General features: G+C 40.7%; 2 protein-coding genes and 1 long non-coding RNA gene across 7 annotated transcripts; all 3 read left to right on the top strand.

The window, feature by feature from the left end:
• The first annotated feature begins 32,186 nt into the window (after positions 1–32,186).
• On the top strand, positions 32,187–39,775 carry LOC142599378 (uncharacterized). The gene is made up of 3 exons (XR_012832927.1): positions 32,187–32,293; positions 32,917–33,070; positions 35,590–39,775. It is a non-coding gene; the product is annotated as an uncharacterized LOC142599378 (long non-coding RNA).
• Positions 39,776–42,836: 3,061 nt separating this feature from the next.
• LNPEP (leucyl and cystinyl aminopeptidase) lies at positions 42,837–116,466 on the top strand. 5 transcript variants are annotated; one of them, XM_075739282.1, is made up of 19 exons: positions 42,837–43,350; positions 73,126–73,232; positions 75,998–76,838; positions 80,598–80,736; positions 87,354–87,485; positions 90,013–90,133; positions 90,830–90,984; positions 91,333–91,446; positions 92,481–92,612; positions 94,888–95,019; positions 99,207–99,367; positions 101,974–102,062; positions 104,855–105,035; positions 105,790–105,946; positions 106,805–106,989; positions 107,688–107,849; positions 110,996–111,136; positions 112,731–112,812; positions 113,796–116,466. In XM_075739282.1, exons 3-19 carry the CDS (start codon positions 76,021–76,023, stop codon positions 113,925–113,927), a joined length of 3,033 nt encoding a protein of 1,010 aa, XP_075595397.1. In that variant the 5' UTR covers positions 42,837–43,350; positions 73,126–73,232; positions 75,998–76,020; the 3' UTR covers positions 113,928–116,466. The 5 variants fall into 5 exon arrangements, 4 of the variants coding, with proteins under 4 accessions (XP_075595397.1, XP_075595399.1, XP_075595398.1 ...); XM_075739284.1 differs by lacking the exon at positions 112,731–112,812 and having other exon boundaries at positions 42,872–43,350; XM_075739281.1 differs by lacking the exon at positions 73,126–73,232 and having other exon boundaries at positions 42,875–43,350.
• Positions 116,467–130,829: 14,363 nt separating this feature from the next.
• LOC142599377 (leucyl-cystinyl aminopeptidase-like) lies at positions 130,830–134,428 on the top strand. The gene is made up of 3 exons (XM_075739301.1): positions 130,830–131,052; positions 132,647–132,728; positions 133,712–134,428. Exons 1-3 carry the CDS (start codon positions 130,865–130,867, stop codon positions 133,841–133,843), a joined length of 402 nt encoding a protein of 133 aa, XP_075595416.1. The 5' UTR covers positions 130,830–130,864; the 3' UTR covers positions 133,844–134,428.
• The last annotated feature ends 9,751 nt before the right edge of the window (positions 134,429–144,179 follow it).

Genomic DNA, 144,179 nt, shown 5'->3' with positions numbered 1-144,179 from the left:
AACAATTTTTCTTTAACACACTTGGGTCAGACTTGTCGTTATCACAACCCCTCGGGCCCCACGTTGAGCACCAGAAGGACTGATGTGGTTTAGGCCCAGTCGGCAGCTGAGCGCCACGCGGCCGCTCATTCACTCCTTCCCCAGCAGGACTGGGAGGAGAACGGAAAAAAGAACGGCAAAGCCTCAAGGGTTGGGATAAGGGCAGTTTACTGGGACAGCAAGGGAGAGGGAAAAACAATCAACAACAGTGCTGATAACAAATATTAACAATGGGTGATAAGAGACAACAATTTTCCAAACAACGACCGACCGGACCGACCGACTGACCAGACACTCAGCCTGTCCCAGAACCGCGCGAAACTGCGCCCCCCCTCCCCTACCCGACTAGCCCCCCTTTTATGGTGAGCATGACATCACATGGTATGCAATAGCCCCCAGCCAGCTTGGGTCACCTGTCCTGGCTCCTTGTAAAATTAACTCTATCCTTGCCAGAACCAGGACATAGTGATATTGTACTTAATACTTGTATTTTCTGTTAGAATGCCTAATTCTTCAGGAAGCTATTTTTGCAACCAGAAGATACTGTAATGGTAATATTAACCACTCTTTGAGGTAGAAAAGAAAGACTGGGAAGATACATAAATAAAAGAATATATAGGTTTTGCTGTTTCCATTAATTGGAACTCTCTCATACACCTTCAAAGGTTAGTGGTTTAGAAAAAAAATCAACTATCTAGTGTTATGACAGTTGCAGTGCAAGTGAATAAGGATGAATAAGGATGATAGGAGGAATGAGGATGAATAAGGATGATTGAGACGGGGAACTGGGAACTGTGAATTTCGTTTCTACTGGCTAGCTTGCAATTGTATAGCACGAAGGGGTTAAACGAACGGAATTTGTGGTGTGAGGGCTTACAGAAATCAAGCGAAGCAAGAAGCTCCGTGGACCTTGTCAAGGATGACTCCTGATAACAACTAGAAGTCTGTCTCAAGAGACCAGCTGAAACCAACCTTGTGGTTTGGACAAGAATCAAGGAGTAACTGAGTCTGTGCAAGAACAACAGGTTACTTGCGGTGATGAAGAAGAGCCATCAGCCTTCATCTTTACGACCCCCCCACAACCACCACCAGGAGGCACTGCACAAGTGCCAGGAGGAGGAGTTATGGAAATAACTCCCTGAGACTAATTTTAATACGAAGCGGGGACAGGTCATGAATATGTATAGGCATGTTAGGTAACCTTATGAATATGTAATCACTACACTGTATAAAACTAAAACAAAATAGCGACGTAGCGTGCATGATTTTGGTGGGATGACCCCCGTGCTGCCCAGCGCTGAATAAACATACCTACTTTACAACTTTCCCAGTTGTGGAGTCCGATTTTCTGCACATCATGATAATGCCTTCTCAACCAGTATGGAATATTGTTGTTTTATCTCACATAAACAAGTTTTCAGGACATAGTGAGTGTATCTGTTCCAGAGCAACCCCCTTCCCTCTTACAAAGAACTGATGGAATTGCCAACACTGGACATCTCCATCCACTGTGTCAATGAAGACTATGTTCATGAAGAATGAATCCACAGCAGATAGTTCCAGATGATGCATTTTATAAGAAATGATGATTATTCCATTCAATGATCCCAGATGATTTCATTTTGTAGGAAAAAGGTGCCTCTCTACTCAATCCTGCATTATTGCAGAAAAGAATCTCTGCTATTTCCTTTAGAATGCATCTCATAAAACGGAAGATACATTACATTCTCTTAGGTGATGAAAAAAGTCATCCTTTACAGTTTTCTATTCTTTGGTAACAGAGAAAGCAATAATACTTATCACTCAATTTTCATTCCAAGTTTGCAAGCAGATTATTCTGTACACACTTCACTGATACAAAATCACTGGTCGTACACCACAAAAATAGTCTAGAACAGCTAGCTATTAAGATGGCCTCCATTATCTTTTTCCAAGATACTTGCTTTGGAAAATGCAGAAAGACTCATCTGTTCAAGAAACATTAATACCTCTATTCACTTCCTATGGCAGGATAGGAAGGTCCAGCAATTGGTTTTCAAACACAAACACACACACTAGTGATCTCCACAGGAAATACTGAGGGAGAAATAAGTCATGTACCAAGTTAAGTTGTCTTTTTTAGAAAAACTGCTTACCTACAAAGATCCTCATTACTTTGACCTCTCTTCCCATTCAGTCAAACAATTAGTGAAATGGAAAGTGTAATGTCTATCGTACCTATAGGGACTCAGGCAGCAGGAAGGTCATAGATACCTACATATTTAATTCCAGCATGTTTCTTTCTAAATATACATATAAGCAGCAATCATAAACAGCAGGTAAACAGTTTTGTAAAGAACCATAATTACTATCATGAATAAACGTGTCTTTATTAGACAAGGAATGTAAAATAGTTTTACTAGAGGAAGTATATATCCAGTCAGAAATCTTGAATGAATGTCTTGGCAGAACTTCAAACTGTCATCTCATGGATATCAACTCGTGATCACAGAACTATACGATAATTTAAACTGGAATGGCTCTCTGGAGGTAGTCTACTCCAATCACAGAATGTACATCACAGATAAGGTGCTGAGGAACTTCTCCAGTTTAGTTTTTAATATCTTCAGGATGAAAACTTGACCTTCAGTCTTTCAGGGCAATCTACTCCAGTGTTTGTCTGCTCTTATGGTGAAATTTTTTTCTTAACACCTAATGAGAGTTTCTCATTGCTGCAGCTTGGGTCTGTTACCTCTTGTCCTTTCACTATGTACCTCTGTTAAGAATCTGGCTCCACCTTCTCTGCTGTCATATTAGATGATAGTTGAAAATAGCCATGATCTCACCCACTGACTTTCCTTATTTTTTTTAAGGCTGAACAAATCCAGTTCTCTCAGCTCATTTTGCATGTCATGACCTCCACCACCCAAGTCATAATATCATGACAAAATGATCTAACTTCAGGAATGGTCATCAGAGATGTATCAGAGCATGATGGAATACATTTGGTTATCCTTTCTTAGCAGCACTGGTTTATAATTTGTTCCCCTTGGCCTTAACCTAAAAATCTAAAAGGCAGCAGGATGATTTGTGAAAATCCCTAATCTCATCAGTGTAACATCAAAAAAGGCTCATTTATTATCTTATGACAAACTCAGCCTGAGAAAATTTTTCTAAGAGATGAAGACCAGCAGATGCACACCTTTTTTTTGAATGAAAATAATGTACTCCTTTAGGAAGTAAGTCAGGAGGTTGATGCAGCACCTGAACTAAAAGATACTTCTACTGGATATTAGTGCCCAGGCACCAGCAGTGGGGGCTGCGAGGTGGCCTCTGTGAGGTGAGACCAGGGCTGTCCCATGCTGGACAGAGTCAGTTCCAGCTGGTTCCAGTGAACCCACCACAGGGCACAGCTGGGCCCTGCAGCCAAAATGGTGGCATCTCAAGGAAAACATATTTAAGAGAGGGCAAAATATACTCAACAGGCAGAGGAGGAGGAGAAGAGTAAGAAACAGCAGTGTGAACCCCAAAGTCACAGAATGAGGAGGAGGTGCTCCATGGTGAATCAGATATCCCCTGCAGCCTGTGGAGGACTCCATGCCAGAGCAGGAGGATATTCCCAAGGGAACTGTGGCCCATGGAGAGGACCTACACAGGAGCAGGGTTTTTCCTGAAGGACTGCAGCCATAGAAGGACCCACACCGAAGCAGGAAAAGAGTGTGAGATGGAAGGAGCAGCAAAGAGGAGCCACTAGCACTGACCACAGTCCTTCTGCCTAATGCCCACCCCCTGCAGCACTGGGTGCGTAGAGGAGTTGGGACTGGAGGAGTGAAGCTGACCTTGGGAGAGATGGAGGAAAGGTGCTGTTTTAATGTTTGTCTTTGCTTCTCACTACCAGATACTCTTTTAATTGGCAATAAACTAAATTTTCCCAAAGTCAAGTCTGTTTTGCCACTGACAGTAACTGATAAGCAATCTCCCTGTCTTTATCTCAACCCATGAGCTTTCTCATCCTATTTTCTACCCATCCTACTAAGGAGGTGTTTTGCACCAGGGGATGCTGGTCTGTTATGATCCAAGTAAGAAACATCCTCAGACTCTGTAAAATATGATTAGAGCTAACACTGTAAGGATAAAATATTATAGATAATCTTACATCCCTGTAGATGCTGGGATACCCAGGTAGTGTACCATCACATGATTCTCTGACCAATGCTGGGTAGACCCTGTCCATAGAATAGATTCTTCCATTTTGGTAATATGAGCTATGATGGGATTTTTCTTACAAGGTAACAACTCTATTAATCATTTCTACTGTCAAACAGGAAGGAAGTTCACATGAGAACTTCTTGCTGCACTGTTAGATAAAGGTAAGGCCATACAGGAGGTATAATTGTTGGTACCCAGCAGGAGCTGTCTGCAGATTCCAATGTTACAATGAGCTGGCTGATTTTATCCAAGCATTTGTGCAGAACATAGGCCTGAAGGCCACCCTGTATGTATAGCTTGGCTCAGCACAGACCTGAGTGTGCTCAGGTTAACTGTTATGTAGATCACTTAAATCCTCTTCCAGATCACTACAAGACAGTGAGTCAGCAACTGTGTGTGCTTTTAGCTGTTAGCCAAGGCTAAACCATCACACTTACAACATCCATGCCTTGGTATCAGGCACTTAATAATTGCCTTGTCCTTCAAAAGAAGCATAAAAAGATCACTTCCTTACAAAAGACCTAGCATTTGTTTCCCATCTTGCTGGTGTACTTCCCCCCAAGATAACATTAATTGTGAATTAAAGGCATTGATGGGCTGAATGTCAAGATACTGCCAACTGTGCAGGATTGCTTTAAATTTAATTTACATCACAGAACATTTAAGCAAGTGTATGAGATCAAAAGTGATGTCAGCATTTACAAGACTGATTGTAAACTATACTTAGTATGTTTTGATGGAGGATTTCTCCAGCATGGCAACACTGTTAAATCAAATTTGATCCACCAGAAAAAAAAAAGAATCACTCCCTGAATGAAGATGGAGAAATACCATTAAAATTGAAAGATATTATCATCACAAGAAAAGATGGATACAGGCACATCCATGAATAAAGGTAGACTGAGAATCATATTTCTAACTGCTAAGTTAATGAAATGGTGGAATCAAAGTATCAGAGCAAAAAACTAACACATTTTTCTTTAAATGAAGCTTGATCATATCAGAGAAAGGGGTCCTATGACATATTTTTTTAAGACAGTAGAGAACTGGTACCTTTTAATTGTCACAGCATCTGTGGGCAGCTGAATGGCATCCTACTTGCTTTGGTTCAGCTGAGATGGCCACTCTTGAACATCAGTTTCTTTTGTCAAAGATAGTTAAGAAATGTCTCCTGGAAGTTCTGTCTATGTTCTGTACTCTGTTCAATTTTACCAATATGACAGATACCAGAGAATTATTAAAGACAAACATACTGAAATAAATTCTTTATTTATTTAAGAAAAGTCACACAGTGTGTGTGTGTCTGAATTTTATGTGCAGTGGAGATTTAAGTGGCATGGCCAAGTTTTAGGTGGCAAGGGAAATGAAATGCAGAGCTGCATTCAGAACACATGAGGAATGGACATGGGAAGGCAAGCATAAGCAGGCTAGAGATGTTGGCTGAGAACACTTTTGTTGGACAGTGGGTGTATGTCTGGACCTCAGAGGACTGAGAGGTTAAGAGCAGCTTTAGGTGGTGAATGAAATGAAGAGCAGAGTTACTTTCAGACTGCTACAATAATGGGCTTGTGAAGGAAATTTTAGACAGGCTAGAGAAGTTGGCTGCAAGCTCTTTCATTGCTGTGGCAGTAGGTGCAAGTCGGAGCTTCCTGCATACTGTACAGCTGACCACTAGGGCTGAGTTTTGGTGGCAAGTGAAATGAAGCACAGAGCTGCAGTAGGAGCATGAGAAGAATGGGTGCCTGTAGGGTATATCTAGGCAGGCTAGATAAGTTGGCTGCAAGCTCTTGGTTAGTGTGGACCACGGGTTCACATCCTTGCTTAGTGCACAGTCGAAACGAGAGATCTGCATGAGGGCTTAGTTTTGGGTAGTGTGTGAAATGAAGAGCAGAGCTGCAGTCAGAGGGTAAGAATGGACTTGTGAAGATGAACATAGAAGATCTAGAGAAGTTGACTGTGAGCTATTATGTTGGTGTGGATGGTGAATTCATATCCTTGCTTAGCACACAGTGGAAAGGAGACCTCTGTGGCAGGGCAGTCATTTTTGGTAGATTGTGATATGAAGGGAAGATGTGTTTCAGGTGTACAAGAATGATGGATGTGTGAAATTGAGTGTAGGCAGGCTAAAGACGTTGGCTGCAAGCTCTTGTGTTGGTGTACACAGTAGGTACATGTTGTTGCTGAATGTGTGCTGGAAAGAAAAGCTGAGTGAAAGGGCCATATTTTGGGTGGAGACTGACATGAATGGCAATAAGTGGGTCGCACTGATCACACAGCAGGCTCAAATAGGAAACCCTAATTGCCCAGGAATTCTGGAAGTGATCACAGATTGGCCAAAAGGCAAAGATTTTGGAATGTTGCCAGAGGAGGAGGAAGTGTCACGTGCTGACGAAGCCCCATCATATAAATAAACTACCAGAAAATGAGAAGTCATATGCCATGTTCATTGATGGGTCCTGTCACATTGTAGGAAAACACCGAAGGTGGAAGGCAACTGCATGGGAGTCGTACACGACGAGTTGCAGAAGCTGCTAAAGGAGAAGGTGAATCATGCTGAAAGAGGAAAGTGGCCGATGCTCTACCTCTATGCTGAACTCATGGATGGTGACCAATGCCCTGTAGGGGTGGTTACAGCAACGGAAGCAGAGCAACTGACAGTGCAGAGGCAAACCCTTCTGGGCTGCCCCACTGTGGCAAGATATTGCTGCCCAGCTAGAGAAGCTGGTTCTGAAAGTTCTTTACATAGACGCCCATTTACTCAAGAGTTGGGCCACTGAGGAACATCAGAACAACCAGCAGGTAGATCATGCTGCTAAGATTGAGGTGGCTCAAGTGCACTTGGATTGGCAACATAAGAGTGAATTATTTGTGGCTTGATGGGCCCATGACACCTCAGGCCATCAGGAAGAGATGCAACATATAGGTGGGCTCATGATTGAGGGGTGGACTTGACTGTGGATGCTATCGCACAGATCATCCATGAATGTGAAACATGCTCTACAATCAAGCAATCCAAGCAGTTAGTCTCTCCAGTATGAAGGACGATGGCTGAAGTGCCAATATGGAGAGGCCTGGCAGATTGATTACATCACACTCCCACAAATCTGCTAAGTCAAGTACTATGTACTTGCAATGGTGGAAGCAACCACCACATGGATGGAAACATATCCTGTGCCCCATGCCACCGCCCAGAACACTATTCTGGGTCTTGAAAAGCAGGTCCTGTGGCAACGTGGCACCCCAGAGAGAATTGAGTCAGACAACGGGACTCATTTTTGGAACAACCTAATAGACACCTGGGCCAAAGAGCATGGTATTTGAGTGGGTATATCACATCCCCTATCATGCACCAGCCTCTGGGAAAATTGAACAATACAATGGCCTGATAAAGACTGCAGTGAGAGCAGTGGCTGGTGGGACCCTCAAACATTTAGCAAAGGCCACCTGGTTAGTTAACACTAGAGGGTCTACCAATCAAGCTGGCCCTGCCCAATCAAAATTTCCACGCCCAGTAGAAGGGGATAAAGTTCCTGTAGTGCGCATGAAAAATATGTTGGGAAAAACAGTTTGTATTATCCTTGCTTCAGGCAAAGGCAAGCCCATCTGTGGGATTGCATTTGCTCAGGGACAAGGGTGCACTTGGTGGGTGATGAGAAAGGATGGGGAAGTCTGGTGTGTACCCCAAGGGGATTTGATTTTGGGTGAGAATAGCCAATAAATTAAATTCTGCGATGTTAATTGCTGAATATCCCTGCCATTGTATGTCATCATTGCTACAATTGCTATATGCTGTATCAGGTGTATTACAGTAAGAATCACCCAAATTAATGAAGGATGAGCTTTGATGAAACTGAGGAAAGTGAAACAATGATGAAACTAGAACTGACTTCAGCAACTGGTGCCCAGCAACTTTCTTGAAAATCAACATCTTCAAGGCACAGACTGCAAGCATGGACCACGCCAGATACACCAGCCACGAGCTCTGGATGCAGCATGCAACAATCCCACACCACACAGCATCTCTCCTGCCCTGAGAGAATGTTACGACAGACAGAACACAAAGTCATGGACTAAATTAACTCAATGACATTTTAGAGGGATGCCCCATAGACTAAGGGAATGATATCTGTGCATGATCTGGGCATCATGTAGATGGTATAGAATAAGAGGTGGATAATGTCCTGGTTTTGGCTAGGATAGAGTTAATTTTCACAAGGAGCCAGAACAGGTGAGCCAAGCTGGCCAGGGGGCTATTCCATACCATGTGAGGTCATGCTCACCATAAAAGGAGGCTAATCAGGGAGGAGCAGGTCGATGCGGCTCCAGGATGCTCTGAATGTGGACTGAGTGGCTGGCCAGTTGTCTGATTGGTAAATTACGTTGTGTTATTGCCCTGGTTTCAGCTGAGAGGGTTAATTTTCTTCATAGCAGCTAGTATGGGGTTATGTTTTGGATTTGTGCTGGAAACAGTGTTGAAAATATAGAGATGTTGTTGTTATATAGACCTATTGTTGTTGAGCAGTGCTCACACAGAGTCAAGGTCTTTTCTGCTTCTTGCACTCCCCTGCCAGTGGGATTGCTGGGGGGTACACAAGAAGTTGGGAGGGGACACAGAGAGGACAGCTGACCCAAACTGACCAAAGGGATATTCCATACCATATGGCGTCATGCCCAGTTTATAAGGGGCTTGGGGAAGAGGAAGAGCCCACTCTGAACGGCGGCATTCAGAGTGATGGCATTTGTCTTCCCAGTTAATCGTTACGCATGATAGAGCCCTGCTTTCCTGGAGATGGCTGAACACCTGCCTGCCCATGGGAAGTGGCGAATGAATTCCTTGTTTTGCTTTGCTTGTGCGCGTGGCTTTTGCTTTACCTATTAAACTGTCTTTGTCTCAACCCACGAGTTTTCTCACTTTAACTCTTCCAATTCTCTCCCCCATCCTCATGTGGGGAGTGAGAGAGTGGCTGTGTGGTGCTCAGCTGCCGGCTGGGGTAAAACCATGACACTTATCAACCGTGGTGTCTATTCCATTATAAGTACTGTTGTTATTTCTCTCTCCCTCTCCTGTCCCAGTGAGCTGTCCTCACCACAACCCAAGAAGGTTTTGCCTTTGTTTTCCCATTCTTCTCCCCATACCCTTGTAGGGGGAGTGGTGAGCGAGCAGCTGCATGGTGCTCAGTTGCTGGGTGGGACTAAATCATGTCAAATAGTCAGTCAGCTACGTACACCCATTTGATGAGTCATTGAAAAGGTAAAAAAAAAAAAATCAGAATTTTCTATTATCTGGTGTAACGGTCAAGAGCTTACTCCAGCCATTTTCCATACTACATAATAATATCTCTTCAATATGAATTTCTGCTCTTGGGACTTGTTGGTTCCTGCCAATAAACTGAGATGGTTCCTCAGCAGGAATAAATAAAGAAGCCAACCTTTGAAGTACACGTCACTATCAGTTTAGGTACAGATCTCAGATTTCTGAAGAGTGAGGCTGCTTTCTTTTCTTTCCTCTGGAAACTCCAAGTTCAATACACAAGAATTAAAAACAACCAAACAAACAGGAAAAAAAAGCAACAGCTGTTACTTTTCCATCAGAAATAAACATCACCCCCCCCGCCAAGTTTCCAAAACTCTGCACTATTTGTCTTCCTTTTTAAGTTGTGCTTGCTATAGGGAGGCTGTATGGGCAGTTTGGCTCTGCCTGTGATGGACATGTATCCTGTACAACCATCGCACATTCTTTCTCAAAGAGCCCAAGAACCTTTAGAGGTCACAGTTGTCTGTCTGTGCAGCAAGGCTGTGTTCCAAAGCCATTAGCAGAGGTGTGACTGGTTTTGCAGCAAGTTCATTGCTGCTGACCAGCCGTCCTCACTTTTTCATTTTGGAAGTGATATAGTTGCATCTCCACTTCTACAAGATACAAAAATGAACTCTCTCCAGCTCCTTCTCTGTTAGTGTAACTTTGTCTCTTTTATGTGGAAATACATGATGTTTAAAGAGTATTTTAATGATGCTAGGAGTTACTACTGAGGTCACTGAGATTAGTTAAACAAAGAGCTCTGCCAGGTGTCCATTCTTCTGGCAGAAGCTACTAGAAAGCAGAATTAGGAAGAAAAATGTTCAAGTTAATTGTCCGGTGTCTTAGTACCTTTCTGCCTTCATCATCAGCTCAGTGTGCTGGTTAACTTGAGTGTGTGCCTCATGTAGCCATATGCTGCTGACCCTGCTCCAGGACAGTAACTTTTGTTGGAAGAATTGGGCTGACAGTCAGTATGGGGAAAGTAAAGATCTTGAATCTCAGTAGCTATTTGTTTCAGTGCAAGTGAGTCAATACTCTTTGAAAGGGCATAAAAAGGAAAAAAAAAAAAAAAAAAAAGTTTCTTGGTGAAAGACTCTACTTGATAGCAGAATCAGAGCATAACAGTTTTCCAAAGTCTGTTAGCCTGACTGGCAGACTATCATCACAAAGCATCTGTTATTAATACTTGACAGATCATGGTCAATCTAATAATTTTAGCTAGTCTTTATGTTCCTACTGCTTGATAATGTCTTATTGACTTCAACAGAGGTTGAAAAAGGTGGAATCTGGAGTACTAGGTGTATGCTGCAGCTTTTTTGCTTGGAAGACTCTTACTAGCTTTGAATAAACAGATTAAATGAACTTCAGCAATTGTACCTTCCAACAGTGCCAGGAGGAAACACAGTTGCTGTGAAAGAGTCTGGAACTAAAGAGGCACAAGTAGGCCTTTCTTTTGTCTTTTATTGCTAACATTCTGCAGGTTGTGACCACAATTTTTATATCTTTAGCAAAGCAAATGTAGACACTTCAATCTCTAGAGTATCATAAAAGTTCTCTGTGGTTTGCTTCCGTTCAGGTTTACCTGTAGTTCAGCACCAGTACTACATCAAATATTCATGGTAGCTTTTACTTGACCTGAAGAATATTTCCATCCACTGAAAAAAAATTTTTAAAAAGGCGTCAGTGCTTTTAGGTATAGAAATTAAAACAGCCATGGAAAAGAATGTTACCAATTTACACATGGGGTCTTTTCAACTGAGAGGAGTATGTCATAGTTCAAAGTCAAATGCCTTTTTCAAGGTTAGTGTTAGCCATGTAAAGCCAAGCTCATTTGATCATTCTATGAGGGCGAGGAACTTGATCACTGTAGATCTGACTCAATGCTAAGCTCAATATTTCTTTCTTTTCTTTGTAAAACCCTGAGTTTCTGCCCAGCTTTCCTGACTTCTTCCAGTTCCTCATGTGCAACTCTTGGGATATAATTCCTGGAGATTCTTGCTCCTTCATAATCCAGCCTAGAGCCATGTGACTTCTCATTCTTTCATCTAAGGAATACTGGGAGTAGTATGAAATTACTTTATATTATTCAGAAAAGTAACAACAGACATGGAAGTTAGTAACAAATATCTTTTGGGTTTGGTTGTTTTTTATTCTGGGAAAAAATTACACCCCAATCCTTGTGTGACATTCTACACATCTTTCAAAGGCTGCTCATTAAAAGAGAATAAAACGCCCATCAGATATTGAATTACTTTATAAGATGCTAAAAATGTTAAGCTATAACTAAACCTTCTGCCTATGAAGACTTACCTTGAAGAGTGGTAATATTTTAAATGCTAAATGCAATTTTCTTCCTGTACTTAATTTAAGAAGTTTAAAAATGTCTTTAAATTGTTCAACCTAATTTCTAACATTTCTAAATGTTTTCACAAAAATGGAAGATAAAACATGCTGGGTTTACAGTTCTTACTCAAGTGAATCTTCTGCCTGTTTTTTTGATAGATAGAAGTGAGATATATTATGAGGCTTCTGCAGTGACCGCAAGGGCCAAGAACAGAAAATATAAATCTAATCGAAAACTTAACTTCATCTGAGTAAGTCCAGTATATATATAAAAAAAAAAAACACCAACACACCCAACCCCACAACAAAACAAAAAAAACCCAAACAAACAAAAAACCCCAACCAAAAACCAAAAAAAAAAAAAAAAAAAGAAAACCTCCCAATTTAATTCAGAATTTCAAAGAAAATTCTTTGCATATTTTAATCTCAGGCAGTTAATCACTCACACAGCCAAGTTTTTCATGTGATGTCCTACTTGCTTGGGAGCACTTTGTTTCACATAGGCCTTTAATGCTTCCATTCCAATGCAAAAACTGAAAGAGAATCCTCAGTGACTGCAAAATGAGAGCATGCTGATTACTGATCGACTCTTCAAAACCCACAGCTTTCCATTTAAGAGAAAAATAAAATAGGGCAGATGTGGTGTTTAAAGGTGATAACATAAAGAAACAAAGTTGATCCTAATCACATTAAAAGGTATAATGAAAGACCTATGGCCAGCTGGAAGCTGGTATTTACTCTTTCAAAGCAAGTAGAAAATCCATGAGTACTGAACAATACTCGTATTCTAAGTAGTATAGGTTTAATATTGACCTCTAAATGAAGTTTTACTTACTTTTAGGTAACTCCTACAACCTTGTCTGCAGTCATAGTGCCGGTGTAATTAGAGCTTTCTGACAATCACATGCTAATATGAAAATACTGTGAACTCTTGGTCACTATGCTGCATGTATATTTTCTATTTTCTGTGCATTGCTAGTATGGCAGTTTAAGTTACTTACTTTCTAATCTTCATTGTGATATGCCTAGCTATTCATGGCGAAAAAAAATTGAATTTGATCCATTGCCATTGGTATCTAAAATTAACCTTAAATCCTTGCCCAAAACCATTGTTATATCAGTTTTAACAATTTATGAGCTTTGAATTGAGAAGGGCAACTATCACAGAAAGAACGTTATCAACTAAATTAAGCAACTGCATTTTTACATAAGCAAAAAATGCACACTAAAAGGGAATGGCAAACAGGAAGTGGCATCTGTTGGGAGTGGCTTCAGCAGTTTGCATGGAAGTTCATGTAGAAGGATACGCAGAAAGTGCAAGGCACTCTGCCAGTGATTGCGCTGCTGCCTACTCGGCTCACCTGCAGGCTTAGACTGCAGCCCCATTGGTCATCCCCAACCTAGCCTGAGACAAGTGGAAGCAGCCACCCAGCGTTTCCTGTCAGGGAACCTACTGTACAGATGGAGGGCTGTGAAGTGTGTGCCCCACTATCCTAGGTGGAGGAGAGTGGAAGCTCCATCTGTACAAAGTGTGTTCTGGTGGAATCACTGAGGCAGTGGGTGGAGGTGCTGTAGGAAGCTGCAGGGATCAGATCCAGCCAGCATGGGTTCATGAAAAGCAGGTCCTGCCTGACCAACCTGATCTCCTTCTATGACCTGGTGACTCGCCTAGTGGATGAAGGAAAGGCTGTGGATGTTATCTACCTGGACTTCAGTAAAGCCTTCGACACGGTCTCACACAGCATTCTCCTAGAGAAGCTGGTGGCTCATGGCTTAGACAGGTGCACTCTTTGCTGGGTAAAAAAGTGGCTGGAAGGCCGAACCCAGAGAGTACTGGTGAACAGAGTTAAATCCAGTTGGCGGCTGGTCACAAGCGGTGTTCCCCAGGGCTCAGTCTTGGGGCTGGTCTTGTTTAACATCTTTATCAATGATCTGGGTGAGAGGATCAAGTGCGCCCTCAGTGAGTTTGCAGATGACACGAAGTTGGGAGGTTGTGTTGATCTGCTTGAGGGTAGGAAGGCTCTGCAGAGGGATCTGGACAGGCTGGATCGATGGGCCGAGGCCAACTGTATGAGATTTAACAAGGCCAAGTGTGGGGTCCTGCACTTCGGTCACAAAAACCCCAGACAACGCTACAGGCTTGGGGTAGAGTGGCTGGAAAGCTGCCTGGAGGAAAAAGACCTGGGGGTGCTGGTTGACAGCCGGCTGAACGTGAGCTGGCAGTGTGCCCAGGTGGCCAGGAAGGCCAACAGCATCCTGACTTGCTGTCCTGGTTCTGACAAGGATAGAGTTAATTTCACAAGGAGCCAGGACAGGTGAGCCAAGCTGGCTGGGGGCTATTCCATACCATGTGACGTCATGCTCACCATAAAAGGGGGCTAGTCAGGCAGGGGTGTGTTCGGTGCGGCTCCAGGGCTGAGCAGCAGGTCCTCAATCGGTAAATTGTTCTCTGCTATCACCCATTGTGAATATCTGTTATCAGTACTGTTGTTGACTGTTTTCCCTCTCCCTTGTAGTCCCAGTAAACTGCCCTTATCCCAACCCTCGAGGCTTTGCCATTGTTTTTCCATTCTCCTCCCCATCCTGCCGGGGTAGGGGTGAGTGAGCAGCGCATGGCACTCAGCTGCCGGCTGGGGCTAAACCACATCACTTGCATCAGGAATAGTGTGGCCAGCAGGAGTAGGGATGTGATTGTCCCCCTGTACTCAGCTCTGGTGAGGCTGCACCTTGAGTACTGTGTTCAGTTTTGGGCCCCTCACTACAAGAAAAACATTGAGGTGCTGGAGCGTGTCCAGAGAAAGGCAACAAAGCTGGTGAAGGGTCTGGAGCACAAGTCTTATGAGGAGAGGCTGAGGGAAGTGAGGTTGTTTAGTCTGGAGAAGAGGAGGCTGACGGGAGACCTTATCGCTCTGTACAACTACCTGAAAGGAGCTTGTGGTGAGGTGGGTGTTGGTGTCTTCTCCCAGGCAGCAAGTGATGGGACAAGAGGAAACAGCCTCAAATTGCTCCAGGGGAGGTTTAGGTTGGATATCAGGAAAAATTTCTTCACTGAAAGAGTGGTCAGACATTGGAGCAGGCTCCCCAGGGAGGTGGTGGAGTCACCGTCCCTGGAGATGTTCAAAAAGCATGTAGACATGGCATTTCGAGATATGGTTTAGTAGACATGGTGGTGTTGGGTTGATGGTTGGACTTGATGATCCTAGAGGTCTTTTAGAGGCAGCAAGGTGAGTGCAAGCAGGCTAGAGAAGCTAGCAACAAATGCTTGTGTTGGTTTGCACAGTAGGTGCATGACAGAGCTTATTGCACAGTAAAGAGGAGAGCTCAGCTGCAGGGCTAAATGTATGGTGGAGAGTGAAATGAAACACATACGTGTTGTGGGAGTGTGAGAAGAATGAGCATGGAAATGTGAGTTTAGACCAGGCTAGAGAACTTGGTTCTGAGTTCTTGTGTTCTAGTAGAAAGTGTCTGCTTTACTTAATATGCAGGGGAGAGAGGAGCTTAGCATTTGGCATGAATTTTGCATGGCAATTGAAATCAAATGTAGGGACCCAAGAAAACTTGGTTGCGACTGGGGCCTGTGAGTTAAGCACCTTGTCCAGAGGGGTAGTTGCACATTAAGCCTAGCAGTAGGCATACAGTCAGATTGGCGAGTAGAAGACTTGAAACTTCTTGACACATTGTCTGGGGTTGTTGGGAGACTCCTGGGAACCTCCTGACAAATCTGAGTGTTCCTGCTGCTGCCATGTAAGGATAAGGTGATGGTAGCTCTAGCAGCTTCTACCAAACTCTATTAGGTGCCCTTGATCAAACTAAGCCTTTGTTTTAGGTGACCCTTGATTAGGGAGGGTCAAGCTCCCTTTTAGCTGGTGCTAGGGAGAGATCTATACAAGAGGCAGGTTCAGGGCACAGCTCTAAGAAGCAGCATTTGGTACAACAGTCTGAATAGCAAAGGTTTCAGCAAGCCTGCTCTGTCCAGAATAAATGTACTCAGCTATGGCAGCAACATGCCACAGGGCATGGTCTCCAGGAGCTGCTGGAATACTGGTCCCTTCATTATGAGAAGCTTTGACTCAGAAGGGGGATGCAACTCTGCATGTCTCTGGCTGCAGAGGGTGTCTGGGGCCTCTTATTGAGGCTGAGGCATGTGATCTTGTAGCCCAAAGGGGGTGTGTAGCTGCTGAGGACCTGCGGCAAACGAAGGAGCTGTGGAAGGAGGTCAGCAGACTGTGCAACATCAGAGAGGCTACAAAATTTTGACCACATCTTCTCTGAGACCCTGCAGTTTCAAGTGCTGAACCTGTGTCTGTGGTGGAGAGGAAAGCAGAGCCTGTGCCTATGAAGTCAAAAAGTGAAAACTCCTGTCATGGCTACAATTGGAAACTGGTGACTTCTTATACCAGGAGGAACACTCCGAACCTGGAATAGGTGCGCTGCCTTTGTCATTGACAAGGAGCTAGCAGTGCTGTCAAATGGATCATCTCCAGCAGCTGAGTATGAGCCATACCAAGGAACAAAGGTTGAGTATTAGCAGAGAGAGATTCCTTGCTGCTGGGGACAGAAGACCTCATCTGCTGACCTGACCTGTCATCTAGCAAGGTTTTCTGCTTTCTGGCAGGGATCACATTTGCAAGGTTGTGGCAGGGCTATTGAGGTTCATCCAGCCCTCTGACTGTAACCTCCTGCTATTATCTTTCCCTGTAGGCACCAGTGATACTGCCAAAGGTGACCTGGAAAGTATCAAGTTTGACCACATGGCTCTTCTGGTGATGAAGGCCATGGAGGCCCACACAATATTCTACTTGATGTTGCTGGTGAGAAGAAAGAGCTTGGTCCTGCTCTTTCTGCATAGATCCTGTGGGTCAGCAATTGTTTGTGAAGGTGGTATTGGCTACAAGGTTTTGGTTTCTATGACTGTGGAACAGTCTTTAAACATTGACAACAACCTGGAAGAGACAGGAGTCACCTAACTAAGCGATGAGAGTTCTTTGGCAACTGGAGTGAATAAGAGTCTGTGCGACAGCAACTGGGATGGGACGGTGGACCAGAGGGCTCATGTGCTTGAGTGACAGTAGTTGGAGACACTGGAGTGAGTAAAACCAAGTGCCAAGCACTTAAGTGGGACTAGGGGCCAGAGGGCTTATATGTCCATTATGCTAACAACCAGAGCAAGTGACACTAGCAATGTGTGATTGCTAGTGAATGGCAAGACAGCCAGCAATTAGGTTAATTGGCCTGGGAGCTAGGGGGCTGTGTGTATATACAGGTGAGATAACAGCAGGAGTTGGCTACTGGGAGAACCAGTGGAGTCCCAGTCAGCTGCTTAAGAGATGGTGGGACTGGGGGTGTCTCTAAGTGCCAGATGTACATGTGTACATTGTGTGTGTCTGAGCACAAGATGATAGGGAGGCTGGCCACTGGATGGACTGAGTCCTGGTCCAATGACCACACCATCTCCTGCCTCACCCTTTGGAGGAAAGGGCAGAGGCATCAGGAGGCCCTGGGGCCCTTTCTGTCCTCTTGCCTCCATCACTTTAGAACCCAGTGCAGGGGAGTGCAGAAGCCCAGCAGACAGCATTGGCAAACTCCCCCGAGTTGACGGGTGCTTCTCTGAAATGCCTGTACACCAATGCATGCAGCATAGGGAATAAACAGGAAAAACTAGAGATCTGTGTGCGGTCATGGGGCCATGATCTCATTGCAATTACAGAGACATGGTTGGATAGCTCACATGGCTGGAATTCTGTCATGGATGGCTATGTACTTTTTAGGAATGACAATCCAGCAAGGTGAGGTGGTGGAGTTGCTCTCTATATGAGAGAGCAACTGGAATGTATCGAGCTCCCCTAAGCGTGGATGAAGAACAAGTCATGGGTAAGGATTAAGGGGCAGGCGACTATGGGTGATGCTGTTGTGGGTGTTTACTGCAGGCCACCTGATGAAGAAGAGGAAGTCGACAAGGCCTTCTGCAAACAGCTGGAAGTAGCCTCACAATCACAGGCTCTGGTTCTTATGGGGGACTTCAGCCACCCTGATATCTGCTGGAAAGGCAACACAGCCAGGCATGCACAGTCAAGGAGGTTCCTGCAGAGCACTGATGATAACTTTTTGACACAGGTGGTGGAGGAGCCCACAAGGAGAAGGGTGCTGCTGGACCTTGTACTAACAAAGAAAGAAGGATTGGTAGAGTATGTGAAGGTTGGGGTCAGCCTTAGCTACAATGACCATGAAATGGTGGAGTTCACATCCTGCATGGAAGGAGCAGGGCAATAAGTAGTGTTCTAGACTTCAGAAGAGCTAACTTTGGCCTCTTCAAAGACCTGCTTGGGAGAATCCTGTGGGTTAGGGCTCTAGAAGGTGGGGTGGTCCAAGAGAGCTGGTCAACAGCTAGTCAAGCACCACTTCCTCCAAGCTCAGGATTGGTACATCCCAAAGAGTAGGAAATCAAGCAAAGGAGGAAGGAGATCTGTATGGATGAGCAAGGAGTTCCTGGAAAAACTCAAAGGAAAGAAGGAAGTTTACAGAATGTGGAAAAGGGGACTGGCCACTTGGGAGAAATATAGGGATGTGGAATGTAGGGATGCAACAAGGAAGGCTAAGGCCCACTTGGGATTAAATCTGGCAAGGGATGCCAAGGAGAACAAGTAGGGCTTTTTCAAGTACATCAGCAGCAAAAGGAAGACTAGGAAGAATGTGGGCCCGCTGCTGAATGAGGTGGGTACCCTGGATACAGAGAAGGCAGAGTTACTGAATGTCTTCTTTGTTTCTGTCTTTACTGCTAAGGCCGGCCCTCAAGAATCCCAGACCCTGGAGGTAAGAGAGAAAGTCTGGAGAAAGGAAGACTTACCCTTGGTTGACGAGGATAGGTTTAGAGAACATTTAGGCAAACTTGACATCCACAAATCGATGGGCCATGTTTGGACCTGGCAGATGTTATTGCTATGCCACTCTCCATCATCTTTGAAAGGTCATGGAGAACAGGAGAGGTGTCTGAGGACTGGAGGAAAGCCAGTGTCACTCTGGTCTTCAAAAAGGGCAGGAAGGAGGACCCAGGAAACTACAGGCAAGTCAGCCTCATCCTCCATCCCTGGAAAGGTGATGGAACAGCTCATTCTGGGGGTCATCAGTAAGCATGTGGAGGAGAAGGTGGTTATTGGGAGTGGTCAACATGGATTCACTAGGGGGGAAATCATGCCTGATCAATCTGATAGATTTCTATGATGGCATGACTGGCTGGGTGGATGAAGGGAGAGCAGTGGATGTTGTCTACCTTGACTTCACTAAGGCTTTTGACATCATCTCCCATAACACCCTCCTAGGCAAGCTTAGGAATTGTGGGCTAGATGAGAGGACAGTGAGGTGGGTAGAGAATTGGCTGAATGGCAGAGCTCAGAGGGTTGTGATGAGTGGTGCAGAGTCTAGTTGGAGGCCTGTAGCTAGTGGTGTGCGCCAGGGGTCAGTACCGGGTCTGGTCTTATTCAACATACTCATCAATGACCTGGATGAATGGACAGAGTGTTCCCTCAGTTAAGTTTGCTGACGATACAAAACTGGGAGGAGTGGCTGATACACCAGAAGGCTGCGCTGCCATTCAGTGAGATCTGCACAAACTAGAGAGTTGAGCTGAACGAACTAAATGAAGTTCAACAAAGACAAGTGTAGAGTCCTGCACCTAGGGAAGCCCTTGTGGCCAAGAAGGCCGATGGTGTCCTGGGGTGCATTAAGAAGAATGTGGCCAGCAGGTTGAGGAAAGTTATCCTCCCTCTCTACTCTGCCCTCGTGAGGCCACATCTGAAGTACTGTGTCCAGTTCTGGGCTCCTGAGTTCACGAAAGACAGGGAACTACTGGAGAGAGTCCAGCAGAGGGCTACAAAGATGATTAGGGGACTGGAATGTCTCTCATATGAAGAAAGGCTGAGGGAGCTGGGTCTGTTTAGCCTGGACAAGAGAAGACTGAGAGGGGACCTCATCAACGCTTACAAATATCTAAAGGGTGGATGTCAAGAGGGTGGGGCCAGACTCCTTTCGGTGGTGCCCAGCGACAGGACAACAGGCAATGGGTACAAACTGGAATACAGGATGTTCCATCTGACTATAAGAAAAAAATTCTTTACTGTGAGGGTGACAGAGCACTGGAACTGGCTGCCTAGAGAGGTTGTGGAGTTTCCTTCTCTGAAGATATTCAAAACCTTCCTGGACATGATCCTGTGCAACATGTTGTAGGTGATCCTGCTTTAGCTGGGGGGGGGGTTGGACTAGATGATCTCCAGAGGTCCCTTCCAACCCCTACCATTCAGTGATTCTGTGATTCTGTAGTTCTGTGAATAAGAGTTTGGGGCAGGACATCCCAGACAGTTGGGTTCCCTCCAGCACTAGGTGGGTAGCAGGGTCTAGGAGTGGTACCAATTATTTGGCATTTAGAGTTGAGCTTTTCCAGTTGGTGGCAAAAGGAGGATGAAACGGAAATCAAGATGAAGGAAAGGAGCAATGCAGCTGGAGAGACAAACTGCAAAAACTGAAATGACCACAAGCAGACTAAACACAGTTTCTATTTTCCTTGCTGCTCTTGTTGAGATAACCAAAACGCTAAGATTCAGTAACAAAAAAACCCTCAACATGAAGAAAAAAGTGGAATATGATGAACATTAAGTTAACATTAAGCTTAAATTAAAATCAAACAAACAAACACAAACCAAAACCACATCGCAATAGCCCCAGCTAGAATTGCTCTGGGCTTGGTTAATGCACCATTTTGTTAAAAGCAGGAAAACTTCGGGGTTTTGTGCACCTGAACCAGCCTCCTCCTTCAGCCGCTGGGTGGCACATGGCTGTAAATTGAAGAAATGCAAACCGCGAAGGAAGGGTGCTGCTCCCCGTTGAAAGAACGCAGCAGCTCCGCAGCTTTGGTGATCCCAGAATAATGTCACAACGTGCGTTTTCAGGAAGGCTTTGGGCCCAGCGGAATGTTGAGAAAGCGAAGGTGAACAGAGTTGTGCCTAGGAACTCCACGAACCACTTTGCAGCCTGTCTGATGGTGTGGGGAAGGGCTCTGTCCTGCAGCTGAGATGATTGATGCTGTGCCGGTTGTTCTGTGTGTTCCAGCTCTCTGATAATACCTTCAGTGCTACATAGTTCTGGAAACAACAGTCAAACCTCAGAAGAAACAAGGCAAAAAGCAGTTGACCCTAATTTGCATGATTTCAGTTCAGTCTCACATTTTTAAAGTAACCAAAGGCATGATTCCGCTCTCATTTGCACAGAGCAGAATCAGCAGAAATTGAAGCTAACAAATGCAGTTAAATTAAAAAGGACAAGCACAACAAAACAGGGACTCAACAGGCACAAAAGAAGTGCAAGTTCAAGTTTCAAAGTCAACAGTTTTGTGTTGAGCCTCTCATCTGCTGAATGCTTTCTTCTGCATTTGGAATTTGACCTGAAACAACCACCATGTACAGACACTGACAGATATAGTTAGTCATTTGATGTAATTGCACACAGAAGTTGTCTTTAAACAAGCAAGCAAGCAAACAAAACCCAACAAACACAATTTTCACCATTGTAATTCTTTTTCTCAATCTCATAAAATTAAACTTAGGAAATATTGTAACAGGAAAAATAAGACTGCACATAGTCCCTCTTGAAGCAGAATTTCTCCCTGCCGAGTTTTCCACCTCCCTAGAATCAGTGATGTTAAAAAAAAAATTAAAAAAATACAAAAATTTTTTTGAGAGATCAAAGACACTACTTTACTTGAATTGTTCTAGACTAACTGAAGGCACACAAAAATATTGTTTCTGGTGCCAACTGAAAAATCCCAGGAGTTTTCATCAAGCCTTACCTGCAAACGGGAAGGAAGAATAATGCAGAGTTGGAAGGATGCTTCTACCTCCAGCCGCATGTTAAAGGGCTATTTCAAAGAAGTGTATTCTTCTTTACTGAAATGCAACCACACACTCAGAAAAGCACCTCTACAAGTGACCTTGTTCAGGCCGCAGTTACAGTCCCGTAAATGAGGAGTGAGTTTCTGAGTTGGTGAAGTTGAACTGGATCCAGTGCTAGAATTACAAGTTACAGCACAGTAGATTCTGTGAGTGTGGATGGGCTCAAACCATTAAAAACAGAGGAGAAGAATAGCTGGCAGGAGAAAAAGGGGAAAAAAAAGAGAGATAGAACTGCCAAACAAGGTAAATGGTAATGAGGGCTGCCTGAATACATTTTTCCTGCCCAGCAGCATGCGCTCACTGCAATTCGGCTGCAATAGCATGTTGAAACTTGTGACTTATTTTTCCGCTCCCAAAGTTCCCTTTTCAGACAAGATTTCCCGAGGGCAGCCCAGCTACCCCACCATGGCAGGGGATTGTAGTGACCAAGATGGAGAACATGCACAGGCCTGTCATTTTTCTTGCTCTTTCACATCATTCTTTCTTCCATGTCTGCTACAGCAGCACATGTGTTACACTGCTGTGACAAGCAGCAAATAAATAGCAGCAAAACAAGAATATTTTCCATGTGTGGACAGAACAGACGGATGGCCAAATCTTACACGCAAAAACTTGCAGGCAGACAAAACTATAGTACTAGATCTTCTGGTAGCATTCTTATTGTTACAAAGTTTGTAAACCAGATCTTGAATGTGTTTGGAAAGCCACTTAAGTTCAATTTCATTGTAAAGGCATTCCTCTGTAAAAATCACGTTTTCCACAAAGTGGTAACTAGTGACTAGTGCATTTTTAAGCCCTGTTTTGACAGATTCTGTTTTATGCCCTGACTCCTTTGTTTTGCTGCATTGCTCTATTAAGCTAGAGCTATTGTTTTGCTCTGCTTGCCTTAGTATGCTGCAAAGGAGCAAAAGTATACATAAGAATCTCTTCTAACAACTGCTCCTCTGTTAAACATAAAGGTTGTGTGTAATCAGGAGAATATGTTCACCTGGATAAAGCATGAATCTGTAGTTCCTACAGAACATGTCTTTCAACTTTGTCATATTACAGGTTGTCTCATAGGCTTGCTTACAGCTTTATAGCCAAGCATGTGTAGAACTATTCCAGTGGAAATACAGAGGATGATATGGATGGGAAGGACTGCAGTGACTGTGTTATGCCTGAATTCCAAAATCTTGTTAGGCATACCAGAACACAGTAGTGCTACTTTATCTTGAAAATATGTTACACACAGACTTTGCTGAAGGTCATCATCCTTTTCAGAAAACCTTTGTGTTCTGTTTTAATTTGGGTGGTACAGAAGATGAAGCCAATTCACTTCTCAGTGAAATGGTTTCAGATTAATGACTTTTTTCTTTATTTCCCAGTGTTAGAGCAGATAACCAGTTTTGTTTGTTTACTCTCCATATGTTTACTTAAGTATTTCAGTTTTTTCTTCAGATATTATGGAACTGACTAAAAATTTTTAGCAGATAGGAGTGTCCTTTCTGACTCCAGCATCTGTTAGCATACACTGTCTGCTAACATAATCTGAAAAAACCCAGAGAAGTTGAGTAAAACAAAAAGGTTTGTTTTGCATTCTTCTCAGTATGATTATTACCTCAGTGAACACTTAGATGTTTCCAAGAAAATGGACTGTCCAGAAAGGACATTCAAGGAGTATTTTTTTAATAAAATTGGAAGAGAAGCAAAATAAGACAATGCTTTTTGAAGGACATTTTACCAGATGACCCTGCAAACTGGGTAACTGCAGGGACTTTCTGGTGATGTTTACAAAATTTGTTTCAAATTTTTAAAAACTTATTAATGTTTATCATTTTGCTCTTGTCAACTTCTTCATTTCCTGTGATGTACCATCAGTTTCTTTGCTTCTTCTATGTGAGATCTGTGTAGAGGGTCAAGACAGCACACACAATTGAGTACACAAGGGAGTTTTGCCTCACCGAGCCTCTGAGGTTTTCTTCCTTCAGACTTTTGAACCCAGGGACTGCAGCAGTAGAGTGACCCTTGGCTGAAGAAAAGGAAGCACAGGGAGGCTTTTGGCAGGCCATGTTCTTGAATAAAAATAGTTTATTAGGATCTTAATGGCAACTATCCACTCATGTCTGTGCACCATGATATTTTTCTCCATAATTAATAAATATTAAAGTGTCATCTCCCCCCCCTACTTTTGTCATCTTTGATTAGAAAAACATTAGCTCAGTAAGAACTACTTGTTAGTGCAGGGAGACAGAGCCCTGCATCTAAAGTGGTGTCTCCAGCATGAGATGAGTAACACAGTGCAAGGCCTACAAGCTCTGTAAAGCCAGAAGGCTATCTGGAAGTGATTTATCACATGATGGAGAGAAGATGTATTTCTCATGTAACAGAAAGTTTCAAGGTTCATATTTCAGCATTTGACATGTAATATTTTACACGTGTTAGCTCATTTCTTTATTTAGTCATTAATGTAGTGTGTATTTGTTTTTACTGATGCTTTGGGGTGACAGTACATTCTCTGCACTTCCGAAAATGTTACTTGTAATAAATACAACAATGTGCTTATGATACGTAAAAGGTAGAGCAGTATGTTCTGCAGTATTTTAAACCAGTGATTGACAAGCAGACCTGGAGTGATGAGCATATGACTCACTGTGTGAAAAGTTTTCTATACATGCAGAAGAAGGTTCAGTTTGTTCACTGAAAAACTTGTCTGGGATGAGTGCAATGCTGTACTGGCACGGTAGACTAATGTGTCCACACGTTTTTGCTGACTTCAAGTGAATGCCATGGAAGTGGAGCTCTACTTGGACTGCAAGATCAAGAGTTGTTGCTTCTGCCTTTTTTTTTTTCTTTTCCCCATTATTTTTGAATATATGTGACAGATTATTTTGATCTTTTAGCACCGATCAATGTCTGTCATCTATCAATGGGAAGAGCAAACCAGTTAAATCTCCTAACTTGTTCTGTGAGATAGTATGGTTGGTATGAATCAATGGATATATTATGCGGTCCTTCCCACATCTGTTGATATCTTTATTTGTGTTCCATGCAATGGGAAATATAACTGAGTTCAATGGTGTGTCAGATTGGGCAGAATCATGAATTGGTGCAAGCTGATGTGACCACCTACTGTATAATTTATGGATACGAATTAAGCTATAAAATACGAAAGTTCCTTTTGTCATGATAGATGCATATTAATAGCAAGACTATTTTAAAACTAGAACATCAAGGGCATTCCATTTTAAAATGCAGGAAATTCCATATCCTTATATTTAACATTTTTCTACTGTTGTTCAGCAATCAAAAAACCTTGTTGTACCTAGATTGCAACTCCAAAGTCCTTCCTTCCTTCCTTCCTTCCTTCCTTCCTTCCTTCCTTCCTTCCTTCCTTCCTTCCTTCCTTCCTTCCTTCCTTCCTTCCTTCCTTCCTTCCTTCCTTCCTTCCTTCTTTTTCTTCTCCCATCTTCAGCAGCATTCCTTCTGATGTCCTTGGAACAGTGTACTGTCTTGGAGGCAAAACCACAGTGGGATGGAGTTTTCTTTGGATACACATGAACTGTCCATACCTGTTGCTGAACAGGGAAAGGCCTATCAAGAAGCAGAGATGACACTGAATTAACAAGGTAGGAAATATTCCATAACAATTATTATTTAATTCTATCTTTATAATTATCTGACACAATTTTTGGTGAATACAGCCTCACTACTGAGCAGGAAGTGAAAAATTCTGACATGTTGAATCTTTTTAAAGGATAATAAAAGCCATTCTTCCTTAGGTGAGTTCTTAATTTTTATTTTTTTCTGTAAAATCTAGAAGGGGCAAAGATTCTCTGGAAGAGTTATCCACTGTTTGACTTAGATAAAAGTTATAAAAATAATTTCTTAATTCCAAAACATAGTTTTGATAGGTTGCCTGGGGTCTTATGTAGAATTTCATCTTTTTCTCAGTCAGTGAGAACACTGAGTCCAGATTTTACTTTTAAACAAAAATATAAAAAACCTTATAACATAATTTCCAGAAGTACAGGAACTGAAATTACAAGAGATAGGATTTAGAATGGGATTTGCCCTACATTATTTTCAGATGTGGAAACAAAACTCTGCAGTGTAAAACTCAGAGAGCAAGAGGCAGCTCAAAGAGATGCAGCAGCCCCTAAGAACAAGGGCAGGCTTTAGTTAGGTTTTTACTTGGAATAGTGTCAGATGAAGTGCATCTTTCCAGTGGTCTCACTGAATGTGCAAGTCAAATATGGGGCTAGCCTGCAAATGGGACCATAAATATTAAAACTGATTATGTGTGATACTAGATTGATGAGAAATAAATCATATATCCTTGGCAAGTTATCTTTCTCCAACAGAAAATAACTTTCCTTAAATGTTTTAATTTAATTTCATTTTTAGAAACCTCAAAATATCTGAAAATATTTTTGTTTGTTTCTAAGTAAGTCACTCATACACAAAATGAGATGTGTCATTTACATTAAAAACCATTCTTCATTACATTTTACAGAGCTGTTTCTCACGGTGTATTTTATCTATAAAAGGATTTCTTAATGCTGACGTTACAGTATATTGAGAAAGTACAGCTAAGAGCAGACTTGTAGCAAAAAAGATAGGCCTGTAACGAACGCCTGCTTATATGTGTTAAGAAACTATTCGTTATTACTTTAGGTAGAAGGCTAACGATTCTTAGAACGAGCACCTGCTATACATCATGAGAAAAAGGAGGAGCTACAAGACACTTCAAGGTCCTTATGTACATACTTTGCAGAAAGGGAGGACATTAATTGCCTCCAGCAACATCCTTATCTTTCTGAGGTGTATAGCAAACAATTACCAACACCGAAATACTGAGAAACTAGGGGAAAGGTAATTTGGGCCAGGGTCCCCACGACCACCGACCCATAAGCCCCCTACCCAAATTATACCACCTACTCAAAAGATAGAGGTGGAGAAAGGAACTGAGCATGTGTTCTAGTTTGCATACTAGGCGAAGAAATATGAACCAATTATTGTAACGGGGAGTGTACCACTTTGTAATCTTTGTAACATTTGTGTATAAATATGACAAGAGAACCAGCATTAGGTGTGCCTGATTAGAGGAACTATCATCCTGACACCCAGCGCTGCAATAAAAGTAAATGCCTGCCTCTTAATGCTAAATTGGTGTTAAGGAGTTTTCTTTTATTCCTGAATTTCGGTGACAGACTAAACAGAATTCCGGAGTGAATGTGGGGATTTTTCTTCTTTAACAAGACCTTATGTACCTGTAAATGTTTTACTGTATTATGGAGGGCAAAAAAAAAAAAACCCTAAGGTGGCTTCTTTACTTCGAGAAAACAAATGTACAAATACCTATTTTGCCTGTGGAAGATTGGGGGACACAGAACAGTTCCCTAATATGTTTAGACAGTATCCTCTTTCCAAAAGAATAAACCCGAAGAAAGCTCTCAAAATCATACGACCCATATTGATCAACTGGCTCATCTGGAACCAAATCTGTTCTTGCAATGTTCTGGTTTATGATGTTAAGCATAGTATTAACTCATGCTTTAACGGCCCTTAACTGATTCTTGCTGCTTTTGTTTTCCAAGGCTAGCTCAGAGGAAGCTGCTGCAACTGCAGCTGGTGTTCTTCACTGCTGGGAGGATGGGGTGAGGATGAGGTGAGAGAAAGAAACAGTGAGATCCTGACAGCTCTTTCTGGCTTTCAATAAGAAAGGCATAACAACAAAAGCCTTCATAAAATATTTGTTTTAATAAAACAGAATAGGAAGAGAAATATAGATAATGAGTAAATTTTACATCCCTTCAGATGCTGGAAACATGGAGTTTGTGCAGCCTTGGGTGGACCACAGATGGATTTTCCCTCCGTACAGGACCTGTGCAGCATGCTGGCATGCTAGGTTTCTGTGTGCACAGGTCCTTTCAGCATTCTCATGGCACACTGGCACTGGTGCATGGTGATTGTTAGAAGATTTTTGCATCAAATCACACAGAGCTACTGGTGGCCTAGGGTGCATGCTGATGTCATGAGCTGTATTTGGTCATGTGATGTCTGTGCTTAGATAAAGGGAAAGATGTTGAGGCTACAGGATGCTTTTCAACTCCTGAGTGGCTAAGCAAAATTATTGCAGTGTATTTTATTGTTAATATGCCTGCATCTCAGGAGCATACAGTGCTGCTCGTGGTGGACTTGTTTACCAAGGTTGCTATTTTTATTCCACTGAAGAACCTGCCCACAGCCTCTCAGATGGCATATTTGTCGCTGCAGCATGTGTCTCATTGCCATGGCCTGTAGAACAGCATGGTGACAAATTGTGGGGCCCAGTTTTCTGCCTGGCTCTGGATGTTGAGGTATATTAGTTGTTTAGAGTAAATAAGTAAGTTTTAATTAGAATGAATGACTTAGGATTATAATATGGTATGATTTGTACTGTGTGCTTATCTTTACTGAGCATAAGTGGCTAGATTTGCTGAAGCCTTTAGGCCATGATAAAGGTATTTTTCTCAGTAATTTTCCTAGCAGTTTTCCTAGCAGCTGGTACAGTGCTGTGTTTAGTCTTTTAGTAGGGGAAAGTATTTTGATATCACACTAATGTCTCAGTAGTGTTTTTCCCAAGTCTGGGACTCTTCAGTTCTCCATGTTTCATCAGCAAAGGCAGGTGCACAATGTGTGTAAACCAGCAGATAAGGAGGCTCCAACCTTTGGCTGAAACTGCAAATGAACAAGAGAAGAGCCCGCCTGCCTGGACACAGAAGAAGAATCCAATTAGTTTTTAGAAGACCCCAGACCAAAAATCACCATTGGACTAAAAGATGTGTGGACAGTGTGTGAAGGGCATGTGAGGGGCAGGTGTATGAGTCCCAAGGGTATAATTGCCCCACAATTTCTTTGTTTAGAGTCCCTCTTTGGAGGCATCTGGCCCGGGCTGTTCTTGCTGCTGTATCTTTCAATTAAGTTCATTATTTTATAAAATTCAACATCTGAGAATCTGTTGCGGGAAGCTTAGGGTCAAGCCTGAAGAAGGAGGAAGCACATCCAGGAATAAGTGAGTGCGTGTGTGAATGCATGACACCACATGTGCACATGGCACCATGAATGGTGTGTGAATGCATGGACAGCAGCTACTCCTTTAACACTGGAGGTGCAACTCTTTGTTTCCACCCCGTATCACCCACAGTCTGATGGTCAGAACCAAATCCTGGAGGAGTATCTCCAATTACCGTCAAGATGACTGGGTCTCTGTTTCTGTTGTCGGAATTTGCCTGCAACAGTAGTGTCCACTCTTCCATGCAGCAGACCTTTTTGAATGCACAGTATGTTTTTCATCCCTGTGACCACCCAGATACTCAAGTGTTTGTCCAGGGGCTTTCCCTTGCAGACTCCCCTGAGCAGTAGCTGCACGCATGTTTGTTTCTTCAAGAGCAGATGGGAAAAGCAAAGGTTTCTTACCAAGATGATGCTGACAGATGCTGGTGGCTGGCACCAAACTTTGCAGTTGAAGACTACAGAATGTTCATTCAGTGTGTCTATCTTCTAAGTCAGACCACCATTACCTGGACCCCCAGAAAATTATGGCTACAGTCAGTCAGGTCGCATTTTGTCTGCAGCTTCCGCATGGTCTCAGGATTCACCCTGTTCTTCACTATTCGCTATTAAAACTTGTTCACACAGATTCCTTAGAGCGAGTCTAGGGCCAGAGGTATGTTGTATCCAGCTCTCTTGAATTTCTGGATATCCCAGGGTACCCTGCAGTATTTGACGGACTATGGTACAACTTGGAGAGCTATTTTGGAAGTGGAAGCCATGCCCTGGCTAAGGTTTGGATTTCATGTCTGTCATCCTGGTAAGCTGGTTGCAATGGAGAGTGGAGGGGGGCAAACCCTGGATGGGGAGGATAGTGTCAGAGTTGCATTGCTGTCATTCAAAGGAGACAACGCTCAGCAATTATTATGCATTGGGCTGCCCTTGTGTTATCAGGAGAGCTGATAAAACCTATGCCTCTTTGAGCAATTGCCTGCTAGAGACTTTGAAACTTTGTCTCTCATTTTGGGCTGACCCTGACAGGTAACGGGAAATCCATGGATCCTAGGGTTCCATGTCTTGTGGGGAGTAGCAGTAATTTTGGATATATTGTGAAAGTGTTTACAACTGGGTGTCCTATCCAGGATGAGTTCAAGATGATGAAAAGGTTACAATAATGGTATTTATATCTGAATAAGTCACTCACTTTATGGTCAGAGAGCACTAGAGTAAGCTTGGAAGACAGGGCTAACTAACTACTACATGTTCTCTGTGTAGTGGTGCATTCTGCAGTAGATTAAGCCAGTGATTGACAGGCAGACCAGGAGTAAGAAAGGTCCATTTCCAGCAGAATGCTTCCTTCTGAACTTTTAATGCTCATTTGTGACTTTGAAATACCTTCCTGTGTCAAGGATGAAAATTAGCTTTTCAGCAAGTGGATTGGAAATGGTGGGAAATAAGGTCCTTTGACTATATGGTTTACTTTTCAAGCGGTCCTAAAAGTGTATTATTAGGAAACTAATGAACAATCTTTTTGTGTGTTCACACAAAGTTCACTTCACTCTACAAATATTACCATCAGGATGGGCCCAGTTTGAGCTCTTCCTGAATTGGAGCTGGACTCTCCTCTGCCAGGTAACTCTTCTCTTGAGCAGGGACACGTCTCAATGTTTGAAATTCCTTACCTGAGACTAAGTCATCCTTTCTTACCCAAGGCAGAGAGATTCCTTACCTGCAACACATCCTCAGTAAGTGACTGATAGCATGCTGAATTCATACTAATGAAACATTACTAATCCAGGTGGCTACTCAAGATTATTATAAACATTGTATAGATAATTCCATTAGGCATAAACCATTGTCCAAGTCTAGGATTAAGATTGGACCCAGCCACACCTAGGCTCCAAAAGGATTTTAGAAAGCAAGGTGGTCCACGCTGAACCTCGTGACTCAACGGGAGGGTCTTCATTAATCTTTGTGTTTCCAGTCTCTGTGTGAATCATTCTAACTCAAATTCCTTTTATTTTAGTAGAAATAATTTTTGCTTCCTGAAAGATGTTCTCCTGTAGTACTGCACACTTCTTGTTCCTTCAGCCCATGCAAGTTAAAAATGCTGGAGATGACTCATACCAACAAGCAGCCTGTATCTTGAACTGCTCAGTAAATTTTATTCAGTGGCATGTGTTCTCACCTGATTTAAGTGATTTACAGCACTTACAGTATGCCATGAACAAAGGAAAAATACAAACACTTGCAAATAAGGTTTGTAAAGCGGCATCAAATCTCTAAAATGCTACTGACATGGAAATGGCCTGATTATCACAGAAGGTATTCATGTCTCCCACTAATACTCTGAGGAAGCTGTAGGTGCTTGTCTTGTCCTTAGATGACTTCTGACAGGCAACTTAGTGTTATCCAAGCTACACCAACCTTCTGGGATAGCCAGATAGCTAGGAATGTCGATTTACTACTGAGAAGTGCTTCTCAATGCAATTGTAGCTTTTTTGTTTTGTCCTAAGTCAGATTTTAAAAAATTATATTTTAATTTTTTAATCTTTTGCACTTTTTAAAATATCAGTTATTCATAATGTAGATGGCTGTCAGGAGCAAGGAACTGTCTTTATCACAGAGGCAGGGAGAAATAAAGAAATAAATACGGGTGATTATCTGCTGCAGCTGCAGAGGAAATGTCTACCTATTGCTTTCAGCATTCAGTCCATGTATCCTTTTAGGAAGTGAACTATGAACTGGATAGAAGACAACAGACTGTCAGGAGTGATTCTTATAATAGTAATAAATAAATTAGGATTACAAAAATTCTGTTTAATAAGTCACTCTTACTAGCTGTCAGGGAAAAGACATACACTCTTAATTGGAATAATATTGCCTTAAGTAAAAGTAAAATAAGAATATACTCAAGTATGAGAAACACTGTGAGGATACAATTCCAGTATTCTACAGTATTGTTGAAAAATGTTCATATTTGTCTTCACAGATTTGAATTAGCTTTTTTCTCTGCTAGAACTGATTTTTCTGGGGGTGTATCTTACTTTTTCTCTGTGAGTTAGCTAGAAGATATTTAGATATACCAACAAACAAAACAAAAGGATAGAATACCACAGTTCTTATTAAATGTTTGTCTTTCACTATTGGGTCATGACTGGATGATAAAAGGGAAGAAGGTGAGGCGAAGTTTGGATATTTATATAACACTTGGTAACAGTTTAGTCCAATTTCTGTGTTAGTCAGGTTTTATCTATATAGTATGATGAAAACTAGTGTCCTCCAAATGTATCGCTGCAGACAATGTTTCTTACTGTAGTATGTGTAGCCCTTTTCAATTTATACAGGAGATTTAATCTTCTGATAACTGTGTTTGTGTTTTGGCTTTGCTTTGGAAAACATATACAGTTCACAAAACAGACATGCATGTGATAAAAAATCACTGTGTCACACAAGTTTTCTGGAAGCTGAAAAGGTATGTTTCTGTATGTTTTGGTGAATATTTCTGTATCTGTTGCACCTTTGTTTCTTATATTCATTCATTAACCATTGGCAATGGGCTACCATTAGAGACCACATACTGGGCCAGAGGATTTTACATCAAATGCAGTTCTTACACTACCAAATTCTTATTAAAATTGAAGTGAATTTCTTATTGAGAAAACTGCCCAAACCAAGTTTATTTTAATCATTATTAAAATGGTGTACCAAATTCACTGGGTACTGTGTTGCATGATAGGATGACTTCCTCTGTTCCTTGATACAAAGAGTATTTCAAGAAAAATGTAGTCAAAAGCCGTGAGCAGAACTTATCACAAACTACAGCCATAATGGGCTTTACAGAAAAACAAACTGACCCCATTCCTTTGATCTTGTGAATTTTCATAAGTCACTAGTGCTTTATGAAGATACAAGCCTCTTCTCATGTACAGTGCCTTAAAGGTCAGGATAAGGAAAGCTCACAACTCACTAATACGGTTAGATATTTTAAACACATTGTTTATCTTGTCTACTATATTTGATAGAAACTGCTCTTCTGGTAGAGGTGTTGACTAAAGTTGGCCCAGAGCAGGTATTGATTAACATTTCCTTCTTTAGATGAAGGTTGTCTGTAAGCATCTGGAGAACCATGGATCATGGCTGGAAATCAATGGTATTGTGTTGGATACCATCACTAGGACCATCAGATGGCTGGAGAAGGATCTCAACAGCCTCAGAAACTGGTTGCTGAATCCAGGCTGAAAAGAGAGCGGTATGATGTCCAACAGATACAGTCTAAATGAGAAAGTACGCAATTAAGTGTTTCTTTTTCTTGCTGCTGGTGTTAATTTGGCTATAGTGTTCATTCAGAAAGAAAAACTCAGGACAAATAGTCAAATCTGGTAAAGCTGACAAGAGCAAATGTACATGTACAAACCTGAAGGAAACTTGAGAAGTTCTTGATGGTTCAAAAGTGGCAAGTATGTTTGGAAAGAGGATCTGCTGCGAAAAAAGGGCCACGAACAGGTTAAAGTCTTGTCATGATACAATGCTGTAAATACCAGTCTGGGGATATACTTTGTTTACAGCTTAGATATAGCAAATTGAGTACATATTTTTTCCTATTTCCTTTTGTTCTGTGGTTCAAATTAATTATCAGTTTTGTCTTTTATGGTTTTGTTAACAGAAGAAAATGAATGTGATATTGCTAAAAGTTTTTGGGTGCAGGCTGAATTGTCTCAATTGGAAGGATGAAGAACACAGACATAGATTAAAAAGAAGTCCTTCCACAGAGAAGTGGCTTGCCACAGAGAAGTAATCCAGTAGAAAGGACATGACCATGGGTCAAGGGATCTTAATTCTACTTTTGGCTCTGTCGTATGACTTTAGGTCAAATAATTTCTTCATTTGTCTCTCCCCAAGCCCTCCCATTTCCTTCTGTTGAGATTTCACAATCCTTCACTTCAAAGCTTTCTCTGCAACAGTGGTCTGAAATGGACTCTACTCTCAGCAGTAGCCTGAAAAATTCACTAGAATTAATAATGTCAGTAACCTCGGAGAAGAGTGTGCTGGTTTTAACTCTTTTCTTACATGGCAGGTTCTTAATTCAGCTTCTCCCCTAGCTGAAAGTACAGTCTTTTCAAAAAGGATTTTACATGCTTCAGTCTGGATGCCCAATTTGAAACATCCTTTTGCCCAAGTCATGAGCACTACAGCTTACTCTGTGGTTTCTCAAAGCTGTGAGATGCTGTATCTGTCACCTGATCTCACTGTTATCTCTAGCTGGTTTTTGCATCATTCATTTTACACATAAACTTTGGCTAAATGCTTTCCTTCTTTAAGATCTTGGTTTTGCCACATCCAACACAGAAACAGTGTTCTTTGGACATTTTGCAAGTTCATCTGCTTTCAGCTTATCTATCATTTCCAGCATCAGCTGAAAAGAGGTAAGAATCAGCTATCATTCAGTGACTGCATGTGATCACAGTCACTCTCCTCTGCTGGAGAAGTGCTCTGCCACTAGCACGTAAAGGTAGGTAGCTAGTGTAGAAATTTACAGCCAGTCATAGACAGTTCTCATTTGGATGCCCTGGAGAAAGCAAATTGCTAACAAGTGAGGAGAATGGAGGAGCTGTTCCCTGACAGTATCTGATACCTTGCACTTCCTATTAAGTTCAGGGTTCCAGAGTTTGAAAAATACTACTGTGTACAGCAATATTTTTCTTTACATTTAATAAGATGAAAATTTTACAAGCAATTAAATATTAAACCTTCTAATAGTCCTAACAGTCCTCTCTGGGAGGACAGGAAAATATTCACTGTCTGTACAAATCGGCCTGTTGACAGCTGTTCTTTCTGCTTGACCATTGACAATTTTGTCTGCCAATTCTGAATTAATACCATTGCCCAGGTGCTTAATGCAGTTCAGGTGCCACATGAGTGCCATAGAGCTGCCTGGAGCATACTGAGGAGGCAGTATGCTCCCCACTGCTTACAGACCCAGCCTGACTTGTTTATGATCAGCTCAGATTTCTCTGCATGTAAATACTTTGCTTTATGTGGGCTTGCCCATACACCTTTGCCATAGAAAGAGCCCGTGTGAGGCAATGCTGTTATTAAGATACCAGCATTCTTCAGGCACACACGCATCTCACACAATTTTTTGTTAAAATATGGACATGACACCATATCTGTTGCCTATGGAGATATTTTTTTTTTCTTTTAGTGGCCTTCTTATATTAATGTGACTGGTTTTGTTTGTAGTTTGTCTTCTTATTTGGCAGTCTTAAAGCATTATCTATGCTTGAAATATACTGCTGTGTATCAGTGGTAAATGATCCAAGGCATGTGCAAGCCATGTGCAGATGCATGAATGTGCAGTTGACTACCCCTTATGTTGTTACGTGGTGATTGTATTACATACTCCTAGTATTATATCACCTCACAGCACACTGATGGTTCAAAATACATACTCTGCATTCCAGCCACACACCCTACCAAGCACTGCTCTGTTCCAGTGCTCTGTGCATCTGGTGGTATTCATGAAGTGTTTTGTAAGATTCCCTTGAGAAATGAAAAGTACTTTGAAAGTTTCAGCTACAACATAGTCTTATCAGCCTTCTTTTAGCTTATAGTCTGCTCTTTTCCTTCAAGACAGTTTTTCAATGCCCAGACAAGATAGCAGTGCTGAGTGCTATAGTATTCACATACAACCAATGTCATGTAAATTCCTCAGAAACAGGACAAGACTCTTTACATGTTATTCACAATGTTATATTTTATTTTCAATAGATATGCATTTCCTAACACTGTTGAAGTAACTGTAATGTTCCTGGCATCATGCTATTTGGTCACTGTTGCTTATGTGTCACTGAAGAAGACTGGAGGTTAGTGTGGAAAGTTCAAAGCTGTATGTTTCAAGTGAGCTGTTTTCCATTCCCAATTCTCAGGAGCTTGGTCCAAGATTTCTGAACTATCTCTTAGGTTCTCTGCCTAGGTTTCTTACACTAATGAGGGTAAAGAGAGTAGGATAGAAAGAATGGCATTTTAATTATGATGGGGACTGATAAGTGCCAGACATGCTGTGGGTATTGTGGGAAGCTAGTTAGGATGTTGCAACAGCAGGTTAGTAATTGCATATGCATACTAGCAGTTGGTTATTCTGGAGAATGATAGTTTTTTTCCTTTTTTTTTAGGTTTTTTTTTTCCTCTGGAAACTGAGTTGGAAACATACTGTCGTGGTGCAGTATCCTAGTTCACCAAATCATGACAATTAAAATAACTGTGAAATGCAGAGCTCTGTTCCTCCTCTATCTAGTTGGCAACCGTCATACATGCTGCAGAGGTTTTATTGCATTGTAATAATAATTTTTTGTGCATAATTAGTGCTTTAATAACTGGTAATTATTCCCTGCCTTTGGAGCCAGAGATGTGGGGATGATGAATTTCTAATCTATACCAACTTTTGCTACCCAACAATGGGATCCCTCTGGTAAGCCATGTTGCTTTTTAGGTATTTGGATTGTCTGTCTGTTCACATCTATACCATTTACTGGCCCAAAGTTGTCCTGACAAAGTGGCATGCTGATTTTTAAATCAATGTTTCTGTACACAACCCAGAACTATCTTTTCCAATTGCCACCAGCTGCAAAGTTCACATACATGTGTGTATGAACATGTATCTTATTCATGATTATTTACTGTACTATTTTGCAACTCAAATCACATTGACTTTCTCTGCAGAAATCTTGTAATTACACTGCTACTCTAATAACAAGAATCACATGAAATCAGTGTTTCTTATGAATGTGGCTGTGGAACAAACGTATAGACAGAGACTTTCCAATGGACAGGATATAGACTATAATTTTAATACCAGTAACTATTCTATAACTAGTTTGTCACAATACAAGCATAACTAGCATAAAGCAGCAGCACACAAGTCCCATTAAGTCATATCTATTGCTTACAATGGATAACAGGAATAAAAGGGGGCTAAAAGCACTAAGTATACCTTAAAACAGAGAAAATAAGAGGAGTTATGTTAACGTCTGAAATTGTTTTCACTTTTTATTTAGAAACGTAGCAGAGTAATTATAGTGTTTGATTAGAAACAATGATATGTCTCTTCAACGTAGTGTTATCAGGTTATTTGTTACCTACCTTTCTCAAAGATTTGTTTTTAGAGGAACACTGCCAACATGTGATGGACAGACTTTCAGTGAAATAAATAAAACACCAGAAAATTCACTGCAGGCAAGTGGAAAGAAATCTAGCTGCTGAATATATAGCTAAATCAGAGCTCAGAAATATTGGCAAGACTTTATGCTTTCTTGTTGCCTTGAGATGCTGTAAGTTGGACTATCGTGGTTTAAAAAATGCCACTGACATCTGCCTCTTGTTTACCATATTCTATGATGACTACCCTGTTGTCTCTGCCCTGTGTTATCTGACTGAAGGCTACATTTTCATAGCAAGTAAGAGCTCTAGAGCCGTCTACGTAATTTAAGACTATAAGAGAGCATCACTAAAGAACATTATTTTGGTACAGAAGTATTATTCCCACTGTTTTCTTACAATTTTCTTCTATAATCCTCTTCAGATGATTGCAAGGGTTTTTGCACTCATGAAAGCCTTGTGCAACTGGAATCAAAATAGAGATGTCAACAGTGACCATTTCAGAGAATTATGTGCAATAATATGCATATGTTCTGTAGCAGTACCCTGACTGTTCCTTGTGCTTCCTCCCGCTGTATGGAAGATGAAGAACACATCAACCAGTATAGTACCCTATGGTATTCTGTGCTCTGTGAACATGCCTATCAGACATTGTTATCTACTTTGGATGATTCAGCAGTCTCATATTTCCTAATTCAATACTTCCATGATTCACATCTCTCAACTTTGTGATACTAGCACAAAAATGAATAAATATGTGACATTAAGAGCCCTGGTGCTAGCTTTGCACTGCTTCTGATAAGTGGCTGGTAATTTCAGTTCATAGTTCTTTTGCAGTTTTCCAGTTTGCAAGAGGTGAAAAGAATACTAATCAGTTCTTAATGGGGTGCTTCAGAGATGAGCTGTGAACATGGGTGATTTCTTAAATTCCACGATGTTGTTATGGCTATAAAATATAGAATATTTATGCATCCTTTTTATAACTTATTCATTAAATACAGTAGTTGAAGTTCTCAAAATTCATGACCATTGCTGTGGATTCACAGCTGTTGATGTCATTTAATGTTGACTTCAATAAGAAAAAAGTCCTGCCAACAATAAGTGCTTTTAAAATACTCAATGTGGATTTATTCTGACCAGATTTCCTACTTTCTAAAGCTTCTGCCTTAGTGAATCAGTTTACTACCATTTTTCCCAATACAACAGTTGATCTTTTCAATGCTATAAAGTTTCAATTAGTGGTAGGTAAATGGACTGCTTCCTGAGCTGAGAATGGAAACTCTGGAAAGAGGGCCAAATCCATAGAGGCAGAAAGCTGAAGAACTGAACCCTAAGGGAGAGATTGCAATAGACGGCTTACCACTGGAAACAGAGGTGAATCTTCCTTCTTTTCTTTGCCTCCCACTCTGAGCTGAGGTTGCTTAGCTGCCTGTTCATGAGCGAGCCCTTCCTTTACTGATGTTATCCAGATCCTTTGCAGATTATGATAGAACTCTGTAACCCAGAATTAAATTATCCACTGTTTTGCTGAATTAGTTTTCTACCAGATTAGGCAGTTGAAGAGTTGAATTAGTCTGCAGAGGAATATAACAAGCATTAGAGTTGGTGCAAGGTAAGCAGTGAAAGCATAAGGAAGGTGTAGGCAGAGGAAGAGCTGAGCCAGGAAAAGGACATTGCCATTTTGGCAAGTGGCAAGCTGTTAGATCTGCCTAAATCGTCATGCTTAACTGATTTCTAACTTCACCTAAGGAAAAAGCAAGTTTTCAATCATGGCCTGTAGCATTCTGACCACAAATGGTGGCAAGTTACTTCTGTGTCACCTGGGGGGTATGTTAATAGTACATGATAATTTCTAGCTAGTACATGCTTTTTAAAAATAAACCAAACAAAAATTAGATCTGAGTCTTTACAGTCTAAAGGTGAGATACAAACATACTAGAAATATCCCGAGGAAAAGAGAAAATTACATTGATTTAATTTAATTTCAGGACCTGGAATTTTTTGTCGTAGTTTATTTATTTTTATGACTTAAACAAAACCAGCAAAGCAGGAAGAGTATTTACACACAAAGTGTCTATACTACAATAAAATGTTCTAATGTTCTAATCCTGTCATGACTCTTCCTCCACCGTATACACCTGAGCTTGGTTTTTTCATCTGTAATGTAGCACTGTAATCCATCTAGAGGCTCATGTGCCACTGTGGTTTATTTCTACGTGGCTATTGAGAATGGGACTGCAATTGGCATCCTGCTGAATCCTTGTTCTAGGCCATAAAGAATAAAAAATTTGCTGGACTCTAAGAGAACACACAGTTAAACAATTAAAGTAATTTTGAGAGCAATGGAGCTGAATGAGACATGGTTGTCTTTGCATATTTTAACTCATTGCACATTCTTGATAGAAGCTTTTTTTGCATTAGCATCCTTAAATACTCCCCCTCTTATGTACATCTACATGCAGAATTGTAAGTGTTCCTATGCAAAGATTCTCAGGTGTATAGTTCATGTTGGAAAAATTTTTCCTATTGACACCTATTGTCTTATTGGTACCTATCCTCTGAGATTTATTTTCATCTAACTGGTAGAAATGTTATTGCCCTTGAGATGTTTTCGCGAAGATAAATGCAAGTGGTCTTGAAATCTTCTGAAAAAGACACAGAGAGAGGCAAAGTAACAGTGTAAACTTAACTACAATCTATTCAAAAAGGAATGTAGATCTAGGAAGTATTGCTGAAAGATATGTTGTGTGATAACATAAAATACATGGCAATGACTCTTCTGTGGAAGCAGCTGCTTCTGCTAGGTATGAATACACCTGGATAGATAGATAGATAGATAAGGATATTTATTTTGTAAACAAAATGCTATGGATTGCTTGCGATAATACTCTGAACAGACAGTGGTTACCAACAGCTGTAGTTCCTGCTGGCAGGGGATGAGGGTTTCAGATTCATGCAGAGTATTGTGCACAGAAAAAAAAAAAAAAAAATTAGCTTTAAATACAAAACCTTACATTGAGGAGGAAATTAACACATTAATCAGTGGTATTAACTACTAGAGTCAAGGAATAAAGAGAACTTCCCCATTCCTTATCTCGGCTCAAGCTTTAGGTACAAGTATTTGTTGGAACAATTTTTTCATCTCCTTCTAAGGTTGTTGGCCAAATGGTTCAGCAGTCCCACACCTGATTCTGAGCTACCTCTGACATGTTTTAGCAAAACTAATGAAGTAATTCCCTTGTCTTCAAACCCCTGAAGTCCTGGCAACTTCTCAACTACAAAGCTCTGCATCCTGTTACAGTGTAGCTTCTTCTTATGTGCAGATCTAGCTGAAAAAAATTGGAGACTCCACTGTGTCAAAGGCACCCAGGTGTCTAGCTGACACTTGTAATGTTCATGTGGCCAAATGTTTGTTCCTTTCACCAGGAAAATAAACCAGAACAAAGAAGGTCTGAGTCATGTTTCCTGCTGTCTAAAAGCTGAAATATCTCAAGCATTCTTTAGGGAAAGCAGGTCTTCAAAGATGAGAAAGAGACAGGCTTCCTAGCAATCATATTTTACCCCATGGAAAAGACTCAGTTAAGATATTGCTGAATGGAGGCTGCCAAACGAAAGTGAAATATGTCATTGCAGATGCTTTAAGGATATGTTTAGGACTTTGAGCAATTAAAGAAATGTTTTATTCTACATCTTAAAAATATATATATATATATAAGATGACAACATTGTGGTAATAGTTGACTTAATGCCTGAAAAAAGAACCAGTTTAACATTCTTCACTTTTATCAATCACTCATATTACTAAACTGTAACTAAAACCTGCATTTTATGGTGAAAATTATCTGTAACTTTTGAATACAGGGGGGTGTTTTGTCATATTGTAGAAATTCTGACTTTTTAACAACTTCAGCAAAGCTAGAGCTTCAATTCCATTCAATTCTGTTTTAAATGATGTTATACAAAATTACACTGAAACCCTTATTCTTCTAATATCGGACAGAGGCAAATAGGTGGTACCGTGAAATGATCCCTGTACCTAACTTCATCTGTATGAGTAGTCCCCATTGTATTCTCTTAAAACTTGATTTTAATAGGAAAATTGAGATATGGAAATTTCTGCATGATCTTATTTTAACTCTTCTGCTTCACAGAGGTGCAGCATAGTAATTAAGGATTTTGGATTGGCAAAAATGAAGAATGCTGAAAACAAGTCATGAGGAGCACAAAAAAAGTTATTCGGGCCTCTCTGCAGTCTCTGCACAACACTGCGTAGGATCCCAGCACTGCAGAGTCAGCTATATGATTATAGCATTTCTTTAATATATTTAAATGTAGGCCAGGCAGTGTCAGTGCTTAGAAGAGAAAGGTCTCAGAACATGTCATTGTAGCCAAAAAGAACGGCCTGTAACGAAGGCCTGCTTATATTATACATAATAAGAAAATGTAGACAAGAAGAAAGGCCTGTAATGAAGGCCTACTTGTATTATATGTGATAAGAAACTATTCATTATTACTTTAGGTAGAAGGCTAACGATTCTTAGAACGAGCACCTGCTATACATCATGAGAAAAAGGAGGAGCTACAAGACACTTCAAGGTCCTTATGTACATACTTTGCAGAAAGTGAGGACATTAATTGCCTCCAGCAACATCCTTATCTTTCTGAGATGTATAGCAAACAATTACCAACACCGAAATACTGAGAAACTAGGGGAAAGGTAATTTGGGCCAGGGTCCCCACGACCACCGACCCATAAGCCCCCTACCCAAATTATACCATCTACTCAAAAGATAGAGGCAGAGAAAGGAACTGAGCATGTGTTCTAGTTTGCATACTAGGCGAAGAAATATGAACCAATTATTGGAACGGGGAGTGTACCACTTTGTAATCTTTGTAACATTTGTGTACAAATATGACAAGAGAACCAGCATTAGGTGTGCCTGATTAGAGGAACTATCATCCTGACACCCAGCGCTGCAATAAAAGTAAATGCCTGCCTCTTAATGCTAAATTGGTGTTAAGGAGTTTTCTTTCATTCCCGAATTTCGGTGACATCATGCTATTAAAAGAAATGCTTTGCTGATTTAGAATTTAATAATACAAGTTTTTCTTTTGAGGATGGGCTGTTGTCATACGTTAAGGAGTGTCAAAGAACATGTTGCTGAATAAATGGTCGTTAAAACTCATATAGCGCTGTGCCCAACATTATGGCTAGTATTAATCTCCAAGGACTTGGTGTGAAACGTAACTACAACCAAGTTTATGCTACAGGGTTGTCAGTGTAACGGTGTGAAACACTTACGCTAAGGTGTGAAAAAAAGTTGACTTCTAGGTTTATAACAGAGTGGGACCTGGTACAGGTCTGGGAATAGGGCCTGTGCTCTTGTGGACCTCTGGCCTTCTTCCCCTCCCTCCTCCCTCTCTTAAACTTAGATTTCTTCTGAGTTTTTTTTAGCAAAATAAATATAGGGCCTTTAGATTTGGAGTTTTTCAAGATTAATCAACTCCTGTTTTCTTCTTTTCCAGCAATCAACAATTAAAAATTTTCCATATTAAAGAAAAAAATGGTATTTAGTCAGTCACATGATAGCAGAAGTGTAGTGGTCAGGTAGGAAAGGTCAGGTAAGGCAGTAAGAAGGATATAAATAAAAATTAAGGGTAAATGGCGACGAACGGAGCACAGCGGTGACATGCAGGGAAAGCTGGCCTGACCCGACCAACCCAGCCGTCACGAGCGTGCGAGGCCTCTGGGCAGCGCGCCGGGGCGCCCCAGAGCCACACGGAGGCCTGTGGCAGCGCCCGGATACCACTGCGGCCGGGTCATTCCGCCTCTGCAGCTGTAGGGCGGCAGCCGGCATTCGGTTGACGTGCACGAAGCACCGCAAACGAGCAAAGGGCAGAGGAGCGACGTTCCCACCCTTCTTCCCCCGCGGTTCAAAGAACCGCGCAGGACGCCTCGCCTCATCGAGCGCCTGCCACGGCCTCCCCGGTTGTGAGGCGGGCGGAAAGGCGGGTCTGTGTGAGGAGTAGGCGGTGCAACGTGGTCAAGCCAGGGCTGAGAGGGAAGCAGGAGACGAGGTCCGGATAGAAGGTGTTTGGTGCGGGTTCTTTTCCCCGAGAAAGCTGCTGACCGTGGACCCGCGGACTGAGCGCACTGGAGAGGCGGTATAGGGTCGGTGGGCAGTGACTGTGGTGTGGTGGGCAGCAGTAGCCCGGCGGAGCCCCAAGCAGCGCCCGTCCTGGAAACATGCGGCGGCAGGAGGAGGAGTGAGGAGTCGTGGCTGCGCCTCCGCGTCTTTTTCTCCCCCTCGCTAGGGCTTCCCTGTCGCGGGCTGAGGGTGGATTCTGGGAGGAAAATGGAGCCGTTTCCTAGCGGTGAGTACCACAGCAGCGCCGCGCTGCCAGCGTGCACACCCCGAGTCGGCGGCGGAGCTCGGGACGGGGGGCCTCTCCGCGGCAGGCCTGCCTTGCCTCCTGGCAGAGGCGCTCCCGGGCGGGCCCCCGCGCTGCAGGGCCCGGGCGCAGCTAGGGCTGCTCCCGGCGGGAGCTGCTTGCCCAGAGGAATAGGGGAGGCTTCTTGCTCGTGCAGCCCCCCATGGTCCGCGACTGGGAAATTACCTCACATCTTGCTTTATTTGGGTTAATTAGGCATACATATCTTTAACTAGGAAGGAGAGAGGAGGCTCCCTCTCTTTTTCGGTACCGTTGTGCTTTTTATTGCCTGGCCATAGTCTCACGGTGACAGGTAATGGACACTACGAAGCCGGGGCAACTTTTATACAGAGGTGTGCTCTCGCTATGTATTGCTCCGAGGAAAGAGGCTTACATGCGTTCAGCGTGCCAAAGCCATCATGACACACTGATGAGAAGGAGGAACCAGACCCTCTGTTTATACCATTTCCCTGATCGAGGCACTCTACACAGTGTCTCCTTCCAGCGAAAGAAAGGAGAAATAAAATACAGAAGGATCTAGGGTGTTTGAAACAATGTTTCAGGGTGTTCCTGGAAGCCAGAAAGCTTTCAGAATGGTCCGTGCATTGACGGAAGTGCTTGAGAAAACGAGGTGGTTGCGGCTTTGAGATGTTTGTTGACATCGTGATAAAGCAGTATGTGCATCCTGCACTTGTGACTAGAGTGAAGCCGTCTGAAGTACATGTTACTGCTGCTTCTGTATTAGTAACACATTATAGCCATCCAGGGCAGAGGAGGAAATGAAGCTCGCAGATCAAACTGCATCTAAAGTATGTTTGGTTAGACATAAGACCGTAGCCAAATATGAAATTAAGACAGGACACTTGGTAAAACAACAGCCTTACTGTTGAAAATGCAGCACTTTTCTTACAGGTGGGTTTTGGTCTGGTAAATGACAAGCATGCTGGGTAGCCATAGCTAAAGCATGAGGTAGAACTTGCTGCGTTATATTTTAACTCCTCAGTGACCTGCCAGTTCAGAGTACAAAACTTCTGCCAAATTCAGGAAAAACCCATGCAGTCAAAAGTAAATGTTCTGTTTCACTTGAGAAATATTCTGTCATTGCTTTGTGCTTTCCTCTTCTCAAATACGCTAAAAATTCCCTATCCTTTTATATGCTGCTGGTTTTAGAATCCAAAGGTTATGGGCTCTGGGCGTATTTTGTTGGTTTAAATAGCAAGATGGACACCCCCCCCCCCCTTTTTTTTTTTTCAAATTAAATTTCTATAGAGGGTTTTTTTTGTCATGTTAAAATTACAGTTTGTACAAGCAGTTGATGTTTTGGTTTTGTACTTTATCCTGGCCTTAGTAGAAGGTCTTTCAACTGCAGTTTATTACAGTCACAGGGTTGTAATCTGCATTTCTGTATGCAAGGTAAAAAGACCTTGTCTTTAATAGTAATGCAGTTTTGGGGAGAACTTTTTTTTAAGGTCATCTTGCTAAGTCTGTCCCCTTTGAGAGACACAGCCATCATGTTACTATAACTTTAAAAATCTTTTTGACATAATACTGTTACTGCATTGTGCAACAAAACATAAAAAAAATCTGCTCTTTATCCATGCAAGTGGAAGAGGGGGGGCCTGAGCATACAGCTCAAAGGTGCTATTGCTGAGAAGCGAAGTTCATGCACAGAGCTTCCTAATTTTGTTGCCTGAAGTGAAAAGTCTGGAGATGATTGTGAGATCATTTGGAAGAAAATGTGGAGCTGAAGCTGGTCAATAAATTTCCTCCAGAAAGCTGGCTCTGCTGGAAGGGGCACTAAAGAGAATGTGCAAACATTACAGCAGACACGTTGTTCCTTATTTTAATGATCTTGAGGCATGTTTGTTGCTCAATAACAGCTGCTAAAATCTGAAGTGAAGAGAATGCTTATACTATTAGCTTTTTGAGTAGTTTTCACTTCTGTAGCTGGTGAGCTGGAAGCTTTTGCGGGCATCAAATCTTTTAAGTAAACAGAAAGGTTTTTTGTTTTCTTTAATATAGTACTAAGGAGTTTTGTTTGGGAGTCTGTATGTTCATATCCTGTGCAAAGTGCTGTGTAAATTCAGAGGAAAAGATGGCTATCACAGGAAGCTTACAATATAATATTTGTAGCTCTCTGAGTTCTTTGGGGCTTTTACTCTTGTGAAACAGAGGGAACAGGCTGAATCTTAAGATTTTCCAAAGGCATTTCAGTTGGATTCAGAACTCTGATGCCCATTTGTCAAACTGACAAGAAAACAATTTATTGTTTTACTTTACTGATGTAGAGCTCTGTCAGAATGAATATGTATCTTAAAATAGTCTTTAAGGCAGCAAAAGCACTGAAGTGGATATGGAAGATCACTGTTTTTCTAATTCAATATTTGGTGGGTTTTTTCTTTTCTTTAATTAAAACCATAACCACAGCTATAAATAATTTCAAAAGTCAGAGAAACCCTTATCCTTTCCTTGAAATGCTAGTGGGTGTGCTGAACTCTTTAATGTTTAAATACTTTCTCCAGTGGAAATACTCAGATAACCTAAATAAAAATATTTAAAATTTCTTTTTTGACTTCACCCTCCTCACTCCTCACCCCTGTACTGGAGCGTTAGATCCAGTCCTCTTTGGAGAGATCTCTGCTATGCCATCTCATCTGCCCAGGAGTTTAGTTGGAGATAATGTGTGAGGACTTTTGCTCTGGAAGAACAGTTAATTGCAGATCTATTTTTAGGGCCTGGAATAGCTGAGTTAATCATAGGATATCTCAAGTTGGAAGGGACCCATAAGGATCATTGAGTCCAACTCGCTGCTCCTTGCAGGACTACCTAAAACTAAACCATATGACTAAGACCATTGTTCAGATGCTCCTTGAACTCTTGACAGGCTTGGGGCTGTGACCACTTCCCTGGGAAGACTGTTCCAGTGACCAACCATCCTCTCAGTGAAGAAATGTTTCATAATGTCCAATCTGAACTTCCCCTGAAATGTAATAAATGTTATAAATTAATAACTAATACATGTTTTAGAAATGGTTACTGGTAAGATTTTATTTTTTGAGACAAATTCTTTTTATCTTACATGACTATTCTTAATTTGAGACCTTTCCAGAAATATGAATAATCAAAGTGTAATTAAAAGTATATGGAAAACTTCCTTACTGTTGCACATAATTTTTTTTGTAAGGTATGTAATCTCAAATTCTTCTGAATTAGGAACTGCAAATTAATGAGCAGAATTTATTAATTCTGACTAGTAATTTCTTACCTAAACAGTTTCACTTAAAAAAAGCAAAATAAGGTGAAATACTGACTAAAGGGGATATGTCATGAAATTTGGGGCATCTCTCTTTTGGACAATATTACAAAATATTTTGCAAGCCTTTTGCTTATAATTTTAGATTGTATGTGTTTCTGAAAGATTATTTCATCTTTTCCTGTTTAATACATTAAACATGGAACTCTTCCATTTGAGATGAAAGGAAAATGTAGAAGTGAGCTATTACAGTATTTCTCACTTACGACAGGTGACATACATAAACAAGTAACTGCAGAAGGAGTAACTTGTGATGATCTGCTGAAATGCAAGTGACATTCACTTTCACTGACATTCTTGAATGATTTATTTATTTTTTTTTTTACACAGCAAATGGAAACTTTGAAATTATTTACATAACTAAACCGATGAACAAAATAAAAAGGCTCTCATGGGACGAAGTGGGTTGTTTTGTAGAAAGTAGAAATAAAGCAAGTTAGGTAATGTCATTTACAAACTGAAAAATGTCTTGTGCAAAATCTAGTTATTTCAGCTAGTTCCTGTCAATTTTGAAATGTTTTCTTTCTTTGTGTTAGTTTTGTTCAGTATGTAAATGTGTTGGAGATTGCAGGAGCGTATTTTGTGTGCATAGCCTAAGTCTATTGGGGCAGGCATACCCTTAACTGACAATACTGTATAGAGTTGAGTCATGGAACAGAAGAGTTCCTGTTCATTTTACACTGTATTATTCAGTCCTCAACAACAGACCTAGTAATCTGTTTTGCTAAGATGGTAGATAAAAAAAATCTAAGAGATCTGTTCTCAGTGTCTTTCCCCCGGCAATGTTTTGCATATCCCAGCATTTTACTCTAGTCAAATATTACTGACAGAAAAACATACTGATGGCATCTGTTTCTAAATGTGAGTTTTATGTTGTTCAAGTGCATGTTACTGGATATTATTTTTCCACAAACTGTGTTGTAGCATCTGTATCTTGTGTTCCTGTGTCAGCTAAGCTAAAAAAGGAACCTGCTTTCAAAATAAGTTGGATGTGTATTTTCTTTTATTGCATTTCTGTGAACTCCCTGTCTAGCCTGGACGCTCAGGAGTTAATTCAGTAATTCGAATGTAGTCTGTGTAGCTGAGAGAGCAATCATCCCTCTCTCGGCTCTATTAATGTATATACACAGACTAATACTTACATATATACTTTCTTTTACTGGCAGTTTACAGTACAAGCTGGGATCTAGGTGTATTAGCAGTATATCTGGAACAGAGTAGTCCAGCACCTGTTATAAAGCATAAAGCAATTTGATTATCAGAATAATGAGGAAAGTAGATGAACATATGAAGAGAGAAGAGAGAAAGAGCTTAATCTGCTTGAAATGTTTTATTTTGGCAAGACCAAACACTGAGTTGGAAAGAGACTGGAAATCTCTTTCCTTTTTAAAAGAATGTCTGAAGATGAGTATAGATGTTCACCATGGATTGTTTGTTAGTATTTTTCCACTAAGGAGATGGTATTACACTTGTAGAATGAATGAAGCCACTGAGTATCTGCATGATATCTCATGAGGTAAAAATGTTGAAAACTTACGTTGACCTCAGTATCCACCTGTACAAGTATTCCAGGACTGTCTTGTAATCTTTTTGGGGAAGGTGACGCAAACTGTGTTTGATATTTGTGAGGCTATGTGCCTGTGTGCTAGATAAAGCCCTGCAACAACTGCTGTAGAAAATGTTGAAAACTAATAAAAGCTAGGATAAAACCACTTCTGTTTGTTTAACTAATCAGAATATTTTTTTTAACATTTGATGGGCATTGATATAATACTTACCTACAAAGAAGCTGAATTTACCTCTATTTAAGGCATGTCTCTGATTTCACTAGTGAAGAATACAGCTGCATTCAGACAATTCAAGTTTTCCTCTTCCTCCTTCACTCAGTGATTCGAGTGAAGGAAGTTCAGTGAATATCCAGCTCTGATGGACAATATTTTTTTTCATTAAGTACAAAAGCGAAGATTGTGTAGAAGAGCAAAACCATTAAGATTTTTTTATGAGTGAGAGCAATATTATTCCTTTGTCTATCAGAGAAATTTGTATGCATGGCAGCTACTACTTAGACTTCTATCCAACATTACCTTCAAATAACATCAAATTAACTTTTAAAATACACCAGCATTTTTTGTAAGCTGGGTTTTAAGTGCCTGTAAGCATTTTTAAAAGTACATATCTATCTTATAATAGCTGTGTTTTGACTGGGTTTCATATTTTAAATAGTGGAAGTATATTAATCTTGAATTGTAAGAATCACAAAAAGATAATGTACCTTGTAGCCAGGAAGAAAGAGGGAAAACAGATGGAGACTCTTGAAGGAAATGGGAAAGAAGGAGGGGAGGGAATAGCTCTGGAAAACTCATCCAGGTGATGAGACGGGAATTTCAAGGTAATATGGTGCGTTGGGTTCTGCTCAGTTTGTCTCCCTGGTGCATAGATGATGTTTTATTCCATCATGAAGGTTGCCTCACAAAAGACATTCAAAGAAGATCTCAGTGGCCAGTTCATCTGTTGGGTTATTCAGGATGTATAGTAATGTACTGCTGCGTCTTTACTACACCGAGTGAAAACTGAGAGAAAGGAATCCTGATTCCATTGAAATGTGAGACACTTTCAGTGTTTTGTTTGCTCACGTGGAGATAAGGTGGGTTTTGATTTTGGGATGTTTTTTTCCCACTGAAGCTCCCATCAAGCTGTTTGGAGGAGTCTGTTTCACTGTGCTTTAGTAAGCATAGCTGAGTGCAGAGAGCTTTTCTTGGATTGTAATGACTCTTTGACATTGAAGGAATCAGTTCTGCAAACACTGGAATTCTTGTATAAATACTTCCGTCACAGTGCCATTGACTTTTATGGGGAAACAGCTGTGTTTAAAACTAAGAATGTGCCTAATTCACCTACTGCTTCAGGGCCTAACACTGATTTTTATTTAAGCCTTTCTTTTGTATAAAATGTGACAATTTATTTTACAGTAATAATGAGTTGATAACACATCAATAGAATCACTTGTAACTGTTTTTCATGTATGTAAACCAAACTTTCTGGAAATGGCCAGGCTTGTATTTGTGGGAGTCCAAAATGCCTCAGAATACTTTAGAAGCCTCATTACTTCTGAGGTGTAAACCATTATAAGAGAAGGACAAAGAGCAGGTTTTCAGAAAATGGAACTGTGAATGCAGCATGTACAAGCTGTCAGTTTTGTTATCCAAATTTGTTCTTTTTATCATTGATGGAGATATTAATGAGGCCTCAGCATCTCTTCTGGCACACCTGAGTACTCATAAGTGTGAATACGTGTATGTAAAGTACTGTTGTACAAACAACTGGAAAATAATTAAAGGACCCATTGCAAAATAGGCACTTTAGCAATTAAAAAGCAAAAGAGAAAAAATACGAACGAATAATGTTTAAAAGCATGCAACCTGTTAAACTTTGAACAAATGAAAAACAAAACCCAAGGAAACATTCATATCTATCTACTGTGATTACAGTATTGTGATGCTACTATGACGGTGGCCTGCATTGCAGTGGTAGGAATGCCGTGTTTGTCCTTCATTATGTACACTGATTAGACTAGCAAGCTTCATCACAGCAACTGACTTGTTGGCATCTCTGTTGATTGATTTGGCAAAAGTTCAGGCTACTGCTATGTTGAGGGACGGCACCTGTGTTACCGGAAAGCAGCAAAATAATTCACTCTCTAAGACTTATTTTGAAGTTTCAGAAAGCAGGCATTCTTTATTGCAGTGCTGGGTGCACGGGGGATAACTCCACCTAACATGCACACCCAAAAGACAAAACTAGCAAGTATTTATACTGTGTTAATATACATATTCATTATATTTCCGACTAGTGCTTATCACATTCATGGATTTTCTGGGAACTCATTAGCATATACTAATGTATTTTGCCCATGTTTGTTGGCACCTTTAGACATTATTGCTTCTGTAAGATGAAATACTGGTTTTGAAGCAGTGAACATGCAATACTTGGTTGTGACCCACAAACGGTTTTGTGTAGTATTATGACTGGAGTTGTCAAGTGTGTATTAAGCAATGGTAGTAACCCAGAAGGCACATGGTGTTGTTTTTTTAGAAACAGTTCAAGATGAGAGGGTATGATAGTTCAAATTTATTGCTTTAAAAAAAAAAAAAAGACACAAAAAACCCAAATGAAACAAGCATCAGATTGTTTAAAATGGATGCCCTTTATAAATGTCATTTATAAAGAAAATGTGGGTTTGTTTGTTGGATCCTGCTTGTCTGGAGAGGGGTGCTTCAGCTACAGCCACTGAACCTTTAGTTGTACCTGTGGAAATGTCGTAGAAACTGAGGACTTCAACTACCTCTTTTTGCATTTACAACTAATAGACCCAAAATGCTTTCACACAGGACCTCTGGTTTCCCTGATATTCCACTGGCTACTTGTCTGCTTGTTTCTAAACTGAGTTATAAATGTATAAAGGTTATAAATGTATGTTTTCTTACTGTGGATAGATGCTGATTTTAAATTACATGATGGGCATTGTGTACTCTCCTTTAGTAACAGCAAATACTTCTGTATAGAATATACTTATTTGCTTACTTGGAAGGAATTTGAAATGCATGGAACAGTTAGGGAGACATAGTAGAAACGTTTAGTCAGACTCTTAGCATAACTAACGTGTTTGCTGATACAGGCTTTGTTTGCTAAACAAGCATGTTAGAAAAGATAAGATGAGCTTTTTTCTTCCTCCCCCTGCCTCTCTCCAAACAAGTAATACAGTTATTTTATAGGCGAGTTGGGGACAGCCCAAAGCATAACAGTGCAGGCAGTCTTTTCTATTATAGAAGGAAGAACTACATTGATATGACAAGAAATAATGACCATAAACCAAAAAGTACCTGGTTTAGAGCAAGCTGAAAGATTTTAAAATTAAAAGCCTGCTTTTTCAAAAATCACTGCATTGTTGAATTCTGTAAGTTTTAATGTATGAGGTACCTGTTGATACTTATCCTCAAGAATAAATAGTGTAATGCAATATCAAAGTGTGACTGTAATTACTGCTTCAGCAATGTGCAATTTTGGGGCAAGAGTTTTGAAAATATAGAAATTTATGTTTCACACAGTGTTTGACTAATGAAGTGTAGTATCTTTCAAATACCAGATTTCAGAAGTAAGTTTTCAGTTTCTTTTTTTTTCCCCTGTAAACATGTGCACTTGGAGATTTGAGTATATCTTGAATTTAAGAAAGTTATGCCTGTCTCTTACAGGATCCATACAGGATATCACTGCATAGAGTATTTCTGTGAGCTTCAGGGCCGGAAATCTATTAAGTTGAGTAATTTGCTTTCATGCAGACTTTGAATAAATATCACATTTATTTGAGGTTCCTCCTCCCACTCCCTTTCTTCAGGGAGGGTGAGGCAACAATCAGAAACATTACTGCTTGCGCGACCCGCCAAAGCATGAGGTTTTAGGATTTTGCATAGGTTTCCCACTATATTCAGGGTTTTGCATGTGATCATCAAGCGTCTGTGCCAGTGCCCTTCTTCTCTTTCTGAACATGACTTTCTATGTCCCAGAGAGCTGTGTCTATGTACTGTGCGTGAAAATAGCAACTGGGTTTATTTACTGACTATGCTGTAAATCAGTTGTCTGTGGGCAAAATTTAAGAAGTCCTATATAACTTCTGTTGGGTGGTATTTTAGAAGAACAAAAAAGCAATTTTTAAAATTGCTGTTTGTTATTTAACACCTGGGCGCACTGCTGGCTCACCCCCAGGTCCTTTCCTACCAGGCAGCTTTGCAGCCACTCTTCCTCAAGCCTGTGGTGCTGCACAGGGTTGTTGAAAATGATGTGCGGAAAGCAGACTCCACAACTGAGAAGGTTGTAAAGTAGGTGTGTTTATTCAGTGCTGGGCAACACGGGGGGGGTCGCCCCACCACAATCGTGTGCCCCTAGCCCAGTGATTTGCTCTGAATTTATACGCTTATATGATTGCATGATTACAGGATTTTGTAATATACTTATTCATGATACATTCCTGTCTCATATTAAAATTAGCTTTTCTCCAACTCCTCCTCCTGGCGCATGCGTAGTGTCTTCTAGTCAGGGTGGTCTCTGACGATGAAGTAAATATCATCCCCTTCATAATCTTTCGACCTTCTTCCCTTACGCAGGCGCAGTACTCTCCCTGATCCTTTTCCAGACCGCAAGGTTGGTTTGTCTTGTAAGTTGTTTCCTACTGCGTCAGGGATTCTGTCCTTGGTTCTTCCTCTCATCATTGTGATATGTGTAAACTATTCTTAATCACTCTGTTTATTTTAAGTTTACTTGTGTGGAAACAAAGTTCGTGCCTCCCTTATCTCATTCCCCCCTTTTCTCAAGAGTTAGTAAATTCTTTTACTACATCTTTACCATTTTGGATTTTTAGTACAGTGATTCTTTATCTAATTTTTCAAAATATCTATTAGATTCAAGCTTTTGTCGTAACTGATTCTTTTTCCATTCGGTGTACAAGTCCGTCGATGTCATACAACACCATACCATACATCGAAATGCGATACATAACATTAAAATTAACATGATTAACACTATTGTCATAACAAACAATTGTTTTAACCATGACAAGTTTGGTAACCATGAAGTTAGCTTATTTTTGAGATGAAATGTGGTCCTCTGTCAGAAGATATGGTTGCTGGACCCCAAAGCGTGGTATTATTTCTTGTATTAATGTTCTGGTTACCTCCCGAGCCTTGGCTGTCCTGTAGGAAATGCCTCTGGCCAACCTGAAAAGGTATCAGGTAATACCAATAAATATCGATACCCCCCCTTTTCTTGGGAGTTTTGAAAAATCAATCTGCCATTGCTGCCCAGGCCCATTGCTTTTCCCAATTTGGCCCATTTCTGGTTTGGGGGTATTCTTGGGATTAGCCTGGAGGCAAACATCGCACTGTTGAGTTACTTTTCTCACAGTGGTGTATAGATTCCTAGCTACAATTTCTCTAATTAGGTGTTTATATAGGGCCTCTGCCCTCCAATGCCTCTTGCTATGTTCTTCCCTTATCAGAGACCACGTTAGATAGGAGGGAATGATTAGTTTCCCTTGTGGGGTGAGAGTCCACCCCTCTTTATTATATGACCCTTCTAGATCTGTGATAAGCTTCTGATCCTCCTTGGTATATTCTGGCTTACCTTCTAGGGAGATTCGCCTGTCAGGGACCAAAGCCCCTTCTGTTTTTACCTTTGTTTTGGCTACCTGTTTTGCCTCTCTGTCCACCAGCTCATTTCCTCTTTCCAACTCCAAGTTCACTTTCTGGTGCGCCTTAATGTGCATGATTGCCACTTTCTCAGGGAGTTGGACTGCCTTCAACAGCTTCAGGATCTCCGCATGCTTGATGTTTTTGCCTTGTGAGTTCAATAATCCTCTTTCCTTTCAAATTGCTCCATGCGCATGCACGACTCCAAAGGCATATTTCGAGTCTGTATAGATATTTACAGCTTTGCCCTGGGCCAGTTCCAAGGCACGAGTCAGGGGAATTATTTCTGCCTTCTGTGCAGAGGTATTCATATGCAAAGGCCCAGACTCTTACTTCCTGGCCGGTGGTGATGGCATATCCGGCATGCCTTTTACCGCTTAGGACATAGCTGCTTCCGTCCGTGAACCAGTTTTCTGTGTTTTCCATAGGACTGTCTCTCAGGTCCGGACGGCTCGAATATGTTGCTTCGATGGTCTCCAGACAGTCATGGTTCCCCTGTGTTTCCACTGAGGAAAGAGGCTGGATTGACAATGTTAGATTGACTACGATCTCCACATCATCTTGTTCTACCATTATAGCTTGATATTTCAAGAATCTTTGTGGGGAAAGCCAGTGTCCACCTTTCACTTCCAGTACTGCAGATACTGTATGGGACACCAACACAGTCATTTTCTGGCCCAGGGTGAATTTTCGGGCTTCCTGGATGTTTAGTACTGCAACCGCTCGCAAGCATCCAGGCCAACCCTTTGCAGTTGCATCCAATTGTTTGGAAAAGTAGGCAACTGCTCATCGATACGGGCCCAGATCTTGCGCTAGTATTCCTAGGGCAATCCCCTGCTTCTCATGGGGAAAAAAAGGAAAAACGGCTTACTCACATCTGGGAGTCCTAAGGCTGGGGCCGACATCAGAGCCTTCTTTAGCAGCTCGAAGGCCTGTATGGTCTCTTTGCTCCATTTAAGGGGTTTCTGCTCAGTGGTTGTTAGTGCGTATAGGGGTTTAACAAGCAGTCCATAGTTACAGATCCATAGTCGGCACCACCCAGTCATCCCCAGGAAAGTTCATAACTCTTTCACTGTTTGTGGTCTCGGGGTTTGGCATATTGTCTCTTTCCGGGCCTATCCCAAAGTCCTTTGTCCAGCACTGATTTCATAGCCCAGATAAATCACCTTGCACTGCATTACTTGGGCCTTCTTCTTGGATACCTGGTATCCCTGGAGCCCCAAAAAGTTTAGCAGACTCACTGTCCAGGTCATACAAGTGTCCTTTGCCTTGGTGGCAATCAAGATATCATCCGCATATTGTAACAGTTTCCCTTCCTCAGGCGGCACTTCCCAGAACTCAAGATCCTTTGCGAGTTGATTACCAAATATAGTAGGGCTGTTTTTGTACCCTTGTGGTAACACCGTCCAACTAAGCTGAGTTTTACAACCACTTTAAGATTTTCCCATTCGAATGCAAATATTTTCTGGCTGGCTTTATGGAGAGGGAGGCAAAAGAAGGCATCGTTCAAGTCTAAAACAGTAAACCAGGTTAGCTCAGGGGTCAGCACAGTTAGCAAGGTATATGGATTTACCACTACCGGGTAGAGGTCTTCAGTTATCTTATTTAGAGCCCGTAAGTCCTGGACTACCCGGTATGATCCATCGGGCTTATGGACAGGTAATATGGGAGTGTTAAAGTCGGACTCACATTCCTTTAGTAATCCTAGTTGTAGAAAATTTTCTATCACTGGCCGGATTCCTTCCTTGTGGTCCTTCTTCAGGGGATATTGCTTGATTCTTACCGGCTGCCTTCCTTCCTTGAGTTTGACCTCAACAGGTGAAGCGTTCTTTGCTTTCCTGGGCACATCGGTGGCCCATACTCCAGGGTATACCTGGTTCATGATTTCTTCGCTGATTTTTCCTTCTGTGGGGACACTAGCTAGGGATAGACTCATTATTTGGATACAGTGTTGATCATTTACCTCCAGAGTAATCTCTTCCTTTTCAAATTTAATTATTGCACCCAATTGCTCCAATAAATCTCTCCCCAAAAGTGCTTTGGGGAGTTGGGCATGTATAGGAATCTGTGGATGCCCCACTGTTTTCCCAGTTTATATTTCAGAGGCTCACAAAAATACACCTTTTCACTTTGGCCAGTTGCCCCTTTTACCATAATACAGTTGTTTCCCAGGGGCATCAAAGCTTGGTTTAAAACCGAATATGTTGCCCCCGTGTCAACCAGAAATTCTACCTTCTTTTGCTCCTTCCCTAGCTTCATTATAACCAGTGGATTCAGTAGGGTGGATTCCCCTGGTCCCCGTCAGTCTCCCTTCACATGGGCCACTATTCTCCCTTTCTGATTGTTTCGTCCCTTCTCCTTATTTTTCCACTTTTCCGGACATTCCTCTTTCCAGTGACCAAACCTTTTGCATAACGCACATTGATCCCTGCCTAATCAAGGTGGTCCTCATCTGGATTTTCTTTCTTCTTCCTTCCTGACGACTGCTACCACCCTTCTCTGTCCCTGTTTGTAATCTTCCTCTCTATTGCCGAACACTTTCCGTGCCTCATCCAACAATACTTCCAGGTTCCTACCCTCTGTGGGATGCAGCTTTTGGAGCCTGTGTCTAATATCCCCTGTAGACTGGCCCAAAAATAAAGAAACTAGTTGTTGTATTCCTACCTCTGACCCAGGGTCCAGCGGTGTATTACGGCGCATTATGTCCCTCAGTCGATCTAGGAATTCGGATGGTGACTCAGAAGGGCCTTGTTTGATTGCATATAATGCTGACAAGTTTATGGTTTTGGGAATGGCTCTTTCCATTCCTTTTGAAATCCACCCCTGATACGCCTGCAATTTTCCATATGTGCAGATCTGTTTGCATCCCATTTTGGATCTGGATCATTCCTGTAATCCTTGGCAACCCTTTTCCATGCCTCTAAATCAGTGGTGGAAAAGGATACCTCGATTAGCCATCAGGTCCTACCGCCTCCAAGAGAGATGTCTGCAAAACCATTGGGGCGGACTTCTGCCTAGTACGGGAGGATACAGGGCTGTTCAGGGGAGTGGAGGTTCCATCGAGTCCACATCCTGTTCCTGTGATCGGGGGCGAGGCTTAAACAAATCGGTTAGATCTTGTTCTGGTGCCTGGCGGTTTTTATGTACGTTTGTACATCTTTGTCCAATACTACATGCCGAGCAGCACCGCTTCAGCTTGCCTTCAAGTTTTTTGTTATTTTCCCGCTCAAGGGTGAGTATCATGGGGTCCTGTGGCAGCACCATCCCACAGTCCCTCTGTCACTCCGGATGATTCCGGAGGGTGAAAAACATATCTGCATATGACACTTCATCCCGTTTTCCTTCCCTTCTTAAAAACAATATTAATTGCAAGATAGTGTTATAATTAATTGACCCATTCAGCGGCCATTTGGCTCCATCTTCTAGTTTGTACAGTGGCCACCACTGATTACAATCGTGCTCCCCTAGCCCAGTGATTTGCTCTGAATTTATACGCTTATATGATTGCATGATTACAGGATTTTGTAATATACATATTTATGATACATTCCTGTCTCATATTAAAATTAGCTTTTCCCCAGCTCCTCCTCCTGGCGCATGCGTAGTGTCTTCTAGTCAGGGTGGGCAGGGGTCTCTGATGATGAAGTAAATATCATCCCCTTCATAATCTTTCGACCTTCTTCCCTTACGCAGGCGCAGTACTCTCCCTGATCCTTTTCCAGACCGCAAGGTTGGTTTGTCTTGTAAGTTGTTTCCTACTGCGTCAGGGATTCTGTCCTTGGTTCTTCCTCTCATCATTGTGATATGTGTAAACTATTCTTAATCACTCTGTTTATTTTAAGTTTACTTGTGTGGAAACAAAGTTCATGCCTCCCTTATCTCATTGTGACCTAAGTGCAGGATCCAGCACTTGGCCTTGTTGAACCTCATTGAGCCAGCCTGTCCAGATACCTCTGTAGAGCCTTCCTACCCTCAAGCAGATCAATACTGCCACACAACTTGGTGTCGTCTGCAAACTGACTGAGGGTGCACTCGATCGCCTCATCCAGATCATTGGTAAAGATATTAAACAGAACTGGCCCCAAGACTGAGTGCTGGGGAACACCACTTGTGACCAGCCACCAACTGGAATTAACTCCATTGACCACAACTTTTTAGGCCCAGACATCTAGACAGTTTTTTACCCAGCAAAGACTGCACCTGTCTAAGCCGTGAGCACTAAGTTTCTCCAGGAGAATGCTGTGGGAAACAGTGTCAAAGGCTTTACTAAAGTCCAGGTAAACAACATCCACAGCCTTTCCCTCACCCACTAAGCAGGCCATCTTGTATTAGAACGAGATCAGGTTAGTCAAGCAGGACCTGCCTGGTTTCAGAAACCCATGTTGACTGGGCCTGATCACTTTGTTGTCCTGTACATGCCATGCGATGGCACTCAAGATGGTCTGCTCTATAACCTTCTCTGGCACCGAAGTCAAAGTGGCAGGCCTGTAGTTCCCCAGATCTTCCTTCTGGCCCTTCTTGTAGATGGGCATCACATTTGCTAACCTCCCGTGAACTGGGACCTCCCCAGTTAGCCAGGACTGCTGATAAATGATCAGAAGTGGCTTGGTGGGCACTTACAGCAGCTCCCTCAGTACCCTTGGGTGGATCCCATCTGGCCTCATAGACTTGTGTGTACCCAAGTGGTGTAGGCAGTCGCTAACCCTTTCCCCTTGGATTATGAAGCCAGCAGAAGTTACGAAGCTTAGCTGAAGCCAGACCATACTTCTCTGCAAGACCATTATTGCCCATCAGCTGCATGAGGAAACTGCTTTGTGCAGGGAGGAGGCTTTATTACACTGCATCCTCTGAAGGCACAGTGCTGTGCAGTTTGCAACTCTACATCATGGAAGTCATTCAGAAGAATATTTGTCACCTCTGGTAGTTAGCAGGACATGCTTCCAGTATCTTATATTTTGATAGTTTTAGTTATTTAACAAACCAGTAAAAGGAGCATTGAAATATAATTCTGTATTTAAACTGAGATTTTGTTTTAAACTTTCTAACTTTTGAGAGCAATTTGTAATTAATTAGTTTAATATTATGTTTATATAATTACACTTGCATAATATAAAAATATCTTTTTATTTATAGAAAAAGCTATCTTTATTTAGTAATAATATCATTACAAAATTATTAAACATTTCTTTTGTTCAGAAGACATTGTATTTACTCCTGTCCCTCACTGAAAAAAGGAGAGTTCATTATTTCCAGGTGTCATCACCTCCAGCTTCACTGCACCTCCCAGTCTTCAGTAACTAAGTAACTTGGAAAATTTCTTTGTTAAGAAAGACTTTTGTGACAGTAACTGAACGTGTAAGTTACACTTGTTTGGATGTTTTGACCCTAAGCCCGTACAGTAACTGGGACTCTCTAAGAGCTAGGTATTGACATGCAAATGACAAAGTTGCCTGTCAAGTCTCCAGATTGTGGCCTTTGTTTTTCAGCCACAAGGTAATTTCAGACTTCTGTTTGCTTGTTTCTTTCTTTCTTTCTTCTTCTTTTTTTTTTTAATAACTCACTCTTTTCCCATATTTCATGTATTTGAATGGATAAATGCAGAAAAATTTATGAACAAGCCCTGGGTATTTTCATGCAAGTTTTAAATCGAACAGCTACAAAAGCTGAAAAATGGAAAAGTCACTGACAAATCTTCTTCTGAGTATTTTTGTTCATCTGCCTTAGTAGGAATTCATGTATCACGAAAGTAAAAAAGTGGCACTGTGGGACAGAAAAAGGATCAACAAACACAAGACACTGCATTGCTGTGTCAAAAGAAATTTTGAGTGCGTTAAAAATATCTGCTGCATAGAGGAGTATGTGTAAATGAGATGCTGTTTTTACTTGGGCTGCTGAGATTTAAAGTAATTTATCTCAGAAAAGATTGTTGCTGAACTATCAAGTTAACACCCTTACCTCTTTTTTAAATGTCTATTTCACAGAAGAGGAAAGAGGCCTTTTATCTTTAACAGAGCTGGTAACATAAGACAGCTGTTGCTAATCGCAGCCTTTGAATTTATTTTTATGTTATCTGCATCAGCAGTTTAAAAAATCAGACTGTAGACACTTGAGGCAATTTTATAATACTGGCTCTACAACTTCAAGAGCTTCTTTAGCCATTAGAAGCCTTTTGTGTTTGGATAACTTTTGCTCAAACCTTAAAATACTGCTTCTGACTCTACAGCTGTCACTGAAGGGATCTACTCTCACTGCAGCCTAACCTACAGGCCATACTAAACCTTTAGGCCAAGGGTTCCCTTGGAGCAATTTATATTTCTAAATATAGGTAAAATAAGAGCAAAAGTCTTTAAAGGGATTATCTCTTTCCTAAATAGGTTAGAGAGTCTGTAAACCACATGAAATAACTTTGGTTTTTTAAACTGATCAGAATTTTTTTCCAAAATTTTATACTCTAGGGGACAGGTTTACAGAATGCTGCTCTAGCACTGCCTGAAAAAAGCTTATCAAAAACCAATGAATGAAGTCTTTAAAATAAAGGGTTTTTTCAAATATAAACACCTCTCAGATGGAATCGTATAGCACTTCTCTTAACTGTTTTTAAGCACAGGTCTGATCAGCTGCTCTTATTACCATTTTCTGCTAAATACACATAATTGCTGTCTTTTTTTTTGGGGGCTTAATTTCTAGGGGTTTTTTTTATTATTTATAGAGCAATCCGCAGTAACCACTGTGTACTGTTATTGACTATCCTATTGTATACAATTCATGAAGAAAAGATAAGACACTACACAGCAATCAACAGTTTGATACAAACAGCAAATCTAATTCTTGGAGGATGGTTACTAGGTAGTAGCAGGAAACGTGCAGTTCTGGGAATAATTTGATGCCAAGCATGGAATATTGCTAGCAAATCAACTACAGAAACTGTCCAAATATTTTGCATTACTGAATAAGTATTTCATTTCCACTGCACTGATTTTTTTTTTTTTTTCTGCAGAAGACTTTTTTCTTGAGGTAGTGAGTAATCAGTGAAATAGACCCAAGGTAGTGCTAAGGTAAAGTAAAGGAGTCGTAGGACTTGGCTTCAGGTTCATATTTCTGCAGATTTTTTTGTTGTTGTTTTTGAGAATAGAATTGCATGTAAAGCCTCTGTAGATTGCCCATCTGTTGTTTTGGTTGTCTGCGACAGCAAGAACTGGACTGCATAGCTCCACTTGCTCCAGTCAGTACTGTATTCCTACTGTTTAGTTCTGTGATTCAGCAGAGATGGAAGGGAATTCTTCACAAGTAACTTTGGAGGCAGTCTGCTTTGAAGCGTGTTAAAAGGTGATGAAGCTACTATGTACTCAATGTTCAGGAGTTTTGAGAGGCTCCATCCCATTCTTCTGGACTGGCTGTAAATATTTGGATGACAAGCAGTTCTGCAGATGAGTGGGTCTGTTTATCTGTTTGCTCTAGCTGTTCAAAAACTAGACTCTACTTCATATGTATGCTCCATGCTCAGAAAGCATGACTTTCCTTTCATAGCTGCTGATGCTGCATCAACAGGGAGCTACAGTTTAAACCAAAATAGAGGTTAGCTACCAGTACAATGTCTCTTGTATAATTCTTTGTTTAGATTATGAAGTGAAAATGCTTTGCCCAAGCAAGTAACCAGTTGTAAGGCTGGAGATATGTGGTGACTTCATACAACTGCTGCTGGTTTATCTAATGCTTTTTTTTGCTGCAGGCTACTACACAGTTGAGCATTTGAGGGCACTTTTCATGTAAATATTTTCTAAGATCAATAATTTTATCTAAGGGATCACATTTTGGGTTTCTTACAGAACTGAGTTGTTTGAGGTTTTTTCTGATTTGACCAGCAGGTTTTGAAATTTCAGTAACACAGAAAGCAGCTCTGAAGCTGCATCCAAACATTCAGAAAGAGCCTGAAGAAGTCTTTAGCGAGGAGGAGCTTTGTTACTTGTAAGTGCTTGTAGACTGAGTAGTTATTGGGATATGCAGCCAGGAATTAATAAATGGTAATTATTTATATTCTTTGATAATTTTGTGGGGAAAAAAATGGATGTCACCTAATAGTGAGATAATGTCATATATATTCAAATCCTGTGCCAAAAGTCTTAAGATACAACATATGAACAGGGCTTAATAGATATATAGATATGAATTTGAATGATGCCTAAATAAAAAGGGAAGGGGAAATATGCAAAACAAAAAACCTCATTGCCTCAGTATCCATCTCTTTCGAGGATTTTATTCTTAAAATATTTATTATCTTTCATTAAACTGTTATAAAATATTGTAGATTTTCTAAGTTGTCACTTCTGTTTCTTGATCTTTTTTGTCTTATTTCATTTGCTGAAATGGTTAAGGGGTAGAGTGTAACAGCATTGGAACCACTTCCTTCTTTGCTGGATTTTTGAAATTCCTGACTTATCAGATGCTGCAGTTCATAAATAGCATTAAGTAAGGTTTCTAGCCTTATTTTATCTCTAAATTTAGAAAAATATCAAGTTTCTTTCTAGGAAAATATTAACAATGACAGTTTTAAATGTACATTTTCAAAGCCACCAATTCAGATCTTTAGTTGTCATTTAAACCTCTACTTCGCAAGCCAAGACAAATTTATTCTTCATCTGTTGAAAAAAATATTGGATAACAAGTTCTACTTACCTATACTGGGTATTCTTATTTCTGTTGACTTTAATGGTTATTTGCAGAGATAAATATTTTAACTAATGGTGTTTGGAACTAGTGGTTTTTAATTGGTAGTCTCCACTGAGGAAGTGATTGGACTTTCTGAAATACTTCTCACCCTTTGGATTTCCAGTGTAGTATTTAGAATCTCAGTTTTCTTCAGAGTGCCTCTGTATGGCACCATTTCTGTCTCGCTACCCTCCTTTTGTTTGTGGCTGAAGATGCAGATTTAGGGACATACAGTTTAGGAGAAACAGTGTAACCCTTTAATATAGCATTTCCAAATCCTCAAATGCCTTTATATACATTGTAGATAGCTATTTAATGGGAAAAATTACATTTTTGTTTCTACAGTCAAGTCTAGCCTTTCTCTCCTGCCATGCATTAACAATATTTTTTTTCCTAGTGATTGGCTTAGTGGTTTGTACATTTAAAATGTAGACTTACTTTAAATTTAAAATTTAAACTAGTATTTGTTTATATGTTAGTTTAATCTTAACAAACACGTAAAACTTCTGAAAGCTTGCTGAATATTACTTATGGTGTTTTCTTATGGTTTGTTTTCCCCCTTTGTACATTCAAACTATACCACACAAGTTCCTCTGGTTTTTATTGTCTTTCACATTACATATTGTTCTCGTCCCTAGCTTGGAAGGACTGATGACATGTGACGTGGTTTAGCCCCAGCCGGTAGCTAAGTGCACGCGCCGTTTGCTCACCCCTCCCCCGGCGGGATGGGGAGGAGAATGGAAAAACAACGGCAAAGCCTCGAGGGTTGGGATAAGGGCAGTTTACTGGGACAGCAAGGGAGAGGGAAAACAATCAACAACAGAGCTGATAACAGATATTCACAGTGGATGATAGCAGAGAACAATTTACCGACCTGATGCTCAGCCCATCCTATCCCGGAGCCACGCCGAGCCCACCCCTGCCCGACTAGCCCCCTTTTATGGTGAGCATGAGGTCACAGGGTATGGAGTAGCTCCTGGCCAGCTTGGCTCACCTGTCCTGGCTCCTTGTGAAATTAACTCTGTCCTTGCCAGAACCGGGACAACATGATACATGTATGAGAAATTTACACAATGTAAACGTGAAGTAGCTATATTTTTGTTTTCCCCTCTTATAAATGCAGATGAATACTGTATTGTAACATGTTCATCCTTTTAATGAAAGAACAGAGTCTGACAAGTACAGCTATTCACAAAATTTCTAGTGCCGTGCCTGCATAGGCAACTGCACAGATCATATTACCTCTTAAAGACACAAGAGTAACAGAAAAAATTTATACATTTTTCTAGGCTATAATAGGTTCTTTTTAAATTGTGGAGTGCTTCCAATTATTTTTTTTTCAAATATGATGAGAAACTGTTATTTCACTAAGCAAAATATGAATTTTAAGTTTTAATGCAAACACTTTTCTGATCTTTTAAACCTTTTTTTTTGTTTTGCTGGGAATATGGTTGTACTGAATATACTGTGACTATTAAGCAGGTATCCTTTATTGCAGCGCTGGGAGTCGCACCGGGATATTTCCACGAACGTGCGTCTCCCAGCGCTGCAATAAAGGATACCTGCTTAATAGTCACATTGGCTATTGAGTGAATTTCTTTGATTCAGATTGGCACCCCAGATGGGACCCTCTCTGCCCGGCTGCAGGACCCATTGAGATTGGGACTCTCTTGGGTACCCCCGGGGATTTCTCCGGAGAGACTCCTCTCCTCAATCGGATCACTGCGGGGACAGACAAGGACCATCTATTGAAAGGTATTCTTTAAAATATTTTGCTTTTATTTTTATTTGTTTAAGTAACTGTCTGGAGGTATTGGTTGTTTAGGAGTTTAACAGTTACTACTCTGTTTTTGGAACCGGTTGTTTGGTGGCTCCCCGTAGGTCGTTACGTTATAACGCAGGGTTGAGCGTATGCGGGACTGCTAGCGTCTTATTCGCATACATTGGGACAGTAACTGACTGGAGGTATTGGTTGTCTAGGAGTTTAACAGTTACTGTTACACACACACACGCACTTGTAACTGTCTGGAGGTATTGGTTGTTTAGGAGTTTAACAGTTACAGTTACACACAGACGCACTTGTAACTGTCTGGAGGTATTGGTTGTTTAGGAGTTTAACAGTTACTGTCACACACACACGCACTTGTAACTGTCTGGAGGTATTGGTTGTTTAGGAGTTTAACAGTTACTGTCACACACACACGCACTTGAAAACTAACTGTCTGGAGGTATTGGTTGTTTAGGAGCTTAACAGTTACAGTTTCAAGAATTTTCTTTTTTTTTTTTTTTTCTTTCTTTTCTTTCTCAAGTATAACTTGAGGTGTTTGAATTTGTGTGAGTGTGTGAGACGTACAATCACGTACAAAGCGAGTGTGGAGTCCAGATCCGCGGTTCTGTTATCCCGCGAGGGAAACAGCCGGAGAAGGACGAAGCGAATGATTAATGATACCCTTGTGGGTAATTATTTAGATTCATAGTAGCATTGACATGTAAGTTTGGATGTCCTTTATTGCTGTGTTAAAAGACTAACTAAAAATCTGAATGATGCAGCCCCTGAAGTAGAATTGTTGATAAATGTGGGAATCAGAATATTGCTTTTGACACCCCAAAAATATTGTGAATCAATAATCATTTTTGAATGTTTATGGTATAAACAGAAATTGTGAATTCAATCTGGGACAGACATAGAGTGTGCTAAGTGTAAAGTGTGAACCCCTTGAGAAAAAGGAGTGTGCTACCGAAATAGTAAAGATTGTTTGTGGTTGGCGAGATAGTAAAATGGGAAGTAATCAGAGCGGAGAAGTTTTAAAAAACAGCCCAAGAATAAGAATTTGGAATATAATACAATGTTACAATTGATGTTGTTTTGTAGAAGGAAGTTAGAAAAGAACAACAAGAAAATGAAAGAGCGGAGACAGGCGGGGAGAGACAGGGAAAGAAAGGGTAACCTGAGAGCTGCACTGCAGGAAGCATCAGCAAACTAACTACAGGGGAGGACGGCAATACCAAGGGGGAGAGGAGAGGCCCCTCCAGCACAAAATACCAGTAATACCTTAGGAGATCATCAGTGTGCATATTGTAAAGAACTGGGACATTGAAAATGGGATTATCAGAAATTTAAGGACCGTTTTAGGGGTCCTGTTCCTATCAGTCCAGAGGTTCTGGAGGAGGCACGATAAGCAGCTCCCTTTCAACCTCAGTTCCCCTGAACTAGATCCTGAAGGGGACCGGGGGAAACCTCCCCAGCAGAACCCCTGGCTACAGTAGAGCTGGGAAAAAGGAAAATAGATTTTCTTGCAAATACTGGGGCAACTTATTCTGTTAAATACTTATCAAAGAAAATTGAGCGATGATACAGTAAACATTGTGAGTGCCACAGGGAAAGCGGAACAGCGTGCCTTTTCCATCCTTTAAATTTTAAGCTCGGAAAACAATGGATAACTCACCAATTTTTATATATGCCTGAATGTCCTATACCACTCTTGGGACCGCACCTATTGAGTAAATTGGAAATGCATATCACCTTTAAAGATGGAAAAGTTCAATTATTAATCCCTGAATCTAAAGCCATTGAGGCAAGAGTTTTTATGTTGCAGGAGCAACCTAAGACTAACAAAGGAATTCCCGAGGAGGTGAAGAATACAGTGACATTTTTGACACGGGCTAATGAGGTCCCGGGTAGATCCAGAAGAGCGAAACCCATAAGAATTATCCTTAAACCTGGAACAAATCCGGTAAGACAAAATAATACCCATTAAAAATAGAGGCCAAAAAGGAATTTAAAAGGTTAATATTCAACTTTATAGAATACGGGTTGCTCATATAATGTAAATCAGAGTATAATACCCCAATTTTACTGGTGAAGAAACCAGATGGGAAGAATTATCGTCTAGTACAGGATTTAAGAGCAATAAATAAGATTGTAGATGATTTGCACCCAGTGGTTGCAAACCCCTATACATTATTAACTCAATTGAAAAATGACCAAATTTGGTTTACCGTACTGGACCTGAAGGATGCATTTTTCTGTCTGCCCTTGGCAGCAGAGAGTCAGAAGCTGTTTGCTTTTGAATGGGAAAATCCTGAAACAGGCAGGAAAACACAATTAACTTGGACGGTGTTACCTCTAGGACTTAAGAATAGCCCTACTATTTTTGGGAACCAGTTGGTCCGAGAACTCGAAACATGGACTCCTCCATCTCAGACAGGGACTTTATTATAATATGTGGATGATTTACTAGTGGCTACAACTACTAAGGAGGACTGTGTCCAATGGACAGTGAGCTTGTTAAATTTTCTGGGATTGAGTGGGTACAAAGTTTCCCAGCAAAAGGCCCAAGTGATTCAGCAACAAGTCACTTACCTCGGATTTGAGATCTCAGGAGGACAAAGAGAAGGTCAAAAAGAAGCTATTTGCTGCACGCCATTGCCGGGAACAGCAAAAGAATTTAGGACCTTTTTAGGTATGACAGGATGGTGCAAATTATGGATATATATAATTATGGACTCTTAATAAAACCATTGAATCAATTACTAAAAGATAATCAGTTAAAGTTGACCTGGACAGGAGAAGCAAAAAGAGCCTTTGAACAACTGAAAACAGAACTGATGAGAGCACCGGCTTTAGGTCTTCCTGACGTGTCTAAACCCTTCTGGCTATTTTCTCATGAGAGGCAAGGAATAGCCTTAGGGGTGCTAGCTCAGCAACTAGGCCCTTATAAAAGAGCAGTAGCTTACTTTTCTAAGCAATTGGATGAAGTAAGCAAAGGGTGGCCTGGATGTCTACGAGCAGTAGCTGCAGTTATCCTGAATGTACAGGAAGCACGCAAATTTACAATGGGCCAGAAAATTACAGTAGTGGTGTCTCATACAGTTTCAGCCGTGTTAGAACAAAAAGGAGGACACTGGCTTTCCCCCTCTAGATTTCTGAAATACCAAGCAATACTAGTGGAACAAGATGATATAACTATAGTCACCACTAACATTGTGAACCCAGCTTCTTTCCTTAGCGGGGAAATGTTGGAGCCGGTGGTCCATGACTGTTTAAAAATGATGGAAGCGGTATATTCCAGTCGCCCCGATCTAAAAGAGGAGCCGCTCCACGATGCCGAGGACTCCTGGTATACAGACGGAAGCAGCTTTGTGAAACACGGAGAACGCCAAGCGGGATATGCTGTGACCACTACCCAAAAGGTAATAGAAGCAAAATCATTACCTGCAGGGACATCAGCACAAAAGGCTGAGATCATTGCCCTAACCCGAGCGTTAGAGCTGGCAAGAGGGAAGAAGATTAATATCTGGACAGACTCAAAGTATGCCTTTGGAGTTGTACATGCCCATGGTGCTATCTGGAAGGAAGGGGACTTCTCACTGCTCAAGGAAAATACATTAAACATGCAAAAGAAATTCTAAAGTTATTAGAAGCCGTAAATCTTCCAGAAAAAGTAGCTATTATGCATTGTAAAGGGCACCAAAAAGGTAACACCGACCAAGAGATTGGCAATAAATTGGCAGACTCAGAGGCTAGAAAGGCAGCAGAAAAAGGTAAAATGATGGCAGCCTTAATTCCAGACAGTAAACTTCAAATTCCAAATTCTGATTTGGAGCCAGATAAGTATTGAACATTTCAGCAGTAATAGAAAACATTGAGAACAAAACCATTGATGCAATACAGGCCTTGCGAATTGAAATAACTAGTCCGTCAAAAGAAGTGATTCAAAACCGAATGGCCCTTGATTTATTATTAGCTTCACAAGGTGGTGTTTGTGCAACCATAAATATAAGCTGTTGTATGTACATAGACCAAAGCAGTAGAATCTCCACAGATTTAGACGAAATCCGTAGACAAAGCGAAATATTGCATAAAATAACTAAAGACGATACCTCATGGGGTTTTGAAGAAATTTGGCACAAGTTAACTTCCTGGCTACCTAATTCGACCTGGCTCCGGCAGCTATTTGGTTTTGTCCTGCTTATAGGACTGATGATAATCCTGACTTGTATATTAATACAATGTGCATTTTGGTGTAGTAGGCGAACTTCAGGAGAATATGAGAACTGGAAACAAAATAAGATAAGACACGCAGTAGAGTCAGGGAAATACTTTAAGAGAACATCGCAAAAAGAGAATGTATTGTAGGCCTTCTTGCGAAAGAATTCGCAACTTTAATGAAAAGGGGGGAATGAATAGGGGAATCTAATTAGCGTATAACAATTTAAAAAAAAAAAAAATATAACTTGGCAATACTTGAGTCAGGCCCCACAAACTCAGGCTTCGCCTGTCTCATGCTCCAGTACAAAAGAAAACAATTAATAAAATAGTTGGAATGCAGAAGCAGGATAAGAGAAGCCGTAAATTAGGGAATAGTCCTTGGGTATGAACTAGAAAAGACACAAAGTTTGAGGCAACCTGATAAAGGGAGGCCCAACATGCCAACAAGCCTGGGACCATCTGGGCAGGATGGATAACAAGGTTGCTGAGCTTGCAAAACGGGGATAATGAAGAAGAGGTCACCCAACTCTGTACACTGAAGAAGAGGAGAAAGAGGAAGATTTGAGGAGGACGACCCCTGACGACCACCTGAGAAAGAAACTGCGCAGGCGTATCAGGACATTAGCATATATTCAGGAGTTCCCGGAATAATAATGAATATGTATTAAATGTATCAGAAACCTAATGAATGTGTAAACTCTTTTGTAACATAAATCACGAACAATTTGTTTCTCGTCGAGACGCACGTTCGTGGAAATATCCCGGTGCGACTCCCAGCGCTGCAATAAAGGATACCTGCTTAATAGTCACATTGGCTATTGAGTGAATTTCTTTGATTCAATACTGGTTTTGATATAAGACAGTGGAGTTGACTTCACATGTGTCATTATTTCTGCAGTTTCTTCTTGGCTTTTCCATACACCATAATGTTAGTTACTGACAAGGATTAAGTAACTTAAAGAGCAGTAGCATTTGTACAGTCTTTGTATGCATGGCTATGTTTCAGTGACCTGCTTTAGCCTTCACTGGCACATTCCTTTCCTTTGTTACTAGTTCCAAAGTCCAAATAAAGGAGAGAAGATCATGTGCTATAGCCTCTCTTACTATTTTTATGGCAACACATCTGTCCATGTGAAATGTGCTTACCTGCCATAGTCAGTGTATTTGCAAGTGCTTGTAAGTGCTTCAGATCTTTTCTTGGAGTCCTGTTGGATGGCCTCAACAAATGCAGCCAGTCTCTAGTAGGAACAAAATCCATGTGGTTTGTCTATAGAATTTGCTGTTTGGTCAGCAGCTGCTCCTGCTGAGGAAAGGCCAATGCTTTCAAAGTTGGACATAAAAGTTAGGTAAACCAATATTATGGCCCTGAATAATTAACCCTATTTGTAAACACGTGTACCTATTCCTGACATTATTGGACAGCATTATTCTTTGAGATAATATCAATGAGTTGCTTCGTAGCAAGTCAGGTGGCAAAGCCAGTACTTTTGTTCATAGTTCATCTGTGTTCTTTCCTGATAGACCAGTTACAGAACACATCAGCACATTAGTAAGTGTCTACTTTTGGGCAGCAGTAACTCCACACCCTATTACCCATTACTTGTATGCAGATGAAGTAGTTTACATTCTGTGGGAATCAGCTTTTCTTCCAGCTAGTAGACATACTTTATACAGGGCCATTTGGTCTGCCCTTGGGTTTTAGTATATCTGCTGGTCTGTGGCAACATGACAAACAATAGTTGTTTGGCTTCTAGGTTATTCCAGGGTAACAGAAAGTTTTCTTTGCTTATCTCTGTAGTAGGGGTTTGGTTGCTACAAAATGCCAGGTGTTACTGTAATTCTTTTAACATTTCTCTCAGTAAAAATACTGTGTGATACCTGCTCATTATTTAAATACGATAATGTGCTGAACTGCTGTATCAGAAAGTAGCAACATTCCGTCTGACTCTAGCAATAGGATTTGTTGGATATAAATTGTGTAGTTTTTAAATTTTGACCTCTTTATTAGAATATGTAAAGTTGAAAGAAGAACAATTGCCTTAGAGCATTTCCTGCATACATTTTAAAAAGGAATGAACTTGAGGAATGGGTCATGTAAGATTCATGTAAGAATTGAGAATGTTGAGATTTCAGTTCTCAGATAGAATACCCAGACATGAATCCTGATAGCCAAGAGATTACTGATTTTGTTTTGCAAGGGGAAAGTACCTACTTCTAGCATTATAAAGAGATATCAGTAGCATTATAGGAGGATACTACTGACTCTGAAAAATAAAGGAAAATGACTTTTTGTATTCTACAGAATATTTGTAATGGATTCTAAAACCAAAACATCATAAGATACTTCATTGTTGCATATACTGAGATTCATTACATGGTGTTGTCTGAGGCTTTTACGCTTGAGAGGAAAGCCTATGTTCCCCTTGTTAATGGGAATGGAGATCTTCAGACAAAATAAATACTTGGAGTAAATGTGATACAGTTTTACTGCAGCCCCTGATTGTCCCTGCATGATCATGTTTTATACTGAACTTGAGTATTGTAGTAAAGTTGCTTTGTAAGTGAAATGACTAATTTGTGAAAGGGTATAGGAGTGAAAGATAAATGTCTTGTAGGAACAAGATAAGGGACCTCCTTCTGTTTTTCTTGGTCTGATTAATTGCTCACTATTCTATCCTTAAGTCATGCCACTTTTTACCACCTAGGTATGACCATGCTGTTCACATTAGCAAAGGATGCAGTACATACAGCAAGCTTATTGTACTGTTGGCTTGTCCTGTTGTAAACTGCATTTGAATTTAATGTCTAAGCATTCTGTCCTGTTTTCAGAAAATAACAGTTGGACTTCATGATCTTGAAGGTCTTTTCCAACCTAAACAGTTCCATGATTCTATAACAGACCAGGCTTGTTATGGTCCCCTCAATATTGTAATGAGGAGATATTTGCAATAGATGTTTGGGCATCTGCATTGCAGGAGGCAGCTCTAAAGAAACTTTTCCAGAACCATAGATTTTGAGAAAATGTCTGCCTTCCCTCAGCTTTGCAGTATTAGGAAGATTGGCTTTCTAGATTAGTCTACCATGTTTAGTTTTTAACGTCACATCTCTTCTCAGGATTGTTTCTAAACTGTGAGTATTCACATTGTTCTCTGCTAGATGTGATAATAGATTATGTATTGAGGAAGATGTTGAAAATCTCTAATTTTCAGATTACAAATTTGTGGAAGAATTGTGTAAAATCACTTTTACTTGGGTGTGTTTAACCTTTTAGCATCATTTTATTAATGCTGATTAGGGAGCAACAAGACTCGGCCTCATGACTTTTTTTTTTTTTTTTTTACCTCCTTGTTCACTGTCATACTATGTTTAACAAAGATTTAGATTTAAATTGCCATGCCTGATGACAGATTATTTTTTTCAGTACATTTTAGCAGCTCTAATCAGTACTTCCTTAATTGTGAACTAGTGTGACCACAAGTGCCTCTAGTGCACCTGCAGCTGCTGGCATGACAGTGGTAGTTCACTGGAACCGTGCAGCTTCTTTACGGGTTAAAGTTCCTTAGTCTTGCAGTTATACTAATTTATCCTGTGTCATTTTTGAAATCTGAATTAATCTGCTGGAATATCTGAATTAATGTGCTTTTAGTATGTTTTACAATGGGAATGTTTGCCTCTTGGCCATACTTGGTGTGAAAGATGACAGTGAAATGTGATGGTTGTAATCATGTTCCTCAGGCTGCTGCTTATTCCTTACGGCTTGTTTCAGTTTAAGAATACTTTTTTTGTCCTTCCTATGGGCTTTTTAGCTCACATTGTAGCAGCTCATGGGTTAAAACTGAAAGGTCGTAAGAGTTGAATTCACATGATTGATGACTCACACTGTCATGTTATAAATTCCAGTGAACCAGCAAACAGTCCACAGCTTATCTGAATGTAAGAGCTTTAAACATGTTTACCATGGTTCCTCTTCAAAAAGCAGCCTGACTTCTATGCTTCTGTGAATGCATATGTCAGCATACATAACTCAATGAACCTTTTGATACTTTATGTCTAGTAGTCTGGAGATGCATTTTATCTTCAGTTAATTCTGATCTTACATATTTTCAGTAGTACAGAACAAGCAATTGCTTCCAGTGTTTGCAAATACTTCTATAGAAATCGGTTTTAACTGTTGTTTTCCTAGAAATTAATGTCTCTTAGGTATTAAAACTGTGAATTGCCTTGAAACTAACTTTTGTTTTAACTTTTCTATCTTAGTTTCAGTTTGAGATTTTTTTTGTAATTCTTTTTGACTGACAGAGTTATTAGTGCCTGCATGAAAGTTTGAAAATATTTAGTTGGGTTTAGAAGAACCTTATTAGAGAATAAGCTCTTAAAAAAAATGAAACTGTTTGATGAGCAGCAGAGCTGATGAAGTCTGCTTTCTGCTAGATTTGTGCTCTTTATCTTTCTCCTCCTTCCCTCTGCAGTGCCTCCCCTGTCTACTGCCTCTTTTGCTGGCTGTGCAGCAGCACATGCCATGGCTTGGTTTGGAGCTGTGTACTGATTGGCTGCTACCTTTTGGAGTGGTTAAGATGTGAGTCTTAATACCTGCCTTTTCTACATAGCAGATACTGATTTGGTTGTTTTCTACCAGCAGCTGGTTGTTTTGGGATGGCGTTGCATTGGGACTTGAAGAAATTTGGACTTGAGTCTGTTTTCAAACTTGATTAACGCTAACCAGCAGATTTGAAAAGGAACCAGCTGAGGGAGTGATCAACAAGAATCTCTGCTAGAAGTAATGTGATTTTTGATAAATGATTTTTCATAGTGGAGGAATTGTAAAAGAGCTTCCGTTGCACAATACTTTGTCTTTCCACTTTTTTCCCTCCACTAGTTTGTCAGTGTGTTTTCACTTGTAAATTAGCTTTCTGTCTTCTTTGTTTACTTTGTGAGGCCTCCGAACTGATATATAATTGCACGGGATCCAATGCAGAGACCATAGTGCTAGACCACTGAACTGCAACAACAACTGGAACGTGCACACTGTACTGGGAAATGTCATAAGGACAGAAGCTTTTAAAAGCTGTTTTTGCATGGAGGTTGCAGTAGATGACCTCCTGAAGTTACTTCCAGCCTCAGGTATCCTGTGACCCTATGATCCTTTTCCTAGTCAGAGCAGCATGTTTACAAAGGGACAAAGGGTGAGCTGGTAGATCCAAATTCGAGCAAACTCCTTGCTTTCGTCCATCTCTGTATTGCTTGTTCAGATTGACCTTCCTCTTACTGACTTCTGTGTGGTAGGATTTCTTTTTTTCTTTTTTCTCTTTTTAAGGCCTTTGCAGAGAAATGCTCAATGTTGATCTTTTCTAAAGTCACACAGTAGGTTTTTGTTTGAGATGCAAGGTGCTGATTCATGAAACCATTATTTGTTTTGAAGGTATCTGAATAGCCTGTCAATCTAAATCTGAAATAAGTGGCAGGCAAGCAGCATTAGAGGTTTAATACACATGTATCATTCAAAATGAAAAGCATGGTAGAATGTGGGCTAGAATAAGAATTCTTGCTCCATCCTTTTCAGTGTTATGGCTACTCACACTATAGTTTTCTGAGTTTGTGGCCTTGAAACAGGAAGTCTTGATACATTTTAGAGTAGATGTTGAGGAATTTGGTATATCTGGTTTTAAAAGATTCTTGCCATCTTTTCTTTAAGATCCTTTATTTTCACCTTTGAGAATTTCAGCCATATAGAAACCTGACTTTTTTTGTTTAAAAAAAAAAAGTTACTACCAAACCATAAATCTTCACACTCTCAAAATCTTCCATTAGTCAGTTTCAACATTTTAAGTCCTATCAATCAGCTATATATAGTTATATTCCTGAAATTATTAATGTAATTTATTTCTCTGTAATATTATCATCAATTATTGGATGGGATCTTAGCAATATAGATAAAATCAGTAAGTAATATAGGAACGCTGATATTCTAGGCCGTATACAGATTGGCAAAATGTACATTCACTAAGTTTAGATCCAAAGGCAAATGTATCTTTCTCATTCTGGAAACATACAATGTGAAAGATAGAGGCATGATGTGACTATTGTTCAGTTAGCAGTAGACCTTCATGTCTGAAAGAGATTAGTTTCGTTTGAGAAGCCTTGCAGTTGGACAAGTGTTTTGTCTAGTCCCTTAGAAGCTGTCACAGGGGACTTACTAAAATTAACTGTAATTTCAAGGCCCTATAAAGTTGGTAATGGGATTTCTTGGGCTTTTGGGGAGGGAAATCTCCATATAGATGGCTTTTCCATTTGAGTTGTTTTGTTCTCTCAACTCTGTGTCCTAACAAAAGCCAATTAACATCATTTCTATGTTGTTTATAGTGCTTTGGATTAAATACATATGGAAAAAAGTTCCTTGCTCCTAAGTTAGCTACTTTTGGTGTCCTTGTCCCATTCCCTGTATATATTTCTTTCTAACAGCAGTTTTAATTTTTTCACTTTCCACTGAGCAGGTTACTTGAAAGCTAACCTTTTACATAAGCAGTTCTAGACATGACCAGAAGTTTGATTAAAATATAACTGCATGTAGAATATGAGAATATGCTTTTAAAATTTTGTATGAATTTCAATTCTTCAATGATCTGTTACCTATTAAGGACAAATTTTATGGAGACGAACAGTCTGATTGGCACTGATTTAACTTCTTACCTGTATGGATTATTTCAAGGGTTGTATGAGCTAGATCTTAAATGAAGATCTCAATTAGAACTGTAATTTTTTACTACTATTTTTGTATTTTTGTGTGAGAAATATTTTTTATCTTTTTTGGGGTGTTTGTGAAAAACGAAGTTTAAAGAATAGATATTTTATTTGTGTCACTGCCAGCATATTGGCAGATTTTCTTCCCTATAAAGAACTCAGTAACTAGCATATTCAGAAACATCTCTAGAACTGTATTGGCTGCCTGTGCTTTACCCTGCTATATAAAGAATATTCCATTTTATCTAATTTAGTTGAATATCAATACAGTTTACTGGGGTAGAGGAAATGTAGCCAAGACACTGACGTCAATGAACAGGGAGTACTATGCAGTGATATACCCAATCCCCAGTTATAGTGCAACACATGTGACTGAGTATGCGCAACGGAAGCATTCTTTTGAAGATACTGAACAAAAAATTACAGTAGGCAGAAAAGTATGCATATGTTTTCTGGAAACAAAGCTGAGAGAGAAAATTGAAGAGCTCTTGATTATATGTTGCTGTAAAAGTGTTTCACATTCTGTAATTCAGTAAATTATCTTTGCGGTATTATAATCATGCCTTTTGTTTATCATGTAACATGTGATCTTTTCTTTTTCAGATCAAATTCAGTTACCCAGGAATATGATTGAAAACAGTATGTTTGAAGAAGAGCCCGATGTGGTTGACTTGGCAAAAGAGCCTTGTTTACATCCCCTGGAACCTGATGAGGTGGAATATGAACCAAGGAGGTCCCGGCTCTTGGTGCGTGGCCTTGGAGAACATGAAATGGACGATGATGAAGAGGATTACGAGTCATCAGCAAAATTGCTGGGGATGTCCTTTATGAACAGAAGCTCGGGTCTCCGGAATAACATGTCTGTCTATAGACAAAATCAAAATGGATCATGTTCAGTGCCCTCTACAAGGACCATGGTGGTTTGCACAGTTGTTCTTGTGATTTCAGTTTCATTAATAATGGCGATTTATCTTCTTCCCAAATGTACATTTACCAAAGAAGGCTGCCATAAAAAAAATCATACAATGGAACTAATATACCCTTTGGCAACCAATGGAAAACTATTTCCATGGGCAAAAATTAGACTTCCTCCTGATGTTGTACCACTGCATTATGATCTTGTCTTGCAGCCAAACCTAACTACTCTGGAATTTTCAGGCTCTGTAAAGATAGTGGTTAACATTGTCCAGGTAACTTGGAAGATCATACTTCACAGCTCAGGACTTAATATCACCAAGGTAACCATTACTTCAGCAGGAGGGCATCAAGCAAAGACAGTTGAATTCCTGGAATATCCATTGCATGACCAGATTGCAGTCATGGCTCCTGAGGCTCTCCTTGTAGGACAGAATTATACTGTCAACATAGAATATTCATCTAATTTGTCAGATACCTATTATGGCTTTTACAAAATTTCTTACAAGGATGAGAATTCTAAGCAAAGGTATGCCCACAAATGCAGTTTCTCTCTTCTGTCACTTCTAGATTGTGCTTTGATAATAGAAATAGCAAGGGTTGCTTTTTCTGATGAATGTTAAGTACAACTGATTCCTGTTGAGCAAAATCGATATTTAATCTCCTGATTAATCTGCCTGAAAAATGTCCTTCATGGATGAGTTTATTCAGGCAGGGCAGTCTCTCTGTCAGATAAATGTACTGCAGTATAGTGGTTGTAGGTAGCTATAGTGTGGCTTTTTGTTTGTTTGATTTTTAGTTTCTCTCTTTGGAAATTCTTCCCACATCTCTTGAGTCCCTGAGTCTCAAGGCAGGGACTGAGGGAACAAAGTCCCACCATCATAGGAGAAGATCAGGTTCAAGACCATCTGAGGAATGTGAACATACACAAGTCCATGGGACCTAATGAGATGCATTGCACAGTCCCAACGGAACTGTAGATGCAGTTACCAAGCCATTCTCATAATATTTGAAAAGTCATGGCAGTCAAGCAAAGTCCAGTGACTGAAAAAAGGGGAATCATCACACTCATTTTAAAAAGGGTAAATCAGTGCTTTTTTACCAAGAAGATTAATGAAATTGCCACCCACCACTGCCCACTTCAAATGAGCCTTACACTGGTCATGTACTTAAGAATGTTCATGCATTTGTTGGCACATAATTGTCCATGCAGGTTTTGTGGAAACAGAGTGGTGTAATAAATGAGAGATGGAAAGAGCATTATGGGTCAGTCCAGGATCAGCTGACAGGAAAGTAGTTTTGAAGGGCCCACAAAACAACTGCTAAATAAAGACATAAAACACTTACCAGCTTGTGCTAAAAAATGCTAAAATCTAAAGCTTAAAACAAAAAAAAAAGTTAAATGGCAGGTAATGGAAAAAGCAAGAAGAAACAATGTTATCATGTTTGTTATCAAACAATGTTAGAAATCTGTGCAACAACAGTTTGTATGGGAATTGCCAAAATGTTAGTAAGTAGATTTTGTTTCCTGAAAGTGTAAGACAGCACTTACAATTAGGACCATCAACCCAACCTTTTATAAATAATGATATAAACTTGAAATTATATTCTGGGAAGAGGAACATACTGAGATTATATTTATTTTCAGTTACTTAAAACAACACCCTTCATTGAGCTGTTGCAAATTTTCCAGTATACACCTTGAAGAATAACGCTGAAGTGTGGCAAACTTGGTCATAATTTTTCTTTCTACAGTGAGATATGATAACTATACGCTGCTAATCTTTGAATTACTTAAGTCCCTCAATGACAGCTCATCTTTAAAAAAAATAAATAAAACAAGATACTCACTGTAAAGATGATTTCGTAGACTGTTAGGAAGCTGCATGACATAAGAAAGATGTATTTCTATTCTATTCTCTAAACAAAACCCTGGCCTCTCTAAGCATTAGCAACAGACATTTAAAACAAAACTAATTTATTTTTCTAAAGTTTACTCACAGTTTGCCTTTAAAACTCCCTTTATCTAGAATCTAGTGAGTCTATGACATAGTGTTGAAGTGTACAAGAAAGTAAGTTAGCTGCAACAGTTGTTTTCAAATATATGCAAAACCTGGTGCATTCAAAGGAGCTATGGAATATTGCTTGAACTGATCAGCAACTGAGATAAGGCATGAACTCTGTCCTCTTTACTCCCATGTGTTCCTGTTGGTCCTTGTGTGAGGTAGTCTAAGGGGCTTTCTTTAAGAGATCAAGAATTTTAAGAAACAAATTTGGGTTAAAGGATTGCTGATCTGTTTCAGTTTACCTGCATCTGTGATGAAGGTGGGTGTGTTTTACTGAGATGCAAAAATAGACGACTCTTCAGATCCCCCAGGTAAAGTGCTGTTAATAAGCCTCTTATGAAAGGGCTGTTCCTGAGCATATACTAAAAAGTTATAGTGTATGCATGATCATTAGAGTCTGTTGCCACCTGGGAGACTGCTGATATGCTTCAGAATTCTGTCATTAAAACAAAAATGCCACAAGTTGTCTCGCTGTTGCGCAATGTATTGGATAATAAAGAATCACAAAGGGTGTATATTGCATCAGAAGAACATAACAACAAGATGAAATGAAATGAAGCTAAGTAGCTTCTCACAAACTTGAAGGCATGCATTACCATGAAGTAAGTGGGGGTAATACAGTAAGTGTAGAAGGCAAAAATCACTTCAATGATTTTTTAATTTTCCTATTCTGATATAGCTGAAGCTTAGTTTTCTCCTTCTATTTACTGTAGTAGAAAGACAAAGTATAAGTGTTCACAGAGGAAAAAGATGATCTGTCAGTACATTCTTGAGTTTTTTTCCCCCTTCAGTCCACTGCTACCTGCTTGTTCAGGAACAGGATGTAGCACATGCTTTAACTTACGCATTTTTCAGTAAATCCTTTTCAGATAACTCTTTGCTGATATCATCATTTCCATTGCCTTACCTGCCTCTTCTATTTCTAGGGGTTCTGTCCCTGTGTGCTTAATGTCAGTGATTTTACAGATGCAGGCTGCTTTGACAGCCTCTGTTGTTACTGCATTTTCTGTATCATACTCAAGCTATCAAGTTGCTTTTGTAAGAGAATGTAGTTTCTTTTAGTGTAGCTTTATTTTCTTTAGAAGATTTTTTATATCGCCACAAAAGCATTAAAATTATCAAATGGCAAAATAACTCACTGTTGCCAGATGCAAATTAAAAAAAAAAAAAAGTTGGGCCTTATTTATATTTTTATGCAGAATGATTCTTTATTCTTTGCGTTTCTCCTGTAAAATCTTGGGGTAAAGGAAAAAAAGATAAAGAAGCTTACTGCACCAACTGCAAGATCGTCAGTGAGGGGAAAGAGAAGAGTAAGAAATTGAAAGCAGGCATAGAGGTTAATCTCATGAATTGTCAGCAGTGTGCTTCCTCAGAAAAATTGTAGGTCCAAAAGTGTTAAGAGTCACAGTGCAGAAGAAAAACCCCCAAAACTTGCAGGTAGCTTGGCAGTAGTTTTAAAAAAAGCAATGTGAACTGCTGTTTTCTCCATTGTTTAGCTCCAGTAAATACAAGACTCAAATCTGCAAACTTCTTGATGAGCTACCCGGGTTGTCTTGCACAAGAATACAAGCCAGAGATGCTCTCTAGGAAAAGCTGTCTTTTCTGCAGCTAGTTAGTATAAAAATACTGGATAAGGATTGTAGACTTGTGGGGAGCTCTCTTATGATACGACTAGCTGTTGGATTAGAGAAAAGGCAGCGCGTGAACTTACACAGAATCCATGTACTAGCCAGCAAATGGAGCAGGCGTACAGCTAGATGAACTGTGGGAGCATCTGCAGTAGGAAGCATGACAATTAGATGAAGAAGCTTCCTTGTAGACTCATCTGCTGCTGAGGCTTCAAAACTTCCATTTAGTGGGCATGCTGACTAATTTAATTTTTCAGTCTCCTGTTTGCTCCCTCTTACTAAAAAGCTGACTGGCTTATATTTTTGTGATTGTTCTGTAATTGTGTTATTCCAGGTATATTCTTTGTTAAGAAAGCAAAGAACAGCCAAGCAGATAGGTGCTCAAATAAATACATTTTTTGAATTTTAAAAAAACCCTTTAGTTAATGAAACATTTATTCTGACTGGACCAACCCTGTCATCTACCATTCAGAATGCTTCTCCCATAACAAGCTGCTACAATGTTTGAAGGTAAAATGACTGTTCTGTCATAAATAAACTGACATTTATCCTTTTCATCATTCTTAATTTGCCCTTCTCTACTTTTCCCATTAGGTGGTTTGCAGCAACTCAGTTTGAACCTCTGGCAGCAAGATCTGCTTTTCCATGCTTTGATGAACCAGCATTTAAAGCTACTTTTTTAATCAAGATCAAAAGAGATGAGAAGCTTTCCACTCTGTCAAATATGCCAAAGGTACCATCTTTTGTAGAGGAATTTTAATAGAGCTGCTACTTAGGTAATCTGTTTATGTGCTTTGCGTTTGTGTATTTGCTTTTGTGTATTTGTTACATTAATGTCCAGCAGATTGACTTGAGCATATAAGCTATAAACTGTATGACTTTATAATAAAACAACTGTCTCTTCCTCAAAGACTTGAACTAAGTAACTTCGTAGAGAAAACAACTGTTCAATGCACTGCACAGTGTAGGATGTTATTCTAGGGATAGTTGAACGGCTATGGGAGGGATTCCTGTTGAATTTAAATGAATCATTATTTTGCAGTTCTGTTGCTGGCTACATCAGTCTTAACAGCCCTTAAGGTTCTTTTCTGAGTTTTCTATATTTGCTGATATTGCACACGTGGAGAATACTAGAATATCTTTATAAATAGTTTGTGTAACTAGCAACAGTCTCTGTGAAAGATATGCCTGATCGTGAAGGATGTGCTTTTGAGCCTAAATGAGGGGAAGTAGAGTGTGAATACAGAGTCAACCCGAGAATATGAATGAGGGATCTGAAATTCATTCAGCTAGATGTTTTCAGGCAAAATCTTGTAAGAGCATATCTGAATTTTATGGTGATGCTTTATGCCATTAAACTTTTTGAGAAGGCTTTATAGAAGCCTAATTCATTTAGACAGACCAGCAAGACTAACTTATTACTTAGTCTGTGTCTGAATTAGGACCTCTCTCATCAAAACCGTACGACTGTTTATCACCTAACAGGAACTCATTAATATTGACGTTGATCTGACCTGTAATGAAAAAATTACACCCTTAGTGTTGGTGGGACACACATGTACACTGTGCAGATGGGTTCCAGAAGGCTGTCAAAAGCTTAGGTGCTGATGTAGCTACCCTGTTTTTGAAAACCAAATTAATAACTGCAGCCTTGTGAAATAGTATTTTTTTTTCACAGTGCACAAATGCTTACGTTCCTGGATTTGTGGTGATTCTCAACCATTACTTTAACAGGATTGCAGCACTTTAGTTTACATCCAGGTCTAAGAGCATTTTATTTGCTGCTCTTTTCTTCACTGAAAGAAGAAACAGACTTTGCTGGACTACTTTCCTGTTTTATGTAAACAAGAAAGGGTGCTCACTCACTTTCCTCTGCTAGGAGTTGGACAAGAGGCTAAGACAACTTTCAACAGCTTCCATAGTTCTTCATGTACAAAAGGTAAACTATAGTTTACCATTGCTGCATGTGTGCAGCAGACATTCCTGAGCTAATTCCACATAGTTGCTAAAAGTCTATCCTATTCTTCAGTGTACCTTCCACAGATGGTGGGTACTCTGAAGGACACGGATGGGTTCTCTGAAAAATCAAGAGTGGGGTTTTTTTTTCCAGCTCTTCTGCTACACCACACTACCATAGAATGTTTACTGCTACCCTAATCCTGGTATATTCTGTGTGTTTTCTTGCTCATCTCTGATGACATCATTATAAAGAAGATGAGAAAGGATATTCTGTGACAATTTTCATCCCTATTAGTTGAGACAGAATTATCTGGCATCTAGCACCTTGGTTGCTAGATTGACTGATAATCATTGGCAGATGGAGTGGAGGCAAAATAACCATCAACTCTTCTTCACTGTCATTTGTGGTTGGCTGTTGAAGGAAAATGGTTAGGGACAATTCAAGAGCAAGGTGGATGTTTCCTGGGGTTGCTAGGTACTACTATTTTGCTTGCAATTACCTGCCTGCTGTCTTTTAGTATGTCTGCTGATGCCTATTGTGGTAGTAGACTTCTCCAGAAGAATAAGCAAGGGTCCTTACAGTAGCAGCAGGCATATCTACTTCCTTTGGGTTTTTCCCACCATATGTGGTTGTGCAGCACCTCCAAGCTGCTTTCTTCAATAAATGCTTTGTTGACTCATTTAATCTGGACCTTCACCTTCCTTACTTTCTCCTATGATTTCACTTAGATTTCAAGCCTTTTGTACAGGGTGGTTATGCAACTTTGCATGGACAGGAAGAAGTCGTCTGGGAAACTGCTGCATGTGTTGGGCAAGACTGTGAGATTTCAGATTATGTCTTTCTGCAAACTATGCAAGTGGTTCACTTGATGCAGTGAATAGTGAGTGCCAGTAGATACGAGCAGGCTTTTCAGCCTTCCTGAGACAATCTGCAGAGAAACTATTTGAAGCTCAAGCTCTGTGTTGCCAGGAATTGTGGCTTGAGTTAGCTTGTTCAACCAACATGCCTGAAAGGGTAACTCTGTATTTCTTGTTTAGGGAATTATTATTTGTTGCCAGAGAATCTTCTGCTAATTAGTGTGGAAATAGCTGACTCACACCTCAGGACATGTGAACTAAATCTGGAAGAGACAGGTTGTTACTTGCCTTAGTCTTGCATCCTCCCATAACTTCTGCCTTGCATTGGCAGTCCGGCAAAGCATGTGTCTGTGGGGTTCTGTGCTTAGGAAGGAGCTGCTCCCCATCCCATCTGTCCCTGTTCAACTGAGTGCTATTACTGAGTGCTATTACATAGCATTCAGTAGCTCTTTTGGTCCCTCTGTATGAAAGTTCTGTACTAGATGTGTGTGCACAATGAGGTATCATCCTGACATGGTTTAGGCCCAGCCGGCAGCTGAGCGCCAACGCAGCCGCTCACTCACCCCTCCCCCAGCGGGATGGGGAGGAGAACAGAAAAACAACGGCAAAGCCTCGAGGGTTGGGATAAGGGCAGTTTACTGGGACAGCAAGGGAGAGGGAAACAATCAACAACAGAGCTGATAACAGATATTCACAATGGGTGATAACAGAGAACGATTTACCAATCCAGCAACCGACTGACCAGACACTCAGCCCGTCAGGGAACCTCACCCAAAAACTGCACCCCCGCCCCTGCCCGACTAGGCCCCCTTTTATGGTGACCATGACTCACAGGGTATGGAATAGCCGCCGCCCCCGCCCCCCCCCCCCCCCCCCCCCCCCCCCCCCCCCCCCCCCGCCAGGTTGGGTCACCTGTCCTGGCTCCTTGTGAAATTAACTCTGTCCTTGCCAGAACCAGGACACATCCACATGGAGAAAACATACTGATGAGCTGCCTTTACAGTAAAGTCATTAATGTATCTCTTCCTCCATACTTCGTGACCCATTTACCTTTAAGTTTCTAGCCTTTCTTGCTGCAGAATAGCATTAATTGCATTGCTCACTTTTCAAGGAGGTACGAAGTGTGAAAAATGAACGTTTGAGAGATGTGCTCTCGCACCCATTCTACTTGCAGTGAAAAATGGGTTGGTATTGCACATTTGTGTCATCTTAAACATTGGTGTTATGAATTTTCCATATTGGTCACGTTAGATATATACTGTTTGGCTGTTCCTGTATTGCATAGAAAAAAATGTCTTTTTCCTACTCATCTTTCTCTACACAGAATTGTTCTTCCAATTGTAACCGTAGGAGAGGGGCCGTGAAACAGAAACTATAGAATCAGGTTGAGATAATTAGTTTGTAACCAAGGTAATAGGTAATGAAGCTAACTAACCGTGGCAAGTGGCAAGGTGACCGTGGCAAGATACAATGCTGCTATGTTCCATGTACAGTCCCTACCAAACTGAACAATAGGGTTGGAGATATTAATCTTATGAAGTAAGTTGCTATGGACAGGTGCACCTACAACAAGGATACTGCGCATGCCTGCATGAAGGGGGTCATCCAGCGGACACGGGTGCAAGACCACTGATGACCACCAGAGACCCCTGAGGACCACCGACTCAAATCACTGAGCATGCGTGACGGGGAGGACAATATGGAAATGAATTCTAAGAAAGGATTATCATAGGACTGCCTTTTCTGAGAAAGATGATGAATATGTATATTTTGATTCTATATAACCTGTATGTTGGTGAGCACCTGGCATGCACGTTGGGTGGAGCTATCCCCCGTGCATCCAGCGCTGCAATAAAGAATGCCTGCCTTTTAACACTACATTGGTGTTACGAGGTTTATTCCCGGATTTCGGTGACACAATGACTTGTGCCACCACTCCTGCATCATGAATTCCCTTTTAAATTACATGATGCCTCTCTTGCATCTCTTTTTTGTGTTTTGATTCCTGCTGCTGTTTGCCATACCACTTGAATTACCTGATTCTCTGATTTTTAACCCATTTTCTCTGTCTTGCTGCATTTGTTTTTGGTATCAGACCCTTTTCACTGAACTTCCCATTTGTCCACTCTTCTTCTCTTTGCAACATTTACTGAGCTTGTTATAGTGAGAATGTGTTTAAGAGCATATTAAAAATTTCATCTGCATTTTCTTCTGTTGTTTCCATCTCTGTTTCAGAACTTGGCTGTTACATCATCTGTATGATTGATAAAGATTTGAGAAAGCTTTGAGATGTGGAACAAAAATAATGTTTAAAAAAAAAAGACATTAAAAGCAGTGAAGTTGTATATTTAGTGCTGGGGATCAAATGCAAGTTCTTGTGTCAAAAGAACACATTAAGTTTAATTAGAATTTATCAAGAAGGTGTAAGAACATGCAGAGCATGGACTGTATCTCCAAGATAGTTACTCATTTGTGTTTATACTGCAAAAATATTATTTCCTTTTGTTTTGTCCGCCAACTTTATGCCCTGATAATTTGATACTGTGTAATTCCTCTTTTGCTGTATGAGATCCAAACAATCAGTCTGTTAATGGGTTCAGAAGTGGTTCCTTTGGGTTTTGTAATTTGTCGAGATAACTTGTATGTGTGATTTACAATAAAATCCTTATTTTTGTGACTGTACAAATAAAGAAATTAAACACAAGAGTTTCTATGAAATAGTATGCTACCTTAACAGCATTGCTTGTATCAGTGAGGTCTCTTGTAATGTTACCCTTTTTTATATGCAAAACATCTTCTAATTGGCATGTTTTATGATTTATTTCATTTTTTTTTCTCTGATCTCACATGTGCTCTAGCACATGCTGAATTCTTACATTTTTGACTTAGCCTGGATTAGGTATTCTGTTAGGTAGTGTGGGCTCCCAGTGCAATAAGTACAGGCTAGTGAACTGATTCTTGTATGTGTAAGGAAAAAAACATGAGAAGTGAGTAAGAGGATCATGTTGTATACAAGTATATTGTGTTGGTGAGATCATTACTAGGATAGGCTCATTTCTGAAAGTAAACACATAAACAAATCCCTGTTAGGAAAAAAAGTGATACAGATTCTTCTGTAATAACTGCAGGTCTTGGTAGCAAGCTGGGCTGGATGAAGAGACTTTTTAGTTTATCCATGAGAAGGTTAGATGTGAACTTCATTTTCTAGAAGTATCTACATAAGCAAGAGATCTCAGAAGCAGGCCTCAAATAGTACGTGCATCACTAATATGGCAATACGTAGTGGCTGACACACATTAAGGCTAGAAATAAACTGCGTGGTTTGGGCTTGTGGTGGTTTCTCTTGTGGTTTTGTTTGGTTGATTGTTTTTAAATGAGGATAACTGATTTTTGAACCAATTTATCCGCAGCCACAGTAGATTTTCTTAAATAGAATGTGTCCTCTTATGAAGATGAAGCTGTAGTAAAGGCAGAAATGTATGAATTTGTGGAAGGAATTCAGCGATGGCATTCTGTTCATATGCAGTGGTCAGACTAGATGATTGTATTCATTACATCTTCAGGCTTAAGAATCTATTCCTTTTTTAAGGCTGACAGTTAAATTTTCAGTGGCAGTTAAATGCTAAATCATTGTTTGGTTTGAAATGATCTTGTCTAAAACTAAGGTTATTGTTGTTTTTTAAATGTTTGTGGTTTCTGGAAGAAAAATTATTTATGAAGTTTCAGATGGCATATGAACTGCCATCCCTGTCTCCAAACCTTTGCTGTTCTGCACTACAGTGGCTTTAAACATTTTGCTTTATTCTTTATGTAATTTACGTTTGTGAAGAACTATACAGAAAAATACTTTCAGCATGCCTTTCCAGAACTAATATTAAAGAAGAACTTCTGCACTAAAAGTAATTTAAGATACACCATGGTATCTTACTTCAGATGACTGGGCAGACAGTTACTTTTGGCAGTATGTGTTTAAGGTGGGCATATTTTTGCTTTGAACTAGCTGAAACCTTAGGTTTTCTTCATTTGTATGGCTGGTTACCTAGTTTTGAACAGGCTTCTGGGAAGAGACAAATATTTAACTCATGCAATACCAGTATTTTTAGTAGGCTGTGCTGAACTGTGTCTCTGGTCTAGCCTAAAGCTCTCTTGAATTAATGCTAATCTTCATGTTGACTTTGGATTATACTGGGGGTTAAAGTGTGAGCTAAACTCAATCGATGGTTTCTCCAGCAATCCGTTTCTCTGGTAATACTGCATAATAAAAACTTGACAGATAACTTTTGGGTATATAGGCTTAAATGTTCCATGTTTTCTTAAGTTTTGTTACACCGTGACTGTTGTATTGTTGTATACTGTGAGTATTATGCGCTACCCATCTATCCCACGGAAACATAACCAAAATATAAAGTTGTTCTGCAATTTTGCTTATAAACTGTTGAAGCATGAAGTACTTCTTTGATTTAACATTGATTCCTTGCATGTCTTAGTGTTCTTCCATCTGCATTAATAACAATGTTTTCTTTTTACTTGCAGAAAGCCACTACTCCTGTGACAAATGGAATTGTTCAAGATGAGTTTTCTGTGAGTTTGAAGATGAGCACCTACCTAGTAGCCTTTGTTGTTGCAGACTTGAAAAACATCAGTAGGGAAATTAATGGAAGTCTGGTATGTTTGTTCCACTTTGAGTTCTCCCTCACCCCTCCCAAGCCAACAAGCCAAACAAAACAAAACAAAAAATCCCCAAACCAACAACCAAACTCTGTCTCTTTTAAATTTATTTATTTTCTTGGTTTTATTATATTCATTAAGGGTAGTGGACAAAAGCCGTATGCTGTAAATTGAACTGACTTCAGGGCTTATACCAGATTGAGAAGACTTTTACAGTGAGGGACTCAGCATCAGGTCTTGTTAACAGTGGAAATTTAAAAATGTAAAATTCCTAGGAGCTTTCAGAGCTGGAAGCTTTAAACTTTTAGTTTTAATGCTTCATCTGTGAGGGAGGAATGTCATGCAAACCAAGAGTTGTTCAGATGATGTACAGAAACATTACAGTTCCCAGGGAAGCCTACATACTGTTTCAAGCAGTGCTGCAAATATGTTTTATACCAGCAAAGATAACCTACCTAAAGAAGATCATGCCCTGCAGAAAGGCAATTTAGACTATGAGTCTGCATTTAGTCACTTGAATACAATGATTTCATTGTGGGGTTTTTGTTTTTGCAAAGATTCCGAAAATCAGTTTGGTACTGTTTGATCTTTGTCCTTCATGCATATGTGGCCTGCAGAGTCAGTAAGCAGTTCCTACAATGCGTGCAATTAAAGTGACTAAAGAAAAAACATGGTGATATTGGGAGACACTCCTTAATCTTACTTTAGGAGATGCAGGAGTTTCATGTGAGCAGTGATTTTCATGACTTTCTAGCACGAACTGCCCCTTTGTGGTGAAATGTCAGAAGTGCCAGTAACCTACCTATAAAGAGCCAGTTCTAGTAGCACTAGAAGAAGGACAAGCAGCCCTCTCTTTAATCCAATATACACAAGTAAAGATACTGGTCAATAGGCTTTGATTCTGACTTGGACAAGTATTTCTAATTATAGCTGAATAAGACAGTTTGGTCTAACCTGAAAAGTTAGACCACTACTTTCTTCTTTTATTTTTTTTCCTTGTGACTGCTATTCAGGTCTGTATTTGAACTGTGTTCTGGTAAAAGCATATAGCCAGTTCTTTACTAGACAGAAAATTGATCAGTATACTAAATGTTTTCTGTTTGCAGGGAGCCTGAAATAGTTATGTATGTGGTGTGTGCTTTCCTTTGTTCGTAATAGCAACACTAACTTGCATGGATTGTCAGTACTTCAGAAGTATTTTATGGCAGAGGCATGTAGGAGAGGAGAAAAAGACTGAGTGATGTATTCTAACTAGGGAAAATGGTTCTTAACAGTGCTTCTCCTTTTTTCTGACCGCCAAGCAAGATTTAGCCACACTAGGGAAGTCCAGCAAACCTTTAGAAGGCATCAAACACATATAGCAGTGTATAAGAGTCATTGCCAGCTTAAATGGAGAAAGTGTAAGAATGGTCATACCAAATAAGGCTGGTGTCTAGCTAGTGGGTTGTTCTTTTGGCAGCAGTGTCTAGTAGGGCAAGGGAGGCTGTAAGAAGGAAGCATATAATGACATTTTCCATGAAATGCATTCTCAAAATGCTTCCAGGAATTTGTGGCTGGGACATTCAATGAATTTGAGCTAACCAGTTCACACACGTTAAGTTTATTGTCATGGATGTTATAAGATAGCATAGAGTTGAAGTAAAGTTGCTTTGTTGCTTTATTCATAATGCAATGAGATTTTTCTCAACCCCAGAAGCTCCTGGGGAGTTTTTATGTTTTGTTTTTAGCTTAAACTTTGCAGCTAATAATACTTTTGTACTTCCAGGAACATTAGATTAGATCCTTACTGGTATGTGCTTGGTTACAACTCAAAAATTAAAAGGTCACCCTATCCATCTATTTGAAATGTCATTTGTTTACTGAATTGTAGCATAGTAAGAGGGACTTTTTTTTTTTTTTTAAAATAGAACAGGAAGATAGTCTCAACATATTTTCTGTTTGTATGTGAAAGGGCATCCTAAACCTGGATCAACCTGTACCCTAATCAAAGTTATTTTCTTAATATACCCACTTCAACATGAATAGAGGGAGACTGTAACCTCTCAATTTTTGTGAATGCTTCTTACATCATATCTAATGTGGCCATACCTTAGATAGGGGAATGGATTAACTTTGTGCCAATTATTATTTCCTGAGACAATTTATTGCAGATGATAGTAGTTTTGTCATACTGATAGCGTAAACTTATAGATTAACTGGGGTATGGAGGGATGGTTACCTCATAACTTATGAGGGAATATAAAAGAAAATGGATCGATTTTTGTTCGTGTAGACCTTTCTTGAACACCTTCCTTAAAGGTGTCAACCTTGAATACACGTTGGTCAATTGGATAGTCTGTCTGTATTTTGACTAGTGAATAAGCTCTAGTAAAAAAATTAACTTTATTGACAGCTTCATAACTTGTGTGACTTATGTGTGTACTCCAAAAAATGTGTTCTGTTTCAGAAACTTCTGCAGCTCTTCTTTTTACTTCTAGAGCTTTTGTAGCTATATGTTTCAAAGTCTTTTCTCTGTTTGGACTAGGTATCTGTCTATGCCATACCACAGCATCTAAACCAAGTTGGATATGCCCTAAACACGGCAGTGAAACTTCTGGAATTTTATCAAAAATACTTTTTAATAAACTACCCTCTTGAAAAATTAGGTAAGTTCTTTTGAACATTTTTAAACAGAAGAATAAGCCCTAATCAGTTCTGAGAAATGCAGGGGAACTTTTGTTCTGAAAAGGTGTGCTTAAAAAAAAAAAAAAGAAAAGCATAACACATCTGTGTAATGAAGTTCCCCCAAAATTATTTTAAAGAGTCTTTAAATGTTTGACTGAGTACAAGTATTAAGTGATTCCCAATGTGGAAAATTTTTGTGAGCTTTTGACACTGTATTGCTTATACTTGTACATAACAGCAAAGAAATAATTCCGTGTACATCTAACATGATGTGCATTGGTAGAGAGACACAGAATTCTCAGTCTGTGAACCATGTTTAACAGTGCAAAATCTGAAGCCTGACTTCTTGCATGTATTAGTTTGACTGGAAAGATGATGAATGCAGTCTTCTAAGACATTACTTTCAGTGTGAGCAGCCCCATTTCCTCATTACTTGTGTGCATGCAAGATCTATAGGTAGTGTCTGTGTAGTGCTTTAAGTTGTTTGTGTAAGAGTACTGCTAGAGAAACATGGCTATAAATCTATGGGGCGTCTGTGCCTGAGATATGTGCGTATGTCCACACCACAGGATTTAAGTAATGGGGTTTTTAGGGATTATGTAATAAAAGAGGTGGACTTGAAATACAGAATTGTTTTAACTAGCAATTTTCAAAAGCTTCTTTCAAATCTTTTCCAGATCTGGTAGCAATTCCTGATTTTCAGTCTGGTGCAATGGAAAACTGGGGATTGATCACCTTCCGAGAAACAACACTCTTGTTTGACAGTAATACTTCTTCAGCAAGGGATAAAAAGTTAATAACTGCAGTGATAGCACATGAGCTTGCCCATCAGGTACTAGATTGGGGAGGTCATTGTTTAAATGTAGTGGGTTCTTTTTTTGTGGGTGGTTTCTAGTTTTTTTTTAAAAATGCAGTTCTGTCCTTAAATTCACCCCTGCCCTCACTGTGACTGGGTTGTGCGTTTTATCTGTTCAGAATACCTGCAGGTGTATTTTCTGCAGTACAACAGGCAGAGTGTAACTCTGTCCTGATGTACTTAAGGAGTGGTTCATGCAAAAGCATTGCTGTGGTTGTGACTGGGCTTGATTTTTGTCGCAAGATAAAGCTAAGGATGGATGGACTGTTACTGTACTCATTTGATTTTCTTTCTCAAAAAGAAGATGATTTTGGTCTTTCATAGTGGTTTGGCAATCTAGTAACTATGGAATGGTGGAACGATCTCTGGCTGAATGAGGGATTTGCCACTTTCATGGAGTACTTCGCCATGGAGGAGATTTTTCCAGAATTACATTTAGTAAGTACTTTCTGTAACTGCGCTTTCTGTACCTTCACTAAGATCTACTTTCTAATGCTGACCATAAAGGACTAATACTTATAAACATACATTGAAATTCACTTTGGGCACCATTGAGATTATACTGTATCTCCTCTGCTTTGGCACTTTTGGAAGTGTGTGGGGGGGGACTTTGGGGAGGATACATTGGGTTTGTGTTGGGTTTTTTTTATTTATTTTGGTAGTAAACTACATGCAGACTTTGTGTTTTGTGTAGGTTAAAGCTTTCTGTGCAAAATAGCAGGTATTAAACTTTAAGGAGTACATGCAGACTTTGTGTTTTGTGTAGGTTAAAGCTTTCTGTGCAAAATAGCAGGTATTAAACTTTAAGGAGTATCTTTATTGTATCGTACATAGATCTTACCTTTTCATTTTTTTTATAACCCTCTACTGTATAAAGGAAACTGTATGGAGAATTTTTTGCTCAAGTCTCAGTGAAATGAAATGGACAAATGCCAGTGCAATCAACTTCTCCTATCCATGTATTAAATTAAATATCTTCATTCTAGAAGAAAAGAAAAAAGAGACTTTGGTACTAGGATCACTAGATAAGATGGTGGTTGCATTCATGCAAACATCACTGTAGTGAGCAATTTCCCTAGATTTTATACTTTAATAGTATAAGAAGTCATGCTTTTGTACTCCCTGCTTCCTGTAAATGAACTGAAAACATTCATGAGCCAAATCTGAAATTGGGCACATGCTTACTTAGCAGGTACCTTTATTTTCTCTAGTGCCAATGATGCATTTACCTGAGACAGGAGCTTAAGGTTCTGGATAACAATGTAAACACAAAAGTGAGATTCCTCTGCTAAAATGTGGCAGGGAAAGAGTAGATTTTACAAATGCTACCCTGACAATTCTTTTGCTGCCTCCATTGGCAGGATAGCAAACAATGGCATGATAGACCAATGGAAGAGCAAAGCAGAGACAACTGTACTGTTCTGCTTACCATGTTCTAGCTTCTCAGACACTTCTAAATGTTTCTCTTCTAGGATGAAGATTTCCTTAATTTGATTTTCAAGGCTATGATGAAGGATTCCTTGAATTCTTCACGTCCAGTCTCTTCTGCTGTTCAGTCTTCAGAGCAAATTGAAGAAATGTTTGATGCACTTTCGTATATCAAGGTAACTTTAAAAATATTTGGAAATATTTGGAAAATGAGATAGCTATTGAAAACATGAGTGTGGAATCATGAATAAGTAGGTATGTGCTGACAATTGTTTGGGGGTAATTTACACCTAGCACAAACAATGCAGGATCTCTCAGTGTTTCTGAGTGTCTACATACACTTTCCTTAATTAGGAAAGGATTATGTATGTGTATTTGCATGCTCACTTAACATTTTTTCTGCTTGTTGCATGCTTCAGCACAAAGTAAAATACTCATTAAGATGTAAGAGGGGACCCAGTAGGTGAAACAAATATCCAGCTAGTCATATATTCTTTTTCTCATAGCAGACTGTAACAAGTACTGAAGAAAAAAGTAACAACAAGGCACTTTACTGAAGCAATTGCTTCTTTTTATAGTCTCTCTGCTTTTAAAAAACAGTATTTTAGAGAATTCCTGAGCTGGAGGCTTGCATCTGGAATATAAAATTATTTCACTGCATATCCTGGTTGTCTGCAATTTGATTATTTCTAGTTTCTAGTGAGGGTTGTGTGTGAGGTTTATCTTTTTAAAGCTTCACAGTGCCTCACTTGAAAGATACGTTAGAGCGCAAGTATCTGTATTTGCCAAATTTTTACTCATGTTGTCTCTGGTTTTAGATACTGTGTACCATGATTTTGGTAGTATTGGAGGAAAACCTTTTATATCTTTTGGATTAGCTGTCATTTTTCCCCCCACTATCTCTGTATACTTTTGCTTTTGTCTAGTAAGAAACCATGGCCATAGCTAGTGCTTACTAGAAAATAGTCAAACACTACATCTTTCATTCAGTGGAATGCAGTTCCCACAGCTGTCTTGGTTTGTCTCCTCTGATTTCTTTTTGCAAGTCTCAACTGGTCAACACGTTGCATCCTTGAGTAGTCTGAGATCCCAAAATGACCTACAATAGTGATGTGCTTCCATTTATTTTGGTCTTTGTTTTCTGAGCTACAAGAACAGAGATGTGTGCTTTTCAGCTTCCCTTAGTTGTGGAATGCATTTGGTTTCTCTCCCTAAGCTGTATATCAAAAGGCATGGCTGTTGTTTCATACCTCAGAGTTGCTCAAGTAATCTCAAGTAATGCCCTTTGCAGTGAGTTTCTGGAAGCTACGCATCATGCACGATCATCTCTGCAGCCAACTAACTTCAGAGAGAACAGTTCTGCCGCTCTTTGCGTGATCAAAACTCTATATAATTTTAATGGAAATATTCCATAAGTGATTGGGCTGGAGTTTCAGTCAATTAGTAAAGTGTTATATTTTGAGAATTACTTCATTACTTTATTGCTAGTAACAAGTATGTGTACCTTCTAAATAGAAATGTAGCAGCCTACACCTTTGAGTTTAGGAGCTAACCAAAAGAAGTTTTGCCCTTGCATTGTCAGAAACAGGTTTTTCATGGCTGCTTTGTTTCAGAGGCTTTCATTGCATAGCTCTTCATTCATGCATGCAGTCTTTGTATTCCACTACTCTTGGCCCTATATCTTAGCTAATGCTCTTGGCAATTTGAGTGAGAAGACACTTGCAACGTGGTCCCTAATCAGCTAAGGGGACATCTATTATTGAATTGTACAACTTTCTTTGTTTTACTATATCACCAGCTGACACAGCTCATGTAGATGGCCACTACATTTTACTGTCTGGAATAGGAATTATTATACAAAATTATTTTTAGCCTAGTTGTTTTGCAGACTATCAGCAAACCTAACACTCAAGGGTGGGCAGTCAGTTCCAGCCTACTATAGCTCATCTTTTTTCTGTAATTTTAATTTTTTTATATAACTGCAAATCATATAACTGTTAAACACTGTCTCACAAGTTCAGTTCTGTATCATACAGAAGAGTATTGCTAATGAAATATGGCAGCCAGCAGAGACCTATCAGTAAGAAGACGATATTTTTGAGATTATGTTAATTGAAAAAAAAAAAAGTCAATCTCTATTATCTTGTTTTGTAATTGTATTTTGAGCCTTTGAAATATTAAAAAAAAATTTTTTCCAAAGCAAGTGAGAAAAAATTTTAAGCTGTATTAGCCTTTTTTTGTAGTTGTATTTGGAATTTATGAAATAGTAAAAAAATATTTTTCCAAGGCAACTGACTGTTAAGGCAATTATTCAAATGATATTGTTTGAGATAAAATCTGCCAGCTTCTGAGCTATTGTTGTACTGTGAAAGAGCTATAATATGCATATGCTTCAACAAGTTCTATAACTTTAATTTACCAATACTTTTTCTGGTTTTTTTCTCCCTAAAGGGAGCTTCACTTCTTTTGATGCTAAAGCATTATCTCGGTAAGGATGTTTTCCAAGCTGGCATTGAAGTATACTTGCATAATCACAACTATGGATCTGCCCGGAGTGATGATTTGTGGGACAGCATGAATGAGGTATCCATCTTTGATACACTGTTCTTTTTTTTTTCACTTCTCTAAGTGTGTTGTGAATATTTATTTATTTCCGTGTGTATGAAAGAAATAAGCTAATACACTATACGTACTATACTCTGAAGTTCTTACTCCAAAGTTCTGTCATACAGATGTGTAGATTGCTGTAGCTTCTAGGACTCCATTGAGTATCATCCCAAAAAAAGTGCTGGAAATTGGTATTTACTACCGTGCATGTCCATGTGTGGACACGTCAGTACATACATATCTTCTCTAGAGTTGCACTGTTAGTGTGCTGAAACTTTGTTTCAGTGATAGCGTCTGTTTCAACAAGTGGTACTGGAATTGCAGGAAAACAGGTTGTAGGGGACAATTTAGTTTAGCAGCTCTGAAATACTAAGGCAGACATAAGGCTGTGTCTGATCAAAGTGGGTGTGGGAGAAGAGCAACAGTGCAAGAAAACAAGGGCACGGGTAGGAGAGAGCAAGGGCAAGAGATGGCAAGCCTGTGGGAGCCAGGGAGGGCAGGGGCAAGAGGGTGCGTGTGAAAGAGGGGGGGACAGATGGCAGGAGGGAGAGAGGGGGTGAAGGAGAGAGAGAGAGAGCAAGGAAGGGGTGGGGGCATGAGAGTGCAAGGGAGAGAGCACAGGATGAGGACAGAGTGAGAGGGAGAGTGCAAGGGGGAGAGTGTGCAAGAGGGAGTGAGGGTGCAAGAGAGAGAGTGACTCCAACAAGAGCGAGCTGTTGAGTAGCCACAGGGAGTGTCAAGGTAGTTGTATAAGGGAAGGGAACAGATTTCCATAGGAGTGTGTGTACTGTATAGTACGTGTTAAAGTCTCTGAAATAATGTGAGGGTCCCTCACAGATGCTGAGTGCTAGACAGGATGCTAACAACATTTAGTTTTGTTTCTTGGCATCTACCTTATGATATTTGAACTTCTGCAGAACTGGACCCACTGTTAGTTATTGTCAGCTGTCACAAGTGGCTGTAAATTTGTGTGTTTAGTTATACACAGTCACTAGTTTGCCAGCTAGTAATGGATTATTACTGATGGCAGACTGTGACTTTCTTATGACAGAGAACTCTTCTGGTTTGTATAGTGATTTTTATAGTTCAAAATAAACTTTCCTCAACCTTTGCAAAATGGAGCCTCCTGACGGAGCCTCCTGACCAACCATCTTCAGTCATGTACACATAGAGAACGTACCACAGGGAGATGGTAGTATCTACGTACAGTGGCTAGGGAGACCACAGAGGTGCCTCACATTTAACTTATGTGAGAGGTTAAGTGTTAACAGATGCAGGATTTAACTGTTAGTAGAGCATGGGAAAAGAATCCTTCTTGAAACTTCAGATTACTTGCTTAGTCTGTCTCCCGGACTCAGAAAAGAATTTTTTTATTTTAACCCTACTGTTTGTCAATGGGGCAAGTTCAGCTTTTCCGCAAACTCAGCAGACCTCTTTCTCCAGTCTTTTGGAACCTCAGTCATCATCTTTTAAGAGTCAAAAGTAATTGTTAGCAACTCTGGGATTGCTTAACTCACCTATATTAATATTGTAAAGTGAATCACATCCAATCAACTTAGTAACATCTAATGTCAAAACTCAGTGTGAATTTCCTGGTTTAATGAGAAACATCCCTTTGGTGCTAATTTAATAGTTACCAAATTCCTGCTGACACCAGGTATTTAACAGCATTATCTACCAGAAGTTGCCCTTCTGTGTGGAGGAACCCACCAACTGGTTCTTTAGCTGTTTTCTGATGCTGCTTACAATATTTGCCTTTTCGTCTGTGCCCATTTCTAGCTGCACCTCATTTTGTGCCTAAGGCTTTGTTTGGTGGTTATTTTCCATTTAAGTGTTAATGCTGTTAATTTTGTGTTTTCACGTAGCCCGCACTTTCGTACACTTTCATATTTCCTTTTTCTAAAGACTTATGGTATAGCTGGACTGGTCTGGTATTGCAGTAAGTTAGTTTACATTTAGGGCTTTTATTATTGCTTCCCTGAGAAGGTACCAAATTTTCTGCGCTACGTTCTTTCCATTGATTTTCACCTATTGCATCTCTGAATTTACTGAAATGTACTGCCCTGTGTCCATTTTCCTTTGTTTTGATACTCTTTCTGTCTTAATATTTTTCTTTTTGTACCTTGAATTTTTACTTTCTCTTGCTTTCTAACAGTCTTTCATTTTCAGATTCTCAGCCAGACTCTGTTGGTTAACAGTCAAATCTAGAAAGGCTGTATCTCTGATTACTTTCTCTGCCCTTGGTATCAAAAGTTAATCCATTCTGCAAACTTGATGAAAAGTCTTTGCTCAATAGTATTTTCCCCCAGTAGGTGTCTGAATAATTTAAACTATAGGAACTAGATGAATATAAAATATTGTGTACCTATGTGGTCTTTGAGTTGACTGATACCATTATTAGTGCCCTTGGATTCCATCCAGTGCCCAGATCTGCTAAAAGTTTCTTTCAAAGTTTTATCTTCATTATACAGTAGGCCATATCTCTGTCTGGAACTCCTTGATTCTTCTCAGTTTTAGATGTGAACTATTTCACTGAGTCTCCCTTATGACAAATAAATTGTTAGTATTATCATGTATTGTGATCTTTGGTATCCTTTTTGGTTGTTTACTGTATTTATGGTAATAGTAAAAACAAATTTATGATATTCAGCAAATTGACTGGCTCTTTTTCCTTTGCTCTCATTAATTATGCCTAGGCTAAATGTGCTTGAAAATTCCAGCCATAAAAGTGGTGTTTTCTTTGATCATAAATTTTCACTGTCCACACAGCAAAATGCACAATCATTAACTCTTAACCTTCTCTGTGGAAATCAACAATCATGGTTGGAGTAAAGATGAGAAACTGAATGAAAAATCTGTAGCACAGAAAGCAAACTTCTTGTATGCTTTGCCTAGAGAAAAGAAGGATGAAGTTATTTTCATGAAGTTGCTTTCATTGGAGTTAGGAGCAGCTGTTGAAAGAAGATATGTCAATAAAACCAATTCATGTCAATAAATTTTTTGCTATGATGAAACTATGAACCTATAATTTCTAATAAATTGGTTTGATTTCAGGTGATCGGGGAAAGTTCTATTTTGGAATAAAATTATTTCAGTGGAGCAAATTTCAAATTTACTTGTTTCTGTACAGATCAGACACAAATCTTTCTGCCAGTCTTTAGGTGACTTACAATGTTAGCATGGAAAGACTCTTGCAAGTTAGCAAGGTGCAAATACTAACCTTAATTAGTTTCCCAATCTCTTAACAGTACTGTCATCTTGGGTTTGGGTTTTTTTGGTTTGGGTTTGGTGGGGTTTTTTGGCTGGCTGGCATTGATCTTACAGATTTCTTGGTGGTTTCAAAGTGTAACAGGAAGGAGAGGAAAAGATAGTGGCAAAAGAAATTGAGAGCATGCATTCAGCACATCTTGGGCAATTTATGAAGGGATTGCATAATGTAACATTGTAGTAACAATGTTAGCTTATGGATAACAGGAGGGAAGAAGAGGAATTAGCCAACAGCGGGTTTTGGGAGTATGTAAAAAATGAAAAAAAATTTTAAACTTTTGATAGCGAATTGCTTTCCCGAAATTGAAACCCCTATTTAAAGTTTATGGTCATTTTCTACATAAATAATATAGCATTTTTCCATGAGGGTAAACTGTATGTATTATTGTTGGCTTGAACAGTGGGCAGTAAGTTGCTGATGAACTAGAACTAGAGAAAGGCACACTATAGGTTGGTAAAAGTTAAATGTAAAAGGAATAATGATATATTAATTTCCCTATGTTCTTGATGGCTCAATCTAAAACATATTTTTGTAAGTTAGGGGACATACTGTATTTTTCAGGTTGGATGATAATTTCTGCTACTAAAGAGGCAGTAATATGTAAACATTATAAAGTACTTGTCCCTTAGTGGGGATGATGTACAAACAGTTCCTGAAAGATTAGAAGAGGTTGGAGGTTGATGTTTCCAATTTGTCTTTCCACTGCCCAGGTAGGATTCTCTCAACTTAAGAAAATAAAAAACACTTGCTAAATTGTTACTTATGAATTTACAACCTCAGTGTCAAAGTGATGTTTTACAGATGCAGAATCATGCTACTACTTTGTAATTTAAGAAGGAAGGTTTAAATACATTCTCTATTTGCCATTTTCTTGTTATGTTACGATTTTTTACAGATCACCAATGGAACACTAGATGTAAAAAAGTTGATGAAAACTTGGATTCTGCATAAAGGATTTCCTTTAGTCACTGTTGTCCGAAAAGGAAAGATTATTTCTGTACAGCAAGAGAAATTTTTGTATTGTGTGGATCCAGAAAATTGGACATCAGACGCAAGGTTACTTACCTTCTTAATACTTTTTATCCATTAAAATCTACCTGCAGATGTCTTTCTTGTATCTTGTACACTTGTAAACAGGGGTTCCAGTATTATCTTTAAAGGTAGGCAGTAATAGAGGATTTGGCACAGAAATTCACATGTCTGCTATCTGGCTGAAGATCCATGTTTATTTCCAATCAAGCAACTGGTAAAAGTCTGTGACGTCCTTTGTGAGCTGAATTTCTTATTTGCATCCTTTCCTGAATTTTTAAGCTTGAGATGAGTTGTGATAAATAGTAGAAGGAATTCTTCAGGCTTTTTAGTACCAAAAGACAGATCTCACATGTAAAGTTTTCTTTTAATATCAGAAAGTTTTGTGTCGTTATTGAGAAGCTGTAGAAGGGCAGGTTGCAGAAGTTTGCAGAAGTTACAGATGTGTATGTATTGCTTTAGAGCCTCTGCTCCTTCCTGCCAAAATTCAGTGTACATCTTGGGCTTTGTTAGAGGAAAGTAGAGAAGCTAGAATCAAAGCTTTCTTGGCTTAAAAATTTTAAGATGGCACTAATGCGTAACAGCAAATGTCTGAATATATGAGAGGCAATATCCATTGTACCAAAACCTAAAGGGAAGTACATATGCAAATGCTGAAGAAGAAAAGATATGGCAGTTGCTAATTATAAAAATGAATTTACTGCAAATATATCTTGTATTATGAACCTTACCCTATTTTGTAACAAAGCAAAATATGTAGGTTTGAATATTTTTCAGATTTTGGTGGTTTTATTCAGTTGTTTGAAGTCTTAACAGGAACCGAGTCCTTTGCATCATCTTGCAGTATCAGGCCTGGGAGAGGAATTTGTCTCTTGAAATGTTGGAACTTGTGCTTTGTTTTATTTTTGTTATATGGAGGAAGGAAAGTGGTGTGTGTTTGAAGGGAAGAAGAGAAGGATGGGCAGGCTTAATTACTCTTCTGTTTCTAGTCGATGTCAATTTGGGGAGTGCATGAAAAGCTTTTGAAGAAATTGCTCTGTGTGAGTCCTACACAGAGGAGATCCTTGTCAAAATCGGAATGCATATATGCAAGTTGTTTCATCTCACTCAAAGTTGTGTTTTCTCTAAATAGTCAAGTCCACATCATCATTGTGGGCCATCATAGCATTTATTCTTCCAGCTTGCAATTCACTTGAGGCAGTCTTTGTGGTATCAACTATGGTTTCTATTACCATGATTTGGAATTTGAGTCTTGTACTTGAATCAACATAAGTTGTTTTTTAAAAAAATAATAGAACTTGCAAAATTTCAGGAAGACAGAACATTGGACTGAGGTGAAAATAATACTGGCTGAATTTCTGATACAGCCAGAGATTTCCTGTCCATATGACTTTGGACAAGTTACTAAACATGCAGAACTGAGGAAGAAGTACTAGGAAATGTGGTGTCCCTAAGGGGTCTGTACTGGGACCAGTACTGTTTAATGTCTTCATCAGTGACAATGAGATTGAGTGCACCCTCAGCAAAACTGCAGATGACACCAAACTGTGTGATGTGGTTGACATGCGTGAGGGATGGGATGACATTCAGAGGGACCTGGACAAGCTTGAGAAGTGGGCCCATGTGAACCTCATGAGGTTCAACAAGGCCAAATGCAAGGTCCTGCACTTGAGTCAGGGCAACCCCTGGTATCAATACAGGCTGGGGGATGAAGGGGTTGAGAGCAGCAATGTGGAGAAGGACTTGGGGTTAGTGGTGGGCAAAAAGCTGGACATGACTCGGCAATGTGTGCTTGCAGCCCAGAAAGCTAACTGTGTCCTGGGCCGCTTCAAAAGAAGTGTGGCCAGCAGGGAAGTGATTCTGCCACTCTACTCCTTTCTGGTGAGACCCCACCTGGAGTACCATGTCCAGCTCTGGAGCCCTCAGCACAGGAAAGACATAGACCTGTTGGAGGGGGTTCAGAGAAGGAGCACAAAAATGATGAGAGGGATGGAACACCTCTCCTATGAGGACAGGCTGAGAGAGCTGGGGTTGTTTGGCCTGGAGAAGAGAAGGCTCAGGGGAGACCTTATTGCGGCCTTTCAATACTTAAAGATGAGGACAGACTATTTAGTAGGGCCAGTAGCGATGGGACAAGGAGTAATTGTTTTAAATTAAAGGAGTGTAGATTCAGATGATATAAGGAAGAACTTTTTTATGGTGACGGTGGTAAAACACTGGAAGAGGTTTCCCAGAGAGGTTGTGGATGCCTCATCCCTGGAAACATTCAAGGTCAAACCGGAAGGGGCTCTGGGCAAACTGACCTAGTTGAAGATATCCCTGCTCGTTGCAGGGCGGTTGGACTAGATGACCTTTAAAGGTCCCTTCCAACCCAAACCATTCTACGATTCTGTGAAATTTTCCCACTTCTCAACATGGTGGGAATAAAAAAATAATTGCTGTACATGCTGTACATGTATTCTTTCATCATATTCTGATTGTATGAGTGAGATTTATACTTTATTATTTTATATAGCATGCAGTGGTTCTAATACTACTAATATATTAAAATTCTTGAATTAAAAAAACCCCAAACACTTCAAGACAAATAATAAATGTATAATACGTCAGTAAACATTTGCTTTCCTTTGCAGTTATCTGTGGCATATTCCTCTGACCTACATAACTAGTAGCTGCAACTTGACCCATTGTACTAATGCGTATTTACTGGACCAAAAGTCAGGTATGTCACTCAAAATTTCAGTAGCAAGGTACTTAAGTATTACAGATTACTGCTCTTTCTGAGCACATACTTGCATAAGATGTGAAGATGAAGGCATACATAGTACAAAATAATTACAGAAATCTGGAGCCAAGCATTACTGGTGGTGTCATCATAAGAGAGTTGATTCCCTATAGCATTATACGTACAAGTAAATGGCAGGAACTGGGGCAGATGCACAGCTTTGAAATTTGTAGTAGTCTGTACTCTTTTCATCCCAGTGCATACACAAAATCTCTCAAACTTGTCATTTTGGGTGTGAGTAATGGGGGAGTTGCTCTGCCAATGTACTGAAATGCAGGGAATTTGGTTTCCACTGAAATATTATTTTATTTTCTTTAATAGTGTAAGAAAATACTGCATCTGGAACAGATGTTTTTGAGAATGCTGTTGTAGAACTTAAAACCCTTAGATCTTTTCATACAAACTCTCTGCTTTTGCTGCAGTTGCTAGTTTGAATCCTAAATTGCTAGTCTATGTTGGGTTTTGTTTATTCAGCTCTGTTTTTTTCCTTACCACGTGAATAGTTACTATACACTTTTATGTAGTATTGATCTAAAATTACTTTGGCTATCTCTTTGCAATGACATGAATATGTTTTTGCATTTTATTGAAGCTGGTCTTGTCACCGAAATCCGGGAATAAACCTCGTAACACCAATGTAGCGTTAAAAGGCAGGCATTCTTTATTGCAGTGCTGGATGCATGGGGGATAGCTCCACCCAAAGTGCATGCCAGGTGATCACCAACACACAGGTTATATAGAATCAAAATATATATATTCATCGTTTTTCTCAGAAAAGGCAGTCCTATGATAATAATTTCTTAGAATCCATTTCCATATTCTCCTCCTCGTCACGCATGCTCAGTGATTTCAGTTGGTGGTCCTCAGGGGTCTCTGGTGGTCGTCAGTGGTCTTGCACCCGTGTTCGCTGGGTGACCCTCTTCTTGTGGGCATGCGCAGTACCCTTGCTGTGGATGCACCTGTCCATAACGACTTCATAAGATTAATATCTCCAACCCTATTGTTCAGTTTGGTAGGGACTGTACATGGAACATAGCAGCATTGTACCTTGCCATGGTCAGTTAGCTTCATTACCTATTACCTTGGTTACAAACTAATTATCTCAACCTGATTCTATAGTTTCTGTTTCACGGCCCCTATCCTACGGTTACAGTCTGACTCATTGTCTTACGTCTGCTGATGTATTTTCTTCTCCTCCATTAAAGTTACTGTTCAGTGCATTTATCTGGCAATTATTTTTAATTCATAAATGTATCTCACACCTCTACTTTTTGAAATAAAAGTATACAAATTTTAAATCAAATTCTTAGAGCTGATCTTGACATTTTTACAGTTTTCTAATTTTTACAAACTGCCAGGCCTCTAAAATTACTTTAGAAGAACAATAATTAAAGTAAATATTTTTTGTTTATGTCATTCTGGCATTAGTTTTACAAAGCCTTCAGGTTATTCCTGGCCTTTTTCATTTGAGGTGGAGTTTTGGAAAAAAATACTATGAATTATCGGAATGGAAAAACAAAGCGGTTTAATTGAATGTGTTCTTGATTTTACTAGAACTAGTGGGTACGTAGCCTGATTTCATAATCTTTGTTTGACCTCAAATGACCCTGTTGGTGGTCTCATGTTCATCATACTAATTCCTTACTCACATGAATGTTGAGGATATGAGAGTAGGAGAGATGTACCTAAGAGTTTGGGGTAGAATATTTACTAAATTTCAAAGGCATTGTAGGTGCTATACAATTTGATGTTTTGGCAGTAGTTATAGAATCAACTGAAATGAAGAAATTTTTCCCAAAGCCTTTCTTCTTGTATCTAGTTGACTCTGAAACTAGAGTGTGTCCTGTCATCTACTTAATGCCATCTCCTTTTCTCTATGTCTTTATATGATGTAACTGCTCCCTATAGAGAGATAGATATATATATATATTCCTGGTTCTGGCTAGGATAGAGTTCATTTTCACAAGGAGCCAGGACAGGTGAGCCAAGCTGGCTGGGGACTTTTCCATACCATGTGACGTCATGCTCACCATAAAAGGGGGCTAGTCGGGGACAGGCGGTTTGGTGGTGGTGGCTTTGGTGGATCAGTCACTGGATCGGTAAATTGCTTTCTGTTATCACCCATTGTGAATATCTGTTATCAGTACTGTTGTTGATTGTTTTCCCTCTCCCTTGCTGTCCCAGTAAATTGCCCTTATCCCAACCCTCAAGGCTTTGCCATTGTTTTTCCCGTTCTCCTCCCCATCCCGCCGCAGGGGAGGGGTGAGCGAGCAGCGGCGTGGTGCTCAGCTGCTGGCTGGGGCTGAACCACGTCATTCCCTAACACACAAAGAAAAGAGAACACCCATTCATTGAAAGTATTTATAGGGCAGGGGGCTGCATCACGCACCAACAATATGAAAGTGGGCAGAGAGGAGATGGGGTTGTTTGAAAGGAGGACTGGACAGCAGGTGAAAAATTACTGCACTAAATAATTAGCTGCATAGATATGATTCAGGCAGATTGTGATACTGTTCATTCAATCAGATGTAGGAAGAAGGAGGAAGTACAAGCTGGAATTTTAGAGCCTTCTTGTGGAACCTTTGTACTGGTCTTTCTTCACAGTAGGGGAAGCTAGTGCGTGGAAAAGGATTTTTTGACTCTGGAACCAATCTACTTCATAGATTTGGATTTAAACAAACTGTTGCTAAATGTTTGTTTCTGCTGTTAACTGTTTGTCTGTCCATTAGCTGTCATTGAACTTCCAGAAGAGGTGGAATGGATAAAATTCAATGTGGACATGAACGGCTATTACATAGTACACTATGCAGAAGACTGGAAAACGCTGATTGCTCTGTTGAAAAAAAACCACACTGTTTTGAGTCCTAAAGACAGAGCCAATTTGATCAACAATATCTTCAACCTTGCAGGGTAAGACTTTTATATTGGAAAACATATTTAATATATGTTTAAAGTTTTTTCCAAGTCAAAGAAGATCAGACTTAGATTCTAGAGAAGACTGCTTCAGAGAAGTTTTAATTCAGCCTTCATTATCGTATTGGAACTGTTCACCGTTCACTAATTTTTTTTTTTAAGTTAAGTCACTGATGCTTCCATTTTGTTATTAGATGTTATCTCCCCATTCTTTACAGCAGTATCCATTTATTTGCATCACAGAGAGCCATGTGATAGCTTCCATTTCTGGAAGACATTGGGTTTTTTAGTGTCTGATAATCTGCCTAATGGACTGTTTTCCTGTATTCTGTCAATGAGTGCTCCACTTCAAAAAAGTAAGCTATTTGCCTTTCAAATTTTTACTGGCTCCCTCCCTTGTCTTTCACCACTGCCATCAGAGCAGGTGAGGCTGAGCATTCTGGATAGCCTCTTTGACAGCTGCTTCCTGTGTCTGAGTACCCTCATTTATGATAAGTATTTTTAGACATTATTGTTACATTTCTATACCTATTTTCATTTTTGTTAATTGAAGGCATATTGGTGGCCATTGTTGCTTTGTTGCTATCTTACTAATGTTATAAAAATCTCTACATCTAAAATGTTTCTTATGTTACTTCCTCTGTTCATCTATCCCTCTGTTAATGTAATGGAGAGCATGACTTCTGAACTTGTTTCAGGGAGTGCTTTTATTCTGGAAGTCATTTTAATGTTTGTGTTCATTGACCTATAGTCTAGGAAAAGAGTCTCTGGAAAAGGCCTTTGAGCTGATCGATTATCTTAACAAAGAGAGCAGCACTGCACCACTCACTCAAGCTTTGTATCAGCTGAGTCTTATATACAGCCTTTTAGAGAAAAACGGTGAACAACAACTGGCAGCACGAGTCATGGTATGTCTTAGTTTTCAGTAAATTATAATTTGAAATAATTAGCTGTAATGTTCTTTATAGTTACATTATCTTTTTAAGTGTTGATTGTTGAACATTCAGTAGTCTCACTAAGTTGGATGGGGATTCTAGATACTTGCCAGTCTTGCCTGCTTTTGTTAAGTAGTAGTGATCTCTTAGTGAAATGCTAATATTTTTTTATTGACTTTCCCCTGCAATGTTTTGTGGAGAGTGTAATACAGTGGGAACATAGTGGTATCTGGGGATTTTTTATAGTGACTATAAATGTATATAAATAGCCCAAGCTGTGGTTTGTAACACAGTGTCTATGAGATTATATTTAAGGTGACGTAATTCAGCTAAGATATAGTAGCTGGTCAGGCACCTAGCTGTGATTTTGGCAAGCTCCAAAACTACAGGCCTGAAGGAGTTCAGCCTGTAGATAAAGGTTGGTTGGTTGGTTTGTTTGTGCTAAACTAAGGTGTATTAACTGTCGCTTAATGGAGTTAAAAACAGTTAAACCTACAGGAGTTTTAGTTAGTTGTAGTTAGTTCAGATAGTAAACTTAAGTACATACAAGTCCGAACTGCAGCTCAAATAATAGTCTTCAGTTTCCATGTGCAATTTAAGATGTAGGGCTGGCCCATCTTTCAGATCTATGTGGTAGCTGATATTTATTCATACAGATAAGATATGGTGTATGTAAATTGGAATAGGTAGATGAAAAACTACTATGGTTAACTTCCACAGTTCTAAAACATACCTTTTTTTTTTCTTTTTTAAAACTAATATTGTATATAGAAAATTCTCTTGGAAAGAAGCATTATTTTACAAGAGGGATAATTATTTTTTTTCCATTAGCATAGAATAGAGCAGCTGCTGGGAGATAAAATTGATAAACAGTGTTGGACAGATGATGGGACCATGTCTGAACGAGAGCTCCGGTCAACACTGCTAGCTTTCGCCTGCACTCATGATATAAGAAACTGTAGAACAACTGCCACTGAGATGTTTGAGAAGTGGATGAAGTCTAATGGCACAATGAGGTACTACAAAAACTGAGCTTCTGTTTCTTTTATCTACCTGTTTTCCTTTTACTTTGCCACAATTATTTTGGAGGGGGGGGAAACAACAAACAAAACAACCAAACTGAAAAAAACCCCCACCACCGCCGCCGCCACCAGTTGAATATTGATAAAGCACTTCATTCTGTCTTTTACCTCATCTAGAAGTAAATGCTGTTTGAGGATGAGAGGGAGAACTCTGCTAGAATTTAAGACTTCATCTGCAGTCTCATTACGTGTGACTCCAAAACCAGCCACAAATTGCTTCCATCTGCATTTCCTAAGCTGCATGCTCAAGGAGGATTACTTAGTAGCAATGTCAAAGCATACCTTTTTATCTTGCAGAATTCATTCTGCTCTGGATTCATGTGCATTTTGAGCCACAGAAAGTTACTCATATTTTTGTGCAATTTACTGTGCTTTCATGTGACTAATATGATTTGCCTTTTCCCAGTGATTTCAAGTATTAGACTGGCATGATTCAGTCCAGCAAACTTACAATTGCTACAGAATTAAATTACTCAAAAGAGAGGCATCGCTTTCAAGCTAATCTTTTCATTTTGTGACTATTCTTCCTTCTTTTCTCAGATGAGCATTTTCATGTCCCCCTTTTTTTTTTTGTGTGTATGCGTGTGTTTGGTTTTTTGTTGTTTTGTTGTTGGTTTTCTTTTTCCCTGTAGTCTGCCTAGTGATGTGATGAAAGCCATATTTACAGCTGGAGCCAAATCTAGTGATGGTTGGGAATTCCTCCTAAAGATGTACTCCTCTTCAGTTTCTGAAGCAGAGAAAAGCAAAATGATTGAATCCTTGGCCAGCACAGATGATGTCAGAAAGCTGATATGGTATGAAGAAGCCCCAAAAGTTGTATGCTGTGTAAATTAAAAGCATTAAAATCTTCTTTGAAAAAAATCTATTTTCTTTTTTGTATTGTTGAAAAAATTTCTGATTGCTGAAGAAAATCTATCCACATGCTTTGTACAATCTTCCATAAACATGAAGAACCTATTATTTTTCACTTAAAAATACTTTACTTAACAGAGTAGTTCAAAAGGATAGATTCTGAATACACATAAAGAGAAAACATTTTATAGAATCATAGAATGATTGGGTTGAAAGGGACCTCAAAGATCATCTAGGTCTAACCCCCCTGTTGCGGGCAGGGACACCCTCCACTAGACCACTTTGCCCAAAGCCTCGTCCAACCTGGCCTTAAACACTTCCAGGGATGGGGCATCCATAGCCTCTCTGGGCAACCTGTTCCAGTACCTCACCACTCTAACAGTAAAGAATTCCTTTTTAACATCTCATCTAAATCGACCCTCCTTCAGCTTAAACCCATTACCCCTTGTCCTGTCACTACACTCCCTGATAAACAGTCCCTCACCTGCTTTCCTGTAGGCCCCCTTCAGGTACTGGAAAGCCGCAATTAGATCTCCCCGGAGCCGCCTTTTCTCCGGGCTGAACAATCCCAATTCTCTCAGCCTGTCCTCACAGGAGAGGTGCTCCAGCCCTCCGATCAGCTTTGTGGCCCTCTTCTGGACTTGCTGCAACAGCTCCATGTCTCTCCTGTACTGGGGCCCCCAGAGCTGGACACAGTACTCCAGGTGGGGTCTCACCAGAAAGGAGTAGAGGGGCAGGATCACCTCCCTCAAACTGCTGGTCACGCCTCTTTTGATGCAGCCCAGGATAGGGTTGGCTTTCTGGGCTGCTAGCACACACTGCTGGCTCATGTTGAACTTCTCATCAATCAATAACCCAAAGTCCTTCTCCTCAGGGCTGCTTTCAATCCATTCCCTGCCCAGCCTCTAGTTGTGCTTGGGATTGTGCCAACCCACGTGCAGGACCTTGCGTTTGGCCTTGTTGAACTTCATGTGGTTCACACGGGCCCACCTCTCCAGCCTGTCCAGGTCCCTCTGGATGGCATCCCTTCCCTCCAGCACGTCGACCGCACCACACAGCTCGGTGTCATCAGCAAGCTTGCTGAGGGCACACTCGATCCTACTGTGCGTGTCACCGACAAAGATGTTAAACAGTGCTGGTCCCAGTACCGACCCCTGAGGAAAGCCATTCATCACTGATTTCCACTTCAACATTGACCCATTGATCATAACTCTTTGAGTGCGACCATCCAGCCGATTCCTTATCCACTGAGTGGTCCATCCATGTCTCTCCAATTTAAAGACAAGGATGTCATGCGGGACAGTGTCAAATGTTTTGCCACAAGTCCAGGCAGATGACATCTGTCGCTCTTCCCTTGTCCACCGAAGCTGTAACCCCATTGTAGAAGGCCACCAAATTTGTCAGGCCTGATTGGCCCTTAGTGAAGCCGTGTTGGCTGTCACCAATCACCTTATTTCCCATGTGCCTGAGCATAGTCTCCAGGAGGGTCTGCTCCATGATCTTGCCAGGCACAGAGGTGAGACTCACCCGGCCTGTAGTTCCCTGGGTCTTCCTTTTTTCCTTTTTAAAAAATGAAGGCTATGTTTCCCCTTTTCCCAGTCAGTGCGAACTTCACCAGACTGCCATGACTTCTAAAATATGATGAAGAGTGGCTTGGCCACTTCATCCGCCAGTTCCCTCAGGTCACGTGGATGCAACTCATCAGGTCCCATGGATTTGTGCACCTTCAGGTTCCTTAGATATTCTCGAACCTGATCTTCTCCTACAGTGGGCAGTTCTTCATTCTCCTAGTCCCTGCCTTTGCCTTCTGTGACCTGGGCAGTGTGGCTTGAGCACTTGCCAGTGAAGACTGAGGCAAAGAAGTTGTTGAGTACCTCACCCTTCTCCATATCCTGGGTAACGAGGTCACCCGTTTCATTCCGGAGGATACCCACATTTTCCCTCGTCCTCCTTTTATCACTGGCATACCTATAGAAGCTTTTCTTGTTGTCCTTGACATCCCTGGCCAGGCTAATTTCTGTCAGGGCTTTGGCTTTCCTAACCCGATCCCTGGCTGCTCAGACAGTTTCTCTGTATTCTTCCCAGGCTACCTGCCCTTGCTTCCACCCTCTGTAGGCTTCCTTTTTTTTGTTTGACTTTGTCCAGGAGCTCCTTGTTCATCCATGGGGGGCCTCTTGGTGGTTTTGCCTGACTTCCTCTTTGTTGGGATGCATTGCTGCTGAGCATGGAGGAGGTGACCCTTGAATGTTAGCCAGCTGTCTTGGGCCCCTCTTCCTTCCAGGGCTTTGTCCCATGGTATTCTAGCAAGCAGATCGCTGAAGAGGCCAAAGTCTGCTCTCCTGAAGTCCAGGGTAGTGAGCTTGCCGAGTGCCCTCCTCGCTGCCCTGAGGATCCTGAATTCCACCATTTTGTGGACACTGCACCCAAAGCTCCCCGTGAGCTTCACTTCCTCTACCAGCCTCTCCTTGTTGGTGAGAACAAGGTCCAGCATGGCACTTCTCCCTGCTGGCTCTTCAAGGAGCCTTTAATTTAAAGGCTTTGCACTACTGGTAACACAAAATTGCAGATTTTGTGATAAATGTAACAAAATTGCAGATTGGTCTATGGGGTCTTAAAAAATTGGTATATCTTTATATCCAAGATAAGTAGCTGTGGTTTTTTGGGATTCTTTCTTTGTGTGAAATTTTGACTTTATATTGTGTTCCAGCACCTCTCTGTAGACCAAATCTCAGTACTGCATGGAGGACACCAAGGTTGTCCTACTAGGTGATTCTTGCTGCAGCTCTTTTAACCTTTCAATATATTATGTTTTCTTTTACAAGTTGTAGAATTTACTTCATCTTTTCCAACAACAATGAAAATTCAGGTTCTTGGTTTAGAGCTAAGGTCCCTTTTGATACTTGAAAACTAAAGCTAAATGAGTACAGTGGTTATAAAATAGAGCATCGGTGTGTTCCAGATACCAGATGGTGCTTGTTGTTTGATCTATTGTATAATCTTTGCCATCTAATTCGGGAGTATCAGGAGAATTATGTGAAGATATGAATAATGTTGTTTCTTGTCCCTTTTCATACGCTTTGTCTTTTAGGTTAATGCAGAACAGCCTTGAAGAAGAACTCATCAGGGCACAGGAGCTTTCACATATCATAGCAACTGTTAGCCAGAGTTTGCCCGGATATTTGCTGGCCTGGGACTTTGTCAAAGAGAACTGGGACAAGCTTACACGAAAGTAAGGCTTTTAATGTAGCTGAGACTTCACACTGAGAGTGGCAAAAGCACCTGTTTGTTTCTTTCAAGCACAACATAATAAATAGTTGTGTCACCGAAACCTGGGAATAAACCTTGTAGCACCAATGTAGTGTTAAAAGGCAGGCATTCTTTATTGCAGTGCTGGATGCATGGGGGATAGCTCCACCCAAGGTGCATGCCAGGTGATCACCAACACACAGGTTATGTAGGATCAAAATATATATATTCATTGTTTTTCTCAGAAAAGGCAGTCTTATGATAATAATTTCTTAGAATTCATTTACATTTCATTCACTCTCCTCCCCATCATGCGTGCTCAGTGATTTGAGTCAGTGGTCTTCAAGGGGTCTCTGGTGGGCATCAGTGGTCACACACCCATGTCCGCTGGATGACCCTCTTCTTGCAGGTATGCACAGTATTAAGTATATTATTATTAATCATAAGATTAATATCTCTGAACTTGTTAATCATAAGATTAATATCTCTGAACCTATTGTTTGGTTTGGTAGGGACTGTATCTGGAGCATAGATTTTGGTAGGGACTGTACATGGAACATAGCAGCATTGTACGTCGCCATGGTCAATTAGCTTCATTACCTGTTACTTTTGTTACAAAATAATTACCTCAAACTGATTCTATAGTTTCTGTTTCACGGCCCCTATCCCACGGTTACAGTTGGACTCATATAAGAAGATTTGTATTAAAATTGTAAAGCCTGTTTTAAAATCTGATTTTAGAAAAATAACTTGGAATATAAACTTTGAAGTCTCACCAATAGTTGATGGGACTTTGGAGCTTCCTAGAGCCTCAGAGTAATTCTATAAAATCATGATCTGAATTTCTTTTAAATGGATGATGTTTCTAAGATGATTGCTACAGATGCAGGATATTTATGTGGATCAACTGCATTCAAAAGCAGACCCAGGGAATTAATTTAGCATTTTTTTTTCCTGTCCTAGTCTCAAAACCAAATAACCAAAAAATCCCACTTACTTTAGAAAGAAATGTTCTCCTTAACTGGCCTTGAAGGATACCAGCAGGAGAGTTGGCCTGCAAGTCTTCAAAAAGCTAACAGCACGTGGAAAACTGTATTTCTAAATCCTAGTTTTGATTTGCAGCCGTTTCACATTGCTTAAAAAGCTTCTCCTGGATGAAAATTTCTGCTCTAGCAAGCTCTTAATAACCAATATTACAAAATTACTTTGCTTGAAATGAAATCTGGTTGCAAATTCAATTACTGTGGAGTTTTGGAACACATACCACAAACATGGTTCTTAATATACAGTGTGTGGTGTCCTCAGTTCTTTATTATTTGAGCTGTGATAAAAGTTTGAAAATTTTCCATGTCTTTTGCTCTGAAGTTCAATTTTTAGAGGTATTAGGGAACTAGAAGCTTGGACTTCTAAGACTTTGTATCTTTTTTGAAAAATGAGATATGTAAACTTTAAGTGCTTTTAATGATTTCCAACCACTAAACGAAAAAAGTAGATATAAGAATGTGTACATATACTGAACCTGCATCTTAAAGTGGCCCCTAGTTAAAAATAACTTGTTTGCTTGTATTGTATTTCAGGTTTCACCTAGGCTCATATACTATCCAGAATATTGTTAGTTGGTCAACTTCTCAATTTGCAACAAAAGCACATCTACTTGAGGTGGGTGGCTTAATCTACCAGACAGGGATATTTTCTATCACCAATGCTGTTTTCATTTAATTGAGGGATGAGGAAAAAACGTGTTATTTCTGTCCATGAGGCCCTTTTGCAAGGATATACAGCTATTGCGTTCCCTGTTTCACACACGGAAAATACATATACATAAACATGTTGAAGATTACATATTGAGTCTCAGGCAGAGTTGCTTATAGAGTTGAATCCACTTACCTGTTTATACTGTTTTGTTTTCCTGTTCACCGGAACACACTGTCTCCCAAAATAGTGATTTGGTCTAGACAGAATTTTGGTCTAGATTTTGTAAACAAGCTATGCTTTCTGCATCTCTGGAATGTGATGGAGCACCATAAATATTGCTTTATGTTATTTTTGCTGTCAACAATCCCAAGGAGCTATTGTGGAGATTGAGTATCAGTTTAGATACAGTTAATAGCCATTAGAAATCTCTGTTGTCTTCCCTAACAAGGCCTTGAAGTTAATGTGTCAAGAATGGTTTATGGTTTAGTCTAATGTTTTCATTCAGATAATTTGGTAGAGGTAGTTGTTTATGGTTGATCAATATTATTTCAAGAGTTAGCACTGGCAGTTATAATGGTGAGTGGGTGTGGGTGTCATTCCAGAGCGCTGAAGAGGGTTGCTTGTAACAATCAGTTCTTTGTCACAGAATGAGACACCTTTTCCAGAACATTGAGTGGTCTGTGATGAATATGATAAGTAAATGTCTGTTTGTTGGTGAAACAATTTATTGAAACCAAATGAGTTATTGCTGCAGTTCCCATGAAAAATGCTTTCCTTGCATTTTGGGAACTCCTTTGAGGCATTTGCTTAATGCATAGGTACAAATGATTATTGGGAATGGGTTTCCTACAGAATAATGTAGCCTTTGCTTCTCAACCTGCTATTTGTGTGGCCAGTGTTGATTTTAATTAAAATTTTCTTCTTCTTTCTTTTCTCTTGTTGTGCAGGTAAAGTCATTTTTTGAGTCAAAATCAGAGGAGAGTTCTCAACTGCGTTGCGTAAAAGAGGCAATTGACACAATTCACCTCAATATCCAGTGGATGGAAAGGAACTTAGCAAAGCTACAAGAACTTCTGTAATGCACATAATGCTGTGACGTGTCAGCCATTTAGGAACAATGTGGGCAGTTGCTGTATTTCTTTTGCAAAAGCCAGGGTGAAACAAGGCATCACTGCAACATTGTTTGCACTATTAAGGAATCTAGGTAGCTCAGGGCATGTCTCAGATAAATTCCTTGGAGATAAATTTCCTTGGAGCATTTATAGGGAAGATAGAAGTATTTATTCTGAAACCATTTTCATCTACAGACCAAACATCTGCACAAATGATTAAATATAATTTTATATTTGAAATATATGCCCTTTCATTTGGAGTTGTGTTGTAGTTTCTTAGCAGTGGGTTAATATTGACAGTTAGGGTACAGAAAGAAAGAGTTAACATGATCTGTTACTTTGCAGACTGCTCATTGAGCAGTAGATTTTTTAATGCAAACTGTAGGTTTGTAGAATATGTAGATATGTTGTGAAACAAAATCATACTTCAGATACATAAGCAGTAGTGGAACTTACAAAGTACACCAGTTTAAGGTGAAGTAAATAAGGTTCCCATTTGACTTAGTTTGGATTTTTTTATTTTCACAGTATTCTTTAGGAATTACACAAAAAGATAGGAATAATTTTTCATGCTAATAATAAACACTATGATATGTGGGAGTGGCTGGGTATGGAAAATAAAAACAGATAGCAAAACCAAGTGTTTTAGAGATGGGATTTCCAGAAACACTGATATGATCTGGAACTTTTACTCTGAATTTATTGGACTTTTTGAGAATCTCATCATTAATCATTTGACTTTAACTGATTTTCCTGTATTGATCTCTGAGGAACTGCACAAAATTGCATTTTTACAGGTCGTTTCATCTGTTAGGCTGACAACTGATTTGTGCCCTTTTGACTACTGATTTTTAATTTCACCACTTGTTGCAGAGGGTCTGCAATCAATATGTATGTGAGTCACTTCATTTGGGTAAACTTCTGGTTTTTCCTTGCCTGATAATTGCATATCACAGTATAATTTGTAAACATTGCTCACTCTTTATAATATTAGCTTTAGGAAACCTTTTCATTTAGATCTTCATGACTTGTTCTTCTACTGTTGTGAAAAACCTTGAGAAAAATCTTCAAAGTCTTTTGAAGAAAAGGATCTAAAACCTTAATGTTCTCCATTAGAAAGGTGAAATACCTACTATACCATCTATACAAAAGCAGTGAAAAAGGCCATTTTTGAGGTATAGCATATATATACAACATGTGCAAGAGTAAACATACCTTTTTATCTGGGGATCTGGTCTATTCATTTCACTATTGATGCATCTTTTGTGGATTCATGCAAGCAGATTTGGACCTATTGTTATCCAATTATGTGATTTGTTATAAAATATGATGAAAGCACTAACAATTAAAAGTTGTACTGTTTTAATTAAACTAATTTAATTTCAGCTACAGTAAATTCTGAAGAAGATAATAGTTTGAATTAGAGTTAAGTTAATGGACTTAAAAATTTGTCTCAGGGTAATTCAAATTGAATGCTTTAATTTATGAAACTGCAGCATTGGCTGTTTATTTGGCTAGCAAAAATTGTAAGCTATGATTGATTAAGCCATACTATACTTTTCCCATCTTTTCAGAGTAGCTGTCAAATCTACTGGAAAATAAATTCATCATTTTCTAGTTAATAGTAGAATTGTGAATGTAATTTTAACCTTGAAATTATCAGAAAGAATGTTAGACCTGAAGAGTGTCCAAACAGTTGTTTGCCCAAAAGGCCCAGAATTGAATAATTTTTACATGCACTGAAGAAGGACCTGGCAGTATGAACGTTGAAAATAAATCATACTTACTTAAAATTATGAAATTAGAACTGTAATTAAGTATGTTCTTGGATTTTTTGTACTGCCATTTGTTATGGCTTCATTTCCTCCTTTATTTTAAACATTTGGAATCTATATAGAAATATGCGTTCCATCTTTGTATTTGTGTGTGTGTGTGTGTGTGTGTGTATACACATATATGTCATCTCTTTTTCTTTCTAGTCATTTCTTCATATTAAATGAGAAGTCAGTAGTGAATTTTGACTTTTCTATCCCTTCTGTCCCCTCACATGTGTTTTACCTCATCCCTGACTGCAGTATTGAGGCATATAAAATCTAAAATGGAAACTGGAGAAGAAGATCCCATCATCCTCCTGATTTCTGCTGTGGAATTTAAAAGAAATATTATTTTATTCAAATGCTTTAATGATGGATATGAGGAAGTAGCCTGGAGCTGAGTTTTAGACAGCAAAGTATACCAAGAAAATCCAGAAAATTGGGGAGCTTGTGGAGGGATTATTGAATAATTTTCATTGTACTATTTGTTGTATATGCATACTTCTGGTATTGTTGTCCCAAAACTGGGGGTTCGTTTACACGGTGTGCAACACGCCAATATACACACAAAGCAGAGGTATTTTATTGCATATTTGCACAGATATGGGTGTCTGTCACAAGACAGCACACCAAAGCTCCAAATCGGTGGTTATTTATATGTACAACATTAATATATTCATCTTTCTAATGCATATGCATGGTTATTCAATTAAATAATTGGTTTAGGTTTCTTTGTCTATCATGCAAACTAGAACGCATGCTCAGTTCTTTTCTCCACCTTTATCTTTTGAGTAGGTAGTGTAATTGGGGTAGGTGGTCCGTGGGACGGTGGTTGCGATCTCCCCCTGTTGGAATTACCTTTCCCCTAATTTCCTTCTTCTTTGGCAATCCTCAATGAACCTTCAAGGCTTGCTGGTCAGATTAACAATTTATCAGTTACACTTCTACTTCCTGACAATCTCATCTTAATTAGTACATTGTTTAGATATACATTAACTAACACGGGGTAGGACTATACAATGGTCGTCCTTAGCAACAATAGTCTTGATTTTTTGCTACAGCTGTATGTCAGTCGTAGAGGTCTTAAAATTATTTTTCTGTCATGGAGTCTCCAGCCTTATTAAAAATTGTGCTGGAGGCCTTCTTCCATGAGAAACGTTTAACTATGCTCCTCCCTTTTTGAGTATATTGGGAACTGCCAAAGATTGGAATGGCTAAGACCTGGTGCAGGACAGACAGCCATTGCTAACAAGGCTCCGTTTTGGACATGGAGTGGAGTGAGGGTCAGGAAAAGGGTTAGGGTTCAGTGCAAGACAAAGTGTATAGCGCTAGCACTAGGGGAGCTGTGGAAAGGCTGCTGAGAGAAGGTGAGGGCTGCCCAAAGCTTTCAGTCCTGGGCACTTTTTCTTGGGAGCCATAGCTGGTGGTGTCCCTGTTGGACCTGAGATCTGGGTTGGGTTAGGGTTGGAGTGAGTCTTAGACATAGGTGCAGAACAAAAAGCAGAGCCCCATTGTTTGTGGGACCGTGAAGGGGTTGCAAAACAAAGGGGTGGGCTGCCAAAGCTTTCAGTCCTGGTTAGTTTTTCCTGGGAGCTGTTGCTGGCATGGCTCTGTTTTGGACAATGGCTTAGGGTTGGGTGAGAGTCAGGGAAAGGGCCATGGTTAGGTGCAAGACAAAGAACAGACCCCCAGTGTTAGGGGTGGGTGTATGAAAAAGCTGCTGAGGTAAGGTGAGGTCTGCTAGAAGCTTTCAGTCCTGGCCACTTTTGTTGAAGAGCCATATGGCATGGGGTGTCCCATTATACCTGGGTTCTGGTTAGGGTTTGTGTAAGGGTAAATACATGCAGGACAAAGAGGAAAGCCCTAGTGTTTGTGGAACTGTGAAGGAACAGCCAAGGGAGCATGAGGGCAGTCAAAAGTTTTCAGTCTACGGCATTTTTTCATGGGAGCCATAGCTGGCAGCATCCCTGTTGGAGCTGGGGTCTGTTAAGGGTTATGGCAAAAGGGAGAATTAGCCATAGGTGCAGGAGAGAGAGCAGAGCTCCAATATTTGTGGGGCTGTGAAGGAGCTGCCAAAGGAAGGTGAGGGCTGCCAAAGCTTTCAGACCTGGCTACTTCTGTTCGCAGCACTAGGTGTGAGTGTCTGTTTTGGTGCTGGGCTGTGAGTGAGGCTGAAAGGGGTAGGTGAGGGTTAAACGGTAAAGCAACCAGAGAGCCCCAGGGTTAGTGAGGCAGTGAAGGGACTGCCAAGGGAAGCTGTGGCTCCCAGGCAAAACAGGATTTTTGAATTCATCACCTTGCCCTGGCCTTCCCCTTGCAGCCCCAAAACACTTGGGCTCTGTGCCATGTCAGGCACCAGAACCATGACCTACCCCTCGTGCTAGCCAGAGCTCAGCTTCAAAATGGACACCCTCCAGCTAGGGCTCCCACACAGAAATGGCCAGGACTGAAAGCTTTTGGCAGCTCTCACCTTATCTTAGCAGCCTTTTTGAATTCCCCACTAACAGTTGGGCTCTGCACTTTATCTTGCATGTAACCCTAACATTAAATCTTTTCCTCACCCTCTTTAAGCTCATGTCCAAACAGAGCCTTGCCAGCCATGCTCCCAGGCAAAAAGGGGCAAGGACAGAAAACAGTTGCGGCCCTCGCATTCCCTTGGAATCCCCTTCGCACCTCTATGAACAATGGATCTTTACACTTTGTCAGCAACCAAACACTCACCTAAATTTTCACAACAGCCAGAGCACAAATTCGAAACAGACACATACCAGCTATAACTCCTACATAGAAGTGGCTGGGACTGAAAGCTTTTGACAGCCCTCACCTTCCTTTGGCAGCCCATTCAAAGCCCAGAAATGTGGACTCTGTGCTTGTTCTACCATCTGAATCTCACCTACATCTGCTACTGAAGTCTCAGACCAGGTCTCAAACACACACCCAGCACTTCGGTCTCCCAGATAGATGTGGCCCAGACATAAAGCTGTTTGCAGCCCTCACATTTATGTGACAGCCCCTTTGTTCTGAACATGCTCTACCACCGTACTGTCACCTATACCCTCACTTGCAAGAACCAAGGAAAACTGACAGCTGCCAGTGATGTCTCCCATACAGAAAAGGCCAGAATGAAAGCTTACCCCAGGTGGGATGGGAGAAGAATATGAAGGGTAAAAGTGAGAAACTAATGGATTGAGATAAAAGCAGTTTAATAATTAAAAAGAAATAATAATTAAGAAAATATTTGTAAGGAGAAGGGGGAAAATAACAATGAGAGAGAGGAAAATTAAAACCAAAGACAAGTGATGAAAACAATTGATCACCAATGGACTGATGCCCAGCCAGTCCCCAAACAGGGTCCCCCTGCCAACCTACCCCCTCACCCCACCCTCTCAGTTTTATTGCTGAGCATGATGCCATATGTTATGGAATATCTCTTTGGCCAGTTGGGGTCAGCTGGCCCAACAGTGTTCCCTCCCAATTTTTTGCGCACCTCCAACCTACTCACTGGTGGGGTAGTGTGAGTAGAAAAGGGCTTGACACTGTATAACCACTGCTCAGCAGTAACTAAAACATCAGAGTGTTATCAACATTGTTTCCAGCACAAATCCAAATGTAGCCTTGTACAACCTCCTACGAAGAAATTTAACTCTAACCCAGCCAAAACCAGCACATTTTCCACTCATTCCATACCATTTACATCACAATCAGATCCCACACTATTGCAATGCATCCTCATTAACCACCTGTTCCCCAGTAAAATGTTTATAAAATGTCCATACATATCCATAAAATGTTCATTGAGTTCATTTAGTCTATGACTTTGGGCTTCATCTGTTATGGTAGTCACTCAGCACAAGAGGTGGTCTGGTGTGTGGAGTTATTGGGCACCAAAACCAGCTCAAGTCGGGTCACTGCGGCATTTGTGCTACTTCTTATGAGGTTTGTTCTTCATTGGTTCAGGTGGTTTCTGCCGTGGTACTTCCTATACCATGCAACTCAAATCATGGGTTACAATTTAAAGGTATATCCGTTATAGTGTCCACCCCAGTCCCTTTGGCCTAGGCCATAAGTTTTAATGTTGCAATGAACTCCTCCTCTTGCCTCTAGCCTGGCTAGCAGTGAGAGGTAGGTGCTATAATACCTTTGACATATGGTGACCACAGCAGTGGTGACATACAGCATCATGTGACACTGCCATCTTACAACTCAAATCTCATGGATTATTTTCACCCAGGATTGAATCCCACCCTTCTGCATTACCCACGAAGTGCACCCAGATCCTTGAGCCGATACAATCCCATGAACAGGTTTGCCCTTTGCTGAGGAAGGAATAACCCTGACTGTTTTTTCCCAGCCAGTTTCTTATATGTAGTGCAGGGACCTTATCTCCTTCCAGAGTGCCCAGGGGTTTTGATTGGGCAGGACCAGGTTGACTAGCAGATCCTCTAGTGTTAACTAGCTAAGTGGTCCTTGCTAAATGTGTATCCCAATGTTTCAGGGTCCCACTACATGTTGCCCTCAGAGTAGTTTTTAACAGTCCATTTTATCATTAATTTTTCCTGGAGACTGATGCATGGTAGGGGGTGTGATACACCAACTCAATGCCATGCTTCTTGGCCCAGGTGTTTATGAGGTTGTTTCGGAAATTAGTCCCATTGTCTGATTCAATTTGTTCAGAGGTGCCGTGTTGCCATAAAACTTGCTTTCCAAGGCCCAAGATAGAGTTCTGAGCAGTGGCACGGGGCACAGGATCTATTTCCAACCATTTAGTAGTTGCTTCCACATGGTGCGTGCCATGGTGGTATCATGGTAGTGTGATATAATCAGTCTGATTGATTGACATTATTGATATCTCAGCCATCGTCCCCTATACTGAAAAGGCTTTAACCGCTTGACTTGTTTGATTATGGTGCACATCTTATGTTCATGGATAATCTGTGCAATGGCATCAGTGATCAAGTTCACCCCTCAATCATCAGCCCATTTGTATGTTGCAGCCCTTCCTACATGTCCAGATGTGTCACTAGCCCATTGATCTATATCTAGCTCACCTTTATATTGCCAGTCCAGATCCACCTGAGCCACTTCAATTTTAGCAGCCTTGTCCACCTATTCATTGTTTTGATGTTCTTCAGTGGCCTGACTCGGGTACACGGGCATCTACATGATGTACTTTTACAATCAGATTCTCCACTTGGGCAGCAATATCTTGCCACAGTGGGGCAACCCAGATGGTTTTGCCTCTGCGCTGCCAGTTGCTCTGCTTCCATTGCTGTAACCACCCCAACAGGGCATTGGCCACTGTCCATGAGTCAATATAGAGATTGTTCAGCAATATCTAAAGCCAGCGGGATGGCTTTCACTTCTGCAGTGACTCCATTCACCTTTTCCTTCAGCAATTTCTGCAACTTTTCATGTAGGACTCCACTCCACCTTCAATGTTTTCCCACAATACAACAGGACCCATCAGTGAACAGGGCATTTGCTTTTTGTTTTCTGGTAATTTATCCTACAGTGGCACCTCTTCAGCACCAGTCACCTTCTCTGGCAACGTCAAAGATTTGGCATTCTGGCCAGTCCATGGTCACCTCCAGGATTCCTTGAATGATCAGGATTTCTCATTCAAGTCCATTGCATTATCAGTACAAGCCACTTTTTACTCCATGTAGCCTCAGTTTTATGATGTTGTAGAGGGGACCCTCTCTTTGAACATCTGGCCCAGCACCAGCAGTCAGGGTGCCAGGAAGAGCTGTGCTTCAGTAGCAATCACTTCTGAAGTGGCTTGAACCCCTTCATATGCTGCCAATATCTCTTTTTCAGCTGGAGTTCAGATCCCCTATATCCCCAGGTCCAAAAGACTAGAGGTTGACCTCAAGTCTCTCCAGATGCTTTTTGCCAAATAGTCCAGGTGAGGCTGTGGTCCCTGGCTGTGGTGTAAAGCACGTTTTTCACATGTTGTCCTGTCCAAACTGGCCCAAGTTCTACTGCATGAACGATCTCCCATGTAATTTGTGTCAAGACTTGTCATTCAGGGCCCCATATCAAAATTGTTCTTCTGGGTCACTCGATAGAGAAGGCTTATGATCAGACTATAACCTGGAATATGCATTCTCCAAAACCCCACAACACTTAAGAAAGCTTGTGTTTCTTTTTTTGTTATTTGGTGGAGACATCACCATTATTTTGTCAATCACATTCCTTGGATATGGATGACACCCATCTTGGTATTTTATTGCTAAAAACTAGATCTCCTGTGCAGGTCCTTTGACCTTATTTTGTCTGACGGCACAAACAGCTTTCAAAAGAATTTGGATTATTATTCTCCCTTTCTCAAACATCTCTGCTGTGTTGCCCCACACAGTGATATCAATATACTGCAGGTGTTTGGGAGCTTCACCCTGTTCCAGTACAGTCCATGTCAATCCATAACAAATAGTAGGGCTGTGTTTCCACCTCTGGGGCAGTGAGTTCCAGGTGTACTGGATACCCCTCTATGTGAAAGCAAACTGTGGCCTGCACTTTGCCACCAAATGGATTGAGAAAAATGCATTAGCAATATTGATTGTGGTGTACCACTTGACCTCCTGTGACTCCAGTTCATATTGAAGTTCTAGCATGTCTGATATGGCAGCACTCAGCAGTGGTGTGACCATTCATGCCATGATAGTTTTTTGATCAAACCATGATACGGTTTACCTCCACTCTCAGATTTTTGCACTAGCTAAATGGGACTATTAAAGGGTGAATGAGTCTTACTGATCACTCCTTGTCTCTTGCCAAATCAGCTTATGGATGGGAACCAGGGAGTCTCAATTGGTGGAATATTGTCAGTAGTGCACTGTCATGGTAGCAATTGGCACCTGCTGTTGTTTAACACGCAGCAATCCTACAACAGAAGGAGCATCTGAGAGATCAGGCAAGTTAGACAGCTGTTCAATATTCTCCATACTCAAGGCAGTTATACCAAAAGCCCACCGGTACCCTTTTGGGTCCCTGAAGTACCCTCTCCTGAGGCAGTTTATGCTAAAGATACATGAAGCCTCTGGACTAGTCACAATATGGTTCTTTTGCCAGTCATTTCCAGTTAGGCTTACCTCAGCCTCCAACACAGATGGTTCTTGGGATCCTCTTGTCACTCCAGAAAAACAGATGGTTTCTGCTTCTTTGTAATCTGATGGTATTAGGGTACACTGTGCACCATTGTCCACTAGAGCTTTATACTCCCATGGGGCTGATGCTCCAGGCCATCGAACCCACACAGTTCAGGAAATCGTGTTGTTTCTTTCCTCCACCCACTCAAAGGCAGGATCCCCCTATTCCTGGTCAGACTATTCATTACTTGACTTTTTGTAACGGCAAACTAGAAGTCCCTTCATCAGGGTCAAAAGCATGATCCACCCTTCTACTCAACAGACACTGGAGCAGTAATTTTTCCTTTTGGATGTTGTTTTTTCTTGCAGTTCCTGTACCTGAGCTTGTATTTTCCACATAGGTTCACCATCCCACTTCTTCATGTCCTCCCCCTGGTCACACACATAGAACCACAGCGTTGCAAGTAGTATGTGCGACCAGTACCCTCTCCCTTGAACAGAAAATGGCTGACTCTTAACAGCTGAGACATTGGTTGGTGCCTGTGAGGAAGACCTATCCTTCTGGGATTGCTGGCACAATGTTTGGGTCAGTTTCTCCACAGCTGAGACGCAGGCCCATAGGGAGGAAGTGAGACTGGTATTCTCAGAGTTGTCTGGCCAATCCATCCATAAGTGGTGCCTTCATGTCTGTCCGGTTCATTATCGCCAGTGTATTGGCATATGATGTTGTTACACTTCCTAAAAAGTTTTGCCATGTGGACCACGTGCACCAGACCACGTGGGTCTTTGGATGAAAGACCTGGTCATCATCCAGGTTGTTATGTATCACCTTCACCCTGGCTAATTCCCTCAGATACTGGATACCTCTCTCAGTTGGTGGTCCAATTACTTTGGGAATTTGCAAGATCTTCCTTGAGGGGATTCCTGTCCTTCACACTTGACAGGATTCCCCACCAAAGATTGAGGACTCCTGCCCCTTTTCCAGTATCTTTGTCAGCGGCCTTATCCCTAGCAAGGGCTTCCAGCTGCTGGGCTTCCTTACTGTTTAATTCCTGAATATTGGTCCCAATATCCCAGCATTGGAGTAATCAGCTGAGAATTTGCTTGACTGGTTGATGGCTGAATTTTTTTTGCTTATCTCATGGCACACTTAGAAATAGGGATCAGGTAGTTTCTGTCTCATTTATAATTTCAGTCCCTTCCTCTTCCTGTTCTTGTGACTGCTCTGCTGCAGAACAGGCTACCTTTTCTGATTCTCTCTCCTGCTCCCTCTTAGAAGCTTTTTCATCCCTTACTAAATGAGTTTTCTTCTGCTTGCATTGTTTCAGTTATGGGGGTGACTGATATAGTTGAGGACTGGGTCTCTGGTTTAGCCATAGTGTCTGCTGGTGTATTTTCAGATCCAGAGAGCCTCTCTTCTCCTTGAGGGTGCTGAATAGTATTGAGCAGTGTTTGGTAGGTGCAGGCCCAGCACAGTGCAATAAGTTGTGCTTCTTTGGAATAGCCAGAACATCTTTTCAAACATTCTAGCACTTCATAAGAATCCTGCACTGGCTCAGGAGTAAAGTTCCAGATCATCAAAGGTGGGAAGCTTTCTAGATACCTGCCCATACCACATGCTACACCACCCATAACCACACTGCCATAGGGCCTGGGTCATATTTCTAAATAGCTTTTTAACCTTAGGAAAAACTGAAACAATCTTCCTAAGAAATTTTGATTACCCGAGGATGTTCAAGACACTGAAGAGTTATTGTAATAGGGAGAAAACATCACACAAAAAGGTGCGCCATTCTGTACTTCTTCCACAAATGTTTCTCAGAGGAAGAAGTATAATTGTTAATTGACTCCATGAGCTGGTACCCAAAGTACAGTAATGGCTTCAATAGAGAGCACAAATACCAGATTAAGCTCAAGGCCAGTGTTTTAATAATAAAGCTCCTAGGCAAAATATCACTGACCACTACAGAGCACAGTAAACTGTGAAAGCCAAAACCGTTTTTTAGCATGTAGAGGAAATAAAAGGAGCATGGCCCAGATCAGATAAACTAATATCAAGAACAGATGAATCAGTATGGTGACCAGCAACTGTTGGTAGATATAAATCCCTTCTAATATGCTCTGATCAAACCTGTTTGCATCTCAAACCCTTTGAGACCCATGTTAAGCACCAGAAAGGACTATCATGGTTTAATCCTAGCCGGAAACCAAGTACTACTCATCTACTGTGCTGCTGGTGGGATGCAGGGAGAATAGGAAGGGTAAAAGTGAGAAAGAAATTCATGGGTTGAGATAAAAAGTTTCATAACTAAAAGAAATATTATTTTTTAAGAAATGTAAGGAGAAGGGGAAAAATAGAAGAAAACAAACCCTAAGACAGACAAGTGATGCAAATGAAAACAATTGCTCAACGCTGACTGATGGCCACTCCCTGAGCAATGCTCCCTCCTTGCCAACCTGTCCTCCTCCCCCCGCCCCAATTTTATTGCTGAGTGCGACATATGATATGGAATATCCCTTTGTCCAGTTGGGATCAGCTATCCCAATAGTGTCCCGTCCCAACATTTTTTGCACCTCCAACCTACTTATTGTCAGGGCAGTATGAGCAGTACAAAAGGCCTTGGTGCTGTGTAAGCACAGCAGTAACAAAACCATCAGAGTATCAACATTATTTTTAAGCACAAATCCAGAATATAATCCCATACAAGCTAGAATGAATAAATTTAACTCTATCCTAGCCAAAATTAGTACATCAGGAATGAAAACCGTTGGTGATCCACGTCTTCCCTTGGCAGCCCCTTCACAGCCCCAGTCCTGGCCACTTCTGTGTGGGAGAACTAGTATGCGGCTGTCAGTATTGGTGCTACCCTCTGGTTAAGGGTGAGCAGGTAGGTGACTATGATGGTTAGGTCATAGAGGAAGCACAGAGCATCAGTATTGGTGGGACTTTTAAGGGGCTGCCAAGGAAAGGTGGCAGCCAGCAAGAACTTTTACTCTTAGTACCTAACTGTGTGGCAGACTTCTCTGGAGGGTTTCTCTTTTGGATCTGGTCTGTGCCAGAGTGAGGAAGTGAGTAGATCAAGCCCAGGGCGGCAGTGTTGATTTAGCTGTGAAATGGCTGCCAAGGGAAGGTGAGTGCCAGAAAAAGCTTTCAGTTCTGGCCACTTCTTTGTGGGAGAACTGGCATGGGCTTTCTGTATTTGAGCTATCCTCTGGTTAAGGGTGAGCAGGTAATGACTGTGATGACTAGGTGGTAGAGGAAGCACAGAGCCACGGTATTGGTGGGACTCTTAAATGACTGCCTAGGGAAGTTGGCGGCCAGCAACAGCTTTTAGTCCTAGCATCTCTTGTGTTAGGACTAAAAGCTATTGGTGGCCATCACGTTCCCTTGGTAGGCCTTTCACAGCCCCACAAACAATGCAGTTTTGCACATGCTCTGCTGCCTCACCTACTCCTTCACTCTAGCTCATCCTTAAAGCAGAGGGTAGCTCCAATACAGACAGCCACATGCTAGTTCTACAGAGAAGGGGCCAGTAGTGAAAGCTGTTGCTGGCCCTCATATTCTGTTGGCAGCCCTTTCACAGCCTCACCAATGCTGGCATTCTGTGCTTTCTCTGTTACCTAACAATCCCCCTCATCTACTCCCTCACTCTAGGAAGAGACCAGACCCAAATGAGTAACCCTCCAGCAAAGGCTCCCACACAGAAGGCGCCAAGACTAAAAGCTGTTGGTGGCCCTCTCCTTTCCTTGAGAAGAGCCCCACCATTCAGCTTTCAGTCCTGGCACTTTCTGTTGGGAATGCTCACTGTATGTTTTCTCTTTAGGACCTGAGCTCTGCATTAGGGTGAGTTAGCACGTGAGGACTTAGAGCAAGCATAGAGCACCAGTGTTGGTGGGGCTATGAAGTGGCTGCCAAGGGAAGGTGAAGGCCAGGAACAGCTTGCAGTCTTGGCCACTTCTGTGTGGTAGACCTAGCTGGATAGGTTCTGTTTTAGACCTGGGCTCTGATAGATTTGAGGGAGAGGGTGTAGGATAACCCTTACTCTAACTCTACCCCCTAGCTCTTATCCTAATCTTAAAACTTATCCTAACCCTAACCTTAACTTTACCCTAAACCTAACTCCAAAGCCTAACACTATCTCTAAAATTTACTCTAAACTTAACACCAAACCCTAACCTTCATCCTAGCTCTAACCTAACACATAAGCCTAAACATATCATTAACCCTAACCCTTACCTTTAACACTAACTCTACTGTTAGAACCTAATCATAAACCTAAGCCTTACCCTAAAATTAACTCTAAAACCCAACCCTAATGCCAATCTATAAACCTAACCCTACCCCTAAATGATAACTCTAACCCTTAATGCTTATCCTAAACATAGCCCTAACACTAACTGTAACCCCTAACCACAATAGTGTCCTAAACTTAACAGTATCCTCTAACCATAAACTTAACCTTAATGACCATAACCCTAACAATTAACCCCTAACCATAATACCATCCTAACCCCTAACACCTATCTCTAACCCTAACCTTAACCGTAACAATAACCCTAACTTCCTTGCCAAGAGAAGGTGAAGGCTGCCAACATTCATTATGAATGCATTGTCTTTCAAAGCATGTACTTTTACATGTACTTTCCACAAAGTGGTTGGACAGTGCCTGCTAATGGAAAGTACAGAATTTTTTTTTTGTTTGCTTTTCTTCCGCGTGTGGCCTTTCCTTTTCTTAAACTGCCGTTATCTTCAACCACAAGTTTTCCATCCTACTTTCACCCCTCTGTCCTGCTGAGGCAGCAGGGGGTAGAGGGGGTGGGGGGGTGGGGAGTGCTAGAACAGCTTGGTGGTCACCTGGCAGCCAGTCCTTCGCAGCACCTTCACGGCCCCACCAGCCCTAGGATCTGCACTGCTCTACCACCTAACCCTTACCTACACCTCATCCAATCCAGAGCTCAGGTCCAGAACAGATATTCGCCAGCTCAGATGTCCATACAGAAGTGGCCAGGGCTGAAAGTGTTTGGCAGCTCTCACCTTCCCTTTGCAGCCCCTCCGCAGCCCCCCAACACTGGGGCTATGGGCTCTCTCTACTAACCTTTACTATCACCTACACTTTTGTAGTGATACATTTTGTAGTGAAACATTTTATAGAATCATAGAATGATTGGGTTGAAAGGGACCTCAAAGATCATCTAGGTCTAACCCCCCTGTTGCGGGCAGGGACACCCTCCACTAGACCACTTTGCCCAAAGCCTCGTCCAACCTGGCCTTAAACACTTCCAGGGATGGGGCATCCATAGCCTCTCTGGGCAACCTGTTCCAGTACCTCACCACTCTAACAGTAAAGAATTCCTTTTTAACATCTCATCTAAATCGACCCTCCTTCAGCTTAAACCCATTACCCCTTGTCCTGTCACTACACTCCCTGATAAACAGTCCCTCACCTGCTTTCCTGTAGGCCCCCTTCAGGTACTGGAAAGCCGCAATTAGATCTCCCCGGAGCCGCCTTTTCTCCGGGCTGAACAATCCCAATTCTCTCAGCCTGTCCTCACAGGAGAGGTGCTCCAGCCCTCCGATCAGCTTTGTGGCCCTCTTCTGGACTTGCTGCAACAGCTCCATGTCTCTCCTGTACTGGGGCCCCCAGAGCTGGACACAGTACTCCAGGTGGGGTCTCACCAGAAAGGAGTAGAGGGGCAGGATCACCTCCCTCAAACTGCTGGTCACGCCTCTTTTGATGCAGCCCAGGATAGGGTTGGCTTTCTGGGCTGCTAGCACACACTGCTGGCTCATGTTGAACTTCTCATCAATCAATAACCCAAAGTCCTTCTCCTCAGGGCTGCTTTCAATCCATTCCCTGCCCAGCCTCTAGTTGTGCTTGGGATTGTGCCAACCCACGTGCAGGACCTTGCGTTTGGCCTTGTTGAACTTCATGTGGTTCACACGGGCCCACCTCTCCAGCCTGTCCAGGTCCCTCTGGATGGCATCCCTTCCCTCCAGCACGTCGACCGCACCACACAGCTCGGTGTCATCAGCAAGCTTGCTGAGGGCACACTCGATCCTACTGTGCGTGTCACCGACAAAGATGTTAAACAGTGCTGGTCCCAGTACCGACCCCTGAGGAAAGCCATTCATCACTGATTTCCACTTCAACATTGACCCATTGATCATAACTCTTTGAGTGCGACCATCCAGCCGATTCCTTATCCACTGAGTGGTCCATCCATGTCTCTCCAATTTAAAGACAAGGATGTCATGCGGGACAGTGTCAAATGTTTTGCCACAAGTCCAGGCAGATGACATCTGTCGCTCTTCCCTTGTCCACCGAAGCTGTAACCCCATTGTAGAAGGCCACCAAATTTGTCAGGCCTGATTGGCCCTTAGTGAAGCCGTGTTGGCTGTCACCAATCACCTTATTTCCCATGTGCCTGAGCATAGTCTCCAGGAGGGTCTGCTCCATGATCTTGCCAGGCACAGAGGTGAGACTCACCCGGCCTGTAGTTCCCTGGGTCTTCCTTTTTTCCTTTTTAAAAAATGAAGGCTATGTTTCCCCTTTTCCCAGTCAGTGCGAACTTCACCAGACTGCCATGACTTCTAAAATATGATGAAGAGTGGCTTGGCCACTTCATCCGCCAGTTCCCTCAGGTCACGTGGATGCAACTCATCAGGTCCCATGGATTTGTGCACCTTCAGGTTCCTTAGATATTCTCGAACCTGATCTTCTCCTACAGTGGGCAGTTCTTCATTCTCCTAGTCCCTGCCTTTGCCTTCTGTGACCTGGGCAGTGTGGCTTGAGCACTTGCCAGTGAAGACTGAGGCAAAGAAGTTGTTGAGTACCTCACCCTTCTCCATATCCTGGGTAACGAGGTCACCCGTTTCATTCCGGAGGATACCCACATTTTCCCTCGTCCTCCTTTTATCACTGGCATACCTATAGAAGCTTTTCTTGTTGTCCTTGACATCCCTGGCCAGGCTAATTTCTGTCAGGGCTTTGGCTTTCCTAACCCGATCCCTGGCTGCTCAGACAGTTTCTCTGTATTCTTCCCAGGCTACCTGCCCTTGCTTCCACCCTCTGTAGGCTTCCTTTTTTTTGTTTGACTTTGTCCAGGAGCTCCTTGTTCATCCATGGGGGGCCTCTTGGTGGTTTTGCCTGACTTCCTCTTTGTTGGGATGCATTGCTGCTGAGCATGGAGGAGGTGACCCTTGAATGTTAGCCAGCTGTCTTGGGCCCCTCTTCCTTCCAGGGCTTTGTCCCATGGTATTCTAGCAAGCAGATCGCTGAAGAGGCCAAAGTCTGCTCTCCTGAAGTCCAGGGTAGTGAGCTTGCCGAGTGCCCTCCTCGCTGCCCTGAGGATCCTGAATTCCACCATTTTGTGGACACTGCACCCAAAGCTCCCCGTGAGCTTCACTTCCTCTACCAGCCTCTCCTTGTTGGTGAGAACAAGGTCCAGCATGGCACTTCTCCCTGCTGGCTCTTCAAGGAGCCTTTAATTTAAAGGCTTTGCACTACTGGTAACACAAAATTGCAGATTTTGTGATAAATGTAACAAAATTGCAGATTGGTCTATGGGGTCTTAAAAAATTGGTATATCTTTATATCCAAGATAAGTAGCTGTGGTTTTTTGGGATTCTTTCTTTGTGTGAAATTTTGACTTTATATTGTGTTCCAGCACCTCTCTGTAGACCAAATCTCAGTACTGCATGGAGGACACCAAGGTTGTCCTACTAGGTGATTCTTGCTGCAGCTCTTTTAACCTTTCAATATATTATGTTTTCTTTTACAAGTTGTAGAATTTACTTCATCTTTTCCAACAACAATGAAAATTCAGGTTCTTGGTTTAGAGCTAAGGTCCCTTTTGATACTTGAAAACTAAAGCTAAATGAGTACAGTGGTTATAAAATAGAGCATCGGTGTGTTCCAGATACCAGATGGTGCTTGTTGTTTGATCTATTGTATAATCTTTGCCATCTAATTCGGGAGTATCAGGAGAATCATGTGAAGATATGAATAATGTTGTTTCTTGTCCCTTTTCATACGCTTTGTCTTTTAGGTTAATGCAGAACAGCCTTGAAGAAGAACTCATCAGGGCACAGGAGCTTTCACATATCATAGCAACTGTTAGCCAGAGTTTGCCCGGATATTTGCTGGCCTGGGACTTTGTCAAAGAGAACTGGGACAAGCTTACACGAAAGTAAGGCTTTTAATGTAGCTGAGACTTCACACTGAGAGTGGCAAAAGCACCTGTTTGTTTCTTTCAAGCACAACATAATAAATAGTTGTGTCACCGAAACCTGGGAATAAACCTTGTAGCACCAATGTAGTGTTAAAAGGCAGGCATTCTTTATTGCAGTGCTGGATGCATGGGGGATAGCTCCACCCAAGGTGCATGCCAGGTGATCACCAACACACAGGTTATGTAGGATCAAAATATATATATTCATTGTTTTTCTCAGAAAAGGCAGTCTTATGATAATAATTTCTTAGAATTCATTTACATTTCATTCACTCTCCTCCCCATCATGCGTGCTCAGTGATTTGAGTCAGTGGTCTTCAAGGGGTCTCTGGTGGGCATCAGTGGTCACACACCCATGTCCGCTGGATGACCCTCTTCTTGCAGGTATGCACAGTATTAAGTATATTATTATTAATCATAAGATTAATATCTCTGAACTTGTTAATCATAAGATTAATATCTCTGAACCTATTGTTTGGTTTGGTAGGGACTGTATCTGGAGCATAGATTTTGGTAGGGACTGTACATGGAACATAGCAGCATTGTACGTCGCCATGGTCAATTAGCTTCATTACCTGTTACTTTTGTTACAAAATAATTACCTCAAACTGATTCTATAGTTTCTGTTTCACGGCCCCTATCCCACGGTTACAGTTGGACTCATATAAGAAGATTTGTATTAAAATTGTAAAGCCTGTTTTAAAATCTGATTTTAGAAAAATAACTTGGAATATAAACTTTGAAGTCTCACCAATAGTTGATGGGACTTTGGAGCTTCCTAGAGCCTCAGAGTAATTCTATAAAATCATGATCTGAATTTCTTTTAAATGGATGATGTTTCTAAGATGATTGCTACAGATGCAGGATATTTATGTGGATCAACTGCATTCAAAAGCAGACCCAGGGAATTAATTTAGCATTTTTTTTTCCTGTCCTAGTCTCAAAACCAAATAACCAAAAAATCCCACTTACTTTAGAAAGAAATGTTCTCCTTAACTGGCCTTGAAGGATACCAGCAGGAGAGTTGGCCTGCAAGTCTTCAAAAAGCTAACAGCACGTGGAAAACTGTATTTCTAAATCCTAGTTTTGATTTGCAGCCGTTTCACATTGCTTAAAAAGCTTCTCCTGGATGAAAATTTCTGCTCTAGCAAGCTCTTAATAACCAATATTACAAAATTACTTTGCTTGAAATGAAATCTGGTTGCAAATTCAATTACTGTGGAGTTTTGGAACACATACCACAAACATGGTTCTTAATATACAGTGTGTGGTGTCCTCAGTTCTTTATTATTTGAACTGTGATAAAAGTTTGAAAATTTTCCATGTCTTTTGCTCTGAAGTTCAATTTTTAGAGGTATTAGGGAACTAGAAGCTTGGACTTCTAAGACTTTGTATCTTTTTTGAAAAATGAGATATGTAAACTTTAAGTGCTTTTAATGATTTCCAACCACTAAACGAAAAAAGTAGATATAAGAATGTGTACATATACTGAACCTGCATCTTAAAGTGGCCCCTAGTTAAAAATAACTTGTTTGCTTGTATTGTATTTCAGGTTTCACCTAGGCTCATATACTATCCAGAATATTGTTAGTTGGTCAACTTCTCAATTTGCAACAAAAGCACATCTACTTGAGGTGGGTGGCTTAATCTACCAGACAGGGATATTTTCTATCACCAATGCTGTTTTCATTTAATTGAGGGATGAGGAAAAAACGTGTTATTTCTGTCCATGAGGCCCTTTTGCAAGGATATACAGCTATTGCGTTCCCTGTTTCACACACGGAAAATACATATACATAAACATGTTGAAGATTACATATTGAGTCTCAGGCAGAGTTGCTTATAGAGTTGAATCCACTTACCTGTTTATACTGTTTTGTTTTCCTGTTCACCGGAACACACTGTCTCCCAAAATAGTGATTTGGTCTAGACAGAATTTTGGTCTAGATTTTGTAAACAAGCTATGCTTTCTGCATCTCTGGAATGTGATGGAGCACCATAAATATTGCTTTATGTTATTTTTGCTGTCAACAATCCCAAGGAGCTATTGTGGAGATTGAGTATCAGTTTAGATACAGTTAATAGCCATTAGAAATCTCTGTTGTCTTCCCTAACAAGGCCTTGAAGTTAATGTGTCAAGAATGGTTTATGGTTTAGTCTAATGTTTTCATTCAGATAATTTGGTAGAGGTAGTTGTTTATGGTTGATCAATATTATTTCAAGAGTTAGCACTGGCAGTTATAATGGTGAGTGGGTGTGGGTGTCATTCCAGAGCGCTGAAGAGGGTTGCTTGTAACAATCAGTTCTTTGTCACAGAATGAGACACCTTTTCCAGAACATTGAGTGGTCTGTGATGAATATGATAAGTAAATGTCTGTTTGTTGGTGAAACAATTTATTGAAACCAAATGAGTTATTGCTGCAGTTCCCATGAAAAATGCTTTCCTTGCATTTTGGGAACTCCTTTGAGGCATTTGCTTAATGCATAGGTACAAATGATTATTGGGAATGGGTTTCCTACAGAATAATGTAGCCTTTGCTTCTCAACCTGCTATTTGTGTGGCCAGTGTTGATTTTAATTAAAATTTTCTTCTTCTTTCTTTTCTCTTGTTGTGCAGGTAAAGTCATTTTTTGAGTCAAAATCAGAGGAGAGTTCTCAACTGCGTTGCGTAAAAGAGGCAATTGACACAATTCACCTCAATATCCAGTGGATGGAAAGGAACTTAGCAAAGCTACAAGAACTTCTGTAATGCACATAATGCTGTGACGTGTCAGCCATTTAGGAACAATGTGGGCAGTTGCTGTATTTCTTTTGCAAAAGCCAGGGTGAAACAAGGCATCACTGCAACATTGTTTGCACTATTAAGGAATCTAGGTAGCTCAGGGCATGTCTCAGATAAATTCCTTGGAGATAAATTTCCTTGGAGCATTTATAGGGAAGATAGAAGTATTTATTCTGAAACCATTTTCATCTACAGACCAAACATCTGCACAAATGATTAAATATAATTTTATATTTGAAATATATGCCCTTTCATTTGGAGTTGTGTTGTAGTTTCTTAGCAGTGGGTTAATATTGACAGTTAGGGTACAGAAAGAAAGAGTTAACATGATCTGTTACTTTGCAGACTGCTCATTGAGCAGTAGATTTTTTAATGCAAACTGTAGGTTTGTAGAATATGTAGATATGTTGTGAAACAAAATCATACTTCAGATACATAAGCAGTAGTGGAACTTACAAAGTACACCAGTTTAAGGTGAAGTAAATAAGGTTCCCATTTGACTTAGTTTGGATTTTTTTATTTTCACAGTATTCTTTAGGAATTACACAAAAAGATAGGAATAATTTTTCATGCTAATAATAAACACTATGATATGTGGGAGTGGCTGGGTATGGAAAATAAAAACAGATAGCAAAACCAAGTGTTTTAGAGATGGGATTTCCAGAAACACTGATATGATCTGGAACTTTTACTCTGAATTTATTGGACTTTTTGAGAATCTCATCATTAATCATTTGACTTTAACTGATTTTCCTGTATTGATCTCTGAGGAACTGCACAAAATTGCATTTTTACAGGTCGTTTCATCTGTTAGGCTGACAACTGATTTGTGCCCTTTTGACTACTGATTTTTAATTTCACCACTTGTTGCAGAGGGTCTGCAATCAATATGTATGTGAGTCACTTCATTTGGGTAAACTTCTGGTTTTTCCTTGCCTGATAATTGCATATCACAGTATAATTTGTAAACATTGCTCACTCTTTATAATATTAGCTTTAGGAAACCTTTTCATTTAGATCTTCATGACTTGTTCTTCTACTGTTGTGAAAAACCTTGAGAAAAATCTTCAAAGTCTTTTGAAGAAAAGGATCTAAAACCTTAATGTTCTCCATTAGAAAGGTGAAATACCTACTATACCATCTATACAAAAGCAGTGAAAAAGGCCATTTTTGAGGTATAGCATATATATACAACATGTGCAAGAGTAAACATACCTTTTTATCTGGGGATCTGGTCTATTCATTTCACTATTGATGCATCTTTTGTGGATTCATGCAAGCAGATTTGGACCTATTGTTATCCAATTATGTGATTTGTTATAAAATATGATGAAAGCACTAACAATTAAAAGTTGTACTGTTTTAATTAAACTAATTTAATTTCAGCTACAGTAAATTCTGAAGAAGATAATAGTTTGAATTAGAGTTAAGTTAATGGACTTAAAAATTTGTCTCAGGGTAATTCAAATTGAATGCTTTAATTTATGAAACTGCAGCATTGGCTGTTTATTTGGCTAGCAAAAATTGTAAGCTATGATTGATTAAGCCATACTATACTTTTCCCATCTTTTCAGAGTAGCTGTCAAATCTACTGGAAAATAAATTCATCATTTTCTAGTTAATAGTAGAATTGTGAATGTAATTTTAACCTTGAAATTATCAGAAAGAATGTTAGACCTGAAGAGTGTCCAAACAGTTGTTTGCCCAAAAGGCCCAGAATTGAATAATTTTTACATGCACTGAAGAAGGACCTGGCAGTATGAACGTTGAAAATAAATCATACTTACTTAAAATTATGAAATTAGAACTGTAATTAAGTATGTTCTTGGATTTTTTGTACTGCCATTTGTTATGGCTTCATTTCCTCCTTTATTTTAAACATTTGGAATCTATATAGAAATATGCGTTCCATCTTTGTATTTGTGTGTGTGTGTGTGTGTGTGTGTATACACATATATGTCATCTCTTTTTCTTTCTAGTCATTTCTTCATATTAAATGAGAAGTCAGTAGTGAATTTTGACTTTTCTATCCCTTCTGTCCCCTCACATGTGTTTTACCTCATCCCTGACTGCAGTATTGAGGCATATAAAATCTAAAATGGAAACTGGAGAAGAAGATCCCATCATCCTCCTGATTTCTGCTGTGGAATTTAAAAGAAATATTATTTTATTCAAATGCTTTAATGATGGATATGAGGAAGTAGCCTGGAGCTGAGTTTTAGACAGCAAAGTATACCAAGAAAATCCAGAAAATTGGGGAGCTTGTGGAGGGATTATTGAATAATTTTCATTGTACTATTTGTTGTATATGCATACTTCTGGTATTGTTGTCCCAAAACTGGGGGTTCGTTTACACGGTGTGCAACACGCCAATATACACACAAAGCAGAGGTATTTTATTGCATATTTGCACAGATATGGGTGTCTGTCACAAGACAGCACACCAAAGCTCCAAATCGGTGGTTATTTATATGTACAACATTAATATATTCATCTTTCTAATGCATATGCATGGTTATTCAATTAAATAATTGGTTTAGGTTTCTTTGTCTATCATGCAAACTAGAACGCATGCTCAGTTCTTTTCTCCACCTTTATCTTTTGAGTAGGTAGTGTAATTGGGGTAGGTGGTCCGTGGGACGGTGGTTGCGATCTCCCCCTGTTGGAATTACCTTTCCCCTAATTTCCTTCTTCTTTGGCAATCCTCAATGAACCTTCAAGGCTTGCTGGTCAGATTAACAATTTATCAGTTACACTTCTACTTCCTGACAATCTCATCTTAATTAGTACATTGTTTAGATATACATTAACTAACACGGGGTAGGACTATACAATGGTCGTCCTTAGCAACAATAGTCTTGATTTTTTGCTACAGCTGTATGTCAGTCGTAGAGGTCTTAAAATTATTTTTCTGTCATGGAGTCTCCAGCCTTATTAAAAATTGTGCTGGAGGCCTTCTTCCATGAGAAACGTTTAACTATGCTCCTCCCTTTTTGAGTATATTGGGAACTGCCAAAGATTGGAATGGCTAAGACCTGGTGCAGGACAGACAGCCATTGCTAACAAGGCTCCGTTTTGGACATGGAGTGGAGTGAGGGTCAGGAAAAGGGTTAGGGTTCAGTGCAAGACAAAGTGTATAGCGCTAGCACTAGGGGAGCTGTGGAAAGGCTGCTGAGAGAAGGTGAGGGCTGCCCAAAGCTTTCAGTCCTGGGCACTTTTTCTTGGGAGCCATAGCTGGTGGTGTCCCTGTTGGACCTGAGATCTGGGTTGGGTTAGGGTTGGAGTGAGTCTTAGACATAGGTGCAGAACAAAAAGCAGAGCCCCATTGTTTGTGGGACCGTGAAGGGGTTGCAAAACAAAGGGGTGGGCTGCCAAAGCTTTCAGTCCTGGTTAGTTTTTCCTGGGAGCTGTTGCTGGCATGGCTCTGTTTTGGACAATGGCTTAGGGTTGGGTGAGAGTCAGGGAAAGGGCCATGGTTAGGTGCAAGACAAAGAACAGACCCCCAGTGTTAGGGGTGGGTGTATGAAAAAGCTGCTGAGGTAAGGTGAGGTCTGCTAGAAGCTTTCAGTCCTGGCCACTTTTGTTGAAGAGCCATATGGCATGGGGTGTCCCATTATACCTGGGTTCTGGTTAGGGTTTGTGTAAGGGTAAATACATGCAGGACAAAGAGGAAAGCCCTAGTGTTTGTGGAACTGTGAAGGAACAGCCAAGGGAGCATGAGGGCAGTCAAAAGTTTTCAGTCTACGGCATTTTTTCATGGGAGCCATAGCTGGCAGCATCCCTGTTGGAGCTGGGGTCTGTTAAGGGTTATGGCAAAAGGGAGAATTAGCCATAGGTGCAGGAGAGAGAGCAGAGCTCCAATATTTGTGGGGCTGTGAAGGAGCTGCCAAAGGAAGGTGAGGGCTGCCAAAGCTTTCAGACCTGGCTACTTCTGTTCGCAGCACTAGGTGTGAGTGTCTGTTTTGGTGCTGGGCTGTGAGTGAGGCTGAAAGGGGTAGGTGAGGGTTAAACGGTAAAGCAACCAGAGAGCCCCAGGGTTAGTGAGGCAGTGAAGGGACTGCCAAGGGAAGCTGTGGCTCCCAGGCAAAACAGGATTTTTGAATTCATCACCTTGCCCTGGCCTTCCCCTTGCAGCCCCAAAACACTTGGGCTCTGTGCCATGTCAGGCACCAGAACCATGACCTACCCCTCGTGCTAGCCAGAGCTCAGCTTCAAAATGGACACCCTCCAGCTAGGGCTCCCACACAGAAATGGCCAGGACTGAAAGCTTTTGGCAGCTCTCACCTTATCTTAGCAGCCTTTTTGAATTCCCCACTAACAGTTGGGCTCTGCACTTTATCTTGCATGTAACCCTAACATTAAATCTTTTCCTCACCCTCTTTAAGCTCATGTCCAAACAGAGCCTTGCCAGCCATGCTCCCAGGCAAAAAGGGGCAAGGACAGAAAACAGTTGCGGCCCTCGCATTCCCTTGGAATCCCCTTCGCACCTCTATGAACAATGGATCTTTACACTTTGTCAGCAACCAAACACTCACCTAAATTTTCACAACAGCCAGAGCACAAATTCGAAACAGACACATACCAGCTATAACTCCTACATAGAAGTGGCTGGGACTGAAAGCTTTTGACAGCCCTCACCTTCCTTTGGCAGCCCATTCAAAGCCCAGAAATGTGGACTCTGTGCTTGTTCTACCATCTGAATCTCACCTACATCTGCTACTGAAGTCTCAGACCAGGTCTCAAACACACACCCAGCACTTCGGTCTCCCAGATAGATGTGGCCCAGACATAAAGCTGTTTGCAGCCCTCACATTTATGTGACAGCCCCTTTGTTCTGAACATGCTCTACCACCGTACTGTCACCTATACCCTCACTTGCAAGAACCAAGGAAAACTGACAGCTGCCAGTGATGTCTCCCATACAGAAAAGGCCAGAATGAAAGCTTACCCCAGGTGGGATGGGAGAAGAATATGAAGGGTAAAAGTGAGAAACTAATGGATTGAGATAAAAGCAGTTTAATAATTAAAAAGAAATAATAATTAAGAAAATATTTGTAAGGAGAAGGGGGAAAATAACAATGAGAGAGAGGAAAATTAAAACCAAAGACAAGTGATGAAAACAATTGATCACCAATGGACTGATGCCCAGCCAGTCCCCAAACAGGGTCCCCCTGCCAACCTACCCCCTCACCCCACCCTCTCAGTTTTATTGCTGAGCATGATGCCATATGTTATGGAATATCTCTTTGGCCAGTTGGGGTCAGCTGGCCCAACAGTGTTCCCTCCCAATTTTTTGCGCACCTCCAACCTACTCACTGGTGGGGTAGTGTGAGTAGAAAAGGGCTTGACACTGTATAACCACTGCTCAGCAGTAACTAAAACATCAGAGTGTTATCAACATTGTTTCCAGCACAAATCCAAATGTAGCCTTGTACAACCTCCTACGAAGAAATTTAACTCTAACCCAGCCAAAACCAGCACATTTTCCACTCATTCCATACCATTTACATCACAATCAGATCCCACACTATTGCAATGCATCCTCATTAACCACCTGTTCCCCAGTAAAATGTTTATAAAATGTCCATACATATCCATAAAATGTTCATTGAGTTCATTTAGTCTATGACTTTGGGCTTCATCTGTTATGGTAGTCACTCAGCACAAGAGGTGGTCTGGTGTGTGGAGTTATTGGGCACCAAAACCAGCTCAAGTCGGGTCACTGCGGCATTTGTGCTACTTCTTATGAGGTTTGTTCTTCATTGGTTCAGGTGGTTTCTGCCGTGGTACTTCCTATACCATGCAACTCAAATCATGGGTTACAATTTAAAGGTATATCCGTTATAGTGTCCACCCCAGTCCCTTTGGCCTAGGCCATAAGTTTTAATGTTGCAATGAACTCCTCCTCTTGCCTCTAGCCTGGCTAGCAGTGAGAGGTAGGTGCTATAATACCTTTGACATATGGTGACCACAGCAGTGGTGACATACAGCATCATGTGACACTGCCATCTTACAACTCAAATCTCATGGATTATTTTCACCCAGGATTGAATCCCACCCTTCTGCATTACCCACGAAGTGCACCCAGATCCTTGAGCCGATACAATCCCATGAACAGGTTTGCCCTTTGCTGAGGAAGGAATAACCCTGACTGTTTTTTCCCAGCCAGTTTCTTATATGTAGTGCAGGGACCTTATCTCCTTCCAGAGTGCCCAGGGGTTTTGATTGGGCAGGACCAGGTTGACTAGCAGATCCTCTAGTGTTAACTAGCTAAGTGGTCCTTGCTAAATGTGTATCCCAATGTTTCAGGGTCCCACTACATGTTGCCCTCAGAGTAGTTTTTAACAGTCCATTTTATCATTAATTTTTCCTGGAGACTGATGCATGGTAGGGGGTGTGATACACCAACTCAATGCCATGCTTCTTGGCCCAGGTGTTTATGAGGTTGTTTCGGAAATTAGTCCCATTGTCTGATTCAATTTGTTCAGAGGTGCCGTGTTGCCATAAAACTTGCTTTCCAAGGCCCAAGATAGAGTTCTGAGCAGTGGCACGGGGCACAGGATCTATTTCCAACCATTTAGTAGTTGCTTCCACATGGTGCGTGCCATGGTGGTATCATGGTAGTGTGATATAATCAGTCTGATTGATTGACATTATTGATATCTCAGCCATCGTCCCCTATACTGAAAAGGCTTTAACCGCTTGACTTGTTTGATTATGGTGCACATCTTATGTTCATGGATAATCTGTGCAATGGCATCAGTGATCAAGTTCACCCCTCAATCATCAGCCCATTTGTATGTTGCAGCCCTTCCTACATGTCCAGATGTGTCACTAGCCCATTGATCTATATCTAGCTCACCTTTATATTGCCAGTCCAGATCCACCTGAGCCACTTCAATTTTAGCAGCCTTGTCCACCTATTCATTGTTTTGATGTTCTTCAGTGGCCTGACTCGGGTACACGGGCATCTACATGATGTACTTTTACAATCAGATTCTCCACTTGGGCAGCAATATCTTGCCACAGTGGGGCAACCCAGATGGTTTTGCCTCTGCGCTGCCAGTTGCTCTGCTTCCATTGCTGTAACCACCCCAACAGGGCATTGGCCACTGTCCATGAGTCAATATAGAGATTGTTCAGCAATATCTAAAGCCAGCGGGATGGCTTTCACTTCTGCAGTGACTCCATTCACCTTTTCCTTCAGCAATTTCTGCAACTTTTCATGTAGGACTCCACTCCACCTTCAATGTTTTCCCACAATACAACAGGACCCATCAGTGAACAGGGCATTTGCTTTTTGTTTTCTGGTAATTTATCCTACAGTGGCACCTCTTCAGCACCAGTCACCTTCTCTGGCAACGTCAAAGATTTGGCATTCTGGCCAGTCCATGGTCACCTCCAGGATTCCTTGAATGATCAGGATTTCTCATTCAAGTCCATTGCATTATCAGTACAAGCCACTTTTTACTCCATGTAGCCTCAGTTTTATGATGTTGTAGAGGGGACCCTCTCTTTGAACATCTGGCCCAGCACCAGCAGTCAGGGTGCCAGGAAGAGCTGTGCTTCAGTAGCAATCACTTCTGAAGTGGCTTGAACCCCTTCATATGCTGCCAATATCTCTTTTTCAGCTGGAGTTCAGATCCCCTATATCCCCAGGTCCAAAAGACTAGAGGTTGACCTCAAGTCTCTCCAGATGCTTTTTGCCAAATAGTCCAGGTGAGGCTGTGGTCCCTGGCTGTGGTGTAAAGCACGTTTTTCACATGTTGTCCTGTCCAAACTGGCCCAAGTTCTACTGCATGAACGATCTCCCATGTAATTTGTGTCAAGACTTGTCATTCAGGGCCCCATATCAAAATTGTTCTTCTGGGTCACTCGATAGAGAAGGCTTATGATCAGACTATAACCTGGAATATGCATTCTCCAAAACCCCACAACACTTAAGAAAGCTTGTGTTTCTTTTTTTGTTATTTGGTGGAGACATCACCATTATTTTGTCAATCACATTCCTTGGATATGGATGACACCCATCTTGGTATTTTATTGCTAAAAACTAGATCTCCTGTGCAGGTCCTTTGACCTTATTTTGTCTGACGGCACAAACAGCTTTCAAAAGAATTTGGATTATTATTCTCCCTTTCTCAAACATCTCTGCTGTGTTGCCCCACACAGTGATATCAATATACTGCAGGTGTTTGGGAGCTTCACCCTGTTCCAGTACAGTCCATGTCAATCCATAACAAATAGTAGGGCTGTGTTTCCACCTCTGGGGCAGTGAGTTCCAGGTGTACTGGATACCCCTCTATGTGAAAGCAAACTGTGGCCTGCACTTTGCCACCAAATGGATTGAGAAAAATGCATTAGCAATATTGATTGTGGTGTACCACTTGACCTCCTGTGACTCCAGTTCATATTGAAGTTCTAGCATGTCTGATATGGCAGCACTCAGCAGTGGTGTGACCATTCATGCCATGATAGTTTTTTGATCAAACCATGATACGGTTTACCTCCACTCTCAGATTTTTGCACTAGCTAAATGGGACTATTAAAGGGTGAATGAGTCTTACTGATCACTCCTTGTCTCTTGCCAAATCAGCTTATGGATGGGAACCAGGGAGTCTCAATTGGTGGAATATTGTCAGTAGTGCACTGTCATGGTAGCAATTGGCACCTGCTGTTGTTTAACACGCAGCAATCCTACAACAGAAGGAGCATCTGAGAGATCAGGCAAGTTAGACAGCTGTTCAATATTCTCCATACTCAAGGCAGTTATACCAAAAGCCCACCGGTACCCTTTTGGGTCCCTGAAGTACCCTCTCCTGAGGCAGTTTATGCTAAAGATACATGAAGCCTCTGGACTAGTCACAATATGGTTCTTTTGCCAGTCATTTCCAGTTAGGCTTACCTCAGCCTCCAACACAGATGGTTCTTGGGATCCTCTTGTCACTCCAGAAAAACAGATGGTTTCTGCTTCTTTGTAATCTGATGGTATTAGGGTACACTGTGCACCATTGTCCACTAGAGCTTTATACTCCCATGGGGCTGATGCTCCAGGCCATCGAACCCACACAGTTCAGGAAATCGTGTTGTTTCTTTCCTCCACCCACTCAAAGGCAGGATCCCCCTATTCCTGGTCAGACTATTCATTACTTGACTTTTTGTAACGGCAAACTAGAAGTCCCTTCATCAGGGTCAAAAGCATGATCCACCCTTCTACTCAACAGACACTGGAGCAGTAATTTTTCCTTTTGGATGTTGTTTTTTCTTGCAGTTCCTGTACCTGAGCTTGTATTTTCCACATAGGTTCACCATCCCACTTCTTCATGTCCTCCCCCTGGTCACACACATAGAACCACAGCGTTGCAAGTAGTATGTGCGACCAGTACCCTCTCCCTTGAACAGAAAATGGCTGACTCTTAACAGCTGAGACATTGGTTGGTGCCTGTGAGGAAGACCTATCCTTCTGGGATTGCTGGCACAATGTTTGGGTCAGTTTCTCCACAGCTGAGACGCAGGCCCATAGGGAGGAAGTGAGACTGGTATTCTCAGAGTTGTCTGGCCAATCCATCCATAAGTGGTGCCTTCATGTCTGTCCGGTTCATTATCGCCAGTGTATTGGCATATGATGTTGTTACACTTCCTAAAAAGTTTTGCCATGTGGACCACGTGCACCAGACCACGTGGGTCTTTGGATGAAAGACCTGGTCATCATCCAGGTTGTTATGTATCACCTTCACCCTGGCTAATTCCCTCAGATACTGGATACCTCTCTCAGTTGGTGGTCCAATTACTTTGGGAATTTGCAAGATCTTCCTTGAGGGGATTCCTGTCCTTCACACTTGACAGGATTCCCCACCAAAGATTGAGGACTCCTGCCCCTTTTCCAGTATCTTTGTCAGCGGCCTTATCCCTAGCAAGGGCTTCCAGCTGCTGGGCTTCCTTACTGTTTAATTCCTGAATATTGGTCCCAATATCCCAGCATTGGAGTAATCAGCTGAGAATTTGCTTGACTGGTTGATGGCTGAATTTTTTTTGCTTATCTCATGGCACACTTAGAAATAGGGATCAGGTAGTTTCTGTCTCATTTATAATTTCAGTCCCTTCCTCTTCCTGTTCTTGTGACTGCTCTGCTGCAGAACAGGCTACCTTTTCTGATTCTCTCTCCTGCTCCCTCTTAGAAGCTTTTTCATCCCTTACTAAATGAGTTTTCTTCTGCTTGCATTGTTTCAGTTATGGGGGTGACTGATATAGTTGAGGACTGGGTCTCTGGTTTAGCCATAGTGTCTGCTGGTGTATTTTCAGA

The sequence above is a fragment of the Balearica regulorum genome, chromosome Z (genome assembly GCF_011004875.1).
Source record: "Balearica regulorum gibbericeps isolate bBalReg1 chromosome Z, bBalReg1.pri, whole genome shotgun sequence".
In the NCBI taxonomy this organism is placed as follows: domain Eukaryota; kingdom Metazoa; phylum Chordata; class Aves; order Gruiformes; family Gruidae; genus Balearica; species Balearica regulorum.
The sequence above is the reverse complement of the archived record's forward strand: the minus strand, read 5'-3'. Positions and strand labels throughout refer to the sequence as shown.

Bases quoted from the DNA above. Each gene is read 5' to 3' on its own strand.
- LNPEP (XM_075739281.1), top strand. The intron at 90,134-90,829 runs GTAAGTTCTTTT...AATCTTTTCCAG, and splicing joins CTACCCTCTTGAAAAATTAG to ATCTGGTAGCAATTCCTGAT. The intron at 105,947-106,804 runs GTATGTCTTAGT...TTTTTCCATTAG, and splicing joins AACTGGCAGCACGAGTCATG to CATAGAATAGAGCAGCTGCT.
- LOC142599377 (XM_075739301.1), top strand. From the start codon at position 130,865: ATGAATAATGTTGTTTCTTGTCCCTTTTCATACGCTTTGTCTTTTAGG. The intron at 131,053-132,646 runs GTAAGGCTTTTA...ATTGTATTTCAG, and splicing joins TGGGACAAGCTTACACGAAA to GTTTCACCTAGGCTCATATA. The intron at 132,729-133,711 runs GTGGGTGGCTTA...CTTGTTGTGCAG, and splicing joins CAAAAGCACATCTACTTGAG to GTAAAGTCATTTTTTGAGTC.